Source organism: Chlorocebus sabaeus, chromosome 5, assembly GCF_047675955.1.
Source record: "Chlorocebus sabaeus isolate Y175 chromosome 5, mChlSab1.0.hap1, whole genome shotgun sequence".
Lineage (NCBI taxonomy): Eukaryota > Metazoa > Chordata > Mammalia > Primates > Cercopithecidae > Chlorocebus > Chlorocebus sabaeus.
Window position 1 is genome coordinate 27,434,904 of NC_132908.1, and position 139,621 is coordinate 27,574,524.

At 49.6% G+C, this 139,621-nt stretch overlaps 5 protein-coding genes, 1 long non-coding RNA gene, 1 other non-coding gene and 1 pseudogene across 9 annotated transcripts; 2 read left to right on the forward strand and 6 right to left on the reverse strand.

Annotated features, from left to right (window-relative positions):
* Positions 1-6,346: 6,346 nt before the first annotated feature.
* On the forward strand, positions 6,347-58,113 carry ITGAL (integrin subunit alpha L). Its single transcript, XM_037989640.2, has 31 exons — positions 6,347-6,544; positions 7,877-7,979; positions 8,911-9,005; positions 9,118-9,185; positions 12,370-12,487; positions 12,606-12,736; positions 14,990-15,135; positions 17,415-17,547; positions 17,701-17,851; positions 23,170-23,243; positions 23,342-23,474; positions 28,319-28,470; positions 28,817-28,954; positions 30,614-30,811; positions 30,953-31,083; positions 33,765-33,925; positions 34,031-34,182; positions 39,778-39,867; positions 40,883-40,936; positions 41,025-41,098; positions 42,041-42,182; positions 44,961-45,071; positions 45,481-45,560; positions 45,650-45,736; positions 49,028-49,103; positions 51,911-52,024; positions 52,590-52,646; positions 52,738-52,836; positions 53,582-53,677; positions 54,815-54,925; positions 56,414-58,113. The coding sequence occupies exons 1-31, from the start codon at positions 6,475-6,477 to the stop codon at positions 56,585-56,587; spliced, it is 3,519 nt and encodes a 1,172-aa protein (XP_037845568.2). The 5' UTR covers positions 6,347-6,474; the 3' UTR covers positions 56,588-58,113.
* Positions 16,726-16,787, reverse strand: LOC119621235 (U7 small nuclear RNA). Its single transcript, XR_005237803.1, has one exon. It is a non-coding gene; the product is annotated as a U7 small nuclear RNA (small nuclear RNA).
* Positions 58,114-58,958: 845 nt separating the features above from the next.
* Positions 58,959-61,567, reverse strand: ZNF768 (zinc finger protein 768). The gene is made up of 2 exons (XM_007990077.3): positions 61,317-61,567; positions 58,959-61,032 (listed from the first exon to the last, which is right to left on the reverse strand). Exons 1-2 carry the CDS (start codon positions 61,402-61,404, stop codon positions 59,477-59,479), a joined length of 1,644 nt encoding a protein of 547 aa, XP_007988268.2. The 5' UTR covers positions 61,405-61,567; the 3' UTR covers positions 58,959-59,476.
* Positions 61,568-64,332: 2,765 nt separating this feature from the next.
* LOC103230939 (zinc finger protein 747) lies at positions 64,333-69,780 on the reverse strand. 3 transcript variants are annotated; one of them, XM_007990084.3, is made up of 3 exons: positions 69,337-69,780; positions 69,083-69,196; positions 64,333-68,042 (listed from the first exon to the last, which is right to left on the reverse strand). In XM_007990084.3, the coding sequence occupies exons 1-3, from the start codon at positions 69,530-69,532 to the stop codon at positions 67,390-67,392; spliced, it is 963 nt and encodes a 320-aa protein (XP_007988275.3). In that variant the 5' UTR covers positions 69,533-69,780; the 3' UTR covers positions 64,333-67,389. The 3 variants fall into 3 exon arrangements, with proteins under 3 accessions (XP_007988275.3, XP_007988284.3, XP_072871409.1); XM_007990093.3 differs by having other exon boundaries at positions 64,333-68,039; positions 69,337-69,777; XM_073015308.1 differs by lacking the exons at positions 69,083-69,196; positions 69,337-69,780 and adding an exon at positions 68,166-68,869.
* LOC119621161 (uncharacterized) lies at positions 69,191-71,092 on the forward strand. Its single transcript, XR_005237681.2, has 2 exons — positions 69,191-69,315; positions 70,064-71,092. It is a non-coding gene; the product is annotated as an uncharacterized lncRNA (long non-coding RNA).
* Positions 71,093-71,769: 677 nt separating this feature from the next.
* Positions 71,770-74,221, reverse strand: LOC119621144 (ribosomal protein uL30-like; annotated as a pseudogene).
* A 29,491-nt stretch (positions 74,222-103,712) lies between these two features.
* On the reverse strand, positions 103,713-129,636 carry LOC119621160 (zinc finger protein 764). Its single transcript, XM_073014934.1, has 9 exons — positions 129,028-129,636; positions 128,604-128,717; positions 126,672-127,182; positions 118,217-118,451; positions 114,889-115,102; positions 114,635-114,748; positions 111,859-112,988; positions 107,876-108,027; positions 103,713-104,183 (listed from the first exon to the last, which is right to left on the reverse strand). The coding sequence occupies exons 1-7, from the start codon at positions 129,221-129,223 to the stop codon at positions 112,072-112,074; spliced, it is 2,301 nt and encodes a 766-aa protein (XP_072871035.1). The 5' UTR covers positions 129,224-129,636; the 3' UTR covers positions 103,713-104,183; positions 107,876-108,027; positions 111,859-112,071.
* Positions 129,637-135,840: 6,204 nt separating this feature from the next.
* LOC119621211 (small integral membrane protein 30-like) lies at positions 135,841-137,762 on the reverse strand. Its single transcript, XM_037990096.2, has 2 exons — positions 137,748-137,762; positions 135,841-136,588 (listed from the first exon to the last, which is right to left on the reverse strand). Exons 1-2 carry the CDS (start codon positions 137,760-137,762, stop codon positions 136,397-136,399), a joined length of 207 nt encoding a protein of 68 aa, XP_037846024.2. The 3' UTR covers positions 135,841-136,396.
* Positions 137,763-139,621: the final 1,859 nt, after the last annotated feature.

A 139,621-nucleotide genomic window follows, 5' to 3' on the forward strand; every position in this document is an offset into this window, starting at 1 on the left:
AGGGAACGAGATCTCTGACGGGTTAAGGCTCTGTAGGCCACAGTGAGAACTTTAGCTTGTATTTTGAGTGAAATATGGAGCCACCGGAGGTTTTTTTTTCTTTTTTATAATTTTTCCTTTCAGTTTTAGAGATGGGGATCTCACTGTGTTGCCCAGGCTGGTCTCAAACTCCTGGCTTCAGGTGATCCTCCCACCTCGGCCTCCCAAAGTGCTGGGGTTACAGGTGTGAGCCACTGCCCCTGGCTACACTGAAGGGTTCTGAACAAGAAAGTGACATGATCTGGCTTTCCCGACCCACACCCCTACCCACTGTTTCCTGATCCTCCCAGCCCCTAGCAACTGCCATTCTTCTTTTTCTTCCTTTTCCTTCCTTCCTTCCTTCCTTCCTTTCTCTTTTTCTTTCTTTCTTCCTCTCTCTCTCTCTCTCTTTCTCCCCCCGTCTCACCCTCACTTTCTTTCTTTCTTTCTTGGGACAGAATCTCACTTTGTTATCCAGGCTGGAGTGGAGTGATACGATCTTGGCTCACTACAACCTCTGCCTCCTGGGTTCAAGCGATTCTCATGCCTCAGCCTCCCAAGTAGCTGGGATTACAAGCATGTGCCACCATGCTCAGCTAATTTTTGTACTTTTAGTAGAGACAGGGTTTTACCATGTTGTCCAGGCCAGTCTCGAACTCCTGATCTTCAGTTATCTACCCGCCTCGGCCTCCCAAAGTGTTGGGATTACAGGCATGAGCCACTATGCCCAGCCTTGCTTATTTTAAATCTGAAAACATAATACGATAAATATGTATAAGCTTGCCTGCTGAAACTTAAACCCTAATTCAAGTATCTAAATTTTGAAGATAGCCTGAGGGAAAACCTTCACACAGGAGACGGCTGACTTAGCCATTAATTCTCAGTTAGATGTTCTGTGGTGAGATAATTACAGTTTTTCCAAACAGGTCAAACCTGTATGGTTAACTAACAACTCAATTTTTTCTTTTCTTTTCTTTCTTTCTTTTTTCTTTTTTTTGGGGGGACAGAATCTCGCTCTGTTGCTCAGGCTAGAGTGCAGTGGCTCAATCTCGGCTCACTGCAATCTGTGCCTCCAAGGTTCATGTGATTCTCCTGTCGCAGCCTCCTGAGTAGCTGGGATTATAGGCATGCGCCACAATGCCCAGCTAATTTTTGCATTTTTAGTAGAGATGAGGTTTCACCATGTTGGCCAGGCTGGTCTTGAACTCCTGACCTCAGGCGAGCTGCCCACCTCAGCATCCAAAAGTGTTGGGATTACAGGCTTGAGTCACAGTGCCCAGCCTAAGTTTTTCTTAATTCATGAAAAATATATGGCTTCAATTGTTCACAATGATTCCTCCTGGGATTTAGGGATGGAGAGTGGACATTAAGATAATACTTATCCTTCTTTACACATTCCATGGTGCTTGAATTTAAAAATGTATATTCTTTTTGTAATTTCAGAACAAAACAAAAGAATTTGTTTGGAACTGCTCTACAGAGAATCAAAGAAATCAGCCTGAATTATCTGATCTTAACTGAATTTTCGAAAGACTATCTAATACCTTCTAATTACCACAAACTAGCTTGTTCCATTCCAACCACCTGGTAGTACAGATAATAGATAATCTGTCTGAAAAAGGCTTCCTCAGGGCAACGACATATTTGCAGGTTGAACAGGATTTCTTCACAGCACAGGGAGAATCTGAAGATCCTTCCCAATTTCTTATAAACAAATACAGTTCCTTTACTCTGTTGTGTTTTAAATATTTTTATGTTTTGGTTTGTTTGCTTGTTTGTGTATAAAGATAGGGTATCGCTCTGTCACCCAGGCTGCAGTGCAGTGGCCTGATCACAGCTCACTGCAGCCTCTACCTCCTGGGCTCAAGTGATCCTCCCACGTCAGTTTCCCAAGTAGCTAGGACTACAGGCATACACCAGCACGCTTGGCTAAGTTTTTATTTTTATTTTTAGTAGACACAAGGTCTTGCTAAGTTGCCCAGGCTGGTCTCAAACTCCTGAGCTCAAGCAATCCTCCCATCTTGGCTTCCCAAAGGGCTGGAATTACAGGTGTAAGCCACCATGCCTGGCTAATATTTTTGTGCTTTTTAAAGGTAGTTTAATTTTTTTTTTTTTTTTCAAGACAGAGTTTCGCTCCTGTTGCCCAGACTGGAGTGCAATGGTGCGCTCTGGGCTCCCTGCAACCTCCACCTCCTGGGTTCAGGTGATTCTCCTGCCTCAGCCTCCCGAGTAGCTGGGATTACAGGCATGTGCCACCATGCCCGGCTAATTTTGTATTTTTAGTAGAGACAGGGTTTCTCCATGTTGGTCAGGCTGGTCTTGAACTCCCGACCTCAGGTGATCCACCCACCTTGGCCTCCCAAAGTGCTGGGATTATAGGCGTGAGCCATGGCGCCCAGGCTTTTTTTTTTTTTTTTTTTTTTTTTTTGAGACAGAGTCTTGCCCTGTCGCCCAGGCTGGAGTGCAATGGCGCGATCTTGTCTCACTGCAACCTACGCCTCCTGGATTTAAGCTATTCTCCTGCCTCAGCCTCCCAAGCAGCTGGGATTACAGGCACGCGCCACCACGCCTAGCTAATTTTTGTATTTTTAGTAGAGGCGGGGTTTCACCATGTTGGCCAGACTGGTCTCAAACTCCTGACCTCAGGGGTTCCGCCCGCCTCGGTCTCCCAGAGTGCTGGAATTACAGGTGTAAGCCACCACGCCTAGCTGATTTTTTTAAATGGTAAAGTTGTACGTCCTCATTGTAAAAAAATATGCAGACCATATAGAAATGTATAAACCTCATTCTGCAGAGCTAACCACCGTTTAAAGTATGGTTGTATATCTTTTCTTATTTAACAAATATGTACATACATATATAATTTCATGTTTATTTGTTATTGAGATACAATTCACATACCATAAAACTCACCATTCTAAAGTATACAATTCACCAGGCACAGTGGCTGTAATCCCAGTACTTTGGGAGGCTAAGGAGAGAGGATCAATTGAGCCCAGGAGTTTGAGACCAGCCTAGACAACATAGTGAAATCCTGTCTCTACAAAAAATACAAAAGTTAGTTGGGTGTGGTGGCACACACCTGTAGTTCCAGCTACTTGGGAGGCTGAGGTGGGAGGATTGCTTGAGCCAGGGAAGTCGAGGCTGCAGTGAGCCATGATTGCACCACTGCACTCCAGCCTGGGTGACAGAACAAGATCCTGTATCAAAAATTTTTTTTAAAAAAAGTATAGCATTCAGTGGTTTTTAAATAGATTCACGAAATTGTGCAATCATTACCACAGTCTATTTCCAGAACATGTCATCACCTAAAATGAAACCCTATGCCCATTAGTACTTACTCCCTAGCCTCCATTTCCACGGCAAGCACCAATCTGCTTTCTGTCTCTCTATATTTGCCTGTTCTGGATATTTCACTTACTGGAGTCAGACCATATGTGATTTTTCTTTGCTGCCTTCTTTCACTAAGCATATTTTCAAGGCTTACTCATATAGTAGTATGTACCAGTACTCTATTTTTTTTTTTTTTTTGAGATGAAGTCTCACTCCATCACCCAGGTAGGAGTGCAGTGGTGTGATCGCCACTACTGAAACCTCTGCCTCCGGGTTCAAGCAATTCTCCTGCCTCAGCCTCCCAAGTAGCTGGGACTATAGGCCGTGCCACCACCCCTGGCTAATTTTTGTATTTTTAATAAAGACGGGGTTTCACCATGTCGGCCAGGCTGGTCTCAAACTCCTGACCTCAGCTGATTTACCTGCCTTGGTCTCCCAAAGTGCTGGGACTACAGGCATGAATCACTGCGCCCGGCCTGATTCTTTTTTATAGGCAAATAATATTACATTGCATGGCTATGCCCTATTTTGTTCATCCATTTGTCAGTTGATAGACATGTGGGTTGTTTCCAGTTTGGGGCTAGTGTGAGTCATTATTGATACTGCTATGAGCATACATGTATAAATTTTTGTAGGAACATATGATTTCAATTCTTTTGGGTATATACCTAGGAGGAGAACTTCTGGGTCATATAGTAACTCTATGTTTAACTTTCTGTTTTTGTTTCCTGAGATGGAGTCTCACTCTGTTTCCCAGGCTGGAGTACAGTGGTGTGATCTCAGCTCACTTCAACCTCTGCCTCCCAGGTTCAAGCAATTCTCCCGCCTCAGCCTCGTGAGTAGCTGGGACTACAGGACGCACCACCACACCCGGATAATATTTGTACTTTTAGTAGAGATGGGGTTTTTCCATGTGCCCAGGCTGGTCTCGAACTCCTGAACTCAGGAGTTCTCACCTCAGCCTGCCAAAGTGCTGGGATTACAGGGATGAGCCACCATGCCTGGCCTATGTTTAACTTTTTTTAAAGAAGAACTGTTGGGCTAGGTGCAATCCCAACACTTCGGGAGGCTGAGGCGGGCAAATCATTTGAGCTCAGAAATTCAAGACCAGCCTGGGCAAGGTAGAGAGACCCCCATGTTTACAAAAAATAAAAAATTAGTCAGGTGTGGTGGCCTGCATCTGTAGTTCCAGCTACTCAAGAGGCTGAGGTGGGAGAATGACTCGAGCCAGTAAGGTTGAGGCTGCAGAGAGCCGAGATCACACCACTGCACTCCAGCCTAGGCAAGCCTCTCTCTCAAAAAAAAAAGAACCATCAAAGTGTTTTGCACAGCATCCACACCATTTGACATTTCTTCCAGCAATGCGTACCAGGCCTCCAATTTCTTCACATCTTCACTAACTCTTATTTCCTTTGTTTTAAACTCTAACCATCCAAGTAGGTGTAAAGGGTATCTCATTGTGGTTTTGATTTGCATTTCTCTAATGACTAATAACGTTGAGTATCATTTCATGTGCATGTTGGCCATTTATATGTCATTGGAGAAATGGCTACTCAACCCCTTTGCTCATTTAGAAACTTAGGTAGGTTGGTCTGAGTGCAGTCGTGTTTAAAACTAATTTTTTTTTTTTTTTTTTTTTTTTTTTGAGACAGAGTCTCACTCTGTCACCCAGGCTGGAATGCAATGGTGAGATCTTGGCTCACTACAACCTCCATCTCCTGGGTTCAAGCAATTCTCCTGCCTCAGCCTCTCAAGTAGCTGGAATTACAGGCATGTGCCACCACGCCTGGCTAATTTTTGTAATTTTAGTAGAGACGGGGGTTTCACCATGTTGGCCAGGTTGGTCTCGAACTCCTGACCTCAAGTGATCCACCTGGCTCAGGCTCCCACAGGGCTGGGATTAGAGGTGTGAGCCACCGCACCCGGCCATTTAAAACTAATTGAGCACAACCAGTTACTAATATCTTTGTTCCTTCTGCACTGCCTCTGCTTCACTTCACTAGCCTAAAATAAATAAATAAAAATAAACTGGGCACAGTGGCTCATACCTGTAATCCCAGCACTTTGAGAGGCTGAGGCAGGAGGATTACTTGAGCATAGGAATTCAAGATCAGCCTGGGCAACATAGTGAGAAACCATCTCAAAAAAGAAAAATTAGCCAGGCATGGTGGCATGCACCTGTGGTTCCAGCTACTTAGGAGCGGAGGTGGGAGGATTGCTTGACTCCGGGAGTTCAAAGTTGCAGTGAGCTGTGATCGCGCCACTGCACTCTCACTTGGGTGACAGAGCAAGACCTTGTCTCAAAAAATTTAACACAAAACAAAAAAAAAAGTGGTTATTTGTCTTTTTATTGTTGAATTATAAGAGTTTTAAAAAATATATTCTGGAGACAAATCCCTTATTAGATATATGATTTGCAAATATTTTCTCCAATTTTTTTTTCTTAAAAGACAAAGTTTCACTTTGTTGCCCAGGCTGGTCTTGATTCCTGGCTTCAGGCGATCCTCTTACCTCCACCTCCTGAAGTCCCACAGTGCTGGGATTACAGCCAGTAAGCCACTGAACCCAGCCTCCAATTCTTTAGATTTTGCATTTTAGAACCAAAATGGGTCACTAAATACACTGTTCTGTAATCCATTCTTTTCTTTAATAGTGGTTCATGTACATCTTTCTCCCCCTATTTTATTTTCCTGCCCTCATTCTTTTTCACTGCTGCATAGCATTCCGTTGTAATTTTGCCACCATTTATTGGACCAGTCCTCTGCTGAGCTTTACGGAGCCCTTAGGTGGGATGTTAGTGAGAAACCGTGTCAGCAGTGGAGACAGTCATCTCCCTGCTATGCTGTCAGCTTTTGGATGATATGAAAATGCAAGCAGGCACAGGAAATGTCTCTAACTTGCTTACACTTCCTCCCTGAACCCTTGCGGTTTCACAACTCCTGCAGGCACGCCTCCCTCCCCGCCTGCCAGTGTCACCAGCCTAGTGCTTCTGTGAGAAAGTACCACTGTAAGAGGCCAAAGGGCATGATCATTTTCCTCTTTCACTCTGTCTAGGTTGCCAGCAAATCCCACGGGCCTCCTGACGCTGCCCCTGGGGCCACAGGTCCCTTGAGTGCTGGAAGGATGAAGGATTCCTGCATCACCGTGATGGCCATGGCGCTGCTGTCGCTGCTGTCTGGGTTCTTTTTCTTCGGTAGGCAAGGGAGGAGGCAGGGGAAGGGACATGTGTCTGTGACCAGAGAAACTGCAGAGCTTGGTGGAGCTGGAGTAAACAAGGAGCTGCCCCCTAAAAGTGGAATTGGCCTTAGGAATACGGGGCCCAGGGATCTTGGAAGGAGAAAGTGGGGAATGGGGAAAGAAAAGAAATAAATAGGCAAGGGGTGGAGGCAAAGATAGAGAAGGGAACATAAGAAGGGGCAGTGGGTTCTTTGAAAAGGCAGATGGGGCCGGGCGCTGTGGCTCACGCCTGTAATCCCAGCACTTTAGGAGGCTAAGGTGGGCAGATTACTTGAGGCCAGGAATTTGAGACCAGACTGGCCAACATGGCAAAAACCTCATCTCTACTAAAAATACAGTAAAATTAGCTGGGTGTGTTAGTACAGGCCTGTAATCCCAGCTACTTGGGAGGTTGAGGCATGAGAATCATTTGATTCCAGGAGGCGGAGGTTGCAGTGAGCCAAGCTTGTGCCAATGCCCTCCAGCCTGGGTGACAGAGCAAGACCCTGTCTCTTAAACAACAAACAAACAAAAGGCAGATAGTTAATGAGTAGCTAAAGCTGGGAGGAGGGTGCTGGGTTCTGGGGCCACCTGTGGTACCACCTCTGTGCGTTTTAGGCAAGTCCTTTCCCCTTTCCAGCCCCACACTCTTCATCTAAACAAATGAAGGCCTGGCCTCCATGACATTCTAGGATGCTCTGAAATAAACTCCACGGCGGGAGAGAAAGCAGGGCGGAAAGGGCAGCCTGGGTGTGCCAGGGCGCCTGGGCAGGCCGACTGAGGGGGAAGGGGGCTGGGATCTACCCGCCCTCCAAAAGACTGGCCCTGTGGGGTGGGAAGGCAGCCCCCCAGGGATCAGGGGAGCTGCAATCTGAGACTGTGGGAGGAGGCGCCTGGGCCCCATGACCGCAGAAATGGGTGGCAGAGGCGCACCCGGCCCTGGGGCATCCCCATCTTGGCCTCTGCCTTGGAACTTGGCCACCCTCTGCCTTGGGGCCCCTTGGGTCTGCTCCTCTCTCTAGAGCCTCTAATTTCTCATCCTTCCTTCTTTGCAGAGAGGCCAAACGGGAAGTTGTGTTCTCAGGCCCTGGGAAGAGCTTTCAGAGCTCTAGAGGGGCCGGGAGTTGCTCCTTCCATATTCCCCCAAGTCAACGCTCTGGAGGGGAAGCGCAGGGTGCGGGTCCGCTCTGCCCGCCTGGGTGCGGGCGGCCTGGGGAGCGAGAGCCAGGTGGGCCTGGGATCGGCCACCTGCCGGGCACGTGCAGGGCGGGGTCCCTGGGTCGCAGCTGACGCCCCTTGCCTTCCTCAGCGCCGGCCTCGAGCTACAACCTGGACGTGCGGGGCGCGCGGAGCTTCTCCCCACCGCGCGCCGGGAGGCACTTTGGATACCGCGTCCTGCAGGTCGGAAACGGGTGAGCTGTGCCCCGCAAGTCCTCCTCCTGATGCCCGCCCTGGGGCAGCCCCCAAGGGGCGGCTTTCCAGGGGTTCCCGTCTGGAGGAGCCTGTGGGTGGGAATCCTCAGAGATAGGAGTGAGGGATCAAAAAGCGGGACACAGGCGATCAGGGAGGCCATGGAAGTGCAGAACAGGGAAGGATCCCAGCCCCCAAACACTTCACATTGCCCAGTAGGTTCCTGACACTCCCTTACTTCCCTGCCAGCGCCTGGAAGCCAGGAGTTTGTTCTCTCTTACTAACCCTTCTTAGATATACCACCGCCCAGCCATGAATGGCTTTTGAATCAAGGACTGAATGAATGAACCTGTCATGAGACATTCTGGCAGATCATTCTCTGGGCCTCAAAGACTGTAAATGCAAAGGAACCTTAATTTTCTAGGATTTTGGCATTTGGAATTATTTCTCTGGGATTCTGTAGGGAAGAGGTGAGGACGGAGGCATCTTCCTTTTTTTTTTTTGACATGGAGTTTTGCTCTTGTCACCCAGGCTGTAGTGCAACGATTAGATCTCAGCTCACTGCAATCTCTGTCTCCCAGGTTCAAGCCATTCTCCTGCCTCAGCCTCCTGAATAGCTGGGATTACAGGCATGCGCCACTATGCCGGGCTAATTTTTGTATTTTTAATAGAGACAGGGTTTCACCATATTGGCCAGGCTAGTCTCAAATTCCTGACCTCAGGTGATCTGCCCATGTCGGCCTCCCAAAGTACTTTGGCCTCATGCCAAAGTTACAGGCATGAGCCACCCTGCCCGGCCGGAGGCACCTTCTTGAAGGGGAATGGTTGCAGTGCTTGGAGAGATGAGGCGGGAGATCTGAACCTCCTGAGCAGGCAGGAGGAGGTGGGTACAGATCTGGGCCACTCCCTCTCACAGGTGAGATTTCTCCCCAGGGTCATCGTGGGAGCTCCAGGGGAGGGGAACAGCACGGGAAGCCTCTATCAGTGCCAGTCGGGCACAGGACACTGCCTGCCAGTTAGCCTGAGAGGTGAGTAACTGGGGGGTGAGCTGGGAGGAATGGGATCTTGGGGAATCTGAGGCTGGCCCCAGCCCACCTAGATTGCCTGAGCTCCTCCAGACCAACCTTCTGGTGCCTACAGGTTCCAACTATACCTCCAAGTACTTGGGAATGACCTTGGCAACAGACCCCACAGATGGAAGCATTTTGGTAAGAATTTTGTGCAGTGGTGTTATCAGAGCCTGTGAAGCTCGATCCAAGTAATGAGAGAAGAAAAGAGGAAGAATGTGGACAAAAGTTCCCACAGACAGTCAAAGGCATCAGAGTCAATTAGTGTTTATTGAGAACCAATGATGAGCCAGCTTTTTTGTTTTTGAGACGAGGTCTCATTCTATTATTCTATTGCCCAGGCTGGAGTGCAGTGGCGTGATCACAGCTCACTGTAGCCTCAACCTCCCTGTGCTCAAGTAATCCTCCCACCTCAGCCTCCCAATTATCTGGGACTATAGGTGCATGCTACCACGCCCAGCTAATTTTTATATTTTTCGTAGAGAGAGAGTGTCACCATGTTGCCCAGACTGGTCTTGAGCTGAAGAATCCTCCTGCCTCAGCTTCCCAAAGTGCTGGGATTACGGGTGTGAGTCACTACACCCAGCAGAGCCAGCTATTTTCAAGAACTTACCTCACTTTTCTTCCAGATATGAAATATCTGTGATCATTGATATGCAATATGATTTTTAGTGGTATACAAGCTTTTAATGTTTTCATGGTTGTAAATTTCTTTAGTGGTTTATTAGAAAAAAATCTATGACAAGCACATCAAATTTATAATTTCCTATATCATATTGCTTAGGAAAGCTGAAGTTAAACAAAAATTTAAAGCAAACTATTAAGAAAATAAGAGTATGCTCATATGGCAGATAGTGTGAAGTATTTCACAAATGCCTAAAGTTTAGGAAACACTGCTTTTTTTTTTTTTTTTTTTTTTTTTTTTTTTTTTTTTGAGACAGTTTCACTCTTGTCACCCAGGCTGGATTGCAGTGGCATGATCTCGGTTCACTGCAAATTCTACCTCCCGAGTTCAAGTGATTCTCCTGCCTCAGCCTCCGGAGTAGCTGGGATTACAGGCGTGTGCCACCATACCCGGCTAATTTTTGTATTTTTAGTAGAGATGGAGTTTCACCATGTTGGTCAGGCTGGTCTCGAACTCCTGACCTCAGGTGATCTGCCCGCCTCAGCCTCCCAAAGTGCTGGGATTACAGGCATGAGCTACTACACCTGGTCACTTTATTTCTTTTAACCCCTCAAGACACTCAGGTGAGATAGGGATCAGTATACACATTTCATACACAAGAAAACAGGACCAAAGGATTAAGAGACTTGACCAAGGTCACATGGTTGCAAAGTGGTAGAGTCAGGATTTGAATCAAATTCTCATTTGATCCCAAGTTCATTGCTGTTTCCAACTTATCCCAGCCAGCATCCTTCTGTGTGAGAGATAGAAGACTGAGGGAAATACTGATCCAGTATTTCAATAGAGCTTGTTTATTTAGCTACTATTATAAGCCAGGCATCGGGCTAGGTTCTGACAGGGGAAGGGGAGTGAGATACAAAGTTGATGAGGCCAGGCCGGTGGCTCATACCCGTAACCCCAGCACTTTGGGAAGCCAAAACTGGATGATCGATTGAGGCCAGGAGTTCAAGACCAGCCTAGTCAACCCTGTCCCTACAAAAAAAAAATGTTTTTTTCATTAGCTGGGCATGGTGGCACATGTATGTAGTCCCAGCTACTCGGGAGGATCAGTTGAGGCCAGGAGTTCAAGGCTACAGTGAGTTATGATCACACCATTACACTCCAGCCAGGGAGACAGAGTGAGACCTGTGTCTAAAAAAAACAAAAGCAAAACAAAACAAAAAGATGACCATGATACGAGCCCAGACTTTGAAGAAATTGCAATCTGGCAGGAAAGGGTCGTAAATGAAAGAAATGACTTTGGGAGGCAGAGGCAGGTGGATCGCTTGAGCCTAGGAGTTTAAGACTGGCCTGGGCAACCTGGCAAAACTCCATCTCTACAAAAAAATTAGCCAGGCATGGTGGCGCATGCCTGTAGTCCCAGTTATTTGGGAGGCTGAGGCGGGAGGATCACCTGAGCCCAGGAAGTTGAGGCTGCAGTGAGCCATGATTGTGCCACTGCACTCCAGCCTGGGTGATGAGAGTGAGACCCAAGAAGAAAGAAAGCAAGGAGAGAAAGAAAGGAGGGAGGGAGGGAGGGAGGGACGGAAGGACGGAAAGTAGGAAGGAGGGAGGGAGGGAAAGAGGGACGGAGGGAGGGGAGAGGAGGAGAAAGATAGAGAGGAAGGAAAGAAAAGGGAAGGAAGAAAGAAGAAAAAGAAAGAGGAGGGAAGGAAGGAAGGAAGGAAGGAAGGAAGGAAGGAAGGAAGGAAGGAAGGAAGGAAGGAAGAAAGAAAGGAAGGAAAGAAAAGGCCGGGTGCAGTGGCTCACTCTTGTAATCCCAGCACTCTGGGAGGCCAAGGTGGGCAGACACAAGGTCAGGAGTTTGAGACCATCCTGGCCAATATGGTGAAACCCCGTCTCTACTAAAAATACAAAAATTAACTGGGCATGGTGGTGGGCGCCTGTAGTCCCAGCTACTTAGGAAGCTGAGGCAGGAGAATCGCTTGAACCTGGGAAGCAGAGGTTGCAGTGAGCCGAGATCACGCCACTGCACTCCAGACTGGGCGATAGAGCGAGACTCCGTCAAAAAAAAAAAAAAAAAAAGACGGAGAAAGAAAGAGAGAGAGAAAAAGGAAAAAAAAGAAAGAGAAAGAAGAAAAAGAAAGAAAGAAAGAAAGAAAGAAAGAAAGAAAGAAAGAAAGAAAGAAAGAAAGAAAGAAAGAAAGAAAGAAAGAAAGAAAGAAAGAAAGAAAGAAAGGAAGGAAGGAAGGAAGGAAGGGAGAGAGAGAGAGAGAGAGAGAGAGGGAGGGAGGGAGGGAGGGAGGGAGGGGAGGGGGTAGGGAAGGGAAGGGAAAAAGAAAGAAAGAGGCACCGCACCTTTTATTCTGGGAATCTTGATAATTTGATTTGGCTGGAACACAGAAAGAGAGATTGGGACCAGGAGAAGATAGGCCTGGAAATGTGGGGTCGTGCCCAATGTAAGCCCAGCTAAGGGGTCCAGACTTTATCCTACAGGCGGTGAGCATCCATTGGCATACAGCATTGGTAGGATGGGAGGGATGGACACTAGAGACTGTGGAGGTGGACATTCCTTGCCTTGGTAACCAGTTGGACAGAGGAAGTGAGAAAGGACTCTGAACGTTCTTATTCTTGGTTGATGGTGCCCAGAAGACACATAGCAAATAGGAGACCCAAATCTTTGGCCTTTGCTTCCTTTAGGCCTGTGACCCTGGGCTGTCTCGAACGTGTGACCAGAACACCTATCTGAGTGGCCTGTGTTACCTCTTCCACCAGAATCTGCAGGGTGCCATGCTGCAGGGGCGCCCTGGTTTTCAGGGTAAGGAACTGGGGACTCAGTGGGTAAAACCTCCCAGTGGCTGCCCCTAGGGAGAACCAGCATGGGCAGTCAAACACCAGAGATGCTTCACTGGGTCCCTTGCGTCTGGCCTCTGCAGAATGTATCAAGGGCAACGTAGACCTGGTATTTCTGTTTGATGGTTCGATGAGCTTGCAGCCAGATGAATTTCAGAAAATTCTGGACTTCATGAAGGATGTGATGAAGAAACTCAGCAACACTTCCTACCAGGTAAAAATGCTAGTTAGGATTCTTGGTTGCAGGCAATAGATGCCTATCTGAACTGGCTTAAACCATGAAAGGAAATTTTAGTATGTGGTATCCTCAGAGCCTATGGGCATGGCTATAACTGGGCCTCTGGAAGGGATAAGAACCAGGGAGTTGAAGGCTTCTAGGAGTCTCTCTAGTTCTCATTTCCTTTTTTTTTTTTGAAATGGAGTTTCACTCTTGTTGCCCAGCCTGGAGTGCAATGACACGATCTCAACTCACTGAAACCTCCGCCTCCCGGGTTCAAGTGAGTCTCCTGCCTCAGTCTCCCAAGTAGCTGGGATTACAGGCACCTGCCACTATACCCAGCTGATTTTTGTATTTTTTAGTAGAGACGGAGTTTCACCATGTTGGCCAGGCTGGTCTCAAACTCCTGACCTTGTGATCCACCCACTTTGACCTCCCAAAGTGTGGGATTACAGGCGTGAGTCACCGTGCACGGCCTTTTTTTCTTTTTGAGATAGGATCTCACTGTGTCCCCAAGGCTGGAATGCAGTGGCACGATCATAGCTCACTGTAGCCTCAAACTCCTGTGCTCAAATGATCCTCCCAAGTAGCTGGGACTACCCGTGTGCACCACTGTGCGTGACTAATTTTTATTTTTAATTTATTTTTTATTTATTTTTTTGAGACAGAGTCTCGTTCTGTCGCCCAGGCTGGAGTGCAGTGGCGCGATCTCGGCTCACTGAAAGCTCCGCCTCCCGGGTTCACGCCATTTTCCTGCCTCAGCCTCTGGAGTAGCTGGGACTACAGGCACCCGCCATCATGCCCGTCTAATTTTTTGTATTTTTAGTAGAGACGGAGTTTCACCATGTTAGCCAGGATGGTCTCGATCTCCTGACCTCGTGATCCGCCCACCTCGGCCTCCCAAAGTGCTGGGATTACAGGCGTGAACCACTGCGCCCGGCCCACGCGTGGCTAATTTTTAAATTTTCCGTAGAGATGGTTTATCGTTGTGTTGCCCAGACTGATCTCAAACTCCTGGACGTCTCAAGAGATCCTCCTGCCGCGGCCTCCCAAAGTGCTGGGGTTACAGGCATGAGCCACTGTGCCCAGCTAGTTCTCATTTCTGTTTCTTTTTGAGTCTTTGCTTCCTTATTCTCTTTTCTCAGTCTCTGTAGACTGGCTCCCTTAGCACCTTTAGACCACATGGACCTATGGAAAGCTCCTAAGTTCACATGTTAAAGTTCCAAGAGGGCTTTTTACCTTTCCCTCAACCAACACCTCCCTTTGCAAACTCCCAGTTCTCAGAGAAGAAGCTCTGGCTGGCCTAGCTTCAGTCAGGTGTTGATCCCTGGCCCAGTCAACTGTGTCTAGTTAAGCAGGGTCACTCAGCAGAAATATGGCTACTGGAACCCATCCCTGTCAGTGACATAGGTGGACCCAGAGAATAGGAGCTCAACACACAGTATTACATGAGGGAGCAAGGTTTATTTTGTTTTATTTCTGTGCTTATTTGTATATTGCCTCATTTTCAAAAGAATTATCTGAGGCAAGGATGTGGAGTTGAGTTGCCCAGGTCCTGCATAAGAAGAGATTGAGCTAGGCACAGTGGCTCACACCTGTAATCCCAGCACATTGGGAGGCTTAGCCGGGAGGATCACTTGAAGCCAGGAGTTCGAAACCAGCCTGGGCAACATAGCAAGACCCCATTTCTACAAAAAATAAAAGTTAGCCCAGTGTGGTGGCACGTGCCTGTAGTTCCAGCTACTTCGGAGGCTGATGAGGGAGGATGGCTCGACCCTGGGAGGCTGAGGCTGTAGTGAGCTATGGTTGTGCCCTGCACTCCAGCCTGGGAGATAGAACAAGACCCTGTCTTGAAAAAGAAGAAGTAGAGTTTGGGGCTGGGCACTGTTGCTCACGCCTGTAATCCCAGCACTTTGGGTGGCCAAGGCAGGTGGATCACCTGAGGTCAGGAGTTTGAGACCAGCCTGACAAATATGGTGAAACACCATCTCTACTAAGAATACACACACACACACACAAAATAGTCAGGTGTGGTGGCACGTGTCTGTAATCACAGCTACTTGGGAGGCTGAGGCACGAAAATTGCTGGAACCCGGGAGGCAGAGGTTGTAGTGAGCCAAGATCATGCCACTGCACTCCAGCGTGGGCAACAAGAGCGAAACTCCATCTCAAAAAAAAAAAAAAAGAAGAGTTTGGAACAGACAAATGGAAAGGGATATATAATTGAATATCATTTCTTCCCTTTTCTAGTTTGCTGCTGTTCAGTTTTCCACAAGCTACAAAACGGAGTTTGATTTCTCAGATTATGTTAAACAGAAGGACCCTGATACTCTGCTGGAGCATGTAAAGCACATGTTGCTGTTGACCAACACCTTTGGTGCCATCAACTATGTCGCGTGAGTTCCCTTTTGCAGGAGAGCGCGTGTCCAGTCATTTGTTCTGGGTGATCTACCCTCTTCCAGCTGCAGGGCACGGGAACTCAGTAGGTAGGTACAGCAAGGGGCAGTTTATTGTCTGAATTAAAGTGGAACAATTTTACTGCAGGTTCTTTTGGTTGTACATAACAGAAATCTACTCTGTACTAATTAAATCCAAAAGAGAAACTCTAAGCCAGGTGCACAATCTGTAATCCCAGTGCTTTGGGAAGCTGGGGTGGGAGGATCTCTTGAGCCCAGAAGTTTTTGTTTGGTTGGTTGATTTTTGTTTTTGTTTTTTGAGATGGAGTTTTGCTCTTGTTGCCCAGGCTGTAGTGCACTGGCACGATCTTGGCTGACTGTAACCTCCGCCTCCCAGGTTCAAGCCAGTCTCCTGCCTCAGCCTCCCAAGTAGCTGGGATTACAGACCTGTGCCACCATACCTGGCTAATTTTTTTTGTATTTTTAGTAGAGATGGGCTTTTACCATGTTGGCCAGGCTGGTCTTAAACTCCTGACCTCAGGTGATCCACCTGCCTTGCCCTCCCAAAGTGCTGGCATTTACAGCACGTTGAGTGCTGTAGTCCCAGCTACTTCGGAGGCTGGGACTACAGGTGTGAGTCACCACACCCGGCCTATGAGCCAGGAGTTTGAAGCTGCAGTGAGCTATGATCACACCATTGCACTCCAGCCTGGGCAACAGAGCAAGATCCTATCTCTAAAAAATAAAAAATAATTTAAAAGTGAAGATCCAGGACACCAATGCGGCTGGAGAGAAATAAGTGAGAGGGGGAAAATAGTAGGTGATGAGGTCAGAGAGATCATGAGGGTCTGGATGGGTTAGTGACTTGGAGGCCATAGTGAGGACTTTGGCTTTCCTCTGAGTAAGATGAGAAGTCATTAGAGGTTTTGAGTAGAAGAGTGATGATCTGATTCATGTTTTTTAAAAGATCCCTCTGGCTGCGGGGTTGATATTAGACTGTAGAGGGGGCAAAGGTGGGTAGAAGCGATAGGGCCAGTTAGGACACTATTGAAAAATCCAGATAGAGACAATGGTTGTCTAAGCCAGGGTGGAAATCCATGAACAGGACCCGCAATAGGCCCATGTCTGTGTGGATGGAGATTGGAGAAGCATTTTGCATCCAGATAGAACCAGAGGTCTTGATAGCAGGTGTTCATGGGTAAGACGGTTCACATCTCGCTGCTGTTTCAGCAAGAGCTACGGCCAACCCAACTTGCTCAGAGGGAGGTTGTGGGCAAGGCAGGAATTTTCTTTTTCTTTTTTTTAGAGTCAAGTCTCACCCTGTTACCCAGGCTGGAGTGCAGTGACGTGATCCTAGCTCACTGTAGCCTTAAACTCCTGGGCTCAAGTGAACCTCCTGCCTCAGCCTCCTGAGTAGGGACTACAATCACACACCACCATGCCTGGCTAATTGTTTTCATCTTTGTAGAGTTGGGGTCTTGCTATGTTGCCCAGACTGGTCTGGAACTCCCAGGTCAGAAATCTTTAGCCTTGGCCCATCTGGTGTTCAGTTCTCCCTTCTTTGTTTATTTTTTTAATTTTTTTGAGGGTGGAGGATTTTTAGCAAAAAACAGAAAGCCTGCTAGACAAAATCTAAAAGAGCTATAACAGTAGTTCTTCCTCCTTCATCTCACATGCACAAGCACCTCCTCTGTGCTGGGAGCCAGAGATACAGCAACAAATCCAACATGGTCCTTTCCTTGAGGAGCTCATGGTTTAGGGGGAAAATTGACAGAGAAGTCATGGTAATTCATTGGGTTCACTGCTATTGTAGAGATCCGGAGGCAGGCTGGGGACTATGGGAAAGCAGATGAGGTGCTGGAAAAGTTTGCTCTGGAAGAGTGACTCCCCAATTTTCTTAAGCTGTGGGACCCTCTCTTCCACATTGAAATCTCACTTGGATCAACATCTGTAACTGATTAAAGAGTGGTGGCCATGTGGTTGCAATGGAGAGTGGGAAGCCCAGAGTCATTCCTCACAAAACCTCCTCCTCCTGCCCATGGGCTCTGGGACACCCTCTGGACTGCCCAGGATGCAATGTGAGGACCACTGGTCCAGAAGGAAAGGGGTGGCAGCAAGGAGGTTTAGAGGTGACTGCTGCAGGCTTGGAATCCCGGCCTGGGAGATCCAGGAAGGGCTTTTGCGTAACCAGTATGGCGGTGACCTGATGAGCAGGTGGGGAAGGAGACCTCAGGCCCTGGTTTGGGGGAGTCTCTCACCTCCTCCTTTCCTGGACACAGGACAGAGGTGTTCCGGGAGGAGCTGGGGGCCCGGCCAGATGCCACCAAAGTGCTCATCATCATCACGGATGGGGAGGCCACCGACAGTGGCAACATCGATGCGGCCAAAGACATCATCCGCTACATCATCGGGGTAGGGTCCCGGCTGCTTCCCACATCTCGCCTTCCCTCTCCTCTTTCTGAACCCCAGGCCCCTTTCTTCCTGGGGCCAAACTCTTGTGAAAATAATAGCAAACTGGACTGAGGTTTGGGGGATTTCAGCTCCTCACTCTCCACTCCCTCACAGATTGGAAAGCATTTTCAGACCAAGGACAGTCAGGAGACACTTCACAAATTTGCCTCAAAACCTGCGAGCGAGTTTGTAAAAATTCTGGACACATTTGAGAAGCTGAAAGATCTATTCACTGAGCTGCAGAAGAAGATCTATGTCATTGAGGGTGAGTGACAGGCCCTGGGAGAGGGCTCGGGAGGCTGAATACAGAAATTCCCCTGGGACATCAAGCCAGGCTCAGTGGATCACGCCTGTAATCCCAGCACTTTGGGAGGCTGAGGCAGGTGGATCAGTTGAGCCCAGGAGTTTGAGATCAGCCTGGGCAACATGGAGAAACCCCATCTATACGAAAAATACAAAAAATAGCCAGGTGTGGTGGTGAGTGCCTGTAATCCCAGCTACCCAGGAGGCTGAGGCACAAGAATCTCTTGAACTCAGGAGGCAGAGGACGCAGTGAGCCAAGATCACACCACTGCACTCCAGTCTGGGTGGCAGAGGAAGACTCCGTTTCAAGAAACAAAAAACAAAAAAACAAAAACGGCTAGGCGCGGTGGCTCACACCTGTAATGTCAGCACTTTGAGAGGCCGAGGCAAGCAGATCACCTGAAGTCAGGAGATCGAGACCAGCCTGGCCAACGTGGCAAAACCCCGTCTGTACTAAAAATACAAAAATTAGCTGGACACGGTGACGCACGCCTGTAATCCCAGCTACTCAGGGGGCTGAGGCAGGAGAACTGCTTGAACCCAGGAGGCGGAGGTTGCAGTGAGCCGAGATCGCGCCACTGCACTCCAGCCTGGTGGGCAACAGAGCGAGACTCAGTCTCAAAAAAAAAAAAAAAAAAAAAGAACTCCCCTAGGACATCATGTTAGAAACACAAAGAATAATAAGCACTTACTGAGTATCTGATCTTGTGCTAAGGGCTTACCTAAATAAAACAGACCTTTAGAAGGAATTTAGGAGAGGGTCATTTGGGAGCAGCCTCTGTGATCTTTCTTTCTCTTCCTTCTTTCTCTCCTTCCTTCCTTCTTCCCTTCCTTCCCTCCTTCTTCCCTTCCTTCCCTGTCCCTCCCCTCCCCTCCTCTTCTCTCTTTTCTCTTCTCTTTCTTTTCTTTTTGTTTTTTTTTTTTGAGATAGAGTCTCGCTCTGTTGCCCAGGCTGGAGTGTAGTCACACGATCTTAGCTCACTGCAAGCTCCACTTCCCAGGTTCACGCCATTTTCCTGCCTCAGCCTCCTGAGTAGCTGCGACCACAGGTGCCCGCCACCACGCCCGGCTAATTTTTTGTATTTTTTAATAGAGACGGGGTTTCACTGTGTTAGCCAGGATGGTCTTGATCTCCTGACCTCATGATCCACCTGCCTTGGCCTCCCAAAGTGCTGGGATTACAGGCGTGAGCCACCGCACCTGGCCTCTTTTCTTTTTTGCTTTTCTTTCACAGGGTCTCACTCTGTCACCCAGGCTGGGGTACAGTGGCATGATCACAGTTCACTGCAGCCTTGGCCTTCCAGGATCAGGTGATCCTCCTACCTCAGCCTCCCAAGTAGCTGGGACTATAGGTATATGATACCACACCTGGCTAATTTTTTTTTCTTTGGTATTTTTTGTAGAGGCAGGGGTCTCGCTATGTTGCCCAGGCTGGTCTTGAATTCCTGGCCCCAAGCAATCTGCCTGCCTCAACCTCCTAAAATGTTAGGATTATGGGCATGAGCCACCACACCCGGCCCTCTCTGATATTTCTTTCTGAAATTCCATCTTCTCTTGGAGCTCAGGTTGATCCAGGACTGACCTATGTCTTGCTGGTGTGATCTGAGCCCTGCAGAGTGAATATAATTCCTCCCCCTTCTTGCTCAATGTCTTTCTGTTGCTTATCTGAGGCTCCACATTACTTCAGAAGGGCAGACTGGCAGGGGCCAGTGTGAAGAACCCACGAGTCTTCTTTCCTGGCCTAGAATAAGAAAAGATTTGTATTGTGGTCACCGGATGGAGGACTGGTTATGGAGGGCATTTCCCCAGGAAGCTTACTTGGCTGAAAGATATGTGATTCCTACAGGAAAGTCTCCTTTGCTAGGACACAGCCTTGGTGTTCAGTTCAGTTAAAGAAGCAATGGGCTGGCCGGGCGTGGTGGCTCATGCCTGTAATCCCAGCACTTTGGGAGGCCTACGCGGGTGGATCACACAGTCAGGAGATCAAGACCATCCTGGCTAACACAGTGAAACTCCGTCTCTACTAAAAATACATAAAATTAGCTGGGTGTGGCGGCGGGCGCCTGTAGTCCCAGTTACTCGGGAGGCTGAAGCAGGAGAATGGCGTGAACCTGGGAGGCGGAGCTTGCAGTGAGCCGAGATTGTGCCACTGCACTCCAGCCTGGGCGACAGAGCGAGACTCCGTCTCAGAAAAAAAAAAAAAAAGAAGCAATGGGCTGAGAGCGGGGGCTCACGCCTGTCATCCCAACACTCTGGGAGGCTGAAGTAAGTGGATTACTTGAGGTCAGGAGTTTGAAACCAGCCTGACCAACATGGTGAAACCCAGTCTATACTAAAAATACAAAAATTAGCTGGGTGTGGCAGCGGGTGCCTGTAATCCCAGCTACTCGGGAAGCTAAGGCAGGTGAATCACTTGAACCCAGGAGGCAGAGGTCGCAGTGAGCTGAGATTGTGACACTGCACTCCAGCCTGGGCGATGAAAACAAAATTCTGTCTCAAAAAAAAAAAAAAAAAAAGGAGCAATGTTTCAGTCTGGGCAGCATAGCAAGACCCATGTCTAAATAAATAATAAAAATGAAAAGTGAATTAAAAAAAAAAATGTTTTTTTAAAAATTCACTCTCTGGCCAGGCACAGTGGCTTACGCATGTAATCCCAGCACTTTGGGAGGCCAAGGTGGGCAGATCAAGAGGTCAGGAGATCAAGATCATCCTGGCTAACACAGTGAAACCCCAAACCCTGTCTCTACTAAAAAAATTAGCCAGGCGTGGTGGTGTGTGCTTGTAGTCCCAGCTACTCAGGAGGCTGAGGCAGGATAATCGCTTGAACCCGGGAGGTGGAGGTTGCAGCCACTGTACTCCAGCCTGAGTGACAGAGACTCTGTCTAAAAAAAAAAAAAATTCACTCTCAACTGGCTTTTAAGCTGAGATATGAAAGATGAGATTCAAACAGCAACATGAGGAAGGTGGAATGAGGGCAGAGAGAAGCACAGGTGCAAGACTAGGGGCAGGGAAAGGGCTCAGCATGCCAGGAAAATGGAAAAAGTTCGGTGTGACCGGAGCGCGGTGAGGAAGGGAAAGAGAAGGTTGGCAAGGAGGTAAGGGTCTTCCAGGCCCTCAGAAAGAGTTTGGATTTCAGTGTGAAGATTGATGAGAAATCATGAGGAGTTTTTTGTTGCTGTTGTTTTGAGACAGGGACTCACTCTGTTGCCCAGACTGGAGTGCAGTGGCGCAATCACAGCTCACTGCAGCCTCAAACTCCTGGGCTCAAGGAGTCCTCCCACGTCGACCTCCTGAGTAGCTGGGACTACAGATACACACCACCACACTTGGCTAATTTTTAAATTTTTTTGTAGAGACAAGAGTTTCTACTATATTGCCCAAGCAAGTCTTGAACTCCTGGGCTCAAGCAATCCTCCTGCCTCAGCCTCACACAGTGCTGGGATTACAGCCATGAGCCACTGTGCCTGGCCAAGGCAGAGTTTCTACTATATTTCCCAGGCTGGTCTTTAACTCCTGAGCTCAAGCAATTCTTCTGCCTCAGCCTCACAAAGCATTGGGATTACAGGCGTAAGCCACTGCACCCAGCCCATGAAGAGTTCTTTTTTTTTTTTTTTCTGAGACAGAGTCTTGCTCTGTCACCCAGGCCGGAGTGCAGTGGCATGATCTTGGCTCACTGCAACCTCAGCCTCCTGGGTTCAAGCAATTCTCCTGCCTCAGCCTCCCGAGTAGCTGGGAGTACAGGTGCCTGCCACCACACCCAGATAATTTTTTTGTATTTTTAGTAGAGATGGGGTTTCACCATATTGGCCAGGCTGGTCTCGAACTCCTGACCTCAGGTAATCCACCCACCTCAGCCTCCCAAAGTGCTAGGATTACAGGTGTGAGCCACTGCACCTGACCTTTTTTTTTTTTCGAGACGGAGTTTCACTCTGTCGGCCAGGCTGGAAAGCAGTGGCGTGATCTTGGCTCACTGCAACCTCCAGTTGTTTTTGAGCCTCCCAAGCTCAAGAGATTCTCCTACCTCAGCCTCCCAAGTAGCTGGGATTACAGGCGTGTCCCATCATGCCTGGCTAATTTTTGTATTTTTAGTAGAGACAGGGTTTCACCATGCTGGCCAGGCTGGTCTCGAACTCCTGACCTCAGGTAATCTGCCCGCCTTGGTCTCCCAAAGTGCTGGGATTACAGGTCTAAGCCACCACGCCCAGCCAGTGAAGAGTTCTTAAGGAGAAGCTATATAAGCCAGGCACGGTGGTGCATGCCAGTAGTCCCAGCTACTTGGGATGCTGAGACAGGAGTATCTCTTGAGCCTAGGAGTTTGAGACTGCAGTGAGCTATGATGACACAACTGCACTCCAGCCTGGGCAACACAGCGAGTCCCTGTCTCAAAAAAAAGAAAGAGGATGTATTTCAAAGGCAGGAATATCATGATTTGGTGACGTGTTGGAGATGAGATGGAGGAAAGAGAAGACTCCAGGTGGATTTGGTTTCTTAGCATGGTTCATTAGGTGAGTGGGAGTGCCATTCATTGACGTGAGAAGCCTGAGTCAGAGCAGAAACCAAGAGCTGAGTCTTGGACACATGGAGATGAGTAATTGGACATTCAAATCTGGAGGCTGGGCACGGTGGTTCACACCTGTCATTGTCCCAACACATTGGGAGGCCGAGGTGGGTGGATCACTTGAGGTCAGGAGTTCGAGACCAGCCTGGCCAACATGGTGAAACCCCATCTCTACTAAAAATACAAAAATTAGCTGGGCATGGTGGTGCACCTGTAATTCCAGCTACTTTGGGAGGCTGATGCAGGAGAATCGCTTGAACCCAGGAGGCAGAAGCTTTAGTGAGCTGAGATTGCACTGCTGCGCTACAGCCTTGGCCACAGAGAGAGACGCCATCTCAAAAAAGAAAAAAAAAAAAAATTAGCCAGGCGTGATGGTGTGTGCCTATAGTCCCAGCTATCCAGGAGGCTAAGCCGGGAGGATTGCTTGAGCTTGGGAGGTTGAGGCTGCAGTAGGCTGTGATTGCGCCACTGCACTCCAACCTGGGCAACAGAGCAAGACCTTGTCTCAAAAACAAAAAACAAACAAATCTGGGACTCCCAGGGTATTACATGAGAAAGTCAACTCAGCATTAAGTCACTTCCTGGGTCCGCCTGACCCTCACATGCATGCCTTCTACCTTAACCCAGAGGTAAATACCTCACGCCTTCCCCATCCTGCCATGAATTTTTTTCACTGCATTTACGGCTGTTGGGTCTCACCTGTTCTCCGCTTTGTTCCCCAGGCACAAGCAAACAGGACCTGACTTCCTTCAACATGGAGCTGTCCTCCAGCGGCATCAGTGCCGACCTCAGCAGGGTGCGTGCTGGTCTGGAGCAATGAACTGCAGGGAGTGCAGTTGACTCTGGGGGGTGGATCGGTGGGTAGCTGACCCGCTCATCTCCTTCCCTGGGCAGGGCCATGCAGTCGTGGGGGCCGTAGGAGCCAAGGACTGGGCTGGGGGCCTTCTCTACCTGAAGGCAGACTTGCAGGATGACACATTTATTGGGAACGAACCGTTGACACCGGAAGTAAGAGCGGGCTATTTGGGTGAGTACTTCCCTTTTCTGCTGGGTTCTTCTGGTTGTAGGGTCAGACGGTCGCTCAGCCTGGCTTCCAAAACAATAATGAAAGCAGTTAAGCAACCAGCATGAACAAAGTCAGAGTTTAAATATGGCTATAACATTCATAATTTATTGTCTTTATTTTCTGATGCTTTAACATCTTGGGGCTGTGCTCATCCTGAAGAGACTACGCCTCCCAGGGTGGGCGAATTCCTAGAGATAGTAATATACCTGTGAATTGCCTGTGAATATACCTTGTAGCTGGTCATGGTGGCTCACGCCTTTAATCCCAGCACTTTGGGAGACTGAAGCATGTGGATCACCTGAGGTCAGGAGTTCAAGACCAGCCTGGCCAACATGGTGAAACCCTGTCTCTACTAAAAATACAAAAGTTAGCCAGGCGTGGTGGTGCATGCCTGTAGTCCCAGCTATTCTGGAGGCTGAGGTAGGAGAATTGTTAGAACCCGAGAGGTGGAGGTTGCAGCAAGCGGAGATCACGCTGCTGCACACTAGCCTGGGCAAAAGAGCAAGACTGTGTCTCAAAAAACAGGGCCGGGCACAGCGGTTCACGCCAGTAATCCCAGCACTTTGGGAGTGAGGTGGGTGAATCACCTGAGGTCAGGAGTTTGAGACCAGTCTGGTCAACATGGCGAAACCCCATCTCTATTAAAAATACAAAAATTAGTTGGGCATGATGGCAGATGTCTTTAATTCCAGCTACTCAGGGGGCTGAGGCAAGAGTATCTCTTGAACCCAGGAGGCGGAGGTTGCAGTGACTGAGGATCATGCCACTGCACTCCAGCCTAGATGACAGAGCAAGACTCCGTCTCAAAAAAGAAAAAAAAAAAAAAAAGGCCTTTTATATGCAAACCAACCAATTCCAAGCCCATATCCCCAGCCACCTCCTTTGTCTAATCCGTACACACCAAGCCAATAGTTCCTCTGCCCTAAATCAGCTCAGGGCCAGGCATCAACCAACCAGAGGCCACCGCTATAGCCCAGAGTCAGCCAAAATTATTCAAACTGTGCAATCCTAAACTTGCTTGAACTTGCCAACCTAACTTACCACCCTTCCTTGCGGAAACCATGAGAAGAGCTCTGGGCCATGCTCTTCCCTGGCTCCTCCTGCCTCTCCACTAATCTGATGTTTCTCTCTCTGGCCCTGCGTGGCATCCAGTGCCTCCTGCCTCTTGGAACTGTGACTAGTAAACTTCTTTCAATGACAGTGACTCTCTATACCATCAATCACACCTATATATTAAATCCCAGGCACATTTTTAAACAACCTGCCTTATTAGTAAGAGGACTGGCTACTCCTTTTTGAGGCTTCCTCCTCTTGAATTGTCCAAGATTACCTGAGGTCAAGAGTTCGAGACCAACCTGGCCAACATGGTGAAGCCCTGTCTCTACTAAAAATACAAAACAATTTGCTGGACATGGTGATGCGCACCTCTAGTCCCAGCTACTTGGGAGGCTGAGGCAGGAGAATCACTTGAACCTGGGAGGCGAAAGTTACAGTAAGCCGAGATTACACTACTGTACTCCAGCCTGGGCGACAGAGACAGACTTTGTCTCAAAAAAAAAAAAAAACTTAGTTGGGCATGGTTGTGCATGCCTGTAGTCCCAGCTACTTGGGAGGCTGAAATGGGAGGATCACTTGAGCCTGGGAGGTTAAGGCTGTCGTGAAGAAAAAAAAAGAAGAAATAACTCCAAAATTTAATCTCTAGCTGGGCATGGTGGCTCACACTGTAATCCCAGCACTTTGGGAGGCTGAGGCTGGCAGATCATTTGAGGTCAGGAGTTCGAGACCAACCTGGCCAACATGGTGAAAGTCCATCTCTAGTAAAAATGCAAAAAATTAGCGAGGCATGGTGGCATGCACCTGTAATCCCAGCTACTCGGGAAGCTGAGGCAGGAGAATAGCTTGAACGCAGGAGGCAGAGGTTGCAGTGAGCTGAGATTGTACCACTGCAGTCCAGCCTGGGTGACAGAGCAAAACTCTGTTTCAAACAAAAAAAAAAAAAGAAAAAAGGTTTAATCTCTAGTTAGACACCCACCCCACTATCCACACATGTAAATATATACATATATGTGGATAGATAAATAAACAGAATCCTGAGTGTCTACTATGCTACTATCCTTCAGATCTCAGTTTAGCTATCACTAGCATAGCACTAAGCATTTTATATATGCATCTTATTCAACTCTCAAAACACACCCCATGAGATTGGTACTGTTCCTTTTTTCTTCTTTAGACATAGGGTCTCGCTCTGTCACCCAGGCTGGAGTGCAGTGGCGCCATCTTGGCTCACTGCTGCCTTGACCTCCTGACTTTGAGAAAGCCTCCTGTCTCAGCCTCCCAAAGTGCTGAGGTTATAGCTGTGAGCCACAATGTCCAGCCTCTTCCCTTTTTGTAGATGAGAAAACTGAGGCAGTGCGGAGGCATGAAGCAATGTACTTAAGACTACACAGCTAGGAAACAGTAGCACTAGGATTTAAACCTTGTCTCACTGAGTTCAAGGATCTAAAGTTCTTTTTTTTTTTTTTTTTTTTTTTTTTTTTTGAGACGGAGTCTTGCTCTGTAGCCCGGGCTGGACTGCAGTGGCCGGATCTCAGCTCACTGCAAGCTCCGCCTCCCGGGTTTACGCCATTCTCCTGCCTCAGCCTCCGGAGTAGCTGGGACTACAGGCGCCCGCCACCTCGCCCGGCTAGTTTTTTTTTTTTTTTGTATTTTTAGTAGAGACGGGGTTTCACCGTGTTAGCCAGGATGGTCTCGATCTCCTGACCTCGAGATCCGCCCGTCTCGGCCTCCCAAAGTGCTGGGATTACAGGCTTGAGCCACCGCGCCCGGCCGATCTAAAGTTCTTAACCCTTGTGCTTCCAGACTCCATACGACAATAGGGAAGTGGTTCCGTCTCTTCACTCTTCCTTCCATGTGCTGTAGAGCCCTGGACAGCTCTGTTTTCTTCACTCACTTTCAACTTCTCTGCACAGAGACCATCAGATGGGGTCAGTGACTCATCCCAGAGGATTCCTGCTGGTGGCTCCTGTCTCTAGCCCAAGCCTGGGTCCAGTTTCCTGCAGTGTTTCCTAGAACATTCAGTAGAGATTGTCCTGGTATCTTAGAGGAAAGAACCTTGTTACCGGAAGTTGAAGATGAAGACAGCCTGACACTGACATGATATCTTTTTTTTTTTTTCGAGACCGACTCTCTCTGTTGCCTAGGCTGGAGTGAAGTGGTGCAATCTCAGCTCACTGCAACCTTCGCCTCCTGGGTACAAGTGATTCTCTTGCCTCAGCCTCCCATATAGCCAGGACTACAGGTGCATGCCACCATGCCTGGTCAATTTTTTGTATTTTTAGTAGAGACGGGGTTTCACCATGTTGACCAGGCTGGTCTCGAACTCCTGACCTCAGGTGATCCACCCACCTCAGCCTCACAAAGTGCTGGGATTACAGGTGTGTGCCACCACGCCTGGCCAGCATGATATCTGTAAGCATGAAAATTTTTCAAATTTTCTGCTTTATTTTATTTTGTTAGAGACAGGGTCTCACTCTGTCATCCAGGCTAGAGTGTAATGGCACCATCGTAGTTCACTGCAGCCTTGAACTCCTGGGTTCAAGCAATCCTTTTGCCTCTCAGTGTCTCTAGTACCTGGGATCACAGGTGTGCACCACCACACCTGGCTAGCTTTTGTAATTTTTTTGTAGAGACGGGTCTCACTATATTGCCCAGACTGGTCTCAAACTTCTGGCCTCAAGTGATCCTCCTACCTCGGCTTCCCAAAATGTTAGGATTACAGGCGGGAGCCACTGCACCTGGACGACATGCTTTATTTTTAATATCCATGCCAACTTTGCGTTCTTCTAATATATCCCATTTTATTTTATTTTATTTTATTTATTTTGAGACAGAGTCTCACTATGTCGCCCAGGCTGGAGTGCAGTGGCGCGATCTTGGCTCACTGCAAGCTCCGCCTCCCAGGTTCACGTCATTCTCCTGCCTTAGCTTCCCAAGTAGCTGAGACTACAGGCGCCTGCCCCCATGCCCAGCTAATTTTTCATATTTTTAGTAGAGATGTGGTTTTACCGTGTTAGCCAGGATGCTCTCTCAATCTCCTGTCGTGATCCGCCCGCCTCAGCCTCCCAAAGTGCTGGGATTACAGGTGTGAGCCACTGCACCCAGCCTCCCGTTTTATTTTATTTTATTTTATTATTTAAGAAAAAAGAGGCCAGGCATGGTGGCTTACACCTGTAACCCCAGCACTTTGGGAGGCTGAGGTAGGTGGATCACCTGACCAGGAGTTCGAGACCACCCTGGCCAACATGGCAAAACCCTGTTTCTACTAAAAATACAAAAAAGTATCTGGGTGTGGTGGCTGGGCACCTGTAATCCCAGCTACTTGGGAGGTTGAGGCAGAAAATTGCTTGAACCCGGGAGGCGGAGGTTGCAGTGAGCCGAGAACACGCCATTGCATTCCAGCCTGGGCAAGAAAGCGAGACGCTGTCTCTAAAAAAGAAGAAGAATGGAGTTTTCCTTACTAATCCTCAGGTAAACTGAGGTTCAGAAGAGGCTCCACACTCCACCTGTGGTGCATAGCTGCTTTTCCCTGGGTGTGCATGTCACCCACAGTTGAAGAAATGCCATCCCCAAGATGGCAGGATTTGGTCGGCTGGGAGCGCATGGCTGCTTTTCTCAGGAGAAGGTCTTCAGCTGTTTTGATGCATCTCTGCTACTAACCCAATTCCCTGGGGCCCCTGCCCCTCTCCTGCTGGGTGTTCTTCCAGCATCCTCTGTTTCTAACTCCACGCCCCGCACACTTTCCTCAGGTTACACTGTGACCTGGCTGCCCTCGGGGGAAAAGACTTCGTTGTTGGCCTCAGGAGCCCCTCGATACCAGCACGTGGGCAGAGTGCTGCTGTTCCAAGAGCCACAGGGCGGAGGACGCTGGAGCCAGATCCAGACAATCCATGGGACCCAGGTGCGCACAGTCCAAGGGCATCTGCAGACCAGGGACTGGAGGGACACGCGTCACACTCCCTTCTGTCCTTTGAATGCTCATCCACTTACGTGTGGCAGGCCCTGGGCTAAACACCATCACATTTGTCCCTCATAACACACGGAGGTAAGCCCTGTCATCTCCCTCTCTAGTTTAAGAAACAACCTCAAAGAGTCCACCTTGTCTTAATGCACATAGACTAGGAGTGGATCCAGGACTGGAACCTGCATTTGAGGGAGTGGCATAAGATGAACTCGGTACAGGTATCTCCCTGCCAGCCTCTGCTGTTCCCACAGGCGTTTCCCCAAACACCTGTCTCTCCCCACAGATTGGCTCTTATTTCGGTGGCGAGCTGTGCGGCGTCGATGTGGACCAAGATGGGGAGACAGAGCTGCTGCTGATTGGCGCCCCACTGTTCTACGGGGAGCAGAGAGGAGGCCGGGTGTTTATCTACCAGAGAAAACAGGTGGGGCCAGGACCTGGGGCTGAGAGGGAGGAGGCGGAGCAGCAGAGATTCGCAGCTCCCAGTTAGTGTGAAGGCTTTCTCTGTCTGGTCATGTGGTGATCAAACTTTTAGAACGACAGAGAGGCAATAGCGAATCCTCACTGGGGAAAGACTGTGTGCAGGGTCCAGTGCCAATATCTCTTTTTTCTTTTTTTTTTTTTTTTTTTTTTTTTTGAGACGGAGTCTCGCTCTGTCGCCCAGGCTGGAGTGCAGTGGCCGATCTCAGCTCACTGCAAGCTCCGCCTCCCGGGTTTACGCCATTCTCCTGCCTCAGCCTCCCGAGTAGCTGGGACTACAGGCGCCCGCCACCGCGCCCGGCTAGTTTTTTGTATTTTTTAGTAGAGACGGGGTTTCACCATGTTAGCCAGGATGGTCTCGATCTCCTGACCTCGTGATCCGCCCGTCTCGGCCTCCCAAAGTGCTAGGATTACAGGCTTGAGCCACCGCGCCCGGCCTCTTTTTTCTTTTGAGACAGAGTCTTGCTCTTGTGGCCCAGGCTGGAGTGCAGTGGTGCAATCAGGGCTCACCACAACCTCTGCCTCCTGGGTTCAAGGGATTCTCCTGCCTTAGCCTCCCGAGAAGCTGGGATTACAGGTGTGTGTCTCCATGCCCAGCTAATTTTTGTATTTTTAGTAGAGACGGGGTTTCGCCATGTTGGTCAGGCTAGTCTTGAACTCCTGACCTCAGGTGATCCACCTGCCTCGGCCTCCCAAAGTGCTGGGATTGCAGGTGCCCGCCACCACACCCAGCTAATTTTTGTATTTTTAGTAGAGACAGCATTTCGACATGTTGGCCAGGCTGGTCTCTAATCCTGACCTCAGGCGATCCACCTGCCTCAGCCTTCCAAACTGCTGGGATTATAGGCGTGAACAGCTGCACCTGGCAGGCGGCGCCAAACTTTTTTTTTTTTTGAGACGGAGTCTCGCTCTGTCGCCCAGGTTGGCGTGCAGTAGCGCGATCTCGGCTCACTGCAAGCTGGCGGCGCCAAACTTTTTATAGACATGACCTCACTTTCCTCATGACCACCTGCTGAGATACTACAAGCTTTGTTTTATAAATGGAAATCCCTGGGGTGCGGTGGCTCATGCGTGTAATCCCAGCACTTTGAGAGGCTGAGGCAAGGCAATTGCTTGAAGCCAGGAGTTCAAGACCAGCCTGGGCAACATGACAATACCCTGTTTCTACAAAAATAAAAATAAATAAATTAAAAATTTAAAGTTAACCAGATGTGGTGGTACATGCCTGTGGTCCCAGCTATTTGGGAGGCTGAGGTGGGAGGATTGCTTGAGCTCAGGAGTTCGAGGCTGTAGTGAGCTGTGATTACGCCACTGTACTCCAGCCAATGCAACAGAGCAAGACTCCGTCTCAAAAAAAATTATTCAAAAAATGTATATATATAAAGGGAAACCCCAAGGCCCAGCAGGGGGATGTCTGAAACCACAAGGTCACAGTAAGAGGACAGTAAGAGGCTGGGTTGGTGCTTGAACCCTGGTTAGTCTGACAGCTCCATTCCAATTCTTGGAGGGACCCCGTCTTACCTTTTTTAGCGTTCTTCACTCAGTTGCTCTGTGACGGCTTGCTGAGTGACTTGGGTGTGACCTGTCTCTTGTTACTTCCTAGTTGGGGTTTGAAGAGGTCTCAGAGCTGCAGGGGGACCCCGGCTACCCACTCGGGCGTTTTGGAGAAGCCATCACTGCTCTGACAGACATCAACGGAGATGGGCTGGTGGACGTGGCTGTGGGGGCCCCTCTGGAGGAGCAGGGAGCTGTGTACATCTTCAATGGGAGGCATGGGGGGCTTAGCCCCCAGTCAAGTCAGGTGAGGTATCCTGCCTGCCAATCACACTCCATTCTCAGGTGCCCTAAGCCCCCAAGCCCAGACCCCACTCCCCAGCCTGACCCTTCCCTCCCTCCAACTTACCTCTCCTCAACTTAGTGATAATTCCTTTCTTGCTCTCAGCGGATAGAAGGGACCCAGGTGCTCTCAGGAGTTCGGTGGTTTGGACGCTCCATCCATGGGGTGAAGGACCTTGAAGGGGACGGCTTGGCAGATGTGGCTGTGGGGGCTGAGAGCCAGATGATCGTGCTGAGGTGAGATGGGGCTCCCGGGTCATACCTGATGACCCCAGCTCCTATCCTATGTTTTGTTTATATTTTATTTATTTATTTATGTTGGGTTTTTTAAGAGACAGGGTCTCTCTTTGTTGCTCAGGCTGGAGTGCAGTGGCGTGATCACAACTCACTGCAGCCTCAAACTGCTGGGCTTAAGTGATCCTCCCACCTCAGCCTCCCAGGTAGCTGGGACTACAAATGCTCGCCACCACAGCTGGCTAATTTTTTTTTTTTTTTTTTTTTTTTCGTAGCAATGGGGACTTGCTATGTTGCCCTAGCTGGTCTCAAACTCCTGGTCTCAAACTATGCTTTCTCCTCAGCCTCCCAGAGTGCTGGGGTTACAGGCAGGAACCACTAAGCATGGCCTAATTTTTATTTAATATATGGTCTTCCAGGCCAGGCACAGTGGCTCACACTTGTAATCCCAGTACTTTGGGAGGCCAGGGTGGGTGGATTACTTGGGGTCAGGAGTTCAAGACCAGCCTGGTCAACATAGTGAAACCCTGTCTTTACTAAAAATACAAAATTTGCCAGGCGTGGTGGCAGGCACCTATAATCCCAGCTATTCGGGAGGCTGAGGCAGGCGAATTGCTTGAACCCGGGAGGCAGAGGTTGCAGTGAGCCGAGATTGTGCCATTACACTCCAGCCTGGGCGACAGAGTGAGATTCCATCTCAAAAAAAAAAAAAAAAAAAAAAAAGGAAAGGAAAAGAAAAGAAAAAAGAAAAAAAGATATGGTCTTGCTACTTTGCCCAGGCTGGTCTCAAACTCCTGGGTTCATGGGATCCTTCTGCCTCAACCTCCCAAGTAGCTGGGATTACAGGCATGAGCACTGCACCTGGCCACATCCTCTGTGCAATTACTATGTGCCAGGCCCCATGCAGATGTTTCATGGGCATGAGCTCGTTGGGTCTTCACCCAGCCCTGTTAAATAGGTTTGCTTTTTATAGAGTCTTCATGTTTTACTCCAGGTTGAACAGCTGCCATCAGTGATGGAACTGGGATGTGCACCCAGGCCTACCTGACACTAAAACTCAAAAAGAAGCATTATCATGGGACCGGGAAAAGCATAGCTTTAGAACATGGTAATCTGGATTCAAGTTAAAGCTCTGCCATTTACTTCTGGGATGCTGTTACCCCAGTCACTTAGCTTTTTTTTTTTTTTTCTTTTTCTTTTGAGACAGAGTCTCGCTCTTATCACCCAGGCTGGAGTGCAGTGGTGCGAATTTGACTCACTGCAACCTCCACCTCCTGGATTCAAGTGATTCTCCTGCCTCAGCCTCCCAAGTAGCTGGGATTACAGGCGTGCACCACCATGCCCTGCTAATTTTTTTGTATTTTTAGTAGAGACGGGGTTTCACCATGTTGGCCAGGCTGGTTTTGAACTCCTGACCTCAAGTGATCCGCCCGTCTTGGCCTCCCAAAGTGCTAGGATTACAGAGTGAGCCACCACGCCCAGCCTTTTTTTTTTTTTAACCAGGTACGGTGGTGCGTGACTGTAGGCTCAGCTACTTGGGATGCTGAGGCAGGAGGATGACTTGAGCCTGGGAGGTCGAGGTTGCAGTGAGCTGTGATCATGCCACTGCACTCCAGCCTGAGCGACAGAGTGAGATTCTATCACAAAAAAATAATAATAATAAATAGGCAGGGTGCGATGACTCATGCCTGTAATCCCAACACTTTTGGAGGCTGAGGCGGGCGGATCATTTGAGGTCAGGAGTTCAAGACCAGCCTGGCCAACCTGTTAAAACCCCATCTCTACTAAAAATACAAAAATTAGCTGGGCGTGGTGGTGCGTGCCTGTAATCCCAGCTATTCCGGAGGCTGAGGCGGGAGAATTGCTTGAGCTCAGGAGGTGGATCTCAAAAAAAAGGAGCCAGGCGCTGGGGCTCACTCCTGTAATCCCAGCTATGCAGGAGTCTGAGACAGGAGGATCACTGGAGGCCAGGAGTGTGAGGATGCAGTGAGCTATGACTGCACCACTGCACTCCAGCCTGGGCAACAAAGCGAGGCTCTAACAACAACAAAAGCTGCAACTTTATTATGAAGCATAATAAAATTCATGCAAGCATCATTGAAGGCTTAAACATAAGCAAGAAAGTAACTCATGATTTCTCTTCCTAAGAGCTTACTCTTCTTCATGGAAAATGGGTCAGAGGCTGCTAGAATGAACTGGGCACCCTAATTAGTTATCATCATTATTGGCCAGGCATGGTGGCTCACACCTATAATCCTAGCACTTTGGGAGCCCAAGACGGGAGGATTGCTTGAGCTCAGGAGTTCAAGACGAGCCTGGACAACATAGGAAGATCCCTTCTCTACAAAAATTTATTTAAAGTTAGCCAGGTGTGGTGGCACATGCCTGTGGTCCCAGATCCTTGGGAGGCTGAGGTGGGAGGATCACTAGAGCCTGGGAGGCCAAGGCTGTAGTGAGCTGTGATCATGCCACTGCACTCCAGCCTGGGCAACAGAGTGAGACCCTGTCTCAACATAAATAAATAAAAACTGTTATTATTATTTTCCTTAAGAGGAGGCAGTGACATGTTGAGGTCTGCTTTAGGGAAGGAGAGTTGTCTGGGCTCTGCTGGCGGGAGCCCCACATCTGAGGGGGGACGTGCAGTGGGGTTGGAGGGAGAGAACTGGTTGCTTTCTGCCCTGCAGCTCCCGGCCCGTGGTGGATGTGGTCACCCTGATGTCCTTCTCTCCAGCCGAGATCCCAGTGCATGAAGTGGAGTGCTCCTATTCAACAAGTAACAAGATGAAAGAAGGTGTTAATATCACAATCTGTTTCCAGATCAAGTCTCTCATCCCCCAGTTCCAAGGTCAGAGCTCTCCTCCTGCTCCCCAGGGTAGCTGCTGCCCCAAATCCAGGCTTATGGCCCTGGGATCCCCCACCATTCAACTCTTGCCTTTTCCGCCCTGCCCAGGCCACCTGGTTGCCAATCTCACTTACACTCTGCAGCTGGATGGCCACCGGACCAGAAGACGGGGGTTGTTCCCAGGAGGGAGACATGAACTCAGAAGGAACATAGCTGTCACCACCACCATGTCCTGCACTGATTTCTCATTTCATTTCCCGGTAAGGGAGCCAGCGCCAGTGCTCTGGGATGAGCTACCTGCAGGGGCAGGCTCAGCTCCATCACTGTCCAGTGGGTGACCCGTCACTTCCATCCCTCTGTGCTGTCACTTCCTCTCCTGTGCAATGGTAGTAATAACACCTTTAACATATTTTCTTCTAGTGTTTTTTAAAAATTATATATATGGCCAGGCGCGGTGGCTCACACCTGTAATCCCAGCATTTTGGGAGGCCAAGACAGGCGGATCACGAAGTCAGGAGATTGAGACCAGCCTGGCTAACATGGTGAAACCCCGTCTCTGCTAAAAATACAAAAAATTAGCCTGGCGAGGTGGCGGGCGCCTGTAGTCCCAGCTATTCGGGAGGCTGAAGCAGGAGAATGGCATGAACCCACGAGGCAGAGGTTGCAGTGAGCCAAGATCGTGCCATTGCACTCCAGCCTGGATGACACAGCGAGACTCCATCTCAAAAAATATATATATATATAAAATATATATTTTATATAAATTTTAAATATATATTTTAATTTTAAATATATATTAAATTTTAAATTGTATATAAAATTATATAAAAATGTATATATTTTACATAAATTTTAAATAAATATATATTTTTATATATAAAATTATACATATTTTTTTTTTGAGACGGAATCTCGCTCTTGTTGCCCAGGCTGGAGTGCAGTGGCACGATCTTGGCTCACTGCAACCTCCGCCGCCTGGGTTCTAGTGATTCTCCTGCCTCAGCCTCCTGAGTAGTTGGGATTACAGGCATGCACCACCATGCCCGACAATTTTTGTATTTTTAGTACAGAAGGGGTTTCACCAAGTTTGTCAGTCTGGTCTCGAACTCCCGACCTTAGGTGATCTGCCTCCCTTGGCCTCCCAAAGTGCTGGGATTACAGGTGTGAGCCACCACACCCAGCTACATATATTTTTTTGACACAGAGTCTCGCTCCATCGCCCAGGCTGTAGTGCAGTGGCACGGTCTCACTCACTACAGCATGATCTCTGCTCACAGCAACCTCCGCCTCCTGGGTTCAAGCGATTCTCCTACCTCAGTCTCCCGAGTACCTGGGATTACAGGCACCTGCCACTAGGCCCAGCTAATTTTTGTATTTTTAGTAGAGACAGGGTTTTACCATGTTAGTCAGGCTGGTCTCGAGCTCCTGACCTCAGGTGATCCACCTGCATTGGCTCTCAAAGTGCTGGGATTACAGGCATGAGCCATCACGCCTGGCCTATTTTATATTATTTATTTATTTATTTGAGACAGAGTCTCGCTCTGTCACCCAGGCTGGAGTGCAGTGGCATGAACTTGGCTCACTACAGCCTCCACCTCCTGGGTTCAAGCGATTCTCCTGCCTCAGCCTCCCGAATAGCTGGGATTACAGGTATGTGCCACCATGCCCAGCTAATTTTTGTATATTTAGTAGAGTTGGGGTTTCACTATGTTGGCCAGGTTGGTCTCGAGCTCCTGACCTCAGGTGATCCTCCTACCTCAGCCTCCCAAAGTGCTGGGATTACAGGCATGAGCCACTGCACCTGGCCATATTTTATGTTTTTAGAGATGGGGGTTTTACTGTGTTGCCCAGACTGGACTCTAACTTCTGGCCTCAAGAGGTTCTCCTGCCTCAGCTTCCTGAGTAGCGGGGACTACAGGTGCACACCACTGTGCCTGGCTCCTTCTAGTTTTTTAATTTTTTAAATTTTGTATTAAAATTCTTTTTTTAAAGACAGGACCTCATTTTATCATCCAGGCTGGAGTGGAGTGATGCAATCATGGCTCACTGCAGCCTCCAACTTCTGGGCTCAAATGATCCTCCCACCTCAGCCTCCCGAGTAGATAGGACTACAGGCATGCACCACCATATCTGGATAATTTTTTAAAATGTTTTTGTAGGCCGGGCGCGGTGGCTCACGCCTGTAATCCCAGCACTTTGGGAGGCCGAGGTGGGCGGACCACAAGGTCAGGAGATCCAGACCACGGTGAAACCCTGTCTCTACTTAAAATACAAAAAATTAGCCAGGCACGGTGGCGGGCGCCTGTAGTCCCAGCTACTCGGGAGGCTGAGGCAGGAGAATTGCTTGAACCTGGGAGACAGAGGTTGCAGTGAGCCAAGATTGTGCCACTGCCCTCCATCCTGGGCAACAGAGCAAGACTCCGTCTCAAAAAAAAAAAAAGAAAAGAAAAAGAAAGGGTAGGGGGCGGTTGGCTGGGTGCTGTGGCTCATGCTGGTAATCCTATCACTATGGGAAGCTGAGGCAGGAGGATCACTTAAGCGCAGGAGTTCAAAGTCAGCCTGGACAACATGGTGAGACCCCCCCTTCTCTAATTAAAAAAAAAAAAAAAAATTCTGCTGGGCGCGGTGGCTCAAGCCTGTAATCCCAGCACTTTGGGAGGCCGAGACGGGCGGATCACGAGGTCAGGAGATCGAGACCATCCTGGCTAACATGGTGAAACCCTGTCTCTACTAAAGTACAAAAAAAAAAAAAAATTATTTGGGTGTAGTGGTGCCTGCCTGTAGACCCAGCTACTCAGGAGGCTGAACAAAAATTAGCCAGGTGTGGTGGCAGGCATCTGTAATCCCGGCTACTCGGGAGGCTGAGGCAGGAGGATTGCTTGACGCCAGGAAGCGGAGGTTGCAGTGAGCCGAGATCACGCCACTGCACTCCAGCCTGGGCAACAAGAGGAGACCTCCACCTCAAAAAAAAAAAAGGGCCAGGCACGGCATGGTGGCTCGCACCTGTAATCCCAGCACTTTGGGAGCCCGAGGCAGGCAAATCATGAGGTCAGAAGTTCTAGACCAGCCTGGCCAACATGGTGAAACCCCATCTCTACTAAAAATACAGAAAATTAGCTAGGTATGGTGGCTGGTGCCTCCCAGCTACTTGGGAGGCTGAGGCAGAAAAATCGCTTGAACCCGGGAGGAGGAGGTTGCAGTGAGCTGAGATCGTGCCACTGTGTTCCAGCCTGGGTGACAGAGTGAGACTCTGTCTCAGAAAACAAAACAAAACAAAACAAAACAAAACAGGTTAACAGGAGAGAAGGATACAGATTTACTTAATAGAAGTTTTGCATGGAATAGGAGCCCTCAGAAGAAAATGAATTTGAGAGGTCAAGGCAGGAGGATCCCTTGAGGCCAGGAGTTCAAGACCAGCCTAGGCAACATAGCAAGACCCTGTCTCTACCAATACAAAAATTAGCAGAATGGCCGGGCGCGGTGGCTCACACCTCTAATCCTAGCACTTTGGGAGGCCAAGGCAGGTGGATCACGAGGTCAGGAGATTGAGTCCATCCTGGCTTACATGGTGAAACCCCATCTCTACTAAAAATACAAAAAAATTAGCCGGGCGTGGTGGCGGGCGCCTGTAGTCCCAGCTACTTGAGAGGCTGAGACAGGAGAATGGCGTGAACCTGGGAGGCAGAGCTTGCAGTGAGCCAAGATTGCGCCATTGCACTCCAGCCTGGGTGACAAAGCGAGACTCCATCTCAAAAAAAAAAAAAGAGATTGATATAAAATTGTTTTGTTCTCTTAAATATTTCATAAAAGGCCAGACGTGGTGGCTCATGCCTATAATGCCAGCACTTTGGGAGGCTGAGGTGGGCGGATCACTTGAGGTCAGGAGTTCGAGACCAGCCTGGTCAACATGGTGAAAACCCATCTCTACTAAAAATACAAAAAATTAACCAGGTATGGGTGGCAGGTGCCTGTAATCCCAGCTACTCAGGAGGCTGAGGCAGGAGAATTATTTGAACCCGGGAGGCAGAGGTTGCAGTGAGCCGAGATCGTGCCATCGCATTCCAGCCTGGGCAACAACAGTGAAATTCCGTCTCAAAAAATAAAACAAAACAAAATCATATAAGACAGTATAGGATTGGGACATAAGAATTTGAAAATTTGAAGTTTGTTTTAAAAACTTTTTTTTTTTTGAGATGGAGTCTTACTCTTTTGCCCAGGCTGGAGTGCATTGGTATGATCTGGGCTCACTGCAACCTCTGCCTCCTGGATTCAAGTAATTCTCCTACCTCGTCCTACTGAGTAGCTGGGACTACAGGTGTGCACCACCACACCCGGCTAATTATGAATACCATAATTAATATAATATAATTTAATAAAGATGGGGTTTCACCATGTTGGCCAGGCTGGTCTCAAACTCCTGACCTCAGGTGATCCACCCACCTCGGCCTCCCAAAGTGCTGGGATTACAGGTGTGAGCCACTACACCTGGCCTGTTTTAAACTTTTTATTATGGGGAATGTGAATCATACAAAACTAGAAAAAAATAGTTTAATGAATCCCCAGGTCCTCATCACCCAGTTTCAACAATTACCGACTCACCCTCTATTTCATTCAAACCTCTACTCAGTGCCCCTCTGCCTCCTCCCTTTCCACCTCTTATAAGATTTAGACATTTTTAATCCCAGCACTTTGGGAGGCCAAGGTGAGTGGATCACGAGGTCAGGAGATCGAGACTATCCTGGCTAACACGGTGAAACCCCGTCTCTACTAACAAAATATAAAAAAATTAGCCGGGCACGGTGGCGGGTGCCTATAGTCCCAGCTACTCTGGAGGCTGAGGCAGGAGAATGGCGTGAACCTGAGAGGTGGAGCTTGCAGTGAGCCGAGGTTGTGCCACTGCACTCCAGCCTGGGTGACAGAGCGAGACTCCGTCTCAAAAAAAAAAAAAAAAGATTTAGACATTTTAAACATAAATTTGCCAGAAAAGAAAGCAGTGTGACATGGTGGAACGATCCTGGACTTTGTATTTGGACAGATTTGGGTTCAAATCTTGACTCTGTCACTCCAAGTTCTTAGGACAATTGTGCCACCTTTTTAGTTTTCATTTTCTTCTTTTTCTTTTCTAGAGTGGGGTGAAAGGAGGGAGGATGAAAGAGAAAGAGAAAGAAAGGAGGGGAGGAAGGAAGGACAAGGGAGGAAGGAAGGAAGGAAGGGAGGGAGAGAGGGAGAGAGGGAGGGAGGAAGAAATGGGGGAGGGAGGGAGGAAAAAGAAGAAAGAAAAAAGAAAAGAAGAAAGAAGAAGGGAAGGAAGGAAAAGAGAAAAAAGAAAAGGAAGGAAGGGAGAGCTCATTTTCCTTATTTTAAATGTTGGGGTAATAATACCTACCTCTTAGGGTTAGTAGAACCTTCAGGTGAAAAACTATTTGAGTACCTACAGAATGCCAGTGTCAGGCCTTGGTAATAACAAGTGACTAAGACCCAGCCCTGTTCTCAAGGAACAAAATTCTAGAACTAGGATATTCTAGTTATTCTGAAATTTTCTTATGTAAACTTTGATAATGGCTGCCTAGGTCAAAATTCAGGGGCTTCAGTTGTGACGCAGTGGGAAAAAGTGCTGGGATTGATTAGTGATGTCTGCTGAGGAACTGGGGCTCAGGGATGATAACTTTGCTGAGAACCCCCTGGGTGTGCTATACACACCCACTATGTAGTCAATGGATTTTCACTACTGGTAGAGTCTTAGACAGCGAAATACCAGAATTTCACCACTTGTAAAATGCTGACAAGGTATACATCTCAAGGAAGTGTGGTAAAGGTTAGATTCATGACATAGGCTGTATTCTTATCACCCTCAGGTATGTGTTCAAGACCTCATCTCCCCCATCAATGTTTCCCTGAATTTCTCTCTTTGGGAGGAGGAAGGGACACCGAGGGACCAAAGGGCGGTAAGAAGAGATGGCTAGGGACGGTGGGGAGTTTATCAGAGAAATCCATTTGTCAAGAAGAGCCACCCATGGCCAGGCGCCTCATTCCTTTAATCACAGCACTTTGAGAGGCTGAAATGGGTGGATCACTTGAGGTCAGGGGTTCGAGACCAGCCTGGCCAACATGGTGAAACTCCGTCTCTACTAAAAATACAAAGATTAGTCAGGTGTGATGGTGCACTTGAGGCCAGGAGTTTGAGACCAGCCTGGGCAACATAGTGGGACTCCCTTTCTACAAAACATAAAAAATTAATTGGTATGATGGTGCGCCCCTATAGTCCCAGCTACTTGGGAGGCTGAGCAGGGAGGATCACTTGAGCCCAGAGTGAGGCTGCAGTGAGCTATTGAGCTGTGATTGCACCACTGCACTCCAGCCTGGGCAACAACGTGAGACTGTGTCTCTAAAGAAGAAAAAAACAAAAAACAAAAAAAGAGCCAGCCAGATTTGGTGGCTCACACCTATAATCCCAGCACTTTGGGAAGCTGAGAGGGGGTGGATTGCTTGAGACCAGGAGTTCAAGATCAGCGTGGCCAACATGGCGAAAACCTATCTCTACTAAAAATATTTTTTAAAAATTAGCCAGGCATGGTGGTGGATGCCTGATGGATGCCTGTAATCCCAGCTACTCAGGAGGCTAAGGCATGAGAATCGCTTGAACCGAGGCGGCAGAGGTTGCAGTGAGCAGAGATCGTGCCACTGCACTCCAGCCTGGGCCTGGGCAACAGAGTAAGACTCTGTCTTTAAAAAAAAAAAAAAAAAAAGAGCGGCCAGCAGAGTGCGACTGCACAAGTGGCAGTGGGCTGAGGCAGCAGAGCGGGGCAGCCCTGGGAAGGCAGCTGGCTCCTGGGCAGGGCCAACCACAGCCAATTCAGTTAAGCTAAGCCCCTGCCCCACCAGCTCTCATTCATTCATGAGGTCTGCTGCCTCGGCTAATCTCTCTTCTCTCCATCCTGCCCACTACCCCTCGCCTGGCAGAGCAAGGACATACCGCCCATCCTGAGGCCCTCCCTGCACTCAGAAACCTGGGAGGTAAGAGGGGAGGAGGGGCAGGCAGAGAGGCCTGGGGTCAGGTCCCTCCTGGTCTGAGCCTCTTACTCCTTTCTTCTTGGCCTTTCAGATCCCTTTTGAGAAGAACTGTGGGGAGGACAAGAAGTGTGAGGCAAACCTGAGAGTGTCCTTCTCTCCTGCAAGGTCAGTAAGGCCTCCCGCCCTCCAGCCTCCATCCACTCTGTTTTAAGACCCCCTGCTCCACTCACCAGATATGTCATTTGGAGATGCCACTACCCTCTCTTGGGCCTTAGTTTCCTTTTCTGAGAAATTTGAGGCTGAACTCAGTGGCTCATGCCTGTAATCCCAGCACTTCAGGAGGCCAACCAAGGTGGGAAGATTGGTTAAGGCCAAGAGTTCAAGACCAGCCTGGGCAACATAGCAAGACCCTGTCGCTACAACAAATTTAAAAATTAACTGGGCATGGTGGCTCATGCCTGTATTCCCAGCTACTTGGGAGAGTGAGGCAAGAGGATTGCTTGAGCCTGGGAGTTCAAGGCTGCAGTAAGCACCACTGCACCCCAGCTTGGGTGACAGAGCAAGACCCTATCTCTAAAAAATAAAAAGTAAATAAAATAGAAAGCAAATCCCTCATGGAACTCCCATCAGTCAGCAGTAAATAAGATTGCAAGAATTGCAAAACTGAAAGTCTGAGCATAGCTGGGCGGGGAGGCTCACACCTATAATCCCAGCACTTTGGGAGGCCAAGGCAGATGGGTCACCTGAGTTCAGGAGTTCAAGACCAGCCTGGCCAACATGGTGAAACCCCGTCTCTACTGAAAATACAAAGCTTAGCCGGGCGTGGTAGCACATGCCTGTAATCCCAGCTACTTGGGAGTCTGAGGCAGTTTAGTTGCTTGAACTCTGGAGGTGGAGGTTGCAATAAGCCGAGACTGTGCCATTGCACTCCAGCCTGGGCTACAGAGTAAGATTCTGTCTCAAAAAAAAAAAAAGACTGAGCATAAAAGATGATTGGTTTTGATTTACTTCTTTCTGGCCCACCAGATCCTTCAGTTCTGATATTCCCCACCCTGATCCTCCCTCCTCCATCTCGGCACCTAACTTTTCCCTGATCATCCCCCACAGATCCAGAGCCCTGCGTCTGACTGCTTTTGCCAGCCTCTCTGTGGAGCTGAGCCTGAGTAACTTGGGAGAAGATGCTTACTGGGTCCAGCTGGACCTGCACTTCCCACGGGGACTCTCCTTCCGCAAGGTGGAGATGCTGAAGGTGGGTGAGAGTACAGTGCCTGCCTACGGGTGTGCGTTCCGCAGCCGCTACTCCCTTCTCTGAGCCCCAGGCAGCCAGGACAGCCTGAACACGTGGGCAGCCGCGGGTGGACAGGGGTCTTAGGGTCATATCTGGGTTCCCAGCCTCGAGCTGTATGATCTAAGGTACGAAGTTTACCCTCTCAGGCTGGGTGCCGCGGTTCACACCTGTAATCCCAATACTTTGGGAGGCCAATGCGGGCGGATCACCTGAGGCCAAGAGTTCAAGACCAGCCTAGCTAACATAGTGAAACCCTGTCTCTACTAAAAAATACAAAAATTAGCCAAGTGTGGTGGTGTGCACCTGTAATCCTAGCTACTAGGGAGGCTGAGGCCGGAGAATCATTTGAACCTGTGAGGCAGAGGCTACTGTGAGGCAAGATTGTGCCACTGTACTTCAGCCTGGTGACAGAGCAAGACTCCATCTAAAAAAAAACAAATTTAAATAGAGAGAGGCTCTCACTATATTCCCCAGGCTAGTCTCAAACTCCTGAGCTCAAGGAATCTGCCCACCTCAGCCTCCCAAAGTGCTAGGATTACAGGTGTGAACCAGTGTGCTCCGCCAAATTTCCTTTCTTTTTAAGGTTGAATAATATTCCATTTTATGTATAGACCATATTTTATCTATTTATCTGTTGATGAACACTTGAATTTTTTTGTTTTGTTTTGTTTTGTTTTGTTTGAGACGAAGTCTCGCTCTTGTCGCCCAGGCTGGAGTGTAATGGCGTGATCTCGGCTCACTGCAAACTCCGCCTACCGGGTTCAAGTGATTCTCCTGACTCAGCCTCCTGAGTAGCTGGGATTACAGGCGCCCGCCACCATGCCTGGCTAATTTTTGTATTTTTAGTAGAGACAGAGTTTCACCATGTTGGCCAGGCTGGTCTCAAACTCCTGACCTCAGGTGATCTGCCCACTTTGGCCTCCCAAAGTGCTGGGATTACAGGCATGAGTCACCATGCCCGGCCGAATTATTCTTATACAACAACATTAAATGCTTCTTTGCTGGATGTAGTGGCACAATTCCAGCTACCTGGGGGGCTGAGGTAGTCCTCAGAGGTAGTCACTCAGAGAAGTGCTTAAGCCAAAGGGTTCGAGGCCATAGGGAGCTATGATCATGCCAATGCACTCTAGCCTGGGCAACAGAGCAAGACTCTGTGTCTACACAAAATTAAATAATTAGCCAGGTGTGGTGGGGTGTGCCTGTAGTCCTGCTACTCAGGAGGCTGAGGTGGGTGGATCGCTGGAGTCATGTTTGAGGCGGCAGTGAGCTATGATTACGCCATTGCCCTCCAGTTCGGGCGACAGAGTGAGACTTTGTTTCAGAAACAAACAAACAAAACAAAAACAAAAAAAAACTGGGCTGGGTGCGGTGGCTCACGCCTATAATCCCAGCACTTTGGGAGGCTGAGGTGGGCAGATCACCTGAGGTCAGGAGTTCAAAACCAGACAGGGCAACATGTTGAAACCCCATCTCTACTAAAAATACAAAAATTAGCTGGGCGTGGTAGCCTGTCCTGTAATCCCAGCTGCTTGGGAGGCTGAGGCAGGAGAATTACTTGAACTCAAGAGGTGGAGGTTCAGTGAGCCGAGATCACTCCACTGCACTCTAGCCTGGGTGACAACAGCAAGACTCCATCTCAAAAAAAAAAAAAAAAAAAAGAGAGAGAGAGAGAGAGAAAATAACTGGAGTCAAACAGTTCTGTGTTCAAGTTCTTATGGATCCCTACTGTTACCCAGTTATGACACCTTGGGAAAGTCCCTTAGCCTCCCTGAACCTCTATTTCCTTATCTGTTTCCTTCCCAGTCTGAGACTGAAATCTATCCTTTACAAAATTGGGATGAATGGTTTAATAATGCTTAGCCCACGATAAGGCTCATTTTGTAAATGGTTACTGAATGCATAGAGGTAGTGGCATTTTTAAAACTTCACGATAGAACTTATAAATAGTGTTGCAATTACCCCCCTACACCCAACTTTTATTTTTGAGATAAGGTCTCACTCTGTTGCCCAGGCTAACGTGTAGTGGCGCAAGCATGGCCCGCTGCAGCCTCAAACTCCTGGGCTCAAGTGACTCTCCTGTCTAATAGCTGGGACGACAGGCATACCCCACTATGCCCAGCTAATTTTTAAAAATCTTTTGTAGGCCAGGTATGGTGGCTTACACTTGTAATCCCAGCACGTTGGTAGGCCAAGGCAGGCAGATTCCTTGAGCCCAGGAGTTCAAGAGTAGCCTGAGTGACATAGAGAGACTCCATCTCTGCTAAAAACACAAAAATTAGCCGGACATGGTGGCACATCCCTGTAGTCCCAGCTACTTGGGAGGCTGAGGCAAGAGGACTGCTTGAGCCTGGGAGTCAGAGGTTGCAGTGAGCCGAGATCGCACCACTGCACTCTAGCCTGGGCAACAGAGTAAGATCCTGTATTTTTTTTTTTTTTTAATTATTTTGTAGAGATGGAGTTTCACTGCTGCTCAGGTTGATCTCGAACTCCTCAAGTAATCCTCCCACCTCAGCCTCCCAAAATGCTGGGATTTCAAGTGTGAGCTACCTTACCTGGCCTTGCAGTGACGATTTTGTACTAAGCCTCTGTCTGCAGCCCTGATTCTTGGGCCCTTTCCCTCTGAGAAGGTGCCACGACAGAGACAGAGCCCCTGGGGGACGTAGGCCAGGAGGGCTGGTGGCCTCTGGGGAAACCTTGGCCTTGCTCATTAACAAACCTGTTCCCTCCTTTCACTCCCAGCCCCATAGCCAGATGCCTGTGAGCTGTGAGGAGCTTCCTGAAGAGTCCAAGCTTCTGTCCAGGGTGTTATCTTGCAACGTGAGCTCTCCCATCTTCAAAGCAGGCCACTCTGTGAGTGCTTCAAGTCTCCAGGGACCAAGCAGCCTAGGGACCCTGAGCTGGCAGAGGGCAGGGAGCTCTTGGCTCAGGAGGAGGGAGTAGGTGACTGTCAGGAAGGGTGTACTTTGCCCCCACCCAAGAGAAATGTATGTGAATCTATTTCGTGTCATGTTTGAGAGCCTGGACTTTGGAATCAGGCAAAGCTGGGATTGGGTTATTCACTTTGTGACCTTATAGACATGACTTAACCGTTTGGAGCCTTGGTTGCCTCATCTTCACATTGGGTAGAATCCTAGCTCAGTGCTTGGGGTGCAGTGAGTACTTGATAAGGGGTCCCTGAGATGATGGTGACTGGATGTGGGGGCCGTGGGGCTGCTCCTCATGCCCCTTCCATTTCCATTCCCTTCTCCTTCCCTGCCAGGTTGCTCTACAGATGATGTTTAATACGCTGGTAAACAGCTCCTGGGGGGACTTGGTCGAGTTGCGCGCCAATGTGACCTGGTGAGCAGGCCCTGCCCACATCCCTGCCCTGGTCTCAGACCTGGCCAAGCCCTTCTCCTAACACTGGCCTCTTCCTTGCCTCGATGCAGTAACAATGAGGACTCAGGCCTCCTGAAGGACAACTCGGCCACTACCAGCATCCCCATCCTGTACCCCATCAACGTCCTCATCCAGGAGTAAGTCCTTCCCAGCAGACAGCCAACCCTCTCCTCCCACCGCAGCCTCCCAACCCAGGGCCCCGACTTTGTCCCCTGGAGCTCCCCTTCTGAACCTCCTTCCTTTCCTAGAGCCCCCTGGGGTAATTAGAACTGATTCCAGCCACAACCCCAACGGTTTTTCACGGTCCAAAATGTGAGGGCCCTGGAAGAGTTCGGGGAAGGATCAGCATTTACTGATGGAAGAAAAGGCTCATTGAACACTGATCTTATATCAGACTGAGGGCCGGCTGCACTGCGCGGTTGCTGACACTGCCTGGAGCCCTCAGCACCTCTGTGAGGCAGCTGTGCCTCTCTCCGTTTTACCAATGAACAAGCTGAGGCTCAGAGAAGGCCAGCACTTACCCGAGGTCCAATAGCTGGAAGTACTAAAGCCAGGGTATGAGCTTCAGCCTGCCTGACTCCAAACGCCCAGCCAAACTCCTGACTGTTTCAGTCACCCTAGATTCTCTCCCCTCCTGGGGGCCGATAATGTCAGGAGAGACAGGAGAAAAGTTATCACAATACCTCTTGCCCTCAGGGAGCTTACAGTCAAGGTGGAGAGACCAAACTCATGCACACACATAGTCAGTGACTCTCAGAATGCAGTAGCAGGAAGGAACAATGGGGATCACTAGTTGGATTTGTAACTGAACCGTGGTCTGGCTGCTTGTTACTTGAAAGCCAGACTTAAGAGGCAAGAGTTGGTGGGAGGAAAGTCAGGTTTATCTGGAAAGCCATGCAATTGAGAAGATAGTGAACTAGTGTTCTAAAGGACCATCTTTAATGTTAAGGGTAGGGGGAAGAGAACGGGGTTGAGATCAAGAGGTAACTTAGCAGCACAGACATCCGGGCACCAGAGACGATACAAGGAGGTTGGGAACTTCTTGGTCCTTGGTCAGGTCACAGTGCTTCTATAAATCTTTTTTTTTTTTTTGAGACGGAGTCTCGCTCTGTCGCCCAGGCTGGAGTGCAGTGGCACGATCTCGGCTCCCTGCAAGCTCCGCTTCCCGGGTTCACGCCATTCTCCGGCTTCAGCCTCTGGAGTAGCTGGGACTACAGGCGCCCGCCACCACGCCTGGCTAATTTCTTTTTATTTTTTTGTATTTTTAGTAGAGACGGGGTTTCACCGTGTTAGCCAGGATGGTCTTGATCTCCTGACTTCATGATCTGCCCGCCTCGGCCTCCCAAAGTGCTGGGATTACAGGCTTGAGCCACCGCGCCCGGCCGTGCTTCTATAAATCTTTAACAAAACGTAGTTAGTTGTTTACATACGTCCCCTTTAATGCCAGACTTAGTTTTAAAAACTACGTGATTGCTGTTTTTGCATGTTATCTCAGTGCTCTAAAATTATCCTAACCTATGGGCAGGAATGGGTAAGGGCCTCTTCAACAAAAATAGAGGGAGTTACGTCAGTTTTTTGCTATTTCAAAAAAACCTGTTACAGGTCTTCTCGCTTATAGAAAAGGAAACTTGGCCAGGCTCACACCTGTAATCCCAGCACTTTGGTAGGCCAAGGTGGGTGATCACTTGAGGTCAGGAGTTCAAGACCAGCCTGGCCAACATGGTGAAACCCTGTCTCTATTAAAAATACAAAAATTAGCTGGGTGTTATGGCAGGCACCTATAATCCCAGCTATTTGGGAGGCTGAGGCAGGAGAATCACTTGAACTCGGGTGGAGGAGGTTGCAGTGAGCTGAGATCACACCACTGCACTCCAGCCTGGGTGACAGAGTGAGACTCTGTCTGAAAAAAAAAAAGAAACTCAAAGTCGAGTGGCTTTTTTCAGTTGGCTCAGTTACAGAAGGAAAAAGAAGGATGAGGACAGTGTCTGAGCCCAGGTCTCCAGTGCTTTTTAAATTTTTCTTATTTTTTTATATTTATTTATTTATTTATTTATTTATTTATTTATTTTTTATTTATTTTTTTGAGACAGAGTCTCGCTCTGTCGCCCAGGCTGGAGTGCAATGCTGCGATCTTGGCTCACTGCAAGCTCCGCCTCCCGGGTTCACGCCATTCTCCTGCCTCAGCCTCCCGAGTAGCTGGGACTACAGGTGCCACCTCGCCTGGCTAGTTTTTTGTATTTTTAGTAGAGACAGTGTTTCACCGTGTTAGTCAGGATGGTCTCGATCTCCTGACCTCGTGATCCACCTGTCTCGGCCTCCCAAAGTGCTGGGATTACAGGTGTGAGCCACCGCACCTGGCCAAATTTTTTCATTTTTTAAGAGATAGAGTCTCGCTCTGTTGCCCAGGATGGAGTGCAGTCACACAATCTCGGCTCACTGCAACCTCCACCTCCCGGGTTCAAGCAATTCTCCTGCCTCAGCCTCCCAAGTAGCTGGGACTATAGGTGCCCACCACCACGCCCGGCTAGTTTTTGTATTTTTAGTAGAGATGGGGTTTCACCGTGTTGGCCAGGCTGGTCTCGATCTCCTGATCTCAGGTGACCTGCCTGCCTCAGCCTCCCAAAGTGCTGGGATTACAGGTGTGAGCCACCGCACCTGGCCTGCAGTACTTTTGAACATCAATGCCACACAGTATGATACTGACATGAAATTAGAGCCAGGAAAGATGAGTGTGGGTTGGGGGACAAATGGAAGGGTTTGTGGAGAAAGTGCAGCTTGGATTGGGGTCTGGAGGATGAGGCCATTAGGGGAAGAGCTAAAAAGGAACCTAGGTGTCCTCATCAGAAACCATGGCCCAGACAAAGGCAAGGAGGGAGGAAGCAGTGGGGCAGACATGGGGGACGGGGAGTGGGCAGGATTACCCGAGGGCAGGTGTGTGCAGGGGAGCAGTGGGGAGACAGCCTGGACGTGGGAGGCTTTGGACCTGACCCTCCCTCGCAGTAGGGGGCAGTTTGCAGATGCTAAGCAGGTGAGTTTCAGGACTAGAGAGTGATGTTGGGAAGGTCACCCAGCAGTGTGTATTGGAAGGATGGGTGTGAGAGGCATCAGCAGTGGATATGATTATTCAGGAGATGAGCAGGGCCCAGAGGACAGTGGAGACACCAATGAGGTGGCGCACAGTGGGAAGGACATAGCCTCCACTGGACACACCTCCCTGGGCTCCAGTCCTGTCTCTCTACTGTGGGGCTTTGGACAAGAGGCTGGCCCTGTCCAGGAGCCTTAGTTTCTGGGAAAGAGCAGGTTGTGGTAGGGATTGAATGCGATGGTATCTATGCAGTTCCTAGCGCAGTGGCTGGGTGCTCAGAAGCTTCCTGGAGCCCAGGTTGCTGTCACTTTGTTCTTCCATCACTGCCCTTCTCTCTCCACAGCCAGGAAAACTCCACACTCTATGTCAGTTTCACCCCCAAAGGCCCCAAGATCCACCAAGTCAAGCACATCTACCAGGTATGAACCCCAATGTGGAAGGTCCTTATAGGTCACACATTCATTCCTTATCCTGGGGACTGAGGATGCAGGCACCAAGTAGACACAGTCCTCATCCTAGCCGTCCACCTGTTCAATAATCCTTTCTCTAGAGCGTCACAGCCTCCACTTATAGGCTTCCAGCAGCAGCATATGCTAACTCCTTTCTGCCACTGGATACGTTATTTCAAGAATCACAGGGCTTGAGAGCAAGGAGGATGCTGAGAGAGAACCTACTTTTTCATACTCACATTGAATGAGCTGCTATTCTTTGCTCTGTTACCCAGGCTTGAGTGCAGTGGTGGGATCTCGGCTCACTGCAAACTCTGCCTCCCAAGTTCAAGCAATTCTCGTCTCAGTCTCCCAAGTAGTTGAGGTTACAGGCATCCACCACCATGCCCAGCTAATTTTTGTATTTTCTATAAAGACGGAGTTTCGCCATGTGGGCCAGGCTGGTCTGGAACTCCTAACTTCAAGTGATCCACCCACCTCGGCCTCCCAAAGTACTGGGACTACAGGCATGAGCCACCGCGCCCGGCCTATTCTAAGTTAGGTATTTAGCTAGGTGCTGGCACCCTGCCCAGTCTCTAAACCCAGGTTCTGTGCCTGGTGCTTTATTTTTATTTTTACCTTTTTACCTTTTTTTTTTTTTTTTTTCAGACAGAGTCTTGCTCTGTCACCCAGGCTGGAGTGCAGTGGCGTAATCTCAGCTCACTGCAACCTCTGCCTCCTGGATTCAAGCGATTCTCCTGCCTCAGTCTCCTGAGTAGCTGGGATTACAGGTGCACACCACCACACCCGGCTAACGTTTGTATTTTTGGTAGAGACAGGGTTTCACCGTGTTGGCCAGGCTGGTCTCAAACTCCTGACCTCAAGTAATCCACCCACCTCGGCCTCCCAAAGTGCTGGAATTACAGGCATGAGCCACTGTGCCCGGCCTGGTCTCAACACATTCTAAACCAAATTTGCTGTCTTCCCCTAAGCCAGCATCTCCTCTGGGTTGCGTGGAATCTTTGGAAAGCACCCTGTCTTCCTCAAGGAAAACTTACGTGTCTGGGTGAATTTCTCCTCCCTTCTGCCTTGTCCCACTGCCTCCCAGAGTCTGGTTGTCTGTGTCCTTTTTCTGCTACTGCCCAAACCCAGTTCCTCACCTTCTTGCAACTGGACTATTGAGAGAGGCTCCCAACGTGGGCCATGACCCGCCTCTCCCAGCCTCTTTCCAGCTCATGCCTGCAGGGGATGGACCTCCCTGGAGCCACTCTCTTCCTCTGCCATCTTCCGTGACTTCCCACTGCCTCCTTGATGCTGCTCCAACTCCTCACTCTCAAGCCTTCCAGGCCCCCATAGTCTGATCTTGGGCTTCCTTTCCAGCCTCAGCTCCTGTTCTCCTTCCCAGGCACCCTCCTTCCAGCCACATCACTCCCATCTGGAGTCATCCTGGCTCCCTGCATGTCTCTTCCTGGATGCCGTCTCCCACCTTCCTCTGTTAAAATCCTGTCCATCTGGTCGGGCGTGGTGGTTCACACCTGTAACCCCAGCACTTTGGGAGGCCCAGGTGCGTGGATCACCTGAGGTCAGGCGTTCAAGACCAGCCTGGCCAACATGGTGAAACCCTGTCTCTACTAAAAATACAAAAATTAGCTAGGTGTGGAGGTGTGTGCCTGTAGTCCCAGCTACTGGGGAGGCTGAGGCAGGAGAATCGCTTGAACCTGGGAGGTGGAGGTTGCAGTGAGCTGTGATCACATCACCACACTCCAGCCTGGGTGACAGAGTGAGACTCTGTCAAAAATAAAAATAAAAATAAAAATCCTGTCCATCTTTCACAGTCAAATTCAAATCCTGCCCCTGACATTTGGCCTTTTTAATTTAACTGGTATTTCAAGTGTCCACAAATGTTTGTTGAATGAATAAATGATAGAATTCTTCTAATTTGACACACATTTTCTTGCTTCCTAAGACATTGTTAGTGCCACTTCTGTGTCACTTTCTTATACATATCTGGGTCTCCCAGCCTTAACACAGGTAGCTCTTTTTTTAACAAAAGGTGCTCAAAAAAATTTTTTTTTTTTTTTTTTTTTTGGTCGCCCAGGTTGGAGTGCAGTAGTGTGATTTCGGCTCACTGCAACCTCTGCCTCCTGGGTTTAAGCAATTCTCCTGCCTCAGCCTCTGAAGTACCCAGCACTATATGATTGCGCCACCATGTCTGGCTAATTTTTGTAGTTTTAGTAGAGACAGTGTTTTTCACCATCTTGATCAGGCTGGTCTCAAACTCCTGACCTCAAGTGATCCGCCCACCTTGGCCTCTCAAAGTGCTGAGATTACAGGTGTGAGTCACCACACTAGGCACTGTGTCAAGCAGTAGGGGATTGGAAGTGGCGTAAGAATGGCTCCTGTCCTCAGGGAGCTCATGGTCTAGTGGAGATGCAGACATCCAAGCAGATCCTTCGCTGTCCTGCTGGGGACGCAGAGCACTCTGTGGGAGCCCAGTAAGGGGAGCTGCCCTGTCCTTGGGGAGTCAGCGAATCCTTCAGAGATAATATTAGAGCAGACTGTTGCAGGGTGTGTGAAAGCGTACTGGGTGGAGAAAGCTGGAAGAGCATGGAAGCCACACTGCAAGGCCCTGAGGATGGAAGCTGGCCACGCCCAGTCACTGGACACTACCTAACCAACAAGGGCCCTGGGGACTCAGCTGATGAGGACTGGAAGAGGCGTGCAAGGGCACACAGGGTCTGGGTAGCAGCTGGGGTGGCTGGCATTTAGGGCTCTGCATCCCTTGTCCTCTGTGCCAGGTGAGGATCCAGCCTTCCATCCATGACCACAACATCCCCACCCTGGAAGCCGTGGTTGGGGTGCCACAGCCTCCCAGCGAGGGGCCCATCACACAACAGTGGAGCGTGCAGATGGTGAGTGCTGCCTGGAGAGGGAGGGGCTGCCCTCCCCAGGTCTTGGGGGTGAGTGCATTTGAGGGTACAAAGGGCAGGGCTTGGCCGGGTGTGGTGGCTCTGCCTCCCAAATCCCAGCACTTTGGGAGGCCAAAGTGGGAGAATCAATTGAGGCCAGGATTTTGAGACCAGCCTGGGCAACACAGCAAGACCCCAGTCTCTACAAACAAATTTTAAAATTAGCCAGGCATGCATGGTGGCCCGTGCCTGTGGTCCCAGCTACTCAGGAGGCAGAGGCCGGAGGATCACTTGAGCCCAGGAGTTTGAGGTTGCAGTGAACCATGATCGCACCACTGCACTCCAGCCTCGGCGACAGAACAAGACCCTGTCTCTAACAAAGAAAAAGAGAAATTCAAGGGGGCAAGGCTGGGTGTGTGGGGAGTGAGGATGGATTAATTCAGATCCTGCTGGACTCAGAGATGTCTGAACTCACCCAGGACTAGGGCCAGGGTAGGGGAAAGCTGGGATGCCGGAGTCTTACCTGGGTTGTGGAGGCTCTAACTGAAGACCTGCCGCTCATTCCTAGGAGCCTCCTGTGCCCTGCCACTATGAGGATCTGGAGTGGCTGCCGGATACGGCTGAGGTATGGGTGTGTGAGCTGAGAGACGGTGGGGCTGGGTGGCACACGGTTCAGAACGAGGCCGCCCTGACCCCTCTTTCCTCATCCTTGTCAGCCTTGTCTCCCCGGAGCCCTGTTCCGCTGCCCTGTTGTCTTCAGGCAGGAGATCCTCGTCCAAGTGATCGGGACCCTGGAGCTGGTGGGAGAGATTGAGGTAGTTCCCGCTCCTAACAGATGTGGAACCGCTGTGGGGGCCCCAATGCCTGGGGCCGTTGGGGGTGGGCTCCCACCAGACAGTCTGCCTCCATTTTTCTTTTCCATCTTGATGAAATATCCCCTGTTTACACAGTTACAGGTGAAAGAGAACCATGATTTCTGTGAAATGTGCAATGCTGTTTCCATGGGCCTATGGATAGTTCCTATGTGTTCTTTATAGAAAAGCTTTCCTTACAACAATGGGGAGTGACATATTAGGGTGCCACAGTAGAGGCTGAGGCAGGGCTCATGCCTGTAATCCTAGCACTTCGGGAGGCTGAGGTGAGCGGATCACTTGATCACTCGTCGGGAGTTCGAGACCAGCCTGGCCAACATGGTGAAACCCGGTCTAAAAATATAAAACTAAAAATACTAAAATATAAAACTTTAGCCAGGTGTGGTGGCACATGCCTGTAATCCCAGCTACTCAAGAGGCTGAGGCATGAGAATCCCTTAAACCCGGGAGGCAGAGGTTGCAGTGAGCCAAGATGACACCACTGCACTCCAGCCTGGGTGACAGAGCAAGATTCCATCTCAAAAAAAAATTGAAAGGAAAGAATGCCACACTAGAAAGTTGAGTAGAGATGGGTGCACCCCACTGGAACCCCTTCTCTGCCCTTCCCCACTGTGTTGTGATGGGGGCAGAAGCCAGTGGGTTCTGTTCTCCTTCTCCTGGGTTCTGACGCCTTTTCCCACTCCCGCAGGCCTCCTCCATGTTCAGCCTCTGCAGCTCCCTCTCCATCTCCTTCAACAGCAGCAGGCATTTCCACCTCTATGGCAGCAACGCCTCCCTGGCCCAGGTACCTCTACCTCCTCAGAAGCCCCAGGAACAGGCAACAGAGGGAGTCCAGGAGCCCCAGGGTAGACCGAGATGTAGGACAGCTCCTGGGCTCTGTGCCAGTCAGAGCTTCCCCACTGCCAGAGCCATCAGCCTGGGAGAAGCTGCTTCTTCCCTTGGTGGGCTCACAACCCCAAAGTCACCTGAGATGTAGTAGACTTATGTGTCAAGTAAAGATCAATCAAGGCCGGGTGTGGTAGCTCACACCTGTTATCCTAGCACTTTGGGAGGTCAGGTAGGCAGATCATGTGAAGTCAGGAGTTCAAGACCAGCCTGGCCAACATGGTGAAACCCCATCTCTACAAAAATACAAAAATTAGCCGGGCATGATGGTGGGTGCCTGTAACCCCAGCCATTCGGGACGCTGAGGTGAGAGAATCACTTGAACCTGGGAGGCAGAGGCTGCAGTGAGCTGAGATCCTGCCATTGCACTCCAGCCTGGGCAACAGAGTGAGACTTCATCTCAAAAGGATCTGTCAGAGGCAGGCATGGTGGTTCATGCCTGTACTCAGCGCTCTGGGAGGCTGAAATGGAAGGATCGTTTGAGCACAGGAGTTCAAGGCTGCAGTGAGCTATGATTATGCTACTGCGCTCCAGCCTGGGCAACACAGTGAGACCCTACCTCAAAAAGAAAAAATCAATCTGATGGCAACTTAGCAAAAGAGCTACCAAGCCAAGAGTCAGACAGTGAAGAAAGGGTGCTCTAAGCAGCGGCAGCAGCAAGTTCAGGGGCCTCTGTGGTAAGCGTGGGCAGGGCAGGTTTGAAGAGCAGAAAGTTCAGTGTGGCTGGCAGGCAGAGGGGAGGAGGGAAGATGCATCTAACAGGTAAGCAGAAGCCGGATTCTGGACAGCTTTGAATGCTGAGCTGCGTGTGATTCCAGGGAAGCCATTGAAGGCCTAGGGCTGCCTAAGGTGTGTATTGGCCAAGTCATGGCAGCGACTGCAATAGGTGACGCGTTGAAGGGAGAGGGTCTGCAGCAGGAGACTCCAGATGGGTGATGCAGTCCGGATAGGAGGAGATGGAGAATGCCACCAGGTTCACAGGGACTTTCGGGGGTGGAAAAGGCATTTTCCGACACTCTCCTCCCCCTACCCCCAGGTTGTCATGAAGATTGACGTTGTGTATGAGAAGCAGATGCTCTACCTCTATGTGCTGAGCGGCATCGGGGGGCTTCTGCTGCTGCTGCTAATTTTCATAGTGCTGTACAAGGTGGGTGCCTCTGGGGGCCATGGGCATTGCTGAGACAGCCAGGCTGGGGAAGGGTATCTGGTGGGAGCCAGGGAGGAGAATACCAAGCCAGAGGGCATTAGAGCCAGGGAGCCTCAGCTTACTCCCTTCTTCGACAGAGAAGGCTACTGAGGTCCAAAGAACAGGTGGAGTGGCTCATACCTGTAATCCCAGCACTCGAGGCCGAGGCAGGTGGATCACATGAGCCCAGGAGTTCAAGACCAGCCTAGGCAACATGGCAAGCATCCGCCTCTACAAAAAAATTTTAAAATTAGGGGGACGTGATGCCACCCACCTATAGTCCCAGCTACTCGGGAGGTTGAGGTGGGAGGATCCCTTGAGCTCAGGAGGTCAAGGCTGCAGTGAGCCATGATGATGCTACTGCGCTCCAGCCTGGGTGACAGAGCGAGACCTTGTCTCACACACACACAAAGAGCAAGAGAGACTTTTCCACTGTCATTCAGCCCATCCCTGGCAGAGCCAAGACAAGGCACCCTGGGAGAGGAAAAGGAAGTACCTCAAATATGGAGGTCCTTCTGGCTGCTGGGCACTGTCCCAGGAGGCACATGCCACAAACATGCTCCCTGCCATTGTGGCGCTCGCAGTCTAAGAGGGGACACAGGCAGGAGCAAGCAGAATGAGGGTTGTAAAGGGTCTGTGTGGTCTGGGGCCTAGAACCCAGGAGACTCACTTAGGCTGTGAAGGCCTGGCAGGCCTCCCAGGAAAGGTGGCATTTGAGGTGGGATTTGAAGGCTAAGTAGAAGTTACAGATGAAGGCCAGGTACGGTGGCTGACACCTGTAATCCCAGCACTTTGGGAGGCAGAGGCAGGTGGATCACCTGAGGTCGCAAGTTCGAGACCAGCCTGACCAATACGGAGAAACCCTGTCTCTACCAAAAATAGAAAATTAGCCGGGCATGGTGGCTCATGCCTGTAATCCCAGCAGCTTAGGAGGCTGAGGCAGGAGAATTGCTTGAACCTGGGAGGCGGAGCTTACGGTGAGCCAAGATGGTGCCATTGTACTCCAGCCTGGGCAATAAGAACAAAACTTCATCTCAAAAGTAAAATAAAATAAAGTGTTCTCGCTCAGCTCGGGGACTCATGCCTGTAATCCCAGAACTTTAGGAGGTCAAGGAGGGCAGATCACTTGAGGACAGGAGTTCGAGACCAGCCTGGCCAACATGGTGAAACCCTGTCTCTACTAAAAATACAAAAATTAGCCGGGCGTGGTGGCAGATGCTTGTAATCCCAGCTACTCAGGAGGCTGAGGCAGGAGAATTGCTTAAGGCTGGGAGGCAGAGGTTACAGTGAGCCGAGATCACACCACTGCACTCTAGCCTAGGCAACAGAGTGAGACTCCATCTCAAAAAAAAAAAAAAAAGAGAGAGAGAAAGAAAAAAGTGTTCTCACATTTTCTTGGGTCCAGTGCTCAGTAAATTTTTTGCTCATTCAAATTTTGTCTTTGTACAGGTTGGTTTCTTCAAACGGAACCTGAAGGAGAAGATGGAGGCTGGCGGAGGTGTCCCAAATGGAATCCCTGCAGAAGACTCTGGGCAGCCGGCATCTGGGGAAGAGGCTGGGGATCCGGGCTGCCTGAAACCCCTCCACGAGGAGGACTCTGAGAGTGGCGGTGGCAAGGACTGAGTCCAGGCCTGTGATGTGCAGAGGGTCCAGAACTGAACTCAGGACGCCCAGGGCCACTCTGCCTCCGCCTGCATTCCACTGTGTGCCCTCGGGCGAGTCACTGCCCCTCCCTGGCCTTCAGTTTCCCTATCTTGAACACGGAGCTCATGCCTGCCTGTCTCCTTTGCAGGCTCATAGGGAGGACCTGCTGAGGGACCAGCCAGGAGGGCTGCAAAAGTGAGGGTTTGTCATTACCAGACAGTCCACCAGCCTTTCTTGGTTTCCTTCCTTGGAAGAGAATGTCTGATCTAAATGTGGAGAAACTGTAGTCCCAGGACCTAGGGATGTTCTGGCCCTCACACCTTCCCTGGGATGTCCACAGATGCCTCCCGCCCCACCCCCACCCCCCCACAGAACCTGTCCCTGCCCACTCCCCTGCACTGGAGTCCAGTCTCTCCTGCTGGCAGAGAGCAAATGTGACCTGTGTCACTACATGACTGCGGCACATGCCTTGCTCTTGGCCAAAGACCAAATTCCTTGGCATGCCTTTCAGCACCCTGCAAAATGAGACCTTTGTGGCCTTCCCCAACTTATTTTAGAGCCATGCTGCCTCCCTGTCGAAGCTCCAGTGACACCAGCCTTTCTCCCAGGCCAGGCTCCTTCCTGTCTTCCTGCATTCACCGGACGGCTCCCTCTGTCTGAACCTTCCACCTGGCCACCCCTCCTTCCTTGGCTGGCAGATCCTAGCTCACATGTCAGACTCGGTTGGGTCCCCACGTCTTTCACACTTCCTCCAGCCTGCACTACTCCTTCAAAGCATACATCATGTTTCTTCATCCAGCAGCCTGGATGTTTTTCCCTGTTTAATGACTGACATACTTAGCAGCTATCTTTCAGTGAACTCTGAGGGTAAAGGTCATACTTGTCTTGTTCACCTTGGGATGCCTCGTGATATGTCAGGGCGTGGGACATCTAGTAGGTGCTTGACACAATTTCATTGAATTAATGACAAAGCCTGTGGGAAGATACAGAAAAAGACGGGATGGACTGGGTGCAGTGGTTCATGCCTGTAATCCCAGCACTTCGGGAGGCCAAGGAGGGTGGATCACCTGAGGTCAGGTAAAGACCAGCCTGGCAAAATCCCGTTTCTACTAAAAATACAAAAGCCAGGCGTGGTGGCACACGCCTATAGTTCCAGCTACTCAAGAGGCTGAGGTAGGAGAATCGCTTGAACCCGGGAGGTGAAGGTTGTGGTGAGCCAAGATTGTGCCATTATACTCCAGCCTGGGCAGCACCGAGCGAGACTCTGTCTGGAGGAAAAAATAAAAAGAGGGCATGGGCCTGTGACATCCCCATCCTTGGAGGCCGTCTTCCCAGGCTCTGTCCCTGCCCTGGCTCCACACCCTCTCCCAGGACCCATCATACCTGTGCAATGGCTCCCACAGAAAGACTGAGCTCAAAGTGGGAACCACGTCTGCTCACTTGGAGCCCCAGTGCCAAGCACTGTGCCTGCGTGTATTTATCCAATAAATGTGAAATTCTGTCCAGTTTTGCGGTGTTTTTGTGCTGGTGCAATATTGCAGCCCTACTCAATTAAGTGAACATTTCTGGCTGTGTTCTATGGCTCACAACTGTATTCCCAGCACTTTGGGAACCCAAGGCGGGAGGATCCTTCGAGGCCAGGAGTTTGAGACCAACCTGGGCAACATAGCAAAACCTTGTCTCTATAAAAAATTAAAATATAAAAACTTATTTGAGCCTGGTTGCACGTACCTGTAGTCCCAGCTACTCAGGAGGCTGAGACAGAAGGATCACATGAGGACAGGAGGTCAAGGCTGCAGTGAGCAATGGTCACATCACTGCAGTCCAGCCTGGGCCACAGAGCAAGATACTGCCTCCAAAAAAAAAAAAAAAAAAAAAAAAAAGCCAGGCGCAGTGGCTCACATCTGTAATCCCAGCACTCTGGGAGGCTGAGGTGAGCGGATCACATGAGGTCAGGAGTTCAAGACCAGCCTGGCCGACATGGTGAAAACCCCATCTCTACTAAAAATACAAAAAAATTTAGCCAGGTGTAGTGGTGGGCACCTGTAATACCAGCTACTCGGGAGGCTGAGGCAGGAGAATCACTTGAACCCAGAAGGTGAAGACTGCGGTGAGTCGAGACCACACCATCGCACTCCAGCCTGGGTGACAGAGTAAGACTCCATCTCAAAAAAAAAAAAAAAGAAAAAAATAGCACTTCCAACCAGGCGCAGTGGCCCGCCGCAACACAGCGAGACCTGTTTTCTAACAGCAGCAGCAGCAACGCACTACCCAGATAAGGCCCCTGGCTACTACTGGTGTCTCCCACTTCCCAGGGCGCTGTCCACGCACGTTTTAAGGACAAGTCTCGTTTACCACATAAAGGTTTTTATTGAACTCAAACTCAGGGGCTCCAAAGCCTGAGGAAAAAGAGGGAGGCTGGGGTTTGCACGCAGAGGCCCAGGCCCCATCCCGAGGCCCCACTCCCCACCCCACCTACCCTTTTAATTGCTCCTGACTCAACGAGGGTTTCAGCAGCTACCAATCTAAGCTAACCCACTCTAATTAGGTAATCCCCCGCCCTCCCCCCTCCCTGCTCTAGCACGTTGCCAAGCCAGGCACCCACCTAGGAGCCACCACTGCGAGGCCAGCCCTCCGCTGACCTCTCTCCATTTCTCCCAGGGCCTCCCGCTGCCGGCCTGGCCTCCCTCCAACCCACTTCCCACAAGTCTCCAGGGCATGTCACTTCCTCCACCCTGGCCCTCTTCTTCCAGCATCCTCAGCTCCTCCATCCTGCTGCGGCTTCTCCACTATCCTCCCTAAAGGTTCTTCTAGTTCCCTGGCCCCTTATCTTCTGCCCAAACCTCCCACCCCTGCTGGGGCCCCGGGTCAGCGCCGGCCCGCCGCATGGGTCCGCTGGTGGCGGATGAGGTCGGAGCTCTGGGAGAAGGCCTTTCCGCAGTCATCGCACTTGTAGGGCCGCTCTCCGCTGTGCACCCGGTGATGCTGCAGCAGCGTGGAGGAGCGGCAGAAGCCCTTGCCGCACACAGCGCACCTGTAGGGCCGCTCGCCCGTGTGGGAGCGCTGGTGCTGGATGAGCGTGGAGGAGCGATTGAAGGTCTTGCCGCAGTCGGGGCAGCTATAGGTGCGGCCTGGCAGGTGGGTGCGGGCGTGGATGGCCAGCACCGAGCTTTGGCCAAAGCGCTTGCCGCACTCAGGGCACTTGAAGGGCTTCTCCCGGGCGTGGCTGCGGGCATGGGGAATAAGGGCCGACCGCTGGGAGAAGCTCTTGCCGCAGATGCCACAGCTGAAGGGCCTCTGACCGGTGTGCACCCTCTGATGGCTGCGCAGGGACGAGTTCTGGCTATAGCACTTGCCGCACTCGGTGCAGCTGTAGGGCCTCTCGTGGCTGTGGGTGCGCTGGTGTCGCAGGAGGTAGGAGCTGTCGCCGAAGGCCTTGCCACAATGTGGGCACTTGTAGGGCTTCTGGCCAGAGTGAGTGCGCTGGTGGCGAAGCAGGTAAGAGCTGTCAGCGAAGGCCTTGCCGCAACGGGGACATTTGTAGGGTCGCTCGCCAGTGTGGGTGCGCTGGTGTTTGATGAGGTCAGAGCTCTGGGAAAAGGCCTTGCTGCAGACCTCACATTTGTAGGGCTTCTCACCGGTGTGAATGCGCTGGTGCTGGATCAGGGTGGAACCCCGCCCGAAGCTCTTCCCGCAGATGCCGCAGATGTTAGGCCGAGGGCCCTGCCCACCCCTGGCCCGGCCACCCCGCCGGCTTGGACCTCGAAGGGCTCCTGTGAGACCCAGGGGATTCTGAAGCATCTCAAACTGTGGTGTAGACAGCAGGGCCCCTGTGGGCATCTCAAAAGGTGGTCCTATGGGCAGGTCCCCTGTGGGCTGCTCCCCAAACCCCTGAGTGAAGGAGTCCAGGGGGTGAACTCCTACAGAGATATTCAAGGGACTCTTTTCCTCGGGGTTCAGAAGCATCTCTGCACCCTCCTGGAATTTGGAACTTTGAGCTTCAAATTCTGGGCTTTGGGTTTTGAGCTCAGGGTTCTGGGATTCATATCTAGAGCTCTCAGATTCATAGCCGGGGCTCCGGGGTTCGTAGCCGGGGCTCCGGGGTTCATACCCAGGGCTCCGGGGTTCATAGCCAGGGCTTTGGGGTTCATACCTAGGGCTCTGGGATTCAAACTCAAGGCTCTGAGAATCTGATTCAGGGCTTCTGGGGGCAAACTCAGGGCTTGGGGGCACAAGCCCAGGGCTTCGCGACTCAAATCCCGGGCTTTCAGGCTCAAATCTGGGGCTTTGGGGTTCAAACTCGGGGCTTTGTGTCTCAAACCCAGGGCTCTGGGGTTCAAGCCCAAATGGTATCTCTTCGACTTCATAGTCCCCAGTGCCTTCTTGCTGAGAAATTTCCTCTTCCTCATTCTCACTCATGTTGCCTGCAGGATCAGAGAATTACAGAAAATCCAGATCGTGTGAGACCTGGAAGGTCATTTGGTCTATTAGCAACCATACACCTCCCACCTCACAAGCAGGGTTGCTGGCCCCTAGACAAGTGCTGAAATTCCCACGCCCCCCTCAGCTGACCCAGGACACCCCAGTCCCCGCCTGCCCCTCCTCCGAGTCCCAGGTGTCCCAGCCCCGGGCCCTCGCTCCCTCCCTGGAGCCACAGTCCCTTCTCCTGCGCGCAGGTCCACTCCTCGGACGGGCGCTCCCTCCTCACCTCTGAGGGACCCTTCGGGGCTTCTCATTTCGTCAGAACTCTGCACATCCTGGGGCTCGAGGCCCCATGGCGACGCCTCCCGCTCCATCCCCGCGGGCTCCCCGTGCAGCGGCGGCGGCGATGGCGGCCGATCCTGCGACCCGGCCTGGGTTGCCCTGAGCCCCGGGGCCCCGCCGCCCGCCCGCCCGCTCAGCGCCGCCCAAGGGACGCGGCGGCCCAGCCCGAGCCCCCGAGGCCGGACGTCTTGACCCCGCGCCTCTCCAGCGCGCCGGGCCCCTCCCCTGCCCGCGGCCCCGCCCCCTCCCAAGGTCTCGGCCTCCCCGTGGCCCTCACCGGCCCCCGAGCGTCGCGGCCTCGGGGATGAGGGGCTTCGCGACTACCCCGGCGGCCCCCGGCCCCGCTCCCGCCCGAGCCCCCACCGTCTGGCCCCCGGCCCCGGGCTGGGCTGCGCTGTCCAACGGCCGCCCGGCCCCCTCCCCCGCACAGGAAGTGTCCGTCCGCGGCCAGGTCCCCCCGCCGGCTCGCGCCGCGGCCTCTCTAGGAGCCGCTGGAGGTGGAAACTCGTTGGCATTAACCCTGGGCTGGAGGGGCCCGGCCTCGGGGTGGGCAAGGACCTGACACCCCGGAGCCCACCGGGCTACCGGGGCCGTATGTGTGCCTATGTTCTAGGTCTCCGTCCCTCCAAAGGCCCGTCTGTCCATCTCCCTGGCCCCGCGTTGTCGGTGCGTGTGGCCAAGGGCGAGGCGACAAGCGAGACCAAGGTCAGCGAGAAGGAGCGACGCTTCCCGGCGCCAGCGGGGGCGGTGTCTCTCTCCCTCCCCTCCCGGGCCTCCGGGTCAGCTCCGGCAGCGCCTCGGGAACCGGGACGGACTACCCTTGGCCTCGCCGAGGTCCTTGAGCCTGGGACCCCCTCCTGGAACTCCGCTCCCCCGCACCTGCGCGCCCGCTCCCGTTCCTCCGATCCCCACCCCGCTCGGCTCTCCTGATCCCCCTCCTCCCTCCTAGAGGGCTAGGATAGTTGCCAAGGAGACAGCCCCGCCCCGGCTCCCAGAGGCACCGCTTCTCCGCGCCTGGAAGCCTGGCGGTTGGCCGATGGGGCTAGTGCTCTAGCCGCCCCGCCTCCTCCAACCCCGCGGACGGCTGGGCGTTAATGGTCGCCAGGGAACGCCAGGCGCCTTCCTGATTGGCCGGGGGCGCTCTGGTCGGGTCCGCCTCCCCTGTCGGCCAGAAGCCCCTGCAGGAGGTAGTGGGAGGGAGGTGTCAGGCGTTTCCCATCCAGCCGGGCCTGTGCCTTCAAAACTTTTCCCGCCCCTACTTAACCTCTATTATGTTTTATGAAAGGCAGAAGATCTGAGAACAGACACCCTTCCTCCTCGTCGGCCTCACACCCCTTGCCTCTCCTCTCCACCTTCCCCAGCGCCTGAGTTTAACTCAATCCCTGGCAGCCTTTGTCCCTGGTTGCTGGATTTCCTCACAGGGAGGCAGGATTCCTTCCAGGTGAGGGTGATACAGAGGAGAATTGGACTAAGAGAACCATCTGGCCTTCGAGGCATCATCTAACAATTCTCCAGTCTTGTCTGACTCGAATGGAGGCTTGCAGAGGAAGGGAACCTGAGAAACACTGCCTCGGGTGCAGCTTTGAATTGAGGAAGTGAGCCTGGACAGACAACTTAATATCATCCAATTATTGTCTTTTTTTCTACGCTTCGTGCTGAAACAAGTTTGGCAGCGTTCTTGACAGTTAATGAGCCTGATGCCCCTGTGTGATGCAGGAGCCATGGATCGTGTTTTCTTGTCGCCTACCCAGACAAATGAAGGAAAGAGAATGTTTGTGAGGAAGGATGGCCTCTTCTTCATGAAAAGGGATGAGAACAAGAACTTGGAGAATGCCAAGTGGCAAAAAGTGGAGAGAAACTATCTAAAGGCTTACAGGCGGGGCGCGGTGGCTCATGTCTGTAATCCCAGCACTTTGGGAGGCCCAGGCAGGTGGATCACGAGGTCAGGAGTTCGAGACCAGCCTGACCAAATTGGTGAAACCCTGTCTCTACTAAAAAATACAAAAATTAGCCAGGCGCGATGGCGGGCACCTGTAATCCCAGCTACTTAGGAGGCTGAGGCAGGAGAATCCCTTGAAACGGGGAGGCAGAGGTTGCAGTGAGCCGAGATCTCGCTACTGCACTCTTGTCTGAGTGACAGAGCAGGACTCTATCTCTAATAATAATAGTAATAATAAAGGCTTACAAATAAAATCACAAGAGCTCATCCCACAAATGAAGCGGGGAAAACTTTCTGCCCTCCAGAGGAACAACTTCCAGCTCCACAGCTCTCTCCCATCCCAATGTCTGTTTGTCCTGAAACCTTTGCTAAGAATGGCTTACATGGTCCAGCACTAGAGTCCACAGTCAGGGAAGCCTACAAGAGGACCAGTTTTGGGAAGAGCTGGACATGGGGTACTCTCTGGTCATCCCCAAAGCACTCAGGTAGGAAACAAGTCTCCTTCACAAGATATTTTTCTCTGACCTCCAACTTGTTGATCCACGAAAATTCACACAGGAGAGCAGCCACACCCTAAAAATGGGTGGCGAGACCTCCAACCACAGCTCTGACACTGTCCACTGCCTGCACTCTTATGAGCCACAAGTCCCAGGTGTAGCAGAAGCTGGGCCAAGACTTCACGCTGCCCAGGCACCCGCATTTCCACGTGCAAATTCAGCCTCACTGGCACCTGGAGTAAGAGTGGCTCAGTTCCAGCCAGCCTCCTCCAGGACCAGGGAGCCATCTATTCATAGGGACTTCACAAGGAAGCCAGCCTCCACCTGACACACAGCCACAGCAGTGAGAGGCTCCAAGCCCAGTGACCCAACACCAGCTAATCCAAGGCAGGAGAAACTTGGGAGTCCACTGGCGTTGTCCTACCTCTGCATCCATGAGGATGAACCCTGCGCATGTCCTGAGTCGGGTGGTCACTTTGTTCACAGCATTATCTCCTGGCATGCACAGCACTAGGGCAGAGCCATTCAGTGTGCAGCCAAGGTTTATGGTCCAGCCAACGTGGCCAGTGCTGCAGGATAGAGAGATCCCTCACAGACGTTCTCAGTGAGAAGAGCTTCCGTGTGCATTGCTCCCTCCCCTCATGCAAAGGACAAGCTCTCTTAAAGGCCTTCGATCTGATGCTACAGGAGATGCCCCAGTGTACTGAACATGATCCTAGGTACCCAGGAAGACAGCAGCCACGGTATAGGGCCCTTTGGAAAGAATAAAGAAATGGAAGTCTTTGTGTATGCCTGACATTGGGGACAGGCCCCGGGACCAACCACTACTCTTGCAAAACTAAGAGCAGTGTGAAAATAATGTTTTGTTTGCAGCAGTGGTTCTCTCAAACTTTCACAGGCATCAAATTCTATCCCTGGAGATTCTCATTCAATAGATGAGGAACTGGGCCCAAGGAGTAGCTACCTTTTTTTTTTTTTTTTGAGATGGAGTCTCACTGTTGCCCAGGCTGGAGTGCAGTGGCGCTATCTCTGCTCAGTGCAACCTCCACCTCTGAGTTCAAGCGGTTCTCCTGCCTCAGCCTCCTGAGTAGCTAGGACTATAAGCATGTGCCACCATGCCTGGCAATTTTTTTTTTTTTTTTTAATGTATCTTTAGTGGAGACGGGGTTTCACCATGTTAGCCTGGATAGTCTCGGTCTCCTGACCTCGTGACCCGCTTGCCTCAGCCTCCCAAAGGCTGGGATTACAGGTGTGAGCCACTACTCCGGCCGAGAGTAGCTACGTTTTCAAAAGATACTCAGCCCGGCCCTACCTCTAGGTGGAAATATCTACACCACAAACTAAGGAGCTGAGAATGGGGTGGGGCTAAGGCTTAAGGGTTTCATGACGCTAAAAAAGGTGATGAGATGCTGGAAAGTTGGGCCATGAGGGCAGGAAGCAGAGGAGTTGGAGTCTGGCTTCTGGGCCCTAAATAAGCTTTACAAACTTCAAAGCACTCAGAGACTTCTAGGTAATAATCATGGCACCTTTAATTGGCGTACTCAGGGCCAAGATCTGACTGTCAGTCTGGGCTGAGAACTGGTGTTGCAAGCTGGGCTTTCCCCAGGCTGTGTTGAGGGTTAGGGGAGGGGACTGGGATGTACACTGGGAATTAAAACCTGGTACAAAGGTATCTCCTACTGCCAAGGTGCCTCTTCTCACCCCATGTGTCCCTGTGATAAGGTGACACACGAGTCAACCCACCCCAGAAAAGCTGAGGGAGAGAGACCTTGGTGGGGTCGGATTGGAGATGAGGTTGGAATAAAGTCAGTTCATTACTTCACTTGACACAGTGTCTTGTCTCCAAAACTTCTACCTCCTTCCAGGTTGACAAATCTGGTCTCTTCCTCCCTGGGTAGGCCAGACACAGGGCTGAGCTGGGTGACAGGCGGGGGCGCACAGGCCAGCAGAGGTCACAGGCCCTTGCTCTCCTTGGGCAGGTGCTGCTCATGGCTGGACTCTGCCCACAAAGGAATTAGTGGTAGATGGATAATGGAGTCGTGAAGTGCTGGGGGGATTCTGTGTAGAGCTTGGGGATACAGATGGGTACAGTTGCCACTGGCTACAAATCTAACACCAGGTGTTCCTGGCCTAGTCCTCTCTGCCCATGATGGCACATACTTAAAGACAGCAAAGATGGCGCGTACCTAAAGACAGGAAAGATGCAAGGATTGTTTTGACACAGACATGGGTTCAAGAAATACTTCCCTTTCTTCTTTGCTGTACTTTAAACACCAAAAACACTAGAAGCAAGCAATGATGAATGGCAACGCGTGCTTGGTCAGGAGCTGATGGGATGAGTGGCCACGGTAAGTTGGGAGTTCTGGCTCCAGCCCAGCTCCCAACAACTGCGACTTTCTGAGAGCCTAGGTGGACTTCCAAAATCTTTGGATTTTTCTAGAGATGCCAGAAACCTGGATTTTGGTGCAAAATAACCTTTTAAATCTTCACCACTAATTGTTATCACTTAAAAACACTGCCTGGGCCCAAATCAATACAGCAACTGCAGGCCAGATCCAGTACAGGGCCACTGGTTTTTTAAGTTGTGCAGCAAAAAGACAATGAAGGTCAGTGCGGTGGCTCCCCTGTAATCCCAGCACTTTGGGAGGCCAAGGTGGGCAAATTGCTTGAACCCAGGAGTTTGAGACCAGCCTGATCAACATAGTGGGAACCCCATCTCTGCAAAAAAACTAAAACTTAGCCAGGCATAGTGTAGCCCACCTGTAGTCTCAGCCATCTGAGAGCCTGGGGCAGGAGGATTCCTTGAGCCCAGCAGGTCTAGGCTGCAGTGAGCCCAGTTCACACCACTGCATTCCAGCTTGGGTGATGAGCAAGATGCTGTCTTAAAAATATGTAAATAAATAAACAGACAATGGGTATTGTGTTGTGGGAGGGTCAAAGAAAATAAAAAAGAAAAGGCCAGGTGAGGTGGCTTAAGCCTGTAATCCTAGCACTTTGGGAGGCAGAGGTGGGTGGATCACCTGAGGGCAGGAGTTCAAGACCAGCCTAGCCAACATGGTGAAACCCCATCTCTACTAAAAATATAAAAATTAGCCAGGCATAGTGTGCCTGTAATTCCAGCTACTCAGGTGGCTGAGGCAGGAGAATCGATTGAACCCAGGAGGCGGACATTGCAGTGAGCGAAGATTGCACCATTGCACTTCCAGCCTGGGCAACAAGAGCAAAACTCCATCTCAAAAAATTAAAAAAGTAAAAAGAAAAAACAGAGAAAACAAGGTTCTCCTCTACCTCAATCCTCTTAGCACCTTTGGGAGGAGAAACAGCTTTTGCTTCCGGGTATGCAGGTCTGGGGGGTTCTCACCTCAGCCCTGCCTCAGCAAAGGTGGCCTTGGAGAGCCCAGGGCAGCGGGGAGCAAGGTGCTGGCAGAAGAGGCTGCTGAGGGCCCACGTTCAGAATGTCCACACCCCAGGCCAGCTCTTGCCGTGGATTCTGGGACCTCCCTGCAGGCCGCTGCAGAGGTTCGGGCCCCTGAGCCCATCTCGGGCCTCCCGCACTGTCTAGATAGTCACTTTTGAGGCCTTCATCCACATTCCTGGAATATCTCTGGGTACAGCTGGAAGCCCACGGGTGGGTCCAGGTCCCCGCGGCCAGGGGTCAGTGTCACAGACAGACCCCCAGGGCGCCGGCCCCTGCGCCCCTCGCCCCCTGGCCGATGGACCCACTGGTGCTTGGCCATGCCAGTCTTCAGGCCGAAACAGCGGCCACACTGTGGGCAGCGGTAGGGCTTCTCGCCGGTGTGGACGCGCAGGTGCGAAGTCAGAGCCGTGCGGCGCATGAAGGCCCTGCCACACTCGGAACAGCGGTGGGGCCGCTCCCCGCGATGGATGGCCCGGTGTTTGCTCAGGGAGGAAGCATGGCCAAAGCCCTTGCCGCAGTCTGCACAGTAGAAGGGCTTCTCACCCCTGTGGCTGTAGATGTGCTCCACTAGCGTGGAGCGCCAGGCGAAGCTCTTCCCGCACACGTAGCAGCCGTGACGCTGGTCCGCTCGGGGGACAGGGGGGTGGACAAAAAAGCGGGGGCGACTCCGGTGCCGCGCCTTGGACGGCTGCTCCAACCTGGTAAAGGGGGCTTGGGGAACCTTCAGCCCAGGAGACCCGGCGGTCACAGGGACAGGCTTCTCCAGGGCTCCCATCCCTTCCCTTTGTCTTTCCTCTTCCTCGTTTCTGGAATCTGCTGGGAGATAAAGACGAGAAAGTTCAGGCGCGGCTCATCCTGGTCCTTGAATCCCACAGCCCGCGTGGACAGGGACAGGCCTGCTGGACCCCCGGCTGCCCCTGGGAGATGGAGGAGTGACACCTGCTCTTCCGCTGCTGAGCCAGACAGAACCAGGAGGGAGAAACAGTCCATTCCGCCTTGGGGCTGGGGAAATGTCACCACAGGGAAGGGCAGAGATGACATGAACATCTGGGCCTGATCCAGAAGGAGGAGCGGACACCTGGCAATATTCTAGGCAGAAGGAACAGCACCAACAAAGGCAGAACCAGGCGGGCATGGCCAAGTTCAGTGGGGCTGGATACTCTGCAAAGGCTGAGGCAAGAACTGAAGGAAGGAAATGGGAGGGCGGGGTAGGAGGCGGGGCATAGGAACCATCCTGCAGGAAAACGACTGGGGCGGGTCATGATGTGGAGGTAGAGCCAACGGAACTTAGAGGCCGGGCGCGGTGGCTCATGACTGTGATCCCAGTGCTTTGGGAGGCCGAGATAGAGGATGGCTAGAGTTCGAGACCAGCCCGGGCAACACACCGGGACCTCCACCTCTTTAAAAAAAATTTTTTAATTAAAAAAACAAAACAAAACAAAATAGCCAGGCGTGGTGGCTAGTGCCTTTACAGTCTTAGGTACTCTGGAGGCCCAGGCGGGAGGATTGCTTGATCCGATTGCTTGAGCCCGAGGCTGCAGTGAGCTATGATGGCACCACTGCACCTCAGTCTGGGCAACAGAGACCCTATCTCTAAAGCAAAACAAAAAAGCCCCCAGAGTGTAGTGACCACGCAGAGGTGAGGACTCAGAGGCAGGTATGGCAGGGCCAGAGCCCCCATCACAGCCCCTTTCTAGGCTGCATCCGGGGCCAAGGCAGGGACTCACCCTGCTGGCCGTAGTTGAGAAGGCAGTTCAGAGAGGAAACTGCTAAGCAGGTTGCTGGGGGTGGCAGAGGAAACCGGGATGGGACAGGAACAGAGAAGTCCCCATGGGACTTAGCACCCGATACTCCACCTGGGTCCGTTTCTGTCGGACACTTCGTCACCTCCGGATCCCGGGCAGCTGGATCCCACAGTTCGGCCGCCTCCTCCACCCAGGAGATGAGCGCCGGCTTGCTGCCTCCGACTCCTGGGGGAGAAGAACGCAAACCCCACGCTGCGGGGAGGCCGCCTGCCCGGCCCCGGGACCCCCAACTCCACGCGCAGCTCCCAGAGGCGCGGTAGGGCGTGTAGGGGCGCAGGGCCCAGGTGAGCAGGTGGGGGTCTCACCGAGCGCGCCCAGGTGGCCGTAGGTCTCCCGCATCACGTCCCGGTACAGGGCCCTCTGCGCGGGTCGCAGGCAGCCCCACTCCTCCCGAGAGAAGTACACGGCCACGTCGGCGAAGCTCACGGTCCCGGGCTTTCTCCACTCGGGTACTGCCCCGTTTGGATCCCGAGAAGGGAGCGGGGCCAGAGGCGGCGCCATGGGGACTGTCAGCCCCAGCGACGAATCGGTCACCTCCCCTGGCCGGGCCTGGGCATACGGAACCTCCCGCGCCCGAGAACGCCTCCCCGACCCAGTCCCAAGGGAAGGAGGGAGGTCACTATAACCCCCGAGGGCCCACTAGAGGGGATGGAAACTAAGGGCCGATGGCTGCGAGTCCATAGTCAGAAATGGACTATTTCTTCAAAAAAAACTGCGGCTGCGCGACCTCTCCACCTTTGCCCCTGCGCAATTGTACCCAGGACGACGCCCCCCGCCCCCACCCCCAGGCAGCGTTCTCTCCGTGCCCTAATCCAAAATGGCCGTTGCGGCTACAGGCGCCGGCCTGGAAAACCAACCGAGTGTGCTCTGGCCCCACCCGGTGAGGCCGCACAGCTCAGAGCTCAGCCCGGGTTTGCAGAAATTAAGGAGCTTCCCACGGAAGGGAACCGTCGTGAACTCAGAAGTTAGTTTTCGTCCCTGGACCTTTTTAGAATCGGGCTCCAGCCCATCACCCTCTCATTTTGTCCTCAGGAACGGCGGCAGCAGTCTCTTCCCAATGTTGAGAGCAAAAAGTGTGAACCCAGAAATTCCGAGATCTCAATTACTTGCCAAGGTTGACGACACGCGCGTGACAGACTCAGGAAGTCCTCACGACATGTGCCCAAGGTGGTCGGGACACAGCTTAGTTTTATACATTTTATGGAGACATGAGACATCAATCAGTGTATGTAAGAAGTACATTGGTTCTGTCTGGAAAGGCGCGACAACTTGAAGCAAAGGCAGGAAGACCTGAAGCAGGGGGGGCTTCCAGGAAACTGAAGATGAGGCACAAACGGTTGCATTCTTTGGAGTTTCTGATTAGCCTTTCCAAAGGATGCAATCAGGTATGCATCTATGTCAGCCAGCAAAGGGGTGACTTCGAATAGAATGGGAGGAAGGTTGGCCCTAAGCAGTTCCCAGCTTGACTTTTACCTTTAGGGTAGTGATTTGGGGGGCCCCAAGATTTATTTTCCTTTCACAAAAGCCATGGAGTGGATACAGGAGACCCTCCTCTATTGTAGGCTTGTTGGAGCTTGAAATCCTTGGAGCTTCTAGATGGCGGAAGCAACCAGGAGAGTAGGGTAAGGTTGAGAAGGTCAGAGGGTCCTCTCTTCTAGGAGTTTCTCCCATGTGCTGTGCAGGACGCCTCCCGACCGCTGGTTTCCCTCTAGCTGCAGCCAGGCTCTCGGCTCCCCTCAGGTCCTGCCCCTAGGCGGATGGCCGAAGACTCCTCCGCTCAAAACCAGCTCATCCCTTTCTTACCCCAACCTGCTTCCCCTGGGATCTTTATGTCAGTAAATGTCCCCAGCTCTCCCACCAGACCTCCGTCTCACACTTCCTGATGGCGTACTCTGTGCTCCACCTGACTTCATACGTGTCCTGTGTACTGGAGTCAGAGTAATCTCCAAGGCGCCTTTTAGCTCTTAGTGGGCTCTTTAGTTGAATCTAGGCCTAGATTGAGAATCGTCTGTAATCCTATCTACTGGGAGGTCGAGGCATGAGCATCTCTTGAGTCCAAGAGAGTGAGATCCGCCTGCTCAACTTAGGAGACCCTGTCTCAAAAATAAATAAGAAAAAAGGAAAGAATACAAATTGTATCTGTTTTACATGTACTCAGGGATCTTCACAAGACAGAGCAGTCAGAAAAAATGGCTGAAGCCAAGTTTGGCTTTTATATTTCTTTTCTTTTTTTTTTTTTTTTTCAGAGACAAGTGAACATTTATTTTTATGGCTTTCTTCCTATGTGTATTTCAAGTCTTTTTCAAAACAAGGCCCCAGGACTCTCCAGATTCAGTTATGTCCTTGGGCTTGGTTGGCTGCTGCAGGAGCCTTAAGGAGCCTTTTACAAATGTTAGAGTTACTCATTTATCAACATTAAACCCTAGGATAGATGCAACAGAGCAAGACTCCTTCCTCCATGGAATGTGCTGATTTCAGATGACGTGGCACCCAATGTAGAAAATGCTGGAATTTTTCCTTGGAACTGCACTGTGATGAGAAGTGCTTGCCATGAACATAAGCTACTGTCTTGTCTTGTCTTTTTGAGACGGAGTTTTGCTCTCGTTGCCTAGGCTAGAGTGCAATGGTGTGATCTCTGCTCACCACAACCTCCACCTCCCAGGTTCCAGCGATTCTCCCACCTTAGCCTCCCAAGTAGCTGGGATTACAGGCATGCACCACCACGCCCAGCTAATTTTTATATTTTTACTAAAGACGGCGTTTCTCCATGTTGGTCAGGCTGATCTCAAACTCCTGACCTCAGGTGATACGCCCGCCTCAGCCTCCCAAAGTGTTGGGATTATAGACTTGAGCCATCGCACCTGGCCATCGCGCCTGGTCTTTTCTTTTCAGTTTTTGAAGATAAAGCAGGAAATAATCTCTGAAGTAGTTGCTAAAAATTCCCAAAACAACAAAAACACATGCTTCCACTTCACTGATAAAAATTTATCACAGTTTGGCCGGGCGCGGTGGCTCAAGCCTGTAATCCCAGCACTTTGGGAGGCCGAGACGGGCGGATCACAAGGTCAAGAGATCGAGACCATCCTGGCTAACACGGTGAAACCCCGTCTCTACTAAAAAATACAAAAATCTAGCCGGGCGTGGTGGCGGCGCCTGTAGTCCCAGCTACTCGGGAGGCTGAGGCAGGAGAATGGCGTGAACCCGGGAGGCGGAGCTTGCAGTGAGCTGAGATCTGGCCACTGCACTCCAGCCTGCGCGACAGAGTGAGACTCCGTCTCAAAAAAAAAAAATTTATCACAGTTTGGCACCTGAGTCTAGTTCAGCTGACAGATGAGCTGATTGATACATTCACCCCGATAACCAGGTGTGCCCATCTCCTTGAGGAAGCCCACTCTATTTTTGGTAGCATCATGGGCCACTGAGAGGTGGAAAGGACGCAAGAACCATGAGAGCTCCTGGAAATGCTTCCCTGGGAAGGCAATTTAATGAATGAGGTCTTCCAAGCAAATGACACCAAACTTCCCCAGGTCCTCCTCAATCACTGTGTTGTCTGTCAGGGGGATGGTCTTCCTCTTCCTTTTTTTTTTTTTTTTTTTGTGAGACAGAGTTTTACTCTGTCGCCCAGGCTAGAATGCAGTGGCGTGATCTCGGCTCACTGCAAGCTCTGCCTCCCGGGTTCACGCCATTCTCCTGCCTCAGCCTCCCGAGTAGCTGGGACTACAGGCGTGTGCCAACATGCATGGCTAATTTTTTGTATTTTTAGTAGAGATGGGGTTTCACCGTGTTAGCCAGGATGGCCTCGATCTCCTGACCTCGTGATTCACCCGCCTCGGCCTCCCAAGGTGCTGGGATTACAGGCGTATGCCACCACACCTGGCCAATGGTCTTATTCTTGACCTTGGCTGGTCCATGTTTCAAAATGAGCTCCCAGACAGACTTCAGATTTGGAAATCCTCAGGTCACATAAGGTTCCACTATACGTAGCATTTTTAGGTTCTGGGGGGTGACTTTTTACAAAGACACCACTAAAAATTTTCTTTAGGCGAAGTCTTGCAATGGTTCTCTGCACCAGTAAACTCACACCATCAATCCTTTTGATGCATACAACAAAGGCCAAGGAATGTTTATCTGGCAATTCCAAGGCATGAGGTTTCACTTCTAGTCATCTGAGATGCACCTTGTCACGTTTCTCCTGCCAGGAATCATGTAGGAATGATTCCAGTCGCTTAAACCTGAGCCCTTTTCCTGTCCTCTGCTCCTTCTTTGCCAAAAGTGCCTGCTTTGCCTGGGTGGCTTTGAGGGCTTGATAAGACCTCCTATTTTTCAGATTTTCTGGAACCAAAAGGATTTTTCTTTGCTCTTGCTCCACCATCTTTCTAGTGGTGCAGCTACTGATCATTTTCTTTCTTTTCTTTCTCTTTCTCTTTCTCTTTCTTTCTTTCCTTTTTTTTTTCTTTTTTTTTTGACGAAGGCTCGCTTTGTCGCCCACGCCACCGCGCCCGGCCTATATTTCTTAAAGAACTATAATTTTTATTTATTTATTTATTTATTTTGAGATGGAGTTTCGCTCTTGTTGCCCAGGCTGGAGTGCACTGGCGCAATCTCGGCTCACTGCAACCTTTGCCTCCCGGATTCAAACGATTCTCCTGCCTCAGCACCCTGGATAGTTGGGACTACAGGCATGCACCACCACACTCAGCTAATTTTGTATTTTTAGTAGAGATAGGGTTTCACCATGTTGGTCAGGCTGGTCTTGAACTCCTGACCTCAGACAATCCACCCACCTTGGCCTCCCAGAGTGCTGGGATTACAGGTGTGAGCCACTGTGCCCGGCCAAGGACAATAAATTTTAAAAGACATGACAGGACAAAGAAAATCTGGCTAGGGCAGTAAAATTTTCAAGGGGAGATCTATGTGGGGGGGAGGGTGTGAAACAGGTGGAAGATATGGATTACTTTGTTAAGTGTGTTTATTCTGGTCCCTTGTGGACTCTAAGGGCTATTTTCTCACCCTGGGGAGCAGAGGCAAAAAGTTTGGGAGGGGCATAAGGATTCAGTGTTGCCCAGGGGGTGTGGTCCCAGCCCTAGGTCTCCCAGGCTCTCAGGCCTCTGAAGGACACAAGAGAAAACTGAAAACTTCCCTTAAGAGCAATGACATTTCTTCTCTTACAGTGCCCACCCCTCAGCGTGGTGCCTATCACCTCCACAGTCTGGAAGAGCTCTGGGAGGTGCTGGAAGCTCCCGTGGGGGTCTGGACCCTCCTGGGAAAGAACCAGGGGCAGAGTTCACAATCCTGGAGGTCAGCCTCTGAGGCCCATGTCACCAGGCCAGTGGCTCCACTGAAGGGCCCCTGGCTCAAGCATTGCCAGCAGTGGGGACAGGCGAAGGAGCACAGGCCCGCTGGGCAGCAGGAAGCAGGGGTGGACCTCGCTGTGGGAGAAGTGGGTGCTGTACCAGCTGCAGGAAAAAGGTCACTCCCCGGAGTACCTGGGGCCTGGCTGAAGGTACTGGCGAAGCGTGGCTGCACTGGGGACAGGAATGAGGTACTGGGTGAATGCCAGATGTTGATGCCGGGCAGAGACTGCAGGTTTGGGGAAGGCCTGGCTGCAGGGAGCCTTGGCCAAAAGCTCAGAGACCAGGTCAGTGTTTCTGATGCCAAGGGCTTATGACAGCTCCCAAATAGACTCCTGCTGGTCCCTTCCAAATGTGTTATTTTTCTGAGTGGCCATTGGGAAACTGCTGATTCAAAACTTACCTCTTGCCTTGTCAACTCCCCAAGGCCTACTCATATTCAACCTTCACAACAGCAGCATTCAGATGGGTACCCCTGGGAGCCACCCTCATCCCCCACCCCCAGACAGTGCTGGCCAACTGAGGAGCTCACCAGGCAGTGACATTCCCACATGCCTCAAGGCCAACCAGAGGAGCCGCCATCAACCACACAGGCAGCTATTCCAGGGCCCAGGGGCCTGGAGAGAGAAAGGTGAACTTTCTTCATCCTAAACTTGAATTCACGCACTGCCACTGAATGGGCCGATTCATAGCACGGCCTGACTATAGTCCCATGGAATGTCACCAGTCAAATTAAGTGCTGGGCATGGTGCCTCATGCCTGTAATCCCAGCACTTTGGGAGGCCAAGGAGGGCGGATCACCTGAGATTAGGAGTTCAAGAGCAGCCTGGCAAACATGGTGAAACCCCATCTCTACTAAAAATACAAAAATTAGCTGGGTGTGGTGGCACATGCCTGTAATCCCAGCTACGCCAGGCTGAGTCAGGAGAATGGCATGAACCCGGGAGGCAGAGGTTGCAGTGAGCCGAGATCACACCACTGCACCCGAGCCTTGGTGACAGAGTAAGACCCTGTCTTTAAAAAGAAAAAAAAAAAAAAAAAGGCCGAGCACGGTGGCTCACACCTGTAATCTCAGCACTTTGGGAGGCTGAGGCAGGCCAATCAACTGAGGTCGGGAGTTTGAGACCAGTCTGACCAACATGGAGAAACCCCATCTCTACTAAAAATACAAAATTAGCCAGTCGTGATGGCGCATGCCTGTAATCCCAGCTACTCAGGAGGCTGAGGCAGGAGAATCACTTGAACCCGGGAGACGGAGGTTGTGGTGAGCTAAGATTGCGCCATTGCACTCTAGCCTGGGCAACAAGAGCGAAACACCATCAAAAAAAAGAAAAAAAGAAAAAAAGAAAGAAGGAAAGGGAAAAGAAGCCCAGTCTGGGCCAGGTGTGGTGCCTCACACCTGTAATCCCAGCACTTTGTGAGGCTGAGCTGGGGCAGATCCCCTGAGGTCAGGAGTTCATGACCAGCCTGGCCAACATGGTAAAACCGCGTCTCTACTAAAAATAAAAATAAAAAAAATTAGCCAGGTATGGTGGCAGGTGCCTGTAATCCCAGCTACTCGGGAGGCTGAGGCAGGAGAATCACTTGAACCTGGGAGGCGGAGGCTGCAGTGAGCAGAGATCGCTCTACTGCCCTCCAGCCTGGTCAGCAGAGCGAGACTGTCTCAAAAAAAAAAAAAAAATTGTAGCAGGACGAGCCTCAGACAAGAACCCCTCAGACACCGAGTTGTGAAAGAAAGGGCTTTATTCAGCTGGGAGCATCAGCGGACTCACATCTCCAAAAATCGAGCTCCCCAGATAAGCAATTCCTGTTCCTTTTAAGGGTTCACAACTATAAGGGGGTCTGCCTGAGGGGGTTGTGATCGACTGAGCAAACAGTGGGTAGTGACAGGGAGCTGCATGCACCAGTAATCAGGAAGGAACAAAACAGAACTGGGATTTTTTTACAATGCTTTTCCATACAATGTCTGGAATCTATAGATAACACAAGCAGTCAGGTCAGGGGTTGGTTTTGTTTGTTTGTTTGTTTGTTTGTTTTGAGTTGGAGTCTTGCTCTGTCACCCAGGCTGGAGTGCAGTGGTGCGATCTCGGCTCACTGCAACCTCTGCCTCCCAGGTTCAAGCAATTCTCCTGCCTCAGCCTCCTGAGTAGCTGGGACTACAGGCGCCCGCCACCACGACTGGCTAATTTTTTGTAATTTTGGTAGAGATGGGGTTTCACTGTGTTAGCCAGGATGGTCTCAATCTCCTGACCTCGTAATCCACCAGCCTCGGCCTCCCAAAGTGCTGGGATTACAGGCGTGAGCCACCGCACCTGGTCTAGGGGTTGATTTTTAACTACCAGGCCCAGGGTGCGGTGCTGGGCTATCTGCCTGTGGATTCCACTTCTGCCTTTTAGTTTTTACTTCTTTCTTTGGAGGCAGAGTCTGGGCATAAGACAATATGAGGGGTGGTCTCCTCCCTTAAAGTGAGAAAGAAAAGGTCAAGATCCCAGGCTCCAGGAAATGTAATAAATTCAGGTCAGCAAAAATGAGTCACACCAGGAGCAAGGAACATATAAGTAGCGTTTCTTCCTGAACAAAATATTCCTCTTCCAGCTGGGACTGAGACGTCATCCGCTTTTCTCCCCTTTCTGCCTTTCTGTCAGGCTTCCTCCTTCCTGGGGATCCTGGGCATTTTGACCTCACAGCTGGGCCTCCTCCTACTCTCAGGAGATGAGGATGTAAGGTCAGCTGAGAGAAAGGAAAAATAGACCTAAAGTTAGGCAGGCAAGTTTTCATTAACCTGCCAGCTGCTCCCCTAATAGAGAAGCAGCAGCCCCAAGCTTACAGAATGAGGGGTTTATATTGGGGAGGGGAGTTTGAGGGAGTTCTTTGGTATGGCCACATCCTGGGTTGTTTGCTGGTTAATTTTGCTACGTATTACCTTGTGACATCTATTACAGGAGGGTGAAGGTAAAGTTTATGTTTCCCACGACCTCCCCCGTCAGGTGTGGGTGGTTTGTAATTGGGGTTTGCTTATTGCAGCAAGGTCTGACAAGTGACGTCTGCTTGCTTCACTGCGGCACCTAGATAAGGGCTTAGAAATATAAAGAGGCTTGGGGGAAGGGTGGGCAGCACCAAGAAGCTTTCTTGGGCATTTTGTCCCTAACATTCCAGCCTTTTAATAGGTAATAGAAGAGGGGCACCATTGTCTGGCTGCTTCTTGCTGGGAAGGGGCGACGGTTGTTGGGGAAGGCTGGATGGAAGGGATTGCTGTTTTTGGAGCCATTGGTATTCCCGGAGCAGCATTATATCTTGTCTTGTCCCATAGGTAAAGCTCTGATAAGGTCCTATAAAAACTGGGCGAGAAGGTGTAAGAGACAAGGGCCAAATGCTAGAAAAAGAAAAATGGTTATGGCCGGGCCTAGGTGGGTCAAGCCATGGAAACTAGGTATTAAAAGACCAGAAGGGCCACACTAGCCATCGAGGGATGTTTTCTTTAATTTTTTGTCCTCGGTCCTTTAGTCTTTTTACAGCATGTTGTACTAAGCCAGATTAGTTAAGATAAAAGCAACACTGTTCATCTAGAAAAGGGCAGAATCCTCCTTTTTTGGCTGTGAGTAGGTCTAAGTTTCTGTGGTTTTGAAGAACCATCGCTGCTAAATAATTTATTTGTGATTGGAGAGTTGTAACGGATTTGGCTGTTTTTTCCAAGCTATTCGTGAGGTCTTTGGAGAGGGATTGGTAATAGGAAACGGAGGTGGTTAATCCTGCAACCCCAGCTCCAACTCCTGTAGTTATTCTGAGGTCTACTCATAGAGGTATGAGTTGTATAGCATGGTGGTGTCAGACAGGGGTATTAACGGGGATTGGTAGGGATTGGTCTCCTGAGGCAACGTTGATATTTGGACTGAGGAAAACCAGGGTGCAGGTGCCCATCCAGTTAGATGGGAGGCAAATATAAGTTGAGGTACTGCATAGGAAAAGTATGCCTTGGTTTGGTAGACAGAACTGGTTGTGTATGCTAAAAATGTATACCATTTTGTTATTTTCATGCGTTTATACTCCTAGGGTCCTGGCGAGGGCTGCTGCTGTAAGTGGTTGTAAAGGGGTGTTTGGTTTAGGCTGGGAGGCTGTGGGGTTCTTTTTTTCTCAGTGTAAGAGGAAGCGTTTTGTGTCCACTAAGATTCAAGTGGGAGTGTTGTTTAATGTTGGGATAAGGAGACAGTCGCGGGTGGTGGGTGTAGGGTAGGGATGGTGCAAGGAGAGGGGAGTCAAGGGAAGAGGGATAAACAGAGGAGGTGGTGGCCATTATAGTACTTTTTTTTTTTTTTTTTTTTTTTTTTTTTGAGACGGAGTCTCGCTCTGTCGCCCAGGCTGGAGTGCAGTGGCCGGATCTCAGCTCACTGCAAGCTCCGCCTCCCGGGTTTACGCCATTCTCCTGCCTCAGCCTCCCAAGTAGCAGGGACTACAGGCACCCACCACCTCGCCCGGCTAGTTTTTTGTATTTTTTAGTAGAGACGGGGTTTCACCGTGTTAGCCAGGATGGTCTCGATCTCCTGACCTCGTGATCCGCCCGTCTCGGCCTCCCAAAGTGTTGGGATTACAGGCTTGAGCCACCGCGCCCGGCCCATTATAGTACTCTTAATTTTTGTTAAGGAGGTGGAGGCTAGAAAAACGAAGCCTGTCTTTATTGTTGGCAGCTTTGAGAATAGTATGTTCGGTGGGAGGTTTGAGTTGTAGGGTAAAGTTGCAGTTTGGAATTCAGGTGGCTGAGGGGAATGCCAGAGGGTAGATGTCGTTGTACGCACAGTAGTGCTGGATAGAATAAGATTGTGTGGGTTGTTATGGCTCCTAATACGGGTTTATCACGGCTGCAGTAGGGGGATAGGTTGTGTAAATAGGGATGTAAGGTTGTAACAGCTGGACCAAACTCATTAGCTAACTGGGGGGAGATTTCTGTTAATGCCTGTGTGTCGAGTTCGAGGGGGCTGTTAATGAGGATTTCGGGATGGTAGGTTACTTGGGTGGAAGTCCAGTTATAGGCTGAGGCAGGGATTGCATTGTATATTGTGGAGAGGAGGGATAGAAGAGGTTCCTGGAGGTAGGCCCTTAGCTTCAATTACTCAGTCAAGGGAAACAACCACATACCCAGCAATTTTGGGAGAGCCAGTGGGCACAGAAGAGGAGCCATCTATAAATGGCTGGTCATTGGGGTTGGTGAGAGGCTGGGAGGAAATGTTTGGAAAGTGTGGTTGCAGATGATCTAGGATGCTAGTGCAAGAATGAGTAGGAGGGGAAGAATATACAGGGAGTGAGGATGCTGTGTTGAGGGGAGCACTTTTGACAAGACTAAATTTGGGATTTTCCATAAAGAGGGCATGGAGTAAGCCAGGCACGGTGGTTCACGCCTGTAATCCCAGCACTTTGGGAGGCTGAGGCGGGTGGATCACATGAGGTCAGGATTTCAGGACCAGCCTGGCCAACATGGTGAAACCCTGTCTCTACTGAAAATACAAAAATTAGCTGGATGTGGTGGCACACGCCTGTAATTCCAGCTACGCAAGACGCTGAGGCAAGAGCAAAACTCCATCTCAAAAAAAAAGAAGGCATGGAGTAATTGAATCCATGAAGGAGGAAGAGAGCCTAATGCTCAGAAGGAGAGGAGATCCTGTAGATTATGACGACTGTGGACAGTGGTATTCTGGCTGAAAGTTGGTTTCCTGCCTTTTAGAGCTAAAATGGGCACCACTGCTAGTGCTTTAAGACAGGTTGGCCCCCCTTTGACTGTGTTATCTAGTTGTTTAGAGAGTTAAGTTACAGGGGCAAAAAAAGGAGGAATTTTTTCCTGTTGTCCTAAGACATCGAGGGTTATTCCTCGGTTTTTGGCAGTATAGAGTGAAAGGTTGGGAGATATTAGGTGAGGACAGAGTTGATACAGTGACAAGAGCGATTTGCAGTTTGCAGAAGCTGGGGAGTATGTTATGTGAGGGGTTTAGGGGTTCACTGAGAGGGCCTTTGGCCACTTTATAGAGGGGGTGAGCTAGGAGGGTAAAGTTGGGAATCCATATTCTAAAGAAGCCTGCTAACCCTAGGAAGGAATGGATTTCTCTTTTGGAGGAGGGCGGGGATAGATTATTTATTAATGCTGCTCGGACTGGGGTCATAGCCCGGGCCCCAGGGGAAAGTTGAATTTCTAAGTAGGTTACCATGAAGGTGGAGAGTAGTGGGAGTTTGAAAAGGATATCTCTGCCCAGGAGCAGAGTTGGACATGAGGGCAGGACTAAGGAAGAGTGAGTGAAGGAAAAGCTATGCAGGGAGCAGAAGAGTGGAGGGGTGGCTCGGGGTTTGGAGACTTGTCCATCAATTCCTACAACAGAGACCTGGGAGGACTGGGTGGGTCCCGAAAAATTGGGTAAAGCAGCGTAGGTTGTCCTGGTATTAATTAAAATATATATATATATACTGGCCTACTTGCCACCATTCGGGTTACTTTTGGCTTGAATGAAGAGATGGTAGTTGTGGGGGGCGTTCATTCCAGGGCACCGTCAGTCTTCAGTGGCAAGGCCGATGAAATCTGAGTAGGAGGTTTTGGCCGGCTCAGGAGGGGATGGGGGTGGTCCTTGCTGGGGCCTCTCACAGTCTGACTTCCAGTGAGGTCCTCCACAGAGGGGGCACGGCCTGGTGGGCTTTCCTGGGTATGGGCATTGTCTGGACCAGTGGCCTTTATTGCCACACTTGAAACAGGTCCAGATGGGGTGAATTGTTAGGAGTCTTCCACGTGGAGCTGTGGCCCCGTGGGCCTGCAGGGCCTCTGATGGTGAAGGCAAGCATTTGAAACTTTGCCAGTTTTTGCCTTTTATTTTCCTCATTATGATTGTTAAAGATTTTGAAGGCTAAATTAAGGTCTCATTGTGGGGCTTGAGGGCCTTTGTCAAGCTTCTGAAACTTGCATCAAATATTGGGGGTGGATTGGGAGATGAACTGAAGGTTTAAAATAGTGGTTCTTTTTGGGCTGGCTGGGTCTGGGTTGGTATATTTTCTCATGGCTTCAGTTAAATCAGAGAGGAAAAGGGTTGGGTTTTCATTAGGACCTTGGGTGGTTTCTGAAAGTTTTTTATAGTTTACTGCTTTATACACATCCTTTTTGAGTCCTGCAAGAAGACATACAATCATGTGGTCTTGATGGTGGCTTGCAGAGGCCCTGTCTTGATAATCCTAGAGGGGTCCTGGTTGGGGACTGCGTTTGCACTAGTAGGCTGGGCAGGAGCCTGGTGATGAATGGTATCAGCATGTGCCTGAGCTAGGGTCCAGATACAGTCTCAGTCTTCTGGGGTGAGGATGGAAAAGAGGATAATGTAGAGGTTATGCTAGGTTAGTTCGTAAGACTAGGTAAGGTGCTGGAACTTCCTAATAGAAGAGGTAGGGTCTTCTGGAAATGAACCAAGTCTTTTGTTAATTAGAGAGAGATCACCAAAAGAGAAGGGAACATGAAGGCTAACAATACTTTCAGCTCCTGCTGTTTCCTGAAGGGGAAGTAAGGGAGCTGGTTGCTGAGCATGTTGGGCCCAAGAGCGGGTGAGGGGTGGAGACAGAGAGGACTCAGAGTCAGAAAGGGGGTGGTTTGAGAGATGAGGGGAAAGGGGTAGAGCCAGAACGGGGGCATACAGTGGAGGATTAGGATGCTCCTGTGGAAGATCGTGATGCTGTTGGGGAGGGGGAAAATGGGCAGGGTCAAGGGAAGAGGAATCATCCGCTGGGGCTGTGGGGAGGGGGACAGGAGATGAGTCAGGTTTGGAGCAGAGGAGGATTTGGAAAGTAGAACAAGACTGACAGAGGGAAGGGTGGTTACAGAGAGTGAAGATGTAGCAGGACAAGCCGCAGACAAAACCCCTCAGACACCGAGTTAAAGAAGGAAGGGCTTTATTTGGCCGGGAACTTCGGCAAGACTCATGTCTCCAACAACCAAGCTCCCTGAGTGAGCAATTTCTGTCCCTTTTAAGGGCTCACAACTCTAAGGGGGTCCGCATGAGAGGGTCATGATTGAGCAAGCAGAGGGTACGTGACTGGGGGCTGCATGCACTGGTAATTAGATCGGAATGAAACAAGATAGGGATTTTCACAGTGCATTTCTATACAATGTCTGTAATCTATAGACAACAATCGATTAGGTCAGGGGTTGATCTTTTAACTACCAGGCCCAGGGTCTGGCGCCAGGCTATCCGCTTATGGATTTCATTTCTGCCTTTTAGTTTTTACTTCTTCTTTTTTTGGAGGCAGAAATTGGGCATAAGACAATATGAGGGGTGGTCTCCTCCCTTCCCCCCCTTTGAGACGCTCACTCATTGGTGGGAGTTCTCACTTTCATTCTCACTATCCATGTCTTCTTGCAAGACAGATTGATAGTGATTCACATAGTACACTTGTGCTGAAGCATTTTGGTGAACTAAGGTAGCGATGAAGCTTTTTATCATTTGAAAAAGTACAGGTAGCAAACAAGGGAGCAGTAAGCAGGTTTCTGTCACTATTATAACTCCTATTATAAGAGTTTTAAATCTTTTTAGTGCTGGGAACCATTTTCCAAACATGGCCCCAGGATCAAATCCATGCCACACTTGCAGAGGCACATGTGCCAGTTTTGTCTTATCTCTAACTATGTCTTCAACTACTTGCCCTTGATCATCTATGTGTAGACAGCAATTAGTAAGGTTAAATTTTTTTTTTTTTTTTTTTGTTGAGACGGAGTCTAGCTCTGTCGCCCAGTCTGGAGTGCAGTGGCGCAATCTCGGCTCACTGCAAGCTCCGCCTCCCGGGTTCACGCCATTCTCCTGCCTCAGCCTCCCAAGTAGGTGGGACTACAGGCGCCTGCCACCGCGCCCGGCTAATTTTTTCTATTTTTTGTAGAGACGGGGTTTCACCATGGTCTCGATCTCCTGACCTTGTGATCCACCCGCCTCGGCCTCCCAAAGTGCTGGGATTACAGGCGTGAGCCACTACAGACCCCTCCTTCAGGGCTAGCAAGTAGTCAAGAGCTAATCTGTTTTGATAGATAGCATTTATCACCTGAGTTTCTTGCCAGGCCAGAATAGTCAAGGCTCTGCCAGTCTTATTAGTGATCATTTCTAAGATAGCTTGTAACCGTATGATTTGGTTGAGCATGTAAATGGGAGTCGGGTATCCCTATGAACCGTCTTGTTCCTAAGTACCGGGCCCATAATATTGTATGATTCTCTGAGGGGGCCCTTCATCATCTTTTTAATTTTCTATAGCTATGCTTCTCTTTTTGCAGGAAGCACAGACAGGGAAGCTCAGGAGTTCACCTGTTTTTGTGGACAGTAGGAAGCAAGATGGTTTAATAGTGCCAATAACACAACTACCTGCCCACTGGTTGGGTAATTTGGTGTAAGCTCTATGCCCACATATCCAGTGTAATCTAGTGGGGGCTGTCCAGTCCTGGTGGGACTCCGGATGGGTTCACACAGTTTGCAACTTTGGGAATTTACTAAATGGGTTTTTCTTAGTGTGGTTTGAACTCCACTAGGTGGCTGTTTTTGTAGTAGTAGTATACAGTTTTTGCCCAAGGCAGCTGAGTCTTCCCACAGGAAGGGTGAAGTCCTTCCCTACTCTTGCTATACAGTATTGTCTAATGACTGAGGCTTTTAGGACCCAGAAGTTATCAGGGTGATTCTTTTGATCTGGCAATTCATCAGGAACGGGGTCTGTAGATACTAATTCTCAGGCTTCCCATGGCCGTTGATCTCCCATTACAGTTCCTCTGCATACATAACATGAAGTGACATTGAGAGACTTGGCTACATGCTCAACTAATTGCAAAAACAAATTTCTTGTTTTTCCTGGAATTTCTGGTACTGACACATTCAGTTCATCATAGAAGATTTGAAATACTGGCTCAGGAGAGCATTTGTAAACTTCACCTCAAACCACAATATTTACTCAAGGATCTAGTCTAGCCTCATCCATTCCTGGGATTACATGCTCCCTCTCTTTCCAGTGAGGATCAAGGGGGTTGGTTATTACTAGTTCTAAGGGGTTACACTGACCACTGGTACAGGAAGGGCTACTTTTCCTTTTCTGAAGGTGGACAGGATCTTTTTTCTTTTTTATCTAAGTAGCCTAAATGACACAAGACCACTATCCACATTCTTTTCCACACAGTCTTAATTCATGACAAATATACTTATTTTCTGCCATATAAGCCTCTTTCCTGATTAACAGAACCACATCCTATTCCCAACTTATTACAATTAATGACAGCACAAGCATCAAACTTCAAGGTGACTTGTTTGGACACCCCTTTTTCTTTTGTTTTCGCTAACCCTTTACTCGTATCATTTATGAGTCCCCACCAGTCCTCAGGCCTTAATCTTATTTTAAAAACTGTGGCCATGGGAGGCTCAGATGGGTCATAACACACATCAGGTTGGTCATTTCCTGGGCTACATACCTTGTATAGAATAGCATTATACAAACCAGTTTTTTTTTAGAGTCCCGATACACTTATAATAATCATAAAATAGGACTGTAGCAACTTTTTGTCCTACCTCACTGGACTTGATGTATACACTGGGAACAGTCCTCAGTCTAAGGAAGGTCAGTTAAAGTCCTTACTGTACAAGTCCAAATTTTAAGGAAAATGAGTCTGTGATGACTTTTCTCATGCTTCAGCTGTGCGTGGACCAGTCAGCTTCCAGGTGTGACTGGAGCATGGCTTGTTGTCTTCTTCAGAGTCACTTTGCAGGGGTTGGTGAAGCTGCTCCCGTCCGCATACCGCTCACAGTCTACTGATGTTTAAGTATGTTCTCGGAGGTTGGGCCTCCATCCCCTCTACACAGTTATGTTCAACTGAACTCTCTGATACCGGGAGCAAGGTGGCAGGGTTTAAGGTGTTGCAAACTTCAATGGTTATGCAGAGATTTTCATATAGCAAGCTTTGGTACTTGGTTAATCTAGCATTTGTTAACCAATGATGTCCTTTGGTAGTCATTAAAGTTATCACAGCATGGGGGGCCTTTATATTCAGGTTTTGCCCAAGGGTTAATTTATCTGCTTCTTGTACTAACAGGGCCGTTGCTGCTAGGGCCCTTAGACATGGGGGCCAGCCTTTGGAAACCCTGTCTAGTTGTTTTGAGAGATAGGCCACTGGCCTTGGCCAGGGCCCCACAGTCTGGATTAAAACTCCAACTGCCATTTTTTATCTTTCTGACACATAGGGCATAAAGGATTTTGTCAGGTAAGGTAGCTCCAGGGCTGGGGCCGACATGAGTTTTTCTTTTAATTCATGAAAAGCTCGTTGCTGGTTGTAATGGATGTAGTTTATCCAGTTTACATTTTTATTAACTGTTGCCCACCAAAATATTGACTCACATCCTGCAACTATTTGATTTTAAGCTTTAAATTGATCTGGTATTGCCCATGGGACTCCAGTTGTGTCTAAATGGATGTGAGAGTTGAAAGACCCATAAGGGGCTTCTCTCACTTTACGATGTCTTATTTTTCCTCCCTCTGGTTGATGAAATGCCATGGTGAGAGGGATAGACAATTGGACTAAAGCACAAGTGCCACTCCAGTTATTTGGCAGAGTGCCCAGTAAATGTCCACCACAATACCACCACGCATCTGCTCGGGGATGAACGAGGGCTGACTAATTGAAAACCTCTTGAAAATTTTTAAGCTCATCACATCCCTTCAGGTCTCCAAGGAATGCTAACTGTCCTCCCTGTCATAAGAGACACAAAATGAACTTCGTGTTGGGAGACGGAGGCTGGATGGCCCTTGGGGGCTGACCTGCAGGGTGCCAGACTTCAGAATATAGCCAAGAGAGCTTGGCACAACTTATTACTCCAGACTGTAGAATCCTGGAAAAGAGCTACCATGTAGCCCACGCCTGGTTGACTGAAGGACCTCCTTAGTGGAAAGGGGACAATCTGGGCCTCTGGCCTGCCATGTGCAAAGCATAACAATTGCTTTTGCTTAACTTGCAGATGGAATATTTGATCCATTCTAACCAGGCATTTGCATCTTGGTATGCTGTCTTAATTGTCAAAATTTGTTTTAAGTCTTTAGCTTCTATGTTCTTCTAGTAAAATGAATGTATGATTTTGGGAAATTATAAAAACCAGTTGAGGCAGTCCATCCTTGCTCTTTAGTGGTCCCCAGAATGTTGGACCAACTACAGCATAAAACTTCTACACTGGGGAGCAAGGCTCCTGGTTGACACTGGAGTCTTTATTGAAATTTCCCCAGATTAAATGGTCCTAATTTAATAATGCCCAGTCTGAGGAGAGTCAGGAAGGACAGAGGTACATTTCTGAAGTAGAGAGCCATCTTTGACTTGGCCAGCCCGCACAGGGTACAACAAGGCAAGCATTAAATGCAGTAGTTTGAGGCAAAAATTGACTTGGTTATGTTAATAACCAGATGGCCAGCAATAGAGTGAGGAAAGAAGGAAGAGTAATAGAATAGATGAAAGAGTTAAATTTTTCTTAGCTTTAGTTTGGTAGGATTTTTCTCTGGGATTGTGGCCCAAGACTCTGGAGAGGGTGGTGCTTTGACTCGGGTGTGATGAGTCCATCCTTTTTCTGCTGTACAAAGAGCAGTCTTGGTGGTTAGCAGCACAAGGTAGGGTCTTTCCTAGGCTGTCTTGAGTTTATCTTCTTTCTACCCTTTGATAAAAAGGTGATCTTCAGGCTGGTACTGGTTTACTGGAAATTCTAGGGGAAGTACCTGTGCTAAAAGACTTTTAGTTTTGAGGGAAAGGAAATTGGAAGATAAACCAAGTATATAATTTCTAAGAAATTAACTTTTTGTTTTAAACATGGGGACATCAACAGTGGACTTTGTAGTCTTTGGTGCCTTCTTACTGAGAAGTTTCCTTTAGCACCTATTTTTGTTAGTTTTTAGACCAAAGAAAGCCAAACACCATTTTATATTTAATAATGCTTCTTGTATGATTTTTATACCAGATAAGCTAAATTTCACCTTTATATTAGTGTGCTATTAATGTTAAACTTAGTTTTAATAAAACTTTGTTTACATATTTATTCAATTTTTAATGTCAGACAATAAGGTAAGATTTTTATAGATTCTTTTTAACTTTTTATAATCTTTGTTAAAGAGCAGGTTAGTGCTTTAAGAAAAATCTGCTGTGTTTTTACTTTAATGTCCAGTTCACAGAAAAACTGGATGATACTCCTTTAACTTTAGCTAATATGTTTACACACAGAATTTTTAAAAATATAATTAACATTTTAAAACTTGTTTAAACCTTCAAAACAAAAAATTTTTTAACCTTTTAATGTAGGTAAAAATTTACGTTCTTAAGCCTCCTTAAAATCCTTCTACCAAAGGTATATTTTACTTTCTTTATACACCTTGCACATAAACTGTGTGGTTTTTTTTTTTTTTTCCAGTAGTTTTACATTCAGGAGGCCTAGTTACTTTTAAATTATACAACATTTCTTGCATAAACTCTTTTTTTTATAACATTTTTCTCTTTCACGACTTTCACAGACAACTCTTCAACATGCCTCAACTTTCTGACTTATTACAAACATTTATTTCTTTAAACAACCAGTTAATTTATTTCAGGTCAAAAATTTACCATAGAACACTCTTTTTACATAAATTCTGCCCCCCCTTTTTTCCTTTTTTTTCCAAAGATGATAACTATTATTTTCCAAAGCGAACTTCTTTTATGTCTGTAGACTAGACTGTCTAGGGCCACAAGATTAGAAGTTACTATAATACATGTTACACTGTTAACTTTTAGCAAACTTTACTTTTGTTGAAAACCTTGTAAGTCTGGTTTTTTAAATTATCCTTTGCTATTAATGAGACCTTGTTTTGTCCAAATTAACTTAGAATTGGTGTCAGGCCTCTGAGCCCAAACTAAGCCATCATATCCCCTGTGACCTGCACATATACATCCAAATGGCCTGAAGCAACTGAAGATCCACAAGAGAAGTGAAAATAACCTTAACTGATGACATTCCACCATTGTGATTTGTTTCTGCCCCACCCTAACTGATCAATGTACTTCGTAATCTCCTCCACCCTTAAGAAGGTTCTTTGTAATTCTCCCCACCCTGGAAAATGAACTTTGTGAGATCCGCCCCCTGCCCACAAAACATTGCTCCTAACTCCACTGTCTATCCCAAAATCTATAAGAGCTAATGATAATCCACCACCCTTTGCTGACTCTCTGTTTGGACTCAACCCGCCTGCACCCCAGTGAAATAAACAGCCTTGTTGCTCACACAAAGCCTGTTTGGTGGTCTCTTCACTTGGAGGCACATGACAATTGGTATAGATGGCTATTTTTTTGTCCTTCAATTACCTGGGAGGAACCATCGATTGTCCTGTCCTGAAGGGAATTCCTCCTAGGTCTGGTCGGACCTTTGTATGGTAATTAAGATTTAGATCCCCTGTTAGGAAACCTGCTGGGTTAAGGGAATTTTCAGTGCTTAATGTTAAATCATCGTTTTTGTTTTTTTTGGCTTAGGATACTTCTGAACTGGTGAGGTGTGCTCACAATGAGGTTTCCTCTAAAAGTTATTTTTTTACTTTTTTCTGTTAACAAAGCAGTTGCCACTACAGATTGAATGCATTTGGGCCATCTGTGGTTTACTGGGTTAAGGATTTTTGATAGGAACGCCTCAGTGCTTTTGGGATATGCCCTTGTTTACACTGATAACAAAGTTGTATTGGTGTGTTATAGGGTTATGGAGAATACCTTCAATTATCAATTATAGGTTTTAAATTTACCTTGGCTTTTAAAGGAATAGGGTACACTGTTTTTTTTCTTAACTACTTGTATATCTCTTTCTTTCTTTCTCTCTCTGATTTTCTGTCTCTTTTTCTCTTTGACTTTTCTTTTGCTTCTGTCTCTTTCTCTCTCTCTCTGCTGGTCTTCCCCTGCCTCTGCCAACAGCTTATGCTGCTGTTCTCTCAACCACTGTGGCAGGGGCGAGGAGGGGGCGGTTTCCAAAACCAGCTGTAACGAAGTGTCTATATACAGGAACTGTGCTGGGTGCCCTGGCTTACAGGTAACTTTGTGCCATACCTTTGAAACAAGGGACCTGTTCAGGCTTCCTTCTGATGGCCAACCCATCTCTAATGCTGGCCAGTCTATCTTACACAAAGTTTTAAGTTTTCCTGGTGTCATAGTACTCCGTAGTCTCCTTTAAATCCTTTCTTGAAAATTTTCAACATAGTTCTGTTATGCCCAGACCGTTTGTTCCCCAAAGAAGACCACCAGAGTCCAGAGTCAAAGCCAAGCGGCAAGGATCTTTTACTGCAAGTTCGAACTTGGTCCCTCCATTCCACAGCATACAAGAGGGCCCCAAACAATGTGAGTGCTTGCTTTTTATAACCCGATGTAAATAGGATATGTAAAGTTACAGAGGAACAAGGGAATTCTTTTGGTTACAGCATTACAATTGGTTTATATTTTAAGTTATATGTTCAGTAGTTTTTCTATTGGTTCCCGTGCTTTCAGCAAAACCACAAACGGCTGTGTCCTTATTGGGGATTTTCCAGGTGGTGTTTGTACTGGGCTCAGGAAGTTGAGAGATATATGGTGGGATGTGTTTGAACTGCGCTCAGGAAGTTGAGAGATATATGGTGGGATGTGTGTTTGTACTGGGCTCAGGAAGTTGAGAGATATATGGTGGGATGTGTTTGTACTGGGCCTGTTTGTGTTGAGAGATATATGGTGGGATGTGTTTGTACTGGGCTCAGGAAGTTGAGAGATATATGGTGGGATGTGTTTGTACTGGGCCTGTTTGTGTTGAGCCTGGGGCTGAGAAATGTGCCTGATTTCTTTCATTCCTCCCTTTTCTCAGGTACCTCTAGAGCCAATCTTGGGTCTTATAAGTCTGATTCTGTTTCAGTGTTTACAGGTTGGTATTGGGCTCTGAGGACCATGAGCTGTACGGTGTCAAACCTTTCTCTGACAAACTGTAAAATTCTGTTAACAACACAAGGTCCTATGGTAAACAGAAATAGTAGACTTAGCAGGGGTCTAAGGAAGGGGGCTAACAGGGAAAACACAGAGGAATTCCACCATTGGTCTGCAGCTGAAGCAAACTGCCATGTTTTTACTTCTGTGCTTAACTTGCGTAACTGTTGGACCCGGTTCTCTACAAGCCCTGATTCATTTATGTAGAAACAACAGTCTTCCTTTAGAAACATACATGTACCACCTTTTTCAGCAGTGAGTAGGTCTAGGGCCCTCCGGTTCTGCAAGGTTACCTGAGCTAGGGACGTGAGCTGTCGCTGAAGGGAGGCAAGGGACTCAGCCGACTCCTCCATAGCAACGGCAAATTGTTGGTATAACTTGTTGCTTTCTATGAGGGTGTGACCTAGGGCTCCCCCCGCCAGTCCGGCCGCAATGAGGGATGAGGTGAGGGAGATTCCTGCAATGAGGGGGAGAAATATGGCTCGTGCAGGTCTCGGTCTAGGGACTGGGTGAATAGCAGTACTAGTCCAGTTACCGGTGTACCCCAGGAACTCGCCGGCAGTTAGTAGAGTCAACCAGGGAACTAATGTGACAGGAAGACACAGTAGGTTGGTAACAGAGGGACCAGATAAGTTCTTAGATAGTGTTCCATTACACCAGAAGAATATGCCCGGCGGAGCCCTTAGGGTGATACTAGGGGGTGTTGCAGTGATGTTGCAGAGGCTGGAATTAGTTCCTGAGAAACAGTAGGGAAACTTCTCCTGACTGAGGTTTAGGTATAGTGGCACATTAGGGATAGGGGCATATGAGAGGTTTTTGAGGTTGTTAGCTTGGGCAGAGGTTGAGGATCCCTATGGCAGAGGAACAGCGGTTAGCGGTGGATGCCCTAGAGTGGCACACAGAAAGCAGCCAGACAAGCTGTGAAGTCCTGTAAGGTTAGCAAGTTCTAATCCTTCTTGTAATAATTTTAACCAGGAGAAAGGACATAAGTCTTGTGTTAGTCTGTTTTCTTGTCGTTGGATATTCCCATGGACCAGGGGCCGTACCTGCACTAGACCCCGCCACAGATAGAGGTGACTGCTAGGCCATGTGGAGGAGGAGGAGTAATACACAGTCCCATGTTGAGGCGTGGTCCAGCGGGAGTTCCAGGGGTCTCTGACTATCCATGTATATGAAAAGTCCTCGTCCCGTCTACGATGGAAGGGCCACCTAGGATCTAACTGTTCTTCTTTTCCCCAATAATGGGATTTGTGGACGTTACAATAGTTATAAGGGCAGCCGGCATTTTGGTGCCACCAATAGTGTTTACAATTGTATTTAGTTTGATCATACTCAAAGCATATTATTGGTGCCATTGGTTTGGCTATTTGAAAACCAGTAAAATTTAGTAAAATTGGGCTATTGCACCCTGAGGAGGGGCAATCAGCACTGGCCAATAATTTCCCAGGCTTATGAGGTTGTCCAGGGTGGGTTTGGTTTTCATAAAGCCAGAATCTCCAGATAAAGGGATTAGAAGCTGGGTTTGTGTTTTCCCCAGCGGTCACTAGGGTGACGTTAGGGTTAGACTACCTAACTGCATGTTTGCAGTGAGCTATGCTGCCGGTGCAGGGTGAGTTTTAAGGGGTTGTTCTTAGCTCTGTCCACAGTCCACGTGGCCGGTGCTTCAGCCGCCGCCGTGATTGGCCCCAGAAGGTCGGAGGTTGGGTCTACGGGCTTGACGTGGGTGTAGTGGGTCCACGACACGATACCTTCTACCTTCAGGGTGGTGGGTGTGGTTAGGAGTACCTGGAGTGATCCCTTCCACCTGGGTTCTAGGGTCTCTTGTTGGTGTCGCTTAACCAGGACCCAGTCTCCAGGCTGGTACGGATGGGGTGTCGGCGGGGGACTGGTCTCATATAGTTCCTTCAGCTTGGGCCAGATTTCTTGATGAATTTTCTGCAAGGCTTGTAGGGAAAATAAGAGTTCAGAGACATTTTCTGTTTCAGACTTGAGCAGATCATCTTTTAGGCTGGGAACCAGGGGTGGGGGTCTGCCATACATGATTTCGTAAGGGGTAAGGCCCAGTCTATAAGGGGTATTACGGGCCCAGAACAGAGTGTAGGGGAGAAGGACAACCCAATTAGTGCCAGTCTCCATAGTCAATTTAGTTAAGGTCTCCTTTAAGGTCCGATTCATCCTCTCTACCTGTCCTGAACTCTGGGGCCTGTAAGCGCAATGTAGTTTCCAATTTGCCCCAAGGATGGAAGCCAAATCTTGACTTACCTTAGCGACGAAGGCTGGCCCATTATCTGACCTTATCTGGACGGGGAAGCCATACCTGGGGAGGATATCTTCCAGAATTTTCTTTGCTACAACCTGAGCAGTTTCCTTTTTGGTTGGGAATGCTTCAGTCCACCCTGAAAAAGCATCTGCAAAGACAAGTAAGTACCGATACCCGTATTTTCCTGGCTTTATCTCAGTAAAATCTACTTCCCAGTAGATACTGGGCCTGGTTCCCCTGAGCCTTGTTCCCGTTGCAGCCTGGGATTGGGGGTAGGCGTTGTTAAGCTGGCAGACTTTGCAACTTGTCACGATGCTGCTGGCTGTCTCAGCTATATGTCTGATTTTGAGCTTGGAGCGTCTGATCAGGTCTATCATCCGCCGGGCACCCAGGTGGGTGGTTCGGTGGATGTGTTCTAACACTTGTTGTCCTAATTTTTCTGGTAGGATGGTTTGGTCATTAGTATCAGTCCACCACCCATTCTGGATCTGTTTCATGGGAAGTTTGTCGATCCACTGGAGATCTTGTTCTGAATAATCAGGGAGATATGGCAAGTCCCGGGGGCCCGGATCAGGGAGCTAGAGTGCAAGGAGTTGGCTGGGAGCCTTTGCCACACTCCTTGCAGTTTGGTCTGCCGGAAAGTTGCCTTGAGCAATTGGAGTGGTTGGTTTCTGATGCCCTGGGCAATGTACAATAGCCAATTTTCTGGTCTCCATAGGGCTGTTAACAGGGCTAGGATCTCTTGCTTGTTTTTTATCTCTTTTCCTTCAGCCGTTAGTAACCCTCGCTCCCTGTAAATGGCCCCATGTATGTGCGCCATAGCAAAAGCATATCGGCTGTCTGTGTATACTGTCAGTTTCTTCCCTGCCCCTAAGGTAAGAGCTTGGGTGAGTGCTATCAGTTCGGCCTTCTGGGCCGATGTTCCCAGGGGCAGGGGTTCTGCCCAGATTACCTCAGTCTCTGAAGTCACTGCCGCTCCAGCGTACCTCTGGCCTTGGTGTACGAAGCTGCTCCTATCAGTGAACCAGACTAGGTCAGCGTCAGGAAGTGGGCGGTCCTGCAGGTCCTCTCGAACTCCATGCACCTGAGCTAGTATCTCGGTGCAATCATGGAGCGGGGAGTCCAGGTCCAGGTTGGGCAGCAGCAAGGCAGGGTTTAAGGTTGTTGGGGGCAGGAAAGTTATCCTGAGGGGATTTAGTAGTAGCCCTTGGTAGTGGGTGAGCCGGGCATTACTTATCCATCGATTAGGTGGCTGTTTGAGTACACCCTCGATGGCATGTGGGGTAACGACCCGTAATTCTTGACCCATGACAAGTTTATCAGCATCTTGTACCATCAGGGCCATGGCCGCAATCATTCGGAGACAAGGGGGCCGCCCGGCAGCCACTGGGTCTAATTTCTTTGACAGGTAGGCAACCGGCCTCCACCAGGGGCCTAAGTTCTGAGTTATTACCACCTTGGCGACACCCTTGCTCTCGTCCACGTATAAGTGGAAGGGCTTGGTGACATCAGGTAGTCCCAGTGCAGGCGCAGACGGTAGGGCAGTTTTGATCTGTTGGAAAGCCGACTCGGCTTCTTCTGTCCAATTAAATGGCTGCTGCCCCCGTGTTGCCTGATACAAGGGTTTAGCCAGTTCTGCGAACCCAGGTATCCATAGTCTACAAAATCCTGCCGACCCCAGGAATTCTTTTACTTGTCGATGGATTGTGGCCTGGGGATCTGCAGAACAGTCTGCTTCCAGGCATCTGTTAACCAGCGCTGCCCTCCTTTTAGCAGGTACCCCAGATATGTTACTTCTGATTTACAGATTTGAGCTTTCTTTGCCTAGGCTCGGTAGCCTAGGTTCCCTAGAGCTTGTAAGAGACCCTTGGTCCCTTGAATACAAGCTTCTTGGGTTTCAGCAGCAATCAGGAGGTCATCAACATACTGTAGTAGGGTTATTTCAGGGTGTTTGCGTTGGTACTCACCCAGGTCTTCATGGAGGGCCTCATCGAACAAGGTAGGAGAGTTTTTGAATTCCTGCGGCAGTCTGGTCCATGTCAGTTGGCCACTTATGCCCCTCTCAGGGTCAGTCCACTCGAAGGCGAAGAGCTTTTGGCTCTGAGGGGCTAAAGGCAAACTGAAGAAAGCATCTTTCAAATCTAAAACAGTGTACCATTGATGTTTAGGGTACTCAGGAGGGTGTACGGGTTAGGCACAGTTGGATGTATGTCCATAACCCTCTTATTGACTTCTCTCAAGTCTTGTACAGGTCTGTATTCTCCGCTATTAGGTTTTCGTACCGGCAACAATGGAGTATTCCAGGGCGAGTGACATGGGCGAAGGACCCCTTTGTCGAGGAGCCGGCGAATATGTGGTGCAATCCTTTCTTTGGCCTCTAGGGGCACTGGGTATTGGCGTACCCAAATGGGGTCTGTCCCAGGCTCGAGTTCAACAAACAAGGCAGGACGGTGTTTTGCTAGTCCTAAGCCCCCTGTTTCCGCCCAAGCTCCTGGATATTGCTGGAGCCAGGTTGCTATGTCCTGGACAGGGGCTTCTCGCTCCTGGTGGAGCCGGTACTCATCTTCTAGGGTTATAGTCAGGACGGACACGGGCTGATTTTGGGAGTTGGTCACGACGGGCCCCTCGGGGAGGAAATGGATCTGTGCTCCCATTTTAGTTAGCAGGTCTCTCCCTAATATGGGACAGGGGCTCTCAGGGATGACCAGGAAAGAATGGGTTACATTCCTGGCTCCGAGGTTTACTGTTCTTTGTGTTGTCCAGGGGTATTTCTTAATTCCTGTGGCCCCTTGTACCCACGAGGACTTGGAGGATAATTTTCCATTAGTTTTAACTAGGACTGAGTGCTGTGCTCCCGTATCGACCAAGAACTGGACTGGGGACCCCTCCACTTGCAAAGTTACCCTAGGTTCGGGGAAGGGGTCCGAACCCCATCTTCCCTAGTCTTCGTCTTGAGTGACTAGTACGGGTATAGACCTACAGGGTCCCTGTCCTCGTTGTTTCTTTTTGGGGCAGTCTCTTACCCAGTGGCCAGCTTCCTTACAGTATGCACATTGGTCTTTGCTCAGATTATCATGTCTGGGGGACCGCCTCGGTTGGGTGTTCTCTGGCTGTAGATGCTCTTTCTGTACTACTGCTGCCAGGACCTTGGTCATTTTTTCAGTGGCCTTAAATTGCTTTTCCTCTGGAGTATCTCTGTTATTGTAAACCCGCTGGGCTATCTGAAGGAGGTCCTGAATCTGTTTTCCTTCTAAGTCTTCTAATTTTTGGAGTTTCCTTTTAATGTTTGGGGCCGCCTGATTTACAAAAGACATTACAATAGCTGCCTGACTTCCTGGAGCCTCTGGGTCTATGGGGGTGTACTGCCTAAAAGCTTCCATTAATCTTTCTAAGTAGGTAGCTGAGCTTTCTGTCTTTCCCTGCACTTTAGCCAAATGAGTGGGCTTGCGAGCAGCTGCCCGGAGACCCGCCATTAGAGTCTGGCGATAAAGGTGTAGCCGTCCCCTACCTTCTGCCATGTTGTAGTCCCACACCGGCCTGGTCAGAGGAAAAGTCGCATTTATGAGGTCGGGGTTGGCAGTCGGTTGACCGTCGTCCCCCAGGACCAGCTTTCTAGCTTCTACCTGTATTCTCTCTCACTCCTCTGTTGTGAACAAGATTCGGAGGAGCTGCTGACAATCATGCCAAGTGGGCTGGTGGGTGAACATGACACTATCCAGTAAAGCCATTAAATCTCTGGGGTTGTCTGAAAACCGAACACTCTGAGTCTTGCAGTTATACAGATCACTGGTGGAGAATGGCCAGTACTGGAGCCTGGGGATTCCCGTGTCATCTGGAGGTCCTATTTCCGGAAGGGGTAGAGCCACTGTGGAGTCAGGCGGCTGGGGGGGGCTAGCCCGCAAAGTGTGCCCTCGCATCCGCCCTGCCAGCCCTTCAGAGTTACTTTCACTTTCAGCGGGTCTGGGTGCACCAGCCGCCTCCCGTCCGCCTGCTCCTTCCCGCGGCTCAGCCCGGGGGGCTGGGGCCTGGGGCCCAGAGGGGTACAGAGGGGGTTCTGTGGACAGTGGGTCCCCGCTATCAGGCAGAACAGGATGGGGGGGGCAGTCGGTTGCTTGGATTTTAGCGGCCGAGCAACCAGTGCCTTACAGGGTTCAGGGGCTAATTGGAAAGGGGACAGCCAAGGAGGCAGGTTCTCAACAAGGTCCTGCCATATGAGGATATATGGGATTTGATCCAAGTGGCCCGCACGCCCAGGTAGGAAAATCTTGGACTTTACTCTAGTGATGAAAGGAAGTCGGAACGTCCCTTTGGGTGGCCACCCCACATCAAAGGCAGGCCATTCAGAGCGGCACAGAGTAATTAGCTTTCCCTTCCTGATTTCCATACTAAGATCATGGCCCCTTGCTCTAACATTCTTGAAATTACTTGTAAGGAGAGATAAGGGAGTGCTCTGGGTATTACCCATCCTGTAATAATTTGTAGTCTCTTCCTGTAAAAGAATATGGGTTAGAATTCCTGTAAAGGAAATCTGGCATATTAATAATATCTAGCCGCAAGCGCACTCCGGAAGCCCGGGTCAGAATCAGTTCAGATAAAAATCTAGATCAGACGAGAGCCAGGGGACGTCTCCCACCGGTGTCCACTGGCTGTTCTATAGCGCGTCCGCCAGGACTGCGTCAGCTTCAGTTTCAGACCTCGCAAGTCACAGATACAGGTTTAGAACAGACACAGACAGACAAACAGAGACGAGCTGGCTCACCTATCAGCAGATCGATCCTAGTAGATCCGTTGACCAGGGGTCTGGTGAGCTTGGGGAATCCCGGACGAGCCCCCAGATGTTATGCCCAGACCGTTTGTTCCCCAAAGAAGACCACCAGAGTCCAGAGTCAAAGCCAAGCGGCAAGGATCTTTTACTGCAAGTTCGAACTTGGTCCCTCCATTCCACAGCATACAAGAGGGCCCCGAACAATGCGAGTGCTTGCTTTTTATAACCCGATGTAAATAGGATACATAAAGTTACAGAGGAACAAGGGAATTCTTTTGGTTACAGCATTACAATTGATTTACATTTTAAGTTATACATTTAGTAGTTTTTCTTTTTTTTTTTTTTTTTTGTTGAGACGGAGTCTCGCTCTGTCGCCCAGGCTGGAGTGCAGTGGCCAGATCTCAGCTCACTGCAAGCTCCGCCTCCTGGCTTTACGCCATTCTCCTGCCTCAGCCTCCCGAGTAGCTGGGACTACAGGCGCCAGCAACCTCGCCCGGCTAGTTTTTTGTATTTTTTAGTAGAGACGGGGTTTCACCGGGTTAGCCAGGATGGTCTCGATCTCCTGACCTTGTGATCCACCCGTCTCGGCCTCCCAAAGTGCTGGGATTACAGGCTTGAGCCACCGCGCCCGGCCACATTTAGTAGTTTTTCTATTGGTTCCCGTGCTTTCAGTAAAACCACAAGCGGCTGTGTCCTTATTGGGGATTTTCCAGGTGGTGTTTGTACTGGGCTCAGGAAGTTGAGAGATATATTGTGGGATGTGTTTGTACTGGGCTCAGGAAATTGAGAGATATATGGTGGGATGTGTGTTTGTACTGGGTTCAGGAAGTTGAGAGATATATGGTGGGATGTGTTTGTACTGGGCCTGTTTGTGTTGAGAGATATATGGTGGGATGTGTTTGTACTGGGCTCAGGAAGTTGAGAGATATATGGTGGGATGTGTTTGTACTGGGCCTGTTTGTGTTGAGCCCGGGGCTGAGGAATGTGCCTGATTTCTTTCAGTTCCTAGTTGGGTGGGCTTACTTTGTGCCTCACCCATGCTTCTTCGAGACAGAATACCACACTCACAACACACATACCCCACGAAACAAAGAACGGGTAAAAAGGGCACACACACACTTTTACAGTTTACACCATACCAGAATCAAAACCAAAATCAGAGTATCAAGAAATCCAAGCCAGGTCAAAACCAAAACCAAAGTATCAAGCAATCCAAGTCAAGTCAAAAACAAAAACCAAAGTGCCGGTACAGGCACGTCGTGGGTGATCAGGCCACACTTCCACTCAAATGCAGTGGGCAAGTTCCAAAGACTAGTCTTACCAAGTTTCAGATGTCCAGACTCCAAGTGCCAGTTCCTTCCCAGTGTTCAGCCACTGTATTGATCCTCCACGGGGACCTGCCATGCACTGCTCTGGCAAGGCATTCCACTGGGGCAATTGCCTACCCCGGGGCACTCTCAGGATCCGAGTTGCTCAAGCTGGCTGGAGTCCCCCACAGGGATGCTCCACAGGGCAGGCCTAAGCCACCTAAGGGGCTGCCTCGACCTTCCGTTAATCACCTCACTTCCCAGTCAGGGAACCAAGAAATGTAGCAGGACAAGCCGCAGACAAAACCTCTCAGATGCCAAGTTAAAGAAGGAAGGGCTTTATTCAGCTGGGAGCTTCAGCAAGTCTCACGTCTCCAACAACCGAGCTCCCTGAGTGAGCGATTCCTGTCCCTTTTAAGGGCTCACAACTCTAAGGGAGTTCACATGAGAGGGTCATGATCAATTGAGCAAGCAGGAGGTACGTGACGGGGCTGCATGTACTGGTAATTAGATTAGAACAGAACAGGACAGGGATTTTCACAGTGCTTTTCTATACAATGTCTGTAATCTATAGATAACATAACCGATTAGGTCAGGGGTCAATCTTTAACTACCAGACCCAGGGTGTGGTGCCAGGCTGTCTGCTTGTGGATTTCATTTCTGCCTTTTAGTTTTTACTTCTTTGGAGGCAGAAATTGGGCATAAGACAATGTAGGGGTGGTCTCCTCCCTTAAAGAAGGCCTGAACATAAGGAATCTCAGACCATTTCCCATTGTGATGGCAATAGTTGTAAAGTGCTGTTTTGGGGCCATTGGGAACCATTGTCCAGTTGGTATTGAGGCCATGTGGTATTGCAGTAAAAGATAAGCCTCTTAGAAGGGACCTCTGAACAGAGCCCAAGAGCACTGAGATTGCGGAATGGAGGAGGTGGGGGTAGAGGAAGAAGAGACTGCCAGTGACAAGAAGGGCAGGAGAGGCATCCCTTTTCTTGTGGAACTTGTCCGGAATAGAGGAGGTAACCACTGTGTCAGGCATCCCTGAAATGGAAGAGCCAGAGGCCAGAGGAAGACCTTGGCCCAGCACTGGGTCTTTCGGAAATGGAGAGATGGGCAGTCAAGGGTTCCAGGGAACGGCAACAGTCTCTTTTTACTCACCCTGGTGGAGGCTTTGATGGTGGATGAAGTTGCCAACAATGGGAGAGTCTAGGAGATTCTCTGGGTCTTTGGCAGGTTTGGGGAAGGGAAGATCGGCCGGGAGAGGGGTGATAGGGTGGGCGGGGCAGAGAGAGAGAGAGAAGAGGGGAGGGTCTATGCCCTTCCCGGGTTTCAGCACCAGAATGTAAGGTCAGCCAAGAGAAAGCAAAAATAAACCCAAAGTTAAGCAGGCAAGTTTTTATTAACTTGCCAGCTGCTCCCCTAATAGAGAAGCAGCAGCCCCAAGCTTACAGAATGAGGGGTTTATACTGGGGAGGGGAGTTTGAGGGAGTTCTTTCATATGGCCACATCCTGGGGTTGTTTGTTGGTTAATTTTGCTACGTATTACCTTGTGATGTTTATTACAGGAGGGTGCAGGTAAAGTTTGTTTATGTTCCCACGAACTCCCCTGTCTGATGTGGGTGGTTTGCAATTGGGGTTTGCTTATTGCAGCAAGGTCTGATAAGTGAAGTCTGCTGGCTTCACTGTGGCACCTAGATAAGGGCTTAGAAATATAAAGAGGCTTGGGGGAAGGGTGGGCAGCACCAAGAAGCTTGCTTGGGCAGTTTGTCCCTAACAAAGGGCTGGTTTGGAGTCAGGGAATCCTGGGGAAGAATACTGACCACTCAGGAAACATATAAAAAAACAGACACATATCCTAAGACTACATTCATTTCATGAAAATGTATTGGCCCCCTCTTGTGTGCCAAGCATTATTCTAGATGTTCTGGGTGGTGAAGACATTGTTGAGGCAAGATAAAGTCCCTGCACTAAGTTTACACTAGGCTGGGGGAGAGAAATACCAGGTATGAATTCAGCTGACACAAGTTTGGGGAAGACCTTATGGCAGATTGTGTCCAGGACAAAAACACAGAGGTACAATTCTGAGGCTTCTAGCATGGGACAGACAGGCTCCTGGAGGAATTTCTTGGAGATAGCGCCAAAGGGCACTGACAGATGAATTCAATTTGGAATTGTAGCCTATATAGAACAGAATAGCTAGAACAAAGACTCATTAAGAAAGAGGCATGGCCTCTATTAGCTGGGCATGATAGTAAGTGCCTGTGGTCCCAGCTACTTGGGAGGCTGAGGTGGGAGGATCACTTGAGTCCAGGAGATTGAGGCTGCAGTGAGCCCAGATCATGCCACTGCACTCCAGGGGACAGAGCAAGACCCTGTCTCAAAAAAGCGTTCATAGCTAGTACACCCATGACCTTCCAGGCCCGTGACAAACCAACCTTCTCAAAGTCAAACCCCCCATCTTTTCCTACAGGAAAATGATCCCACTTAGCTCCAGCTAAACGGATGGAATCTGTTCTCTGAACATGCCTGTTTTTTTCTGGAGACAGGGTCAGTCTTCTGTCAGTCAGGAAACTGCTGAGATTACAGGCATGAGTCACTGCCTAGCCTGACATGCCTCTACCTTTTTTTTTTTTTTTTTTTTTTTGAGATGGAGTCTCGCTCTGTCACCCAGGCTGGAGTGCAGTGGCATGATCTCGGCTCACTGCAACCTCTGCCTCCTGGGTTCAAGTGATTCTCCTGCTTCAGCCTCCCAAGTAGCTGAGACTACAGGCACCTGCAATCACACACAGCTAATTTTTTGTGTTTTTAGTAGAAATGGGGTTTCACCATGTTGGCCAGGCTGGTCTCGATCTCTTGACCTCGTGATCCACCCATCTCAGCCTCCCAAAGTGCTGAGATTACAAGTGTGAGCCACCGTGCCCAGCTAATTGTTGTAGAGACGGGTTTTCGCCAGGTTGGCCAGACTGCTCTTAAATTTCTGGGGCTCAACTCATCTGCTCCCGTTGGGTTCCCAAAGTGCTGGGATTACAGGCGTGAGCCACTGTGCCTGGCAACCTACATTTTTTTGAGACGGAGTCTCGCTTTGTCACCCAGGCTGGAGTGCAGTGGCGTGATCTTGGCTCACTGCAAGCTCCACCTCCTGGGTTCACGCCATTCTCCTGACTCAGTCTCCGAGTAGCTGGGACTATAGGCGCACACCACCATGCCCGGCTAATTTTTTTTTTTGTATTTTTGGTAGAGATGGGTTTTCACTGTGTTAGCCAGGATGGTCTTGATCTCCTGACTTCGTGATCCACCCGCCTCGGCCTCCCAACGTGCTGGGATTATAGGCATGAGCCACCGGGCCCGGCATACAACCTACATTTTTAAAAGACACTCAGCCAGGCACAGTGGTTCACACCTGTAATCTCAGCACTTTGGGAGGCTGAGATGGGAGGATCACTCAAGGTCAGGAGTTTGAGACCAGCCTGGGCTCCTGAGACAGCTTCCAAAAATAAGAACCCACAACAACAAAAGAAAGACCAGCCTGGGTGACATAGTGAGACCCTTTCTCTAAAAAAAAATTTTTTTTAATTAGCCAGGTGTAGTGGTGCACACTTGTAGTCCCAGCTATGCAGGACCGAGGTGGGAGGATAGCTTGAGCCCAGAAATTCAAGGTCACAGTGAGCTAAAGTCACACCTCTGCATTCCAGCCTGGGTGGCATGGAGACCCTGCCTCTAAGTAATAATAATGACAATAAGATAACCTAGTGACTCTGCATCAGGGAGGCCTCGTTTGAAAAACTAGCCAAGTATTCGCTTCTTTGGGTCATACACATCTTTGCATGTCCTATTCCTAGAGAGACACATACACAAACATTCCAAAGAGTTTTAGGGGTCTTGGAGCTCAGATCAACACCTACCCTTATTTTATTATTATTATTATTTTTTGAGATGGAGTTTTACTTTTTTCTTTTTTTTTTTGAGACAGTCTTGCTCTGTGGTCCAGGCTGGAGTGCAGTGGTGCAATCTCGGCTCACTGCAACCTCTGCCTTCCGGGTTCATGCCATTCTCCTGCCTCAGCCTCCCAAGGAGCTGGGACGACAGGTACCTGCCACCTTGCCCAGCTAATTTTTTTGTATTTTTAATAGAGACGGGGTTTCACCATGTTAGCCAGGATGGTCTCAATCTCCTGACCTCATGATCTGCCTACCTCGGCCCCCCGAAGTGCTGGGATTACAGGTGTGAGCCACTGCACCTGGTCCAAGACGGAGTTTCACTCTGGTCACCAAGGCTGGAGTGCAGTGGTGCAATCTTGGCTCACTGCAACCTCTACCTCCCTGGTTCAAGCAATTCTCATGCCTCAGCCTCCTGAGTAGCTGGGATTATAGGTACCCACCACCACGCCTGGCTAACTTTTGTATTTTTAGTAGAGACAGGATTTCTCCATGTTGGCCAGGCTGGTCTTGAACTCCTCACCTCAGGTGATCCACCTTCCTTGGCCTCCCAAAGTTCTGGGATTACAGGCGTGAGTGACTGTGCCTGGTCTCCTACCCTTAAATGGCCTGGACAGAAGAGGGATGGGCATGTGGCCATGGCCTTTACTTCTCACTCTGGCTGGCCACTTGGATGTGGCTTATTCTGTTGATGCAGACAAGCATATCCCCAATGCACAGTGAAGCCTAGGAAAGCCCCTTCCTGGCTTCAATTGCCTCTGGGGCTGACCCTCAAACACCTGAGGTAGCAGAGAGAAAAGGAGGCCCTACCTCTGGAGGAAATATCTGTGCCAAGAAACAAGGAGCTGGCTGGGCACGGTGGCTCACACCTGTAATCCCAGCACTTTGGGAGGCTGAGGCTTAGGGCAGATCACCTGTGGTCGGGAGTTTGAGAGCAGCCTGACCAACATGGAGAAATCCCGCCTCTACTAAAAAATTGCCCAGACCAGCTCGGTCGGGGAGACCCTAGCCCAGCAGCGCTAGAGGAATTAAAGATGCATACACAGAAATATAGAGGTGAGAAGTGGGAAATCAGGGGTGTCACAGCCTTCAGAGCTGAAAGCCCCAAACAGAGATGTATCCACATATTTATTAACAGCAAACCAGTCGTTAGCATTGTTTCTATAGATATTAAATTAACTAGAAGTATCCCTACGGGAAATGAAGGGAAGGGCTGAATTAAAGGAATAGGTTGGGCTAGTTAACTGCAGCAGGAATATGGCCTTAAGGCACAGATTGCCCATGCTATTGTTTGTGGTTTAAGAATGCCTTTAAGCGGTCTTCTGCCCTGGGCGGGCCAGGTGTTCCTTGCCCTCATTCCAGTACCCACAACCTTCCAGCACAGGTGTTAGGGCCATTATGAACATGTTACAGTGCTGCAGAGATTCTGTTTATGGTCAGTCTTGGGGCCAGTTCACAGCCAGATTTTGGGGGGCTTGTTCTCAACATGTCCCCCTTCTCTGATTTGCAAACGATAAAAGCAAGGGCAGCTTTGTCACGGTGAGCTACTTCTAGCAGGAGTCGGGATCCACATCTGCAGACTATACAAAGACAAACAACATAGATTAAAAGCACAGTCATCATTGAAATCACAGAGCTTTCAAGTGTTTTTATCCATTTTAATGGGTTACTAGCTGCTAATTTGTCTGCAGCTCCTTTGAGCATTCCAGTTCCTGGCATTAATGTCAGGTGTGCCTGGGATGCTTTAAATATTTGTTCTTTTAATTTTGCTATATCCAAAAACAAGTTTGCAGAGTATCGTTCTAGACACTTTTTTATTCTTTTCCAAATTTTAATCTTAAGAGCATTTAATAGCTTCCACAAATCCTTATGTTTAGCTCCTAGAGCAGGCCATATCATTTGAGGTTGAGGTGTCACTATACCACCATGGTTCCAGATAATAGGAACTTTTGCCGTACTTCTTATCATTTCTACCATCTGACAGTTTTGTTCAGATCATCTGAACATAGTGTGACCGTGGCACACAGACTGAGAGGTGCAATTTAAGCTAATCATCCCCTTAGGGGACTAATTAATAATGATTCCATAGGAATCATTGTGCAGCACCTCTGCCTGTTCTGCAAAGCAATCTTCCTAAACAAGTACGTTCATTTTTTCTAACTGGGTCCAATCCTGTTTACAAATAGGTTTTTGAGGGCGGTATGCCTCAATTATAGGAGCAGATTTATTATGGTAAATACTGAGATCAGAAAGCGTGTATAACTGTATCATAGAGTGATTGCATCCAGGCATTATTACCAGCCCTTATTGAAGCAATACTCATGGCAGTGGTGATAACCACTATCATAGCTACCATTAAATATTCTACATAGAGAAAAATGTAGCTAGAGCTTGGCTAGTATAGCCTGGGACATTATCTGTTTTAATAGAAGCTGGAATGCCCATCACCGCAACACACTGCAAAAGATAACATTTAACACAGGCAGAAGATTCTCCTGTTTGGCTTGTAGCCCACACAAAGTGAGAAAAGGTGCCCACACATACATGTACATAAGCTAGTCTCCCAAATGAGGGAACATGTGTGACATCCATTTGCCAAATAGAGTTAGGTTCCAGTCCTGGAGGATTAACTCCTTCTGTAAAAGATGAGGAATGTACCATTTGGCAAGTTAGGCATCGCTGGGTAATAGCTTCAGCTTCTTTCCAGGTAATGCCGTATCTGCGTTTGAGACCAGAGGCATTAACATGGGTTAAATTGTGAAAGTGTCTAGCATTAGATATTGCATTAACAACTAGGTGATCAGCCTTTTGATTTCCTTTAGTCAAAGGTCCTGGAAGAGGTATATGAGCTCTAATGTGAGTGATGTAAAAAGGGTGCATTCTACTCCTAACTGTTGTTTGCAATTGGGTAAATAAAGTCATCAGTTATTCATCTGTATGAAATCATAACTGAGCATTTTCATTAACTGTGTGGAGTGAATCACGTATGAAGAATCAGAAATCACATTAATAGGTATTTCAAAAGCAGTCAATACCTCAATTACAGTTACAAGCTCCACTTTTTGAGCTGAAGTATAGGACATCTGGAAAAACTTTTTGAGTCAAAATAAGAAGCTTTACCATTACTAGACCCATCTGTAAAACAGTGAAAACGCTTAGCAGGCTGCAGGTTGTTTACTGCAGGAATTGTAAATGCAAACCGTTCACAGTCTTGCTTAGCTAAAAGGAGAGTAAAGAAACAATCTTTTAAATCTATGACTATTAAAGGCCAGTTTTTTGGAATTACAGCAGGAGAAGGCAATCCTGGCTGTAATGCTCCCATAGGTTGTGTAACTGAATTGATGGCTCTTAAGTCAGTTAACATTCTCCATTTACCTGATTTTTTCTTAATTACAAAAACTGGAGAATTCCAAGGAGAAAATATTGGAGCTATGTGCCCATTTTCTAATTGTTCAGCAACTAATTTATCTAAAGCCTCCAGTTTTTCTTTACTTAGTGGCCATTGTTCTATCCAAATTGGCTTATCTGTTAACCATTTTAAAGGTATAGGTTCTGGAGGCTTAACAATGGCTGCCATCAAAAACTATTTCCTAATCTTTGGCGGGAACTTTGTTTGCCTGCTTGAATTGGTTCTTTCAAACCTTGCAAATTTTTTTCTAGTCCCATACCAGGGACATACTCCATTTCATGCATTGTATGTTGACTTTGAGGGTTATATAAATGCTCTGGAATTAGAACTTGTGCTCCCGATTGTTATAATAAATGTCTTCCCCATAAATTTATAGGTACAGAAGTTATAATTGGTTGAATAGTCCCAGGTTGTCTATCAGGCCCTTCACAATGCAAAATATAACTACTTTGATATACTTCAGCGGCTTTACCAACTCCAGCTATGTTAAATTGAGCAGGTTGAATTGGCCATGTGGATGGTCAGTGCTGTAGAGAAATGATTGAAATGTCCATTCCTGTATCTACCAAACTTTTAAATTTCTTTCCTTGAATAGTTATTTCACAGGTAGGACGTTTATCAGTAATTTGATTCACCCAATAAGCTGCTTTGCCTTGTTTATTTGTGCTTCCAAATCCTCCTGTTCATTTAATTTCACTTTTCCCAATTCCCACATATGGCACAATCAGGGGCTGTGCTATGCGCTCTCCTGGCTCTGCTTTCCAGGGAACAGAAGTAGGTGTAACAATTTGAATTTCCCCATTGTAATCTGAACCAATGACTCCTGTATGTATTTGTACCCCTTTTAAATTTACACTAGACCTTCCCAAAAGTCTGGTCTCTGCTGGCAAGGGTCCACAGACTCCTGTTGGGACCTTTTGCAGGGGTTCCCCAGGAAGAAAGCTCACAGCTTTTGTGCACCATAAATCTACTGTGGCACTACTGGCTGTGGTGGGGGACAGACATTGTACAGGGGTAAGGGAATGGCCTGAGCTGGAAATGCCCCGGTTTAGAATGGGGCCCGGGACGGGCCCCTCACGGCGTCTCCCGAAATCAGGTCCCCTTCTTTATCAAACTTAAGAGTGATGCTGACTAGCCCAATGTTTTCCTTTTTTACATTTTGGACATATTTCACGCTCAACAGTTTTCTTTTTTCCCCTATCTGGCAGCCTGACTCGCTGATTTTTTCTACATTCTTTTTTAGTATGACCATGCTTCCCACAGTTAAAACAAGCTCCTGGAAATGGAATATTTCCTTTATCCACTCTCAGTCCTGCCATTACCTGTGCCAACAAAGTAGCTTTATGCAGATTACCTCCAATACCATCACAGGCCTTGATATAATCAACTAAATGTGCTTTCCCGAATTTAAAAGGAAAAGGCTCAAATGTAGCTATATTTCCCTGTTGACCTGGGGGGTATATTCTAACAGGGAACTGCCAAGCCTCCAAATCACCCTCTAGTCTAGCTTGCTGAATTCCTGCCTGAATAGAACTAAGAGCGGTCGCTTGAGGCACTGCTCGAACAGTCACTGGGGCAACTACTTTTCGCCCAGTGTACTCCAGAAAAGAAAGATCTGGAGGGTCATTTTCTTCAAAATAATAAGAAAGATCTGGAGGGTGCAGAAGGGTAGGGATGAACCTCTCCTTCCTTTGCCACTTTAGCTTTAGCTGGTAAATAAACATGCTCTGTAACCTCTTGTGTTACTTCGCTCTACTGGTTCCTCCTCATTATCAGTGTGAAAAAGCTCCAAGGTGAAATGAACCAGACCCCATACCTGTCCCATTGTTACCCTGATGCTTCCAAGATCCCCTTCTTACTCACCAGGGGGATTGCTTTAAGAGTACTCGGGTGTCCTCCAGCTGGTTTTCTGTTCCAACTGTTGCTCCGGCAACCCTTCGACCTGGATTCGAGCCCCAACGATGGATGCCACTTGCCGAGACCAGCTCGGTTGGGGAGACCCTAACCCAGCAGCACTAGAGGAATTAAAGACACACACACACAGAAATATAGAAGTGTGTGGGAAATCAGGGATCTCACAACTTCCAGAGCTGAGAGCCCCAAACAGAGATTTACCCACGTATTTATTAACAGCAAACCAGTCATTAGCATTGTTTCTATAAATATTAAATTAACTGAAAGTATCCCTTATGGGAAACGAAGGGATGGGCCAATTTAAAGGAATAGGTTGGGCTAGTTAACTGCAGCAGGAACACGACCTTAAGGCACAGATCGCTCATGTGATTGATTGTGGCTTAAGAATGCCTTTAAGTGGTTTTCTGACCTGGGTGGGCCAGGTGTTCCTTGCCCTCATTCCCATAAACCCACAACCTTCCAGTACAGGCGTTAGGGCCGTTATGAACATGTTACAGTGCTGCAGAGATTTTGTTTATGTCCAGTTTTGGGGCCAGTTTATGGCCAGATTTTGGGAGGTTTGCTCCCAACAAAAAATACAAAATTAGCTAGGTGTGGTGGCACATCCCAGTTACTCAGGAGGCTGAGGCAGGAGAACTGCTTGAACCCAGGAGGCAGAGGATGCAGTGAGCCGAGATGATGCCATTGTACTCCAGCCTGGGCAACAAGAGTGAAACTCTGTCTTAAAAAAAAAAAAAAAAAAAAAGAAAAGAAAAAGAAAAGAAAAAAAAGAAATGAGGAGCTGAGAATGGGGTGGGGCTGAGGCTGAAGGGTTTCAGGACACTAAAAAAAAATTGATGAGATGTTGGAAAGTTGGGTCATGAAGGCAGGAAGCAGAGGAGTCAGGTCTGGTTTCCAGGCCCTAAATAAGCTTTACAAACTTCAAAGCACTCAGAGATCTCTAGGTAATAATCATGGCACCTTTAATTGGCAAGCTGAGGGCCCAGATCTGGCTGTCAGTCTGGGCTGGGAACTGGTGTTGCAAGTTGGGCCTCCCCGAGGCTGTGCTGAGGGTTAGGGGAGGGAACTGGGTTGCACACGGGGAATTAAAACCTGGTACAAAAGCCGGGCACAGTGGCTCACACCTGTAATGCCAGCACTTTGGAAGGCTGAGGTGGGAGGATCACGTGAGGTCAGGAAATGGAGACCAGCCTGACCAACATAGTGAAACCCCATCTCTACTAAAAATACAAAAAATAGCAGGGCACGGTGGCCCATGCCTGTAATCCCAGCACTTTGGGACGTCAAGGTAGGCAGATCACTTGGGGTCAGGAGTTCAAGACCAGCCTGGTCAACATGGTGAAACCCTGTCTCTACTAAAAATACAAAAATTAGTCGGGTGTGGTGGCGCACGCCTGTAATCCCAGCTACTCGGGAGGCCAAGACAGGAGAATCACTTGAACTCAGGAGGCAGAAGTTGCAGTGAGCCGAGATTGTGCCACTGTACTCCAGCCTGGGCATCAGAGAGAGACTCCATCTCAAAAAAACAACAACAAAAAACCCTGGTACAAAGGTATCTCCTACTGCCGAGGTGCCTCTTCTGACCCCAATATGCCCCTGTGATAAGGTGGCACACAAGTCAACCCGCCCCAGAAAAGCTGAAGGAGAGAGATTTTGGTGGGGTCGGGTTGGAGATGAGGTTGGAATAAAGTCAGTTCATTACTTCACTTGACACCTGAACAGTGTCTTTTCTCCAAAACTTCTACCTCCTTTCAGGTTGATAAATCTGGTTTCTTTCTCCCTGGGTAGGCCAGACACAGGGCTGAGCTGGGCAACAGGCAAAGGGGCACAGGCCAGCAGAGATCACAGGCCCTCGCTCTCCTCGGGGAGATGTCCTGACCAGGAGCAGGGCAGTGGCTGCCCATGGCTAGCCTCTGCCCACAAAGGAATTAGTGGTAGATGCAGAGCTTGGGGATACAAATGGATAGTCGCCCCTGGTTACAAACCTAACACCTGGTGTTCCTGGTCTACCCACCCCTACCCATGATGGTACAGAGGAAAAATGCAAGGTCTGTGTGCCTCGGGACTCTCCTTGTTGCCTGGATTCTGAATTGACCTGGTCTGTCACATGGCTGCTTTGTCAGAACTCATCTGGTACATGGGCTTCACTGATGCTGGGCTAGTCTGACCTCGTTCAGGTCAGGGCTGGGTGTTATCACAGGGAGGGGCAGATGCCTGCAGAACCCTGGCTGAGACACCAATGAAGGTCTCAGGAGTGACGGTGAAAGTCAGTAGTCAACTAAGAACCCTGGGGTCTCTGTGTGATCCTGGACAGGCTGCTTAGCCCTCCTTGGCCTCAGTGCCCCCAACTGCAAAAGCCTGGGAAAGTGAAGATCTCTTCCAGTTCAAAACTGTGATGAGGCCCTCCTGGCAGGGTCTAGGAGGGCTAAGAAGGCCTGAGGCATGTGGCTGTGGAGAAGGCATGTGGTCTCAGGGAGGCCCAAGGAAGACTGGAGGGAGCTCTCAAAACCTTCCCATTCAAAAACAGGAACTGCCTTTTGGCTGATGGCAGTCACACCCCTTGGTTTGGGATGAAAGGCAGTCCTGACTGCCTCTTCCTGACCAGGCTATCCTCTTTAACCAAGCGGCTTCTCTCAGCACTTATGAAGGTGCAATGAGTCAATGGAGGAGACAGTACTTTGTCAACCATAAAATGCAATACAAGCAAAGATCTAAAATAAAGCTGACTTTGACTTCTCTCCTGCCATCCTTTCTCTCCAACTCCGAAAACCTGAGTGCTACAGACCACTGTTTATAAACTCAAATGACCTTAGGAGCTCAGCAAGTCATATAAATGAGCGGGAAATGCCAGATGGAAAGGACTGTTTGGACAGAGACATGGGTCTAAGAAATACTTTCCTTTCTTCTTCGCTGTACTTTAAGATAAACACCAAAAACACTAAAAGCAAGCCATGATGAATGGCAGTGGTGCTTGGTCAGGAGCCCATGGGAGTGGTGGCGATGGGTGGCTGGGCCACTGTGAATTGTGAGTTCTGGCTCAGCTCCCAATAACTGTGGTTTTGTGGGAGCCTAGGTGGAGTTGCCAAATCTTTGGATTTTTCAAAAGATGCCAGAAAACCTGTATTTGGGTGCAAATTATCCTTTTCAATCTTCACCACTAACTCGTATCACTTAAAAACACTGCCTGGGCTCAGATCAATAAATACGACAACTGCAGGCCAGATCCAGTAGAGTCACAGGATTTTAACTTGGGCAGCAAAAAGACAGTGGAGGTGGTGAGTGCCTGTAGTCCCAACTACTTGGGAGGCTGAGGCAGGAGAATCGCTTGAACTCTGGAGGCGGAGGTTTCAGTGAGCTGAGATCGGGCTACTGCACTCCAGCCTGGGCAACAAGAGCAAAACCCCATCACACACACACACACACAAAGACAATGGAAGCCAGGCATGGTGGTGGCTCACGCCTGTAATCCCAGCAGTTTGGGAGCCCAAGATGGCAGGATTGCTTCAGCCCAGGAGTTTGAGACCAGCCTGGACGACAGTGAGAACCTCATCTCTATGTAAAATTTAAAACTTAGCTGGGTGTAGTGTTGCCCGCCTGTAGTCTCAGATATTTGGAAGGCTAAAGGGAGAGGATTCCTTGAGCACAGCAGGTTGACGCTACAGTTAGCCCTTTTCACACCACTGCACTCCAGCCTGGGTGACAGGCCAGGAAGCTGTCTCAAAAATAAATAAATAAATAAATAAATAAATAAATAAATAAATAAATAGACAATAAGTATTGTGTTCTGGGAGGGTCACAAGAATAAAAAATAATTTAAAATTTTTTTAAAAAACAATGGGTAAAACAAGGTTCTCCTCTACCTCAGTGCTTTTAGCACCTCTGGGCTGAGAAACACCTTTTGGTTCCCCTTATGTAGGTCTGGGGGTTCTCACCTCAGCCCTGCCTCAGTAAAGGTGGCCTTCGAGACCCCTGGGCAGTTGAGAGCAAGGTGCTGGCAGAGGAGGCTGCTGAGGGTCCAAGATCAGGCTGTCCGCACCCCAGGGCCGGGTCTTGTAGATTCTGGGACCTCCCTGCAGGCCGCCGCAGAGGTTCGGGCCCCTGAGCCCATCTCGGGCCTCTGTAATGTCTAGTCACTTTTAAGGCCGTCACCCACACTCCTGGAATATCTCCGGGTACAGCTGGAAGCCCACGGGCGGTTCCAGATCTCCAGGGCCAGGGGTCAGGGTCACAGGCAGACCCCCGGTGACCCGGCCCTTGTGGCCCCTGGCCCCGGGCCTATGAACCCACTGGTGCTTGGCCACGGCTGATTTCTGGCCGAAGCAGCGGCCACACTGCGGGCAGGGGTAGGGCTTCTCGCCGCTGTGGGTGCGCCTGTGGGCTGCCATCTCTGAGCTCTGGCGGAAGCAGCGTCCGCAGTCCGGGCACGGGTAGGGCTTCTCGCCGGTGTGGGTGCGCACGTGGCGCCGTAGGTCCGAGGGGTAGGCGAAGGCGCGGCCACAGTCCGGGCAGGGGAAGGGGGTCTCGCCGCTGTGCACACGCCGGTGCTGGTAGAGGGCAGAGCTCTGGCTGAAGCGGCGGCCACAGTCGGCGCAGCCATAGGGCTTCTCGCCGGTGTGGACGCGCAGGTGCGAAGTCAGTGCTGAGCGCTGCGTGAAGGCCCGGCCACACTCGGGACAGCGGTGAGGCCGCTCCCCGCGATGGATGGCCCGGTGTTTGCTCAGGGAGGAAGCGTGGCCGAAACCCTTGCCGCAGTCAGTGCAGTGGAAGGGTTTCTCGCCAGTGTGGCTGTAGACGTGCTCCACCAGTGTGGAGCGCCAGGCGAAGCTCTTCCCGCACACGTAGCAGCCGTGACGCTGGTCCGCTCGGGGGACAGGGGGGTGGGCACAGAGTGAGGGGCGTCCTCGGTGCGGTGCCTTGGACGGCTGCTCCCAAACATAAGGGGGCCCGGCCGAGGGGTCTTGGGGAGCCTTCAGTCCAGGAGACCCGGTGGCCACAGGGACAGGCTTCTCCAGGGCTCCCATCCCTTCCCTTTGTCTTTCCTCTTCCTTGTTTCTGGAATCTGCTGGGAGATAAAGACGGGACAGTTCAGGCTCGGCTCATCCTGGTCCTTGAATCCCACAGCCCGCGTGGGCAGGGACAGGCCCGCTGGACCCCCGGCTGCCCCTGGGAGATGGAGGAGTGACACCTGTTCCTCGGCTGCTGAGCCAGACAGAGCCGGGAGGGAGAGAAGGAACAGTCCACTCGGCCTCGGGGCTGGGGAAATGTCACTGCAGGGGAAGGGCAGAGATGACATGAACATCTAGGCCTGATCCAGAAGGAGGAGCGGACACCTAAGGATGTTCCAGGCATCAGGAACAGCACCAAGAAAGGCAGAACCAGGCGGGCATGGCCAATTTCAGTGGGGCTGGACACTCCGCAAAGGCTGAGGGCAAGAAATGAAGGAAAAAAAGGGGGGCGGGCGGGGAGAGAGGAACCAGCCCGCAGGTGAACGGCAGGGGTGGGTCCTGAGGTGGAGATAGAGTCAACAGAGCTTAAGAGACTGGGCCTGGGGGCTAAAGGCGGTAATCCCAGCGCATTCGGAGGCAGAGAAGGAGCATCAGTCTAGGATTTCAGGACCAGCCTGGGCAACACACCGAGACCCAGGACCCCCCTCTAAAATATATTACATAACAATTTTAAAAAATTAGGCCAGGCGCAGTGGGTCACTTTGGGAGTCCGAGGCAGGCGGACCACTTGACCCCAGGAGTTCTAGACCAGCCTGGGTGACATAGGGAAACCCTGTCTCTACTAAAAATACAAAAAATTGGCCGGGCGCCATGGCTCATGCCTGTAATCCCAGCACTTTAGGAGGCCAAGGCGGACGGATCACAAGGTCAGGAGATAGAGACCAGCCTGGGTGATATAGTGAAACCCCGTCTCTACTAAAAATACAAAAACAAAATTAGCCGGGCGTGGTGGCGGGTGCCTATAGTCCCACCTACTCGGGAGGCTGAGGCTGGAGAATGGCGTGAACCCAGGAGGCGGAGCTTGCAGTGAGCCCATATCGTGCCACAGCACTCCAGCCTGGGCGACAGAGCGAGACTCCGTCTCAAAATAAATAAATAAATAAAATAAAAATAAAAAATTACTGAGGCGTGGTGGTGGGCACCTGTAATCCCAGCTACTTGGGAGGCTGAGGCAGAAGAATTACTTGAAACTGGGAGGGGGAGGTTGCAGTGAGCTCAGATGGCGCCACTGCACTCCAGCCTGGGCAACAGAGCAAAACTTTGTCTTTAAAAAAAAAAAAAAAAATTACCCAGGCTTCGTGGCGAGCACCTGCACAGTCTTAGCTGCTCTGGAGGTCCAGGCGGGAGGACTGCTTGAGCCTGGGAGTTCCAGGCTACAGTGAGCTATGATGCTGCCACTGCACTCAGCCTAGGCAACAGAGCGAGACACTGTCTCTAAAACAAAAACACCAAAAAAAAGCCCCAAGAGTGTAGTCACCACGCAGAGGTGAGGACTCAGGGGCAGGTTATGGCCCGGCCAGAACCCCATCACTGCTCCTTTCTAGGCTGCATCCGGAGCCAGGCAGCAGCTCAGCCTCGTGGTTGCAGTTGAGAAGGCAGTTCAGAGAGGAAACTGCTAAGCAGGTAGCTGGAGGTGGCAGAGGATACCGGGATGGGACGGGAACAGAGAAGTCCCCATGGGACCTAGCACCTGATACTCCACCTGGGTCCGCTTCTGTCGGACACTTGGTCACCTCCGGATCCCGGGCAGCTGGGCCCCACAGTTCGGCCTCCTCCTCCACCCAGGAGATGAGAGCTGGCTTGTTGCCTCCGATTCCTAGGGGAGAAGAACGGAAACCCCACACTGAGGGGACGCCGCCTGCCTGGCCCCGGGGACCCCAACTCCACGCGCAGCTCCCAGAGGCGCGGCAGGGCCTGTGGGGGCGCAGGGCCCAGGTGAGCAGGTGGGGCTCTCACCGAGCGCGCTCAGGTGGCCGTAGGTCTCCCGCATCACGTCCCGGTACAGGGCCCTCTGTGCTGGTCGCAAGCAGCCCCACTCCTCCCGGCAGAAGTACACGGCCACGTCCGCGAAGCTCACAACCCCCGGCTCCCTCCACTCGGGTCCGACCCTGTTTGGGTCCCGGGGAGGGAGCGGGGCCAGAGGCGGCGCCATGGTGACTGTCAACCCCGACTACGGCTCGGCTGCCTCCCCTTGGCCTGGCCTGGGCCTACGGAACCTCCTGCGTCCGAGAAAGCCTACCCAGCCAGGCCCAAGGGAAGGAAGAAGGTCACTAGGGCCCCTGAGGGCGCACTAGAGAGCATGGAAACTAACGGTGCCAATGGCAGCGGGTGTATAATCAGAAATGGAATATGCCCTCATAAAAAATGGCGGCAGTGCGGGTACTCGACCTTTGCCCCTACGCAATCGTGCCCCAGACAACGCCCCCGGTATCTCCAGGTCGCGTTCTCTCCGTACCCTCATCCAAAATGGCCGCGGTGACTACAGGGGCCGGCCTTGAAAATTAGCGGCGTTTGTTTAGTCCCGGCCCAGCGAGGCAGTGCAGCAGAGAGCTCCGCCCCGGTCTGCAAGAACAAGAAACCGCCTCGTGGGAGGGAGCTGGCCTCTCGGTATTACTGAATTCAGGCATTAGTTTTCGTCTCTGGACCGTTTTATAATTGGTATCCAGCTCATCACTCTCTCGTTTTGTCCTTGTTATCTCAGAAACAGGGCGACAGCAGTCTCTTCCTAATGTTGAGTGTAAAAACCAATGGAGTGGGCGTGGCGCAGTGGCTCACGCTTGTAATCAGCAGTTTGGGAGGCCGAGGCCAGAGGAACTGAGCTCAGGAGTTCGAGACCAGCCTCACCAACATGGTGAAACCCCGTCTCCACTAAATAATCCAAGTTACTGGGGAGGCTGAGGCAGGAGAATCGCTTGAACGCGGAAGGCGGAGTTTGCAGTGGGCCAAGATTGCGCCACGGCACTCCAGCCTGGGCGACAGAGCGAAACTCCGACTCAAAAATAAAAAGGAAAGAAAGAAAAAGGAGTGGATACAGGAGAGCCTCCTCTCTTGTAGGCTTCTTGGAGCCTGAAATTCTGGAATCTTCCTGATGGCAGAGGCAATGGGGAAAGTAGGGTAAGGTTGAGAAAGTCAGAGGGTCCTCTCTTCTAGGAGCCTCTCCCATTTACTGTGCAGGACGTCTCCGAATCGCCGGTCTCCCTCTAGCTGCAGCCGGGCTCTCAGCTCCCCTCACATCCTGCCCCTGGGCGGATGGCCCAAGGCTCCTCTGCTCAAACCCAACTCATCCCTTTCTTGCCCCAAACTGCCTCCCCTGGGGTCTTTATCTCAGTAAATGTTGCCAACTCTCCCCCAGACCTCCCTCTCACTTCCTGATGACCTATTGTGTGCTCCATTTGACTTCATACATGTCCTGTTGTAGCAGGAGGTGCAGACAAAACCCCTCAGACACCAAGTTAAAGAAGGAAGGGCTTTATTCGGCTGGGAGCATCAGCAAGACCCACTAATCAAAAACCAAGCTCCCGGAGTGAGCAATTCCTCTCCCATTTAAGGGCTCACAACTCTAAGAGGGTCCCCGTGAGAAGGTCATGATCAATTGAGCAAGCAGTGGGTATGTGACTGGGGGCTGCATGCACCGGTAATTAGAATGGAACAGAACAGGACAGGGATTTTCACAGTGCTTTTCTATATAATGTCTGTAATCTATAGATAACATAACTGATTAGGTCACGGGTCAATCTTTAACTACCAGGCCCAGGGTGTGGCGCTGGGCTGTATGCTTGTGGGTTTCATTTCTGCCTTTTAGTTTTTACTTCTTCTTTCTTTGGAGGCAGAAATTGGGCATAAGACAGTATGAGGGGTGGTCTCCTCCCTTACTGTGTATGGGAGTAAGAGTCGCCTCCAACCGCCTTTTAGCTCTTAGTGGGCTCTTTAGTTGAATCTAGGCCCAGATTGAGAATCGCTTGTAATCCTAGCTACTGGGAGGCAAAGGCAGGAGGATCCCTTGAGCCCAGGAGTATGAGATCAGCCTGGGCAAGTTAGTGAAACCCTATCTTCAAAAATAAATACATAAATAAAAAATAAAGTAAAATAAAAAATGAATTGACAGTGGACAAACGAGAAAATTATACAAATTGTATTAGTTTTACATGTACATGGGGATCTTCACAAGAGAGGGAAGTCAGAAAAAGTGCCCAAAGCCAAGTGCTTTTATGTTTCTTAGACAAAGAACAATAAAATTTAAGTGGGCAGATGTGGTGGCTCATGCCTGTAATCCCATCACTTTGGGAGGCCGAGGTGGGTGGATCACTTGAGGTCAGGAAACCCCGTGCTTACTAATAATAATTTTAAAAAGGTTAGCTGGTGGGGGTGGTGGTGGGTGCCTGTAATCCCAGCTACTCAGGAGGCTGAGGCAGGAGACTCACTTGAACCTGGGAGGCAGAGGTGGCAGTGAGCCGAGATCACGCCACTACACTCCAGCCTGGGTGGGAGAGAGACTTCGTTTGAAAAAAAAGAAGAGGGCCAGCCCGGTGGCTCACACCTGTAATCCCAGCACTTTGGGAGGCCGAGGCGGGCGGATCACGAGTGGTCAAGAGATCGAGACCATCCTGGCCAACATGGTGAAACCCTATCTCTACTGAAAATATAAAAATTAGCCAGGCGTGGTGGCGCGTGCCTGTAGTCCCACCTACTTAGGAGGCTGAGGTAGGAGAAGAGCCTGAACCCGGCAGGCAGAGGTTGTAGCCAGCTGAGATCCTGCCACTGCACTCCAGCCTGGGCTACAGAGCGAGACTCTGTCTCAAAAGAAAGAAGGAATAAAAGGAAAATATAAATGACAGGACAAAGAAAATTTGGCTAGGGCAGTGAGTAGCTAGAATATGTATGGGGGGGTGTCAAGTAGGTGCAACATACAGATTACTTTGTTAGGTATGTTTATTCTGGTCCCTTGTGGCCTCTGAGGGCTGTTTTCTTGCCCTGGTACAGAAGGATACTCCCCCAGAGTAAGGTTTCTGGCATGCTGCATGCAGAAGAAACAGGTCGGATTGCTCCGTCTGAAACTACAATTTCTCTGTTTTTAACTCAGAATATATCAGTATACCAGGCTGTGAAAGTTTTACAGGAGGTCCGGGGGAGGCCCTGTGGAGGAGCCTGGAGGGATGGCGGGGATCTCAAGAAACGGGTTAATAAGTGAGGAGAGCCACTTCTTTCCCTTTTCGGGGATCCAGGTGAGGCGGGCGCCGCTGAGCGCGGCATCGCGTCCCGGATCCGGACGCAAACATCCCTATACCGCAGACACCGCCACTGCGCCAGGAAGAGGCAGTCCGCCGTTTCCGCAGAGCTCTCGGCCCGCGGACTCTTTCCCAGTCTCCGTCCCTTCCGCCTTCCCAGGTTCATTAGCTTGGAGCCATGAGCGCGGCCAGTGGCTGGGCGGCTCCTGGAGGGACACTGGGAATTTGCCCTGGGAGTGGGGTGCAGGGGGCTCCACGGACGCCTCGACGACCGGAAGTAGCTTCGGGTGGGGCCTAGAGAGGACGGCGAGCAACTCCATGGTTCCGGAGTCCAGAAAAATGAAGGCCCTCTTAGAAGAGATGGCTGTCGATAGTCCAGCTTCTCTTCATTTTAGAGAAAGGCATTGAACAGTTTGAATATCGATCTGGTGTTGCTGACCTGGTTTGTTCCTGCTGGGAACGTGTCCTCTTGCTGTTCCTCTCAGGCGGCCTTGGCAGCGCCTCTTGCCGTAGTTAAGATGGGTGCAGCCGCTTCGACCTGGGCTCAGGCAGTTGTCAGCAAGGGCTGCAGGGGAGGGGAAACCGGTCCAAGATTCTCGACCAAGGGCCTGACGTCCGCTTCCCAGTCCCTTAGAGGAGGCCCTTCGAGGAGGCCCACTCAGTGACCCAGTCTTTATTTTATTATTGTTTTATTTATTATATTTTCAATTTTTTCTATTCTATTCCACTCTACACTCTCTCGCTCTCTCTTTTTCTTTTGTCTTTTTTTTCTTTTTTTCGAGACAGAGTTTAGCTCTTGTTGTCCAGGCTGGAGTGCAGTGGCGCGATCTTGACTCACTGCAACCTCCGCCTCCCGGGTTCAAGCAATTCTTCTGCCTCAGCCTCTTGAGTAGCTGGGAATACGGCGCCTGCCGCCATGCCCGGCTAATTTTTTGTATCTTTAGTAGAGACGGGGTTTCACCATGTTGGCGAAGCTGGTCTCGAGCTCCTGACCTCAGGAGATCCACCTACCTGGGCCTCCCAGAGTGCTGGGATTACAGGCATAAGCCACTGCACCTGGCCTCTACTCTCTGCTCTTGAGAGGGAGTCTTGCTCTTGTCCCCCAGGCTAGAGTGCAATGGCGCGATCTCAGCTCACTGACCCCAGAAGCCAGGCTGGAATGCCTCAAATTATTGAAGGCAAAACCTCATCAACTACAGAGGTGGGATTTTAAGCTAGGTTACCACACTGCCATATAAATGTAAAGAGGATAAATATACACTTTGAGAGGCTGAGGCAGGCAGATAACTTGAGGTCAGGAGTTCGAGACCAGCCTGACCAAAATGATGAAACCATGTCTCTACTAAAAATACAAAAATTAGATGGGCATGGTGGCATGTGTCTATAGTACCAGCTACTCAGGACACTGAGGCAGGAGAATCGCTTCACCCTGGGAGGCAGAGGTTGCAGTGAGCGGAGATTGCACACTGCACTCCAGCCTGGGCCACAGGGTGAGACTCCATCTCAAAAAACAATAATAATAAATAAGGCCAGGCACGGTGGGTCACGCCTGTAATCCTAGCACTTTGGGAGGCCGAGGCCAGTGGATCACCTGAGGTTGGGAGTTTGAGACCAGCCTGAGGAATATGATGAAACCCCGTCTATACGAAAAAGACGAAAATTTTTTTCGGACATTGTGGCATGCACCTGTTATCCCAGCCACTCAGGAGGCTGAGACAGGAGAATTGCTTGAACCTAGGAGGCGGAGGTTGCAGTGAGCCGAGATTGTGCCATTGCACTCCAGCCTGGGCAACAAGAGTGAAACTCAGTCTCTAAATAAATAAATATAAAGAAGAAAAATATAAATGACAGACGATGGTAAGTACTAAACATAAGTAAGAAGGTTGTTTAGAGGTCATGTAATGGGGGGTCGTTCAGGTATCTAGGAAGTGTGTGAAATTGCCCAGGATGGGTGACAGGCATTTGACAAACGGTTCCCTGTAGCATCTCTCACCGCTGTCCCCTGTTGCTCAGTCCCTTGCTGAGTTAGGCCGGGGGCCTCCTAGCTGCCCTGTGGGCCTCCAGCCTTTTGCCTTTGCCATCCATCTGTCATTGCAGCCTGGTGTAGTGTAAACAGGAAGGGCAGTGCCTGAGAAATAGGAGATTTGGGTTCCAGGTCTACTTCTGCCACTGACTCAGCTTCATGATCTTAATTATGTCCCCTCCTTGGGTCAGGTGCTGTGGCTCATGCCTGTAATCCCAGCACTTTGGGAGGCTGAGGCGGGTGGATCAAGGTCAGGAGTTCAAGACCAGCCTGGCCAACACTGCACTCTGGCTAACCATGTGTTTCACCATGTGTTAGCCATGAGTGCAGTGATGGGGTTTAATAGAAACCCCGTCTCTACTAAAAATACAAAAATTAGCTGGGTGTGGTGGTGTGCATTTGTAATCCCAGCTACTCTGAAGGCTGAGGCAGGATAATTGCTTAAATCTGGGAGGCAGAGGTTGCAGTGAGCCTAGATCGTGCCACTGCACTCCAGCCTGGGTGACACAGCAAGACTCTGTCTTGGAAAAAAAAAAAAAAATTATGTCCCCTCATCTCTCTGGCTTCAGCATTCTCAGAGTGTATTCTGCAGAACAGTATTCCCATGAAACGCTCTATGGGGGGAAAAAAAGGCAGCATTCTCCATTCCCCTTGACGGTCCCCTTTGGCAAATTTAAGGTTCAGGGCAGCCTTCAATAAAGAAATGTAGTCTTCCTGGCGCGGTAGCACATGTCTGTACCATATGTCTGTAGTCCTAGTGCTTTGGGAGGCTGAGGCAGGAGGATTGCCTGAGCCCAGGTGTTTGAGGCTACAGTGAGCTACGATCATGCCATTGCACTCCAGCCTGGGCGACAGTGAGACCCCATCTCTAAAAAATTTTTTTCACATTTAAAAAATCTTTCCAGGCCAGACAGTGTCTCATGCCTATAATCCCAGCACTTTGGGAGGCCGAGGCAGGTGGATCACAATGTCAGGAGATCGAGACCAGCCTGGCCTACATGGTGAAACCTTGTCTCTACTAAAAATGCAAAAAATTAGCTGGGCATGGTGGCGAGCACCTGTAATACCAGCTACTCAGGAGGCTGAGGCAGGAGAATTGCTTGAACCCAGGAGGCAGAGGTTGCAGTGACCTGAGATGCCAACACTGTATTCCAGCCTAGGTGACAGAGTGAGACTCCTCTGTCTCAGAAAGAAAAAAAAAATTGGAGATGAAGGGCTGTGATGGTTCTACAACAGTACTATTACACATTTTGCCACTGAACTGTACTGTACACTCAAAAATAGTCTAAAAGATAAATTTGTTTTTTTGCAATGCAGTCTCACTCTGTCGCCCAGGCTAGAGTACAGTGGCGCGATCTCAGCTCACTGCAAGCTCCGCCTCCCGGGTTCAAGTGATTCTCCTGCCTCAGCCTCCCAAGTAGCTGAGACTACAGGTGCCTGCCACCACACTCGGCTATTTTTTTGTATTTTTAGTAGAGACGGGGTTTCACTGTGTGTTTGCCAGGGTAGTCTCGATCTCCTGACCTCGTGATCCGCCCACCTCGGCCTCCCAAAGTGCTGGGATTACAGGTGTGAGCCACCGCGCCTGGCCAATAAATTTTATATTATGTATATTTGACCACAAAACAAAAACAAAGACAACCCAGTGATGTCCCAACATACTGAGAATCATGGAGCCGGGTGTGGTGGCTCACACCTGTAATCCCAGCACTTTTGGGAGGCCGAGGTAGGAGGACTTCTTGAGCCCAGGAGTTTGAGACCAGCCTGGGCAACACAGTGAGATGCTGTCTGGAAAAAAAATTAGCTGAGTGCGGTGGTGTGCACCTGTGGTCCCAGCTACTTGGGAGACTGAAGTGGGAGGATGACTTGAGCCTGGGAGATCAAGCCTGCAGTGAGCCATGATTGCACCATTGCACTCCAGCCCAGAAAACAGAGCGCGACCCTATCAGAAAGAAAGAAGATGTGGTGTGGGGTCAGGGGTTAGAAAGAGAAGAAAGTAAAGAAACTTAGCATCATGGGAAGCGAGAGCCTTGTGGAAGCTCCTCCCTCTCCCTAAGCCCATCTGTCAGTCTTCTCCACTTGGTGTCTCTGCACAGCCACAGATGTCCTTTCTGCACCTTGAGGGAACTCATCCCTAGCTTGGAGCATCCCACTTGCTGTTTCCTCTCTTTGGAAACGTCTCTACCCCCTACTGTCCCCAACCCCAGCCCCAAGCCTCTGAACCCTGCCTTTCCCCACTCCCTGTCCCCTAACTCTGTTCCCTGTGGCTCTTTCTCAACATGGCGCAGCCTCAGCGTCCATCCGCAGCAGGCTTTTTCTGCACGTCGCTGTTCGAGTTCCTTCATATGCCTTAGTATTTGCATTTGCAGTCCCTTGTTTCCTTCGTGTTCTGGTTTATCACCTGTCTCTCCCTCCCAGAAAGTAAGCTCCAAGAGGGTTCCTGTGTCTGTCCCCTGCTGTGTGCTGGCATGGAGAATAACTGCTAGTGCATGGTAAATGCTTAGCAGCTATTTGTTAAATGCACCAATGAGAAAGAGAAATAGCAGACAGCACTTGCCCTGTGCCCAGCACCAGCGCTCGGGTTGCCCGGTGCAGCTCTATGCTTGACACACTTCGCCTGGTTCTGCTCCTCCCTCACTGGCAGGGCCTGCTCTCTCCAGCTGCACCTTCTCCTTGGCCTCACCGCTCCCCAGAACGGGTCACCCTTGGCCTTCATACCCTCCTACTCCTGATAGCCCCTTGGTGGGTTCTGGAGCCCCCTGGCTCTGGCTCTCCATACTGGAACCTCTGGGTCTTACTGGCTCATATTGTCAGTCACTGAGCTGCAGATTCTATGTCAGAAGGCTCTCATGAGTGTCTTTCTTCCTAATTCCGAGGTCACCACCTTGGTCTCAGCTCTTGATGACTCTCACTTAGGAAAAAATGCCCAACAGATCTCTAGTGTCTAGCTCTGTCCCCCAACCAGGTCACACCCACACTGCTTTGCAAAGAGATTTTCTGATGGCACCTGGCAAACAGCACTGCACTTGCTCAAGAACTTTCTGTGGCTCCTCAGTGCTACAGAATGGATCTCAAGCTCCTCTGCTGGAATCTGTGGCCCTCCCATATTTGACCCCACTTCTCGGCTGCATCTGTCTCACATTCTTTGTTTTTTTGTTTTGCTTTGTTTTGTTTTTGAGACAGAGTGTCTCACTCTGTTGCCCAGGCTACAGTGCAGTGGCCCGATCTCAGCTCACTGCAACCTCTGCCTCCCGGTTTCAAGTGGTTCTCCTGCCTCAGCCTCCCGAGTAGGTGGGATTACAGGTGCCCACCACCATGCCCAGATAATTTTTGTGTTTTTAGTAGAGACAGGGTTTCACCATGTTGGCTGGGCTGGTCTTGAACTCCTGACCTCAAGTGATCCACCCGCCTCAGCCTCCCAAAGTGTCTTTTATTCTATGAATCAAGATTTCTTTGCTGTTTCCTGTGCCTGAAAATCTCCCCTAACACCAATTTGTAGGCTATGGGAAGCACAACCATCTCCTCCCAGGAGCATTTCCTGGCATATCACCAACCAGCCTGGGTGAGGTGGTGCCTCTGGGCTTCCGCTGTCATAGCTCCAGTTATTCTCTTCCCACGTTGAACGTGGGCTCTGACACAGCTGTATCACTGGACCCCAGCACAAAAACACACAGAAGCCTGAAGAGGGTGTTTGCTGAATGAATGAATGAATGAATGAATGAATGGGGTCAGCTTTCCTCATCTTGGAATTCTCTTATTACCTAGCACAGTCCCTTCAACAGAAGGCAGTCAACACAGTCACTAACTGCCAATTGTCCTTCTTTTTTTTTCTGTTTGTTTTGAGACAGAGTCTCACTCTGTCGCCCACGTTGGAGTGCAGTGGCGCAATCATGGGTCACTGCAGCCTCAGTCTCCCTGGCTCAAGTGATCCTCCCGCCATAGCCTCTCAAGTACGCCACTACACCTGGCTGATTTTTGTTTTTGTAGAGATGGGGGCCTCATTATGTTGCCCAAACTGGTCTCAAACGCCTGAGCTTAAGAGATCCTCCCATCTCGGCCTCCCAAAGTGTTGGGATTACAGGTGTGAGCCACCACACCCAGACTGACTGTGCCTTCTAAGTAAAAACTGGCCAGGCGAGGTGCCTCACACCTGTAATCCCAGCACTTTGGGAGGGCAAGGTGGGAGGATCGCTTGAGCCCAGGAGGTCAAGGCTATAGAGAGCCATGTTAACACCACTGCACTCCAGCCTGGATGACAGAGTGATACTCTATCTCAAGAAAAGGGGCCAGGCGCGGTGGCTCAAGTCTGTAATCCTAGCACTTTGGGAGGCCGAGACGGGCAGGTCATGAGGTCAGAAGATCGAGACCATCCTGGCTAACACGGTGAAACCCCGTCTCTACTAAAAAATACAAAAAACTAACCGGGCGAGGTGGCGGGCGCCTGTATTCCCAGCTACTCAGGAGGCTGAGGCAGGAGAATGGTGTAAACCCAGGAGGCTGAGCTTGCAGTGAGCTGAGATCGTGCCACTGCACTCCAGCCTGGGCAACAGAGCGAGACTCCGTCTCAAAAAAAAAAGAAAAGAAAAGAAAAGGACAGAGAAAAGGAAAGGACAAGAAAAGGGGCACTTGCTGGGGCTCTCAGTTTTCTGCTCACACTCCCCCGACCAGGCTGGGCTGAGACCCGCATCCTAAGTTCCCAGCTCGTTTTCTGTTGAGATCTGACTTCTCAGAGGAAGTGATAGAGACATCTGGGCTCTGTTTTCATTTCCAGCCATGCTGCCATATGGCCGTGAAACCTTGAGAGTACCACGTCATCTCTCTGAGTCTCAGTTTATTTATCTGCAAATATGGTTATTAGTATCCATGCCCTGGCTCCTTGGCAGGCCTCTTTACACTTTCTAAAGTGTAGACCATCCACAGTAATTCACTTTTTCAACAAATGTATATTGCACAATTACTATATCTTACATCTTGTTAAAATGTCAGCCTCCACGGTAACCCTTTGAGGTAGATATTATTCATCCTCATTTTACAGAGGAGGCACTGAGACTCAGGGAGGTCACGTGTCTTACTAGCTTTGCCTGGGGGAAGTTGCAGAGACTAGTTTTTGTTTTGTTTTGTTTTGTTTTTTTGAGATTGAGTCTCACTCAGCTGCCCAGGCTGGAGTGCAGTGGCACAATCTCGGCTCACTGCAACCACCAACTCCCGGGTTCAAGCAATTCTCCCATCTCAGCCTCCTGAGTAGCTAGGATTACAGGCACCCACCATCATGCCCAGCTAATTTTTGTATTTTAGTGGAAATGGGGTTTCACCATGTTGGCCAGGCTGGTCTTGAACTCCTGACCTCAGGTGATCTGCCCACCTTGGCCTCCCAAAGTGCTAGGATTACAGGCGTGAGCTACCACGCCAGCTTTTTTTTTTTTTTTTTTTAAAGAAATGAAGTCTTGGCCAGGCGCAGTGGCATATGCCTGTAATCCCAGCACTTTGGAAGGCCAAGGCGGGTGGATCCCCTGAGGTCAGGAGTTTGAGACCAGCCTGGCTAACATGTGAAACCCCGTCTCTATTGAAAATACAAAAATTAGTTGGGCATGGTGGCACGCACCTGTAATCCCAGCTACTCAGAAGGCTGAGGCAGGAGAATTACTTGAACCCAGGAGGCAGAGGTTGCAGTGAGCTGAGATGGCACCACTGTACTCCACTCTGGGTGACAAAGTGAGACCCTGTCTCAAAAAAAAAAAAAAAAAAAAAAAGAAATGAAGTCTTACTCTGTTGCCCAGGCTGTAGTACAGTGGCACAATCATAGCTCACTGTACCCTTGAACTCCTGGGCTCAAGCAGTCTTCCTGCCTCAGCCTCCCAAGTGGCTAGGACCACAGGCACGATGTGCCACTACGCCTGGTTCATTTTTTTTTTTTTTTTTTTCTAGAGATAGGATTTCACTATGTTGCTCAGGCTGGTCTGAACTCCTGGCCTCAAGCGATCCTCCCACCTTGGCCTCCCAACAAAGGCTGGACTTGTGCCACCTGCATTTATTCTATTCCCATCCACTCCAGTATCTGGGTCCCCTGCTGATGACAATTAGCCAGGGCTTGACAACGCCCTCCATGTAGGTCCCCTCCCCAGGTCTTGGTCCCCCCTCAGCATCTGCATTTGAAGTAGATAAGGAGTGGCTAGTTCCTGAGATGAGGGAAAGGTCTCTGTTGCACCTGATCTTCAGATAACACTTTGAAATGAGTCCAGGATCTCACTCTCTTCCTTTTTTTTTTTTTTTTTAAACAAAACACTGGGGAGAGGGGTGGCAAGTCTAATCTATTCGAATCTTTACAGGCACTTTTCTTTTTACAAGTTGGAAACTTGAGGGATCCTTGAGGAAAGTCCAGGGCATGAATTTCAGTTTCGGAGTCCCCGACTCAGTGGCCCACCCCAGGGCTCCGACAGTCCTTCGTGCCAGGGTCAGGCTCAACTCCAGCCTGCGGTGCTGCTCAGCTGCACTCCTCGAAGATGTCTGGGTAGTGCCGGAAGAGCACAGGCGGGTCCCGGTCACCTCGGACGGGGGCCCGAGGCACAGCCCGGATCCCAGGCCTCCGGCCCCGCCGCCCCCCAGAGCAGGAGCGGTGGATCCACTGGTGTGCTTCCACAGCGAACTTCCTCTTGAAGCGCATGCCACACTCGGGACAGGGGAAGGGCCGCTCCCCGGAGTGCATGCGCCTGTGGCTGACCAGCAGCGAGGGATAGGTGAAGCGGCGGCCGCAGTCCGTGCACACATGGCGCCGCTGGCCGGCCTGAGCATCCACGCTGGGCATGGGTGCCGGGGGCTGTGCTCCTGTGGTCGGGTCCCAGGCAGCATTTTTGGGTGGCTGTGCCCGTGCCGGGGCCACGCTGATAGCTGGGTCAGGGTTGCATTCCACCAGCACTTCAGGACTCTCCTTCACAGGAGCCTTTCTAGGCCCTTTGGCTCTTGGAACTTCCTCGGGTTCCTCTTCCTTCCTGTTTGGGGCATCTCCTGGGAAACCGGAATTAAGTTACACTTACAAACATTTCTGCGCAGACTGTCTCAGGTTATAGAATGCTTTTCACTTAAGGCAGTGCCAGAGAAGTTCTGTCCAGTGATTAACACACAGGCTTTAGAACAAGGTAAACAGGATTCAGATCTCCTGAAAGTGACTTATCTGAGCCTTGGTTCCTTATGCATCAAATTGGAATAATAATGGCTTTTCACTTCACAGCACTGCTGGATTAGCTGAGTAGATGCATGTTAAGCACTTAGTAAGTGCTCAGGAAGCAGGGGCGTTTATTTATTTATTTATTTATTTATTTATTTATTTATTTATTTATTTTTGAGACAGAGTCTCACTCTGTCACCAAGGCTGGAGTGAAGTGGAAAGATCTCAGCTCACTGCAACCTCCGCCTCCCAGGTTCAAGTGATTCTCCCGCCTCAGCCTCCCAAGTAGCTGGGATTACGGGAGCTCACCACCACGCCCAGCTAATTTTTGTATTTTTAGTAAAGACAGGGTTTCACCATGTTGGCCAAGCTGCACTTGAACTCCTGACCTCAGGTGATTCACCCGCCTCAGCCTCCCAAAGTGCTGGGATTACAGGCATGACCCACCGCACCTGGCCAAGCAGAGGCTATTATTAGTGTGGTTTCTCCATTTTTTGTAAGGTAAGACTCTTTTACAGATGAGGAAACATTTGCTCAAGGTCACTCCACTGGAGGATGGTGAAGGGAGAAAAGCCAACTTGTCAATGACTGGGTATTTTTTCTCGTGCCACTTTGCCTCACTTGAGGAAAGTGAAAGGTAGACCTGAAGGCACTTCCAATCTTGGGGAGTTTTAGTTATTTCTGAAAGACGGAGAATGAGCTGGCCTGGCACAGTGGCTCAGGCCTTTAATCCCAGCACTTTGGAAGGCTGAGGCGGGCAGGTCACATGAGATCAGGAGTTCGAGACCAGCCTGGCCAACATGGTGAAACCCCGTCTGTACTAAAAATACAAAAATTAGTCGCTCGTGGTGGCGTGTGCCTGTAATTCCAGCTACTCTGGAGGCTGAGGTGGGAGAATCATTTGAACCCAGGAGACGGAGGTTGCCATGAGCCCAGATCACACCACTGCACTTCAGCCTGGGCTACAGAGTGAGACTCCCTCTCAAAAAAAAAAAAAAAAAAAAAAAAAAAAAAAAACGAGAGAGAGAGAGAATGAGAGAAATCTGGAAGCACAAGCATGTTGGACTGGGCTCCCAGTCCCCACAGGACCGCTGTCCTATGTTCTGAAAACTTTGTACCAGGTCTGCCTTCTTTACTCCTCTAGTACCCAATACAGTTGAATTTCTTTAGGGATGCTGGAAGTGGGGGCCTGAAAGGAAACTCTGCTAGACAGGAAGCCTTGGAAAATCAAGTACGGGGGGGACCCGGGACTATCCCTCACCTCTCGGAGCTCCTCCCAGTCTTTCCCCCTTCTCAGGATCCTGGGCGGCGGGGCTCCAAGCCTCAGTCTCCTGTTCCATCCAAGAGATGAGGGCTGGTTTGGGGCCTGGGAATCCTGGGAGAGAACAGGGATCACAGTACGGGCCTGAGAGGCCATCGTGGGGAGTTGGCATTCCCCTCCAGACTGAGGGCACCCCCTCGGAGCTTATACTCAACCTGGACCGGGGTGCAGTGCTGCTGCCTGAATGAAGTGGATGCGGGTGAAAACACTCCCGAGGGGGTACCTGAAGCCCTGGGAATGGGAGGTGGCTGCTGGTGTTGGCGCAATAGTGCGGGGTTAGGGCTCACAGTTCTCTCGGCCCTTCCACATCATCTCCCCTGTGAACCCGGTGAAGGAGGATGGGGCTCGGACCCGGGGCTCTCACCGAGCGCGCCCAGGTGGCCGTAGGTCTCCCGCATCACGTCCCGGTACAGAGCCCTCTGCGCGGGCCGCAGACAGCCCCACTCCTCCGGGGAGAAGTACACGGCCACGTCCGCGAAGCTCACAGCCCCGGGCTTCCTGCAACCAGGCCGGGTCTCCCCGGGCTTCCGCGCCAGGAGCGGGGCTGGGGGCGGCGCCATGGGGCCTTGCAGCCCCGATCGGCGGCCGCCAGGTCCCTGGGGCCGCCGTCTCCCCGCTCCCGGCCTCAGCTGTCGTCGTCCACAGGAAGGGCGGCCCCGCCCAGCCGTGGCGTCCGAACGCAGCCGAGGCAACCGAATTAGCAGGGACGGGCTGCTAGGGATTCGAGGATTCTGATAGGGACAAATATAATTCCTCAGTGTTTATTCACTTCATGGCCGCTTGGACATAGACACCCGGGTTAAGGGACCCGGAAGGTGCCTTCAGAAAATATGGCGACCACCTAGCTTCAATTGTCACAGGCTGCTTTTAAGGGTGCCATTCTTTGACCATATCAAATATGGAGCCTTTCTGACTTCTCTGGCCTCATCGTCCCAGTTGCCCTTAAATAAAGCCGCTTCGGATGCTTTTTCTGGTGGGCAAGGCGGGGTGTCTGGGAAGTAGAAGAGAGACTTCTTGCCTTCAAGAAAGATGGACGGGCCCGAAGGTTCACTTACCCCTCTTTACCCCCAAGACGCAACGGCCGATGATTGGCGACGATCCCGGAAGAAGCTGCGCAGTGATTGGTCTGGGATTGGCGGGCGTTTGAAAGGACCCCGCTGTCCTGAAGCCTCTGTTGACAGACTGGAGCGCAGCGGGGACCTCGGTATCTGCGGTGCTCAGGATTGTGTCCCCTACGGGCTCTTACTGTGCCTCCCGATGGCAGGAGCTGGAATCTGGTCCCCAGATCCCTTGGGAAGACGCGCACACCCTGGCAAACCATGTGTACACCCGCGGTAGAAGCAGGTGCATGTTTTACAATAGGAGTTTAGCTGCGGAGTCCACCCAGCCCCTGGCATCCGCAGCTCGGCTCGCTCAGGCTCTAGACCGAAGCTGCAGGCGAAAGAACGTGCTTGGTGAGGATGGAATCGGAATGGGGAAGTTTTAAATTACATTGTAATTGTTGCTAACATACATGAATTTATTTTTTGTTTGTTTTGAGACAGGGTCTTGTTCTGTGGCCCAGGGTGGAATGCGGCAGTGCGATCCTAGCTCACTGCAGACTCGACCTCCCGGGCTGAAGCGATCTTCTCACCTCAGCCTCCCGAGTAGCTGGGACCACAGGCGCACACCCCATGCTTGGCTAATTTTTAAATTTTTAAAACAGACACAGGGTCTTGCTATGTTGCCCAGGCTGCTCTGGAATTCCTGGCCTCAAGCAATCCTTCTGCCTCGGCCTCCCAAAGTGCTGTGATTATAGGCATGAGCCACCGTTCTTGGCCATTTCTACTTTTTTCTTTCTTTCTTTTTTTGAGGAGTTTTACTCTTGTTGCCCAGGAGTGCAATGGCACAATCTCGGCTCACCACAACCTCCGCCTCCCAGGTTCAAGCAATTCTCCTGCCTCAGCCTCCCAAGTAGCTGGGATTACAGGCATGAGCCACCATGCCCGTCTAATTTTGTATTTTTAGTAGAGACGGGGCTTCTCCATGTTGGTCAGGCTGGTCTCGAACTCCCGACCTCAGGTGATCCTCCCACCTCAGCCTCCCAAAGTGCTGGGATTACAGGCGTGACCCACTGCGACCAGCCCCACCATTTCTACTTCTTTACGTTGTTCCAGATTACCAAAGATAGCATCAATTTTCGAATGCTAATTTTTTTTTTCCTGGGAAACCTTCCTCCTTTAGCCTTCAGTCTCCTTTCTAAACTGGATTGGGCCTCAGTTCTTCTCATACGAGGTCTCCCCTTCCTGCTGTCCTGGGTTGTATCCTCTGCTTCCTAGATTTAAGGTATTTATTTTTCAGACAAGATGGGTCATCGTCATGGCTAATGGCGTTGGACTATAAGTACTAGTTGCCTTCATCCCCACATTTGGAATATACCTGCAATCACACAGGATGCAGAATACTGTTTGCTAAGCATGGGGCTGCTTGCTGGAGATAACAAGCAAGGCCTACCAAATCCCTGCTGTCATTCTGGCCCTGGATCTACTTGCTTGGCTCCCCTGCCGGCCTTAGTGTATCAAGCCTTCCTTTTTATTCAATGGTGTTCTTTATTGCTGACTTTTCAGTCAAGATTTCTTTGTATTTTCTTGCCTACCCTTGCTGTTTTTCACCTGAAATACTTTTTTTGAGATCCTGCTGATCTCATATGCATATATTAATTAATTAATAATTGTTAATAATTAAATATGAATATGCTTATATTATTACTTTGAGTTCTGGAACTGCCTCACTGCACTTCACGTGGTGAATAGTGTAGAAATTGAATAAGGAAAAATATACCCTTAGAAATTAGTATTTTTTAAATTTTGAAAATATTTAATTTAGACCCGGCCCAGTTGCTCACACCTGTAATCCAGCACTTTGGGAGGCTGAGGTGGGCAGACTGATTGAGGCCAGAAGTTAGAAACCAGTGTGGCAACATGGTGAAACCCAATCTCTACTAAAAATACAAACATTGACCAGGTCTGGTGGTGCACACCTGTAGTCCCAGCTACTCAGGAGGCTGAGGCATAATAATTTCTTAAACCCAGGAAGCAAAGGTTGCAGTGAGCAAGATCATGCCACTGCACTCCAACCTGGGCGACAGAGCGAGACCCTGTCCCAAAAAGACAAAAAAAAATTGGGCCAGGCACAGTGCTTCACACCTGTAATCCCAACACTTTGGGAGGTCAAGGTGGGAGGATCACCTGAGGTCAGGAGTTCGAGACCAGCCTGGCCAACATGGCAAAACCCTGTCTGTACTAAAAATACAAAAATTAGCTGGGTGTGGAGTCGGACGCCTGTAGTCCCAGCTACTCAGGAGGCTGAGGCACAAGAATGGCTTGAACCTGGGAGGCAGAGGTTGCAGTAAGCCGAGATCGCGCCATTGCACTCCAGCCTGGGTGATAGAGCAAGATTCCGTCTCAAAAAAAAAAAAAAAAAAGAAAAAGAAAAGGAAAATAAAAAAAATAAATGTATTGATACACAAAATTTTTACGTATTTATGGAGTTCATGTGATGTTTTGCTTTGCTTCATATATAGAATGTACAGTAATCAAGTCAGGATATTTAAGGTGTCAATCACCTTGAGTATTTAACATTTCTATGTGTTGGGAAAATTTCAAGTCCTCTCTTCTAGCTATGGAAATTTACAGTACTTTGTTAACTACAGTCACCCTACTCTGCTTTTGAACATTACAAGTTATCCCTTCTTCCTAAGTGTATGTATGTTTGTACCCATTACCCAACTTTGTCCACCTCTCCCACCCACATACACCCTTCCAATCTCTGATATCATTCTACTCTCCACATTCGTGAGATCAGCTTTTCTAGCTCCCACATGTTAGTGAGGACATGTGATATTTGCCTTTCTGTGTCTGGCTTATTCACTTAACATAATGACCTCCAGTTCCATCCATGCTGTAAACATGATTTCATTTTTTTATGGCTGAATTCCACTGTGTATATGTATCATGTTTTCTTTATTCATTTGTCCACTGATCAACACTTAGGTTGATTCCATATATTTGCTATTGTAAACATGGCTGTACAGTAAACATGGAGATGCAGGTTATCTTTTTTATATACTGATTTCTTTTCCTTTGGATAAACTCCAGGTAGTGGGATTGCTGGATCACATGGTAGTTCTTTGTTTTTTGTTTTTTTTTTTTTTTGAGGCTGAGTTTTACTTATGTTATCCAGGTTGGAGCGCAATGCCCCGGTCTCAGCTCACTGCAACCTCTGCCTCCCAGGTTCAAGTGATTCTCCTGCCTCAGCCTCTTGAGTAGCTGGGATTACAGGCACCCTCCATCAGGCCCAGCTAAATTTTGTATTTTTAGTAGAGACGGGGTTTTACCATGTTGGCCAGGCTGATCGTGAACTTCTGACCTCTGGTGATCCACCAGCCTCGGCCTTCCAAAGTGCTGGGATTATAGGTGTGAGCCACCACCCGGCCCACATGGTAGTTCTATTTTTGGTTTTTTGAGACATCTCCATATTGTTTTCAATAGTGGTTGTACTAACTTACATTCCCACCAACAGTGTGTAGGAGTTCCCTTCTCTCTCTCTTTTTTTTTTTTTTTTTTTTTGAGAAGGAATTTCACTCTTGTTGCCCAGGTTGCAATGGCACAATCTTGACTCACCGCAGACTCCGCCACCAGGGTTCAAGCGATTCTTCTGCCTTAGCCTCCTAAGTAGCTGGGATTACAGTCATGCGCCACCACTCCTGGCTAATTTTGTATTTTTAGTAGAGATGGGGTTTCTCCATGTTGGTTAGGCTGGTCTCGAACTCCCGACCTCAGGTGATCCACCCACCTCAGCCTCCCAAAGTGCTGGGATTATAGGCGTGAGCCACTGCGCCCAGTCAGGAGTTGCCTTCGCTTAGCATCCTTGCCAATACCTGTCATGTTTTGTCTTCTTAATAACAGCCATTCTAACTAAGGTAAGATAATATCTCATTGTGTGGTTTTTTGTTTTTCAGTCAGAGTCTTGCTCTGCAGCCTAGGCTGGAGTGCAGTGGCGCAACCTCAGCTCACTGCAACCTCCCCCTCCTGGGTTCAAGCGATTCTCCTGCCTCAGCTTCCCGAGTAGCTGGGATTACATGCGTGCACCACCATGCCCAGCTAATTTTTGTATTTTTAGTAGAGATAGAGTTTTGCCATTTGAGAAGGCTGGTCTCAAACTCCTGACCTCAGGTGATCCGCCCACCTCAGCCTCCTAAACTGCTGGGATTACAGGCGTGAGCCACCACACCAGCTTCCTTGTAGTTCTGATTTGCATTTCCCTGATGATTAGTGGTGTTGAGCAGTTTTTCATGTACCTGTTAACCATTTGCATGTTTTCTTTTGATTCTCCTTATATTATTATTATTATTATTATTATTAATTATCATTATTATTGAGACAGGTTCTCACTCTGTCACACAGGCTGGAGTGCAGTGGTATGATCACAGCTCACTGCAGGCTCAACCTCCCTGGGTTTAGGTGATCCTCCCACCTCAGCCTTTCAAGTCATTGGAACTAGAAGTGTGCAACACCATGCCTGACTAATTTTTGTTTTTGTAGAGATGGGGTCTGTCCATGATGCCCAAGCTGGTCTGGAACTCCTGGGCTCAAGTGAGCCTCCCACCTCAGCCTCCCAAAGTGCTAGGATTACAGGTGTGGGCCACCATGCCCAGCCTATTATTGTTATTTTGAAACAGAGTCTCACTCTGTCACCCAGGTTGGGGTGCAGTGGCATGATCAAAGCTCACTGCAGCCTGGAACTCTTGGGCTCAAGTGATCTACACTCCCACCTCCACCTCCTAAGTAACTAAGACTACAGGTGAGTGGCTATTTGGATTCTCCTTTTAAACAGAGCAGCAACTTGAACCAAAAATACTTTTGTTTCTTCAGATCCTATGTTGTAAATCACTTCTCTTTGAACTAAGTATGCAGCAGAAGACTTTAGAAGATGAAGCTGAACAATAAAAATGTTAACTAAACAGATTGAAAGAAACTTTTTTTTTTTTTTTTTTTTTTTGAGATTGAGTCTCGCTTTGTCGCCAGGCTGGAGTGCAGTAGCGCGTTCTTGGCTCACTGCAACCTCCAATTCCCTGGTTCAAGCGATTCTCTTGCCTCAGCCTCCTGAGTAGCTGGGATTATAAGCACATGCCACCACACCCAGCTAGTTTTTGTATTTTTAGCAGAGACAGGGTTTCACCATGTTGGCCAGGATGCTCTTGATCTCCTGACCTTGTGATCCACCTGCCTCAGTCTCCCAAAGTGCTGGGATTACAGGCATGAGCCACCGCGCCTGGCCTGTTTGTTTGTTTGTTTGTTTGTTTTAGACAGTCTTACTCTGTGGCCAATGCTGGAGTGTACTGGTACAATCTTGGCTCACTGCAACCTCTGCCTCCTGAGTTCAAGCAATTCTCATGCCTGTCTCCCAAGTAGCTGGGAACACCACAGCCTACTAATTTTTGTATTTTTAGTAGAGATGGGGTTTTGCCATGTTGGCCAGGCTGGTCTCAAACTCCTGGCTTCAAATGATCCACCATCCTCGGCCTCCCAAAGTGCTGGGATTACAGGTATGAGCCATAGTGCCAGGCCTGAAACAAACTTTCAAGTAAGACTAAAACTGTTCCATCCCAAGTAGCTGATGTGTTGTTTTTCCTGCCATTCATTATAAAAATACAAAAATTGGCCGGGCACAGTGGCTGACACCTGTAATCCTACCCACTTTGGGAGGCGGAGGTAGACAGATCACTTGAGCCCATGAGTTCAAGACCAGCCTGGGCAAAAACCCATCTGTACAAAAAAATACAAAAATTAGCTGGGCATGGTGGCATGTGCCTGTAGTCCCAGTTACTCAAGAGGCTGAGATGAGAAGGAGAAACACCTGAGCCCAGGGGGTTGCAGCTGCAGTAAGCTGTGACTGTGCCACTGCATTCCAGCCTAGGCTACAGTGAGACCCTGTCTCAAGAAACAACAATAACAACAACAAAAAAAAACTGCTCTTGGTTTCTTTTTTTTTTTTAAATAATATAATGGGTTTCTATTTAATATAGTACTTCTCATCAGGAGGATGTTGCTCAGTTAATATAAAGTTTTTTTCAAAACATTAAATCTCTTCCATGTCAATGTTTATAGTTTTTTTTTAACATTAAATTTTTTCTGCATTTCAGTATTAGATACACTGAATACATTTTTCTAAATGTTTTTTCCCCAGAGATAAAAGTTTTCATTTTTGGCTGACTCTCTGATATCTAAATATAATATTAACTTGGGAGACAACAAAACAACAATCTAATAAAAAAAAAAAAAGGAGAAAAGACTCCTCAACGATTCAGGAGGCAGTGATTATAACCGAACAGTGGTGATTTCCTAAGATTCTGGGCAAGAACTTCCTTCTTCCTATTTCACATGCTTTGAGAGAATTCTAAGATTATGAAATATTACTGATGTAAATTTCAGCCATTTTACTTCTTTGACCTCCTTTCTAACTAGCAAATTATAGGCTGCATTTTTCTGTGCATTATTTGTTGTAAAGAAAACATTTTTTTTTTCCATTTGTAAATGTATGTTTGTTCCCATTTCATGGAAACAATGAAAAATGTGAAACTCCCTTATTTACTGATTCTTGGAACCTTTCACACACCAGAGCTCAAGTTTAGCCTCTATAGCACAAAGGTTTTCAAGGTGAGGTTTGACTCAGTAGGCCTTTCAAAATCACATTCATCCATTTCTTTTTCGTGCGTATACCCGCAAGCAGGCACAAATGCCTGTAATGCTGAGAACCACACCTAACAAAAGGGTGATTGCATCACTGGCTTCTACTGCTTCCACAACAGGCAGCACCAAAAGCAGTGACATGAGGACTAAGGACAACTGTGTTGAAACTGAGGTAATGATGTTGGTCTCGAACTCCTGACCTCAGGTGATCTGCCTGCCTCGGCCTCCCAAAATGCTGGGATTACAGGCGTGAACCACTGCACCCGGCCCACCATCCTTTTTTATTAAAGGGAAATTAAGGCACAAGGAAATACAGACCACGACTGGCAGGTTAGAGCCAGTAGATTTCTGTCTGCAGCCACAGGTCTTCCTTCCCAGGCATCCACTGCCTGCAGCTAGAGAGTCTAGTTGTGTCTGCAGCTAGAGAGTCTAGTTGTTGTGTTCCTCACAACACCATTATCAGGTGGGGTCCCTCAGATGGTGAGATGCACAAGCCACTGGCATGTCACTTAGACTCTGCCCAATTTGGACAAATTTTATCAAACTCTGGTTGTGTTTCATTTGCTGGTTTATTATAAGGATATCACAAAGGATACAGATGAAGGGTGAGATATGGGGGAAGGGGAGCAGAGATTCCATGCCCTCCTTGGGTGTGCATGCTACCCCTCCAGGAACCTCCACATGTTCACCTATCTGGAAGCATTTTTTTTTTCTTTTCAGATGGAGTTTCACTCTTGTTGCCCAGGCTAGAGTGCAGTGGCACAATCTCGGTTCACTGCAACCTCCACCTCCCGGGTTCAATCAATTCTCGTGCCTCAGCTTCCTGAGTAGCTGAGATTACAGGTGCACGCCACCATGCCCAGCTAATTTTTGTACTTTTAGTAGAGACAGGGTTTCACCATGTTGGCCAGGCTGGTCTTGAACTCCTGACCTCAGGTGATCCACCCTCCTCGGCCTCCCAAAGTGCTGGGATTACAGGTGTGAGCCACCGCACCCAGCCAGGACGGCCTTTTAAAGTTATTTTGATGTTGGACAATACCTCTTGGCCACTCAGAACCCCATGAGTTCAACACCTTTGGTGCTGAAGTGGCCTACTTACCCCCAAACACAACACTTCCAATTCAGCCTATAGATCAGGTTGTCATAAAGATGTTCAAGGCTCATTGCACATGGTACTCTATGGAAAGGATGGTCAACCCTATGGAAAAGAACCCCATCATGAAAGTCTGGAAGGATTACACCATTGAAGACACCATCATTGTTATAGAAAAAGCTGTGAAAGCCATTAGACCTGAAACAAATTCCTACAGGAGAAAACTATATCCAATAGTGTGACTAATAGAGAAAACTATACCCAGATATTATGCATTACTTCATAGGAAATTATGACAAGAGTCAATCAAGGAAATCACGAAAGAGACTGTGGATATGGGGGGAAAAAAAAAAAAGGCAGAGGGTGAAGGGTTTCAAGACATGGATTTTGGAGAAATTGAAGAGCTAATAGACACCATACCAGAGGAATTAGAATACAACTTGGTAGAGATGAATGCTTCTGAACCAGTGTCAGATGATGAGGAAGATGGAAAAGAGGCAGTGCCAGAAAACAAATGGACATTAGACAATCTGGCAGGAGGGTTTCCATCATTTAAGACTGCTTTTGACTTCTTTTATGACTTACAGCCTTCTATGATATGGGCACTGAAACTAAAGTAAACAGTCGAAGAAGGATTGGTACTGTATAGAAATGTCTAAAGAAATGAAAAAGCAAAACAATCAGACAGAAATTATGATGTATTTCCATAAAGTTGTACCAGTGTGCCTGCCTCTTCTGCTCCCCTTCCCCCTTCTCCACCTCTTCTGCGTCTGCCACCCTTGAAACAGCAAGACCAACCCTTCCTCCTCTTCCTCCTCAGCCTGCTCAACATGAAGGTGATGATGAAGAATTTTATGATGATCCATTTCCACTTAATGAATAGTAAATATATTTTCTCTTCCTTATGATTTTCTTAGTAACATTTTCTTTTCTCTAGCTTACGTTATGATGAGAATACACTATATAAGCCAGGCGTGGTGGCATGTACCTGTAGTCCCAGCTACTCAGGAGGCTGAGGCAGGAAGATCCCTTGAGCTGAGTTTCAGGCTGCAGTTGAGCTATGGTCATGTCACTGCACTCCAACCTTCGTGACAGAGCCAGACCCATCTCTAAAAAAAAGGCGGGGGGAGGAGGGGGAGAGAGTACAGTATATGATGTATATGACATACAAAATATGTTTTTGTATTTTTCTTTTGGAGACAGGGTCTGGCTCTGTCGCCCAGGCTGTAGTGCAGTGGCAACCATCTTGGCAACCTCCACCTCCTGAACTCAAGCCTTCCTCCTACATTAGCCTCCCAAGTAGCTGGAAATACAGGTACACACCACCATGCTTGGCTAATTGTTTAATTTTTTGTAGAAGCAGGGTTTCACCTTGTTTTCCAGGCTGGTCTCGAACTCCTGAGCTCAAGAAATCCTCTTACCTCAGCCTCCCAAAGTGCTGGGATTACAGGTATGGGCCCCAAAAATATATATATTTAAATATTTACTATCTGATTTTTTTTTTTTTTTCTTTTTCAGGACAGGATCTGACTCTGTCACCCAGGCTGGAGTGCAGTGGTGAGATCTCAGCTCACTGCAACCTCCACCTCCCAAGCTCAAGCAATCCTCCTGCCTCAGCCTTAGCTGGGATTACAGGCATGCGCCATGGCACCCAACCCCAAAATATGTTTTAATTCACTATTTATGTTATTGGTAAGGCTTCCAGTAAACAGTAGACTATTAGTAGTTAAGTTTTGGGGAGTCAAAAGTTAGTGAAGGCCTGGTGTGGTGGCTAATGCCTGTAATCCTAGCACTTTGGGAGGCTGAGGTGGGTGGATCACCTGAGGTCAGGAGTTCGAGACCAGCCTGGCCAATATGGTGAAACCCTGTCTCTAGTAAAAATACAAAAATTAGCCAGGCGTGGTGGCACATGCCTATAATTCCAGCTACTCAGCCGGCTGAGGCACAAGAATCGCCTGAACCCAGGTGTCGGAGATTGCAGTGAGCTGAGATTGTGCCAGTTCACTCCAGCCAAGGACAAAGAGCAAAACTCCATCTCAAAAAAAAAAAGGCAGAACAAATGGTACCAGAGGCTAGAAAGGGAAGGGTAGGGGCAAGGGTGGGATAGGGAAAAATTTGTTAATGGACACAAAATT

Coding starts and splice junctions, on each gene's coding strand:
- ITGAL (XM_037989640.2), top strand. CDS start 6,475: ATGAAGGATTCCTGCATCACCGTGATGGCCATGGCGCTGCTGTCGCTG. Junction 30,812..30,952: donor TTAGCCCCCAGTCAAGTCAG/GTGAGGTATCCT, acceptor TCTTGCTCTCAG/CGGATAGAAGGGACCCAGGT. Junction 42,183..44,960: donor GCAAGGTGGAGATGCTGAAG/GTGGGTGAGAGT, acceptor TTTCACTCCCAG/CCCCATAGCCAGATGCCTGT.
- LOC119621160 (XM_073014934.1), bottom strand. CDS start 129,223: ATGGCGCCGCCCCCAGCCCCGCTCCTGGCGCGGAAGCCCGGGGAGACC. Junction 118,452..126,671: donor TACCCAGACATCTTCGAGGA/GTGCAGCTGAGC, acceptor CGTCCTCTCTAG/GCCCCACCCGAAGCTACTTC. Junction 112,989..114,634: donor TCCGACAGAAGCGGACCCAG/GTGGAGTATCAG, acceptor TTTATCTCCCAG/CAGATTCCAGAAACAAGGAA.
- LOC103230939 (XM_007990084.3), bottom strand. CDS start 69,532: ATGGCGCCGCCTCTGGCCCCGCTCCCTTCTCGGGATCCAAACGGGGCA. Junction 69,197..69,336: donor CGGCCACCTGGGCGCGCTCG/GTGAGACCCCCA, acceptor CTTCTCCCCCAG/GAGTCGGAGGCAGCAAGCCG. Junction 68,043..69,082: donor TCCGACAGAAACGGACCCAG/GTGGAGTATCGG, acceptor TTTATCTCCCAG/CAGATTCCAGAAACGAGGAA.
- ZNF768 (XM_007990077.3), bottom strand. CDS start 61,404: ATGGAGCGGGAGGCGTCGCCATGGGGCCTCGAGCCCCAGGATGTGCAG. Junction 61,033..61,316: donor CCCCGAAGGGTCCCTCAGAG/GTGAGGAGGGAG, acceptor CTGATCCTGCAG/GCAACATGAGTGAGAATGAG.